Below are 144,179 nucleotides of genomic sequence, written 5' to 3'. Positions count from 1 at the left end.
CCAGTCCAGAATATGGAATCAAGATTGGGTTTTGTAAAGTTTATGGAACATTAAATATAAAAAAAAAGATAAAAGTATAGCAACTTGTCCTAGGACCCTTTTTAAAAAATGAATTCCATTGAAAAAGATAAGAAGAATAAGAAGAATAATGATAACAATACATACTTACCTAGCATTTTTAGGTTTCAAAAAAAAGTTTTACATATATTATCTTATTTGGCATGCTTATCAGATCTACAGATTATGCAATGTGGAGGTAAATAGCTTAAACAAAGGATGAAAAGTGTTAGAATTCAACAGGAACTTAACAGAATAGTATTGGTGACCACCTAAAATTTTGGATAAATTTAGTCTTACATTTCACTGTTTTAAAAAGCCACTTCAAAATTACAAAATAGAGGAGGTACTGAAAGATAGAAGGTTGAGAGGGATCTAGTGGAGTGAAAACTTAGTAAATGTTGTGAAATGATGCCCCTAAAGTTAATGTAATTCTAAGGTGAAGTAAGAGAGACATAGAATCAAAATGAGTGAGATGATATTTTCATTGTTCTATGTCTTTTTCAGACAACCTAAGAAGATTCTGTGTGTGTGTGTGTGTGCGTGTGTGTATGTTTGTGCATGTGTGTGTTTCTGCATGCAATATTTTAGGATGGACCCAGAGGAGGGAACTCAGAGTCATAAAGGTACTGGGGACCACAAAAGTCAGTTGTAACTGAATATCTAGATAAGAGAAGAAAGGAGGAAAATAATATTCTCTTTTGAAGAATGAAATTTTAGTTAAGGGTTCTGAGAGGTAAAGAATGGGATACAGTACACTCCAACCATGGAGAATCACCTGTGCAAATATACAAAAGTGGTAGATGAAGTGTCAACCTGGAGATCATATATCAGGTCATTTTGGCTGCAAAGTAGAGTTAATTAAGGGAATTTCATGTATTAAATTAGACTAAAAAGGTGTCTATCTATCTATCTATCTATCTATCTATCATCTATCTATCTACCATCTATCTCTCTGTCAACCTAAATTAAAGAGGAGACCATTAATACAGCGACCATTATGAATTTAGGTCAAGGCAAGGGAATTGCAGCTCAGGATGTCACACAGCAGCAAGGGCTGAGGTGCCTGAGTAGGGCATTGGTCACAATATAGAGTACCAGGGCAGTGAGAGAAGGATACAGTTTTGGCCCTATTGCCGGTTAGAGGGGATTGGGGCATTCTAAGGTTTTACAAGGTAAGTTGTTTTGTATAACAACTGAAAGCCCATAGAAAAAACAGGGAAATCTCTGGAGGGAGGGGAGAGTTGAGTATTTACAAAATAGCCCGAGGCTAGGGGAAGGTGGCAACATCTGGTTAACCTAAGGCAATTCATGAGTCTGAGAACCAGGATAAGGTCAGCTTCAGTGAGTTCATAATTAGATGCATTCAACACTCTAGTCTTGTGACTTCAGTGGCATATGGATATCTCCTGTGTGGATTACATACATGCAGATATATGTAAGTGTATGTATATGTGTATATGCACATATATAGGTATATACATGTATGTATGTGTGTATATATATATACAAAAATGCTCTGCAATTAATATTCCCAAAAAGTTGCACTGAGGCACTGAGAGGTTTAATAACTGGTCTAGGGTCACAGAACTTACAGTGTGTATTTGTTATATGTGGTGCCTGAGATCAGGGAGCCTTGAAGTCTAAGGTTAGCTCTATACATTCTATCATTACACCTCTATTACACCAACATAATCTCTTATATACCTTCAAATGGTTCTAAAATAATCCCATAAATATACTGAGCAATATCTGGCATAGAAATAGAGAATAAAACTCTTGTAAGAAAGTCCTCAGGTAAATGGTTTTAAAGGAGTCAAATGGGTCAGTATTTTATTTGCAGTTTCTTTTAAACCATGATATGTTCTTGCATTGAGCTTTATGAATTTTCCAACAGAAATTTTTAAAAATTCTTCTTAGGATTTAAAATTTAATTATTTTTAAGTAGCACTTATTGTATTTCTTTTTCAAATGAAGATACCAAAAGTCTACATATAGTCTATTCCTTTGCTATTGACATGACTTAAACTGATGTAGTCTAGGGGTGTTAGGAACCTTGAAATACAGGGCAGGTCTGCCTTGAAAGAATTTGACCACTGAAGTCTTCTTTCAGTCAGAGACAAGGTTTATTGTGTTGCCAATAGAAGCAGTACAGACTTTAAGAATCTGTGTATTTGATGAGGATGGGACAGATGTTTTTATACAGAAACTGGTAAGATCTGGATAGTATCTCGGAGTTGCAGGCAAGCTAATTAAGTAATCAAGGTAGGCTGGGGTGGGCCAGATGCCTCAGGCGCGAATACTGGGTACTGGGCTCTGTGGGGGAGTCCAGGACTTTTTAGGGATCCATCCTTAGCTCCCCATCAAAACTATTCTGAATATAAGGTAAATGTTAATTTTTAAAGCTAACTTTGAAAAACCCTCAAACTCATTTTTATGTGGCATTATTGAGACTAAGAGACATTAAAAAAACAAAACAAAACAAAACAAAAACCAGTCCTATTTCTACCTTGTCACCATTTGTTACCCATTTCCCTCTCAGAATTATTCTTCAATGTTTACATATAACTATTGCAATAAACCACAGTCACAAAATATGATTAATGCCCCCAGATTCTGTTTTTAAACTTTAATTACATAATAATGGGTTTATTATTACAATGCAACAATTTTTTTCATATAACTTTATTATCTTGCAAGGGTAATCCGATAAAGTGCACCAATTACAGTTGCAGCCTAGCTAGCTTTTATCTCTATAAAAAACAAACAAAATAAATGAATGTTTTGCTTTGTTTTTCTTCCTTTTCTATTATTCAGTAGCCAGTAGAGTAAGAATAGAAAATCCATGTTGCAATCCTACTGTTTCTCCTGGGTGATTGGTATGTTTATTTTCATAGCATCTCAAATTCCAAGCAAGTTATCATTTATCAGACATTTGCCATTTTATGATATAAAAAAGAGAGTAATTCATACAACACTAAAAATTTCAGAATGTTTCCAAACAGTTTCTGCTAAAGCTGAAAATCATTTAATTTAATATATTTTAGACTGCAGAAAGGCATTTTAAGCTTAAGAAAGCCCAACATGGGCATGTCTCTATCACTGTCCTTGAAATGATAGTTGTATGTCTAACTAAAGGCCACCTACATAGATGGATAACAGGGGGAGACTGAGGGAAAGGCAAATTATCTACATTAAAGCCACCCACAGTGGATACAATTTTCACCTGTAGCATTAACAGAACACAGAGGCTTACTAACAGAAAGAGGTTTTTTTTTTTTAATAACACACAGGGAGGGAAATAACTGCCCCAGAATTCAAAAGAATGTTTCAACAAAGATGACAGAGAAAGAAATACAGCAGGAAGAAGAAAACAGCTCCTTGCTGTTTCTTTGGTTCCCTCAAGCAAAAATTTCAATTTGTTTTTATGTTAATTGAGAAGAGGTATAGACAATCAACCAGTGATGTTCTTATTCTGATTATTTTCTAACTGCAAAAAGGAAGAGAAAAGATTGTAAAATAATATTTCCTTCTCTACAAAATACAATTTTGCTCCAGCTTGCAAAATGCCTGATAAAACCAGATGTCTCCATTAAAAAATTGTCAGTTTTTAACATTACTACTGCATAAATGCATATGTAATATATTGTACATATACACATGTATATACTATGCACACATGTGTAAACACAAACATATTCATACACATTATTATAGAAAGGAAAGACTTTAATAAATTGTAGAGTTAAAATGATAATCCCAAGTAAGGGCATATGACATATCATACACATAATTTTTCATCATAATTAGTAGCATCTTGAAGAAAGGTAATGGAATAATACCCTAGTTCACTATGATTTTCTTCTCACATGTTTTTTCTCATGCCTACCACAACTTAGTTACAGAATGTGTATTCTTATTTTTTAATATCAATGTCATCTGTAAGAGATGCTAAAAATAGGTTGAAATTAGCTATAACTCTTTTTTTTGTTTTGTGTTTTATGATCTCTTTGTCTATGTCTGCCTGATCAAATTTTAGTTTATTACACTTATGCTTATTTGTGCTTATATTCTTCCAGCAAGGAATTTAAATAGTTCTTTCATTCAAGTAACTCTATTAATTTTAGAGTGCTTGGAGTCCAAATAAACTTCAATGAGGAGGTTGTTATAGAAGAAATTGCATATCTGGCTATGGCAAGAAGTCTAGGATGGTATTTAAATGAGGGCAGAGCTATTTATATAGTAGGTAATGATAGAGGTCTGGATTTGCTTAGGTGTTGTCAGGTCCTTTATTTAATGTTACCATTTTTTTCTAATTTTACTTTTGGATTGGATTTCTGTAGATTTCATCTTGAATGCTATTGACTAAAATTGTGTTCTAATTGTCTAGAAGAATCCTAATAGAGGCATTTCAGCACACAATGAACATAACGAGGAGGGGGAAGGGAAATCCCCTCTCCACCCATTTTAAAAATAAACTCCTATTCCAGGCCTAGTTCCTGGGTTGGAGGTGACTGTATTTTTTAACCTGAATGAGTTGGTCATATTGTAATCTTAAAGTCTTGTGGACTATTTGTGCTCGACCTGTGGTAGAGCCTTCTGAGCTCATATTGGTCTGATCAGTCACAGGCAGACACACTCTACTTTGACCCCAATATAGTGATGTCATTTTGTGTCTCATTGAGAATGAAGAACAACTTATCAACCACTCCTAAAATCAATGACAAATTTCATTTCATGGAGCATTTGAACATCTCACCTAGCAGTGTCTTTGCTAGGCATAAAGGAAAGAAAGAAGATAATAATAATAATACCACCACAAAGATAATCTTGCTTTCACAAAAAAAAAATCTGCTATAAAGAATGAAGAATTGGAGAAATACTATCAAATTTCATAGGTTCATCTAATGCCATGTTAGGAAAATTTTATCTAACTTCATATTGTTTTTTATACTAATTTGTCTCCATTAAAGCTATACATTTTTTCTATTTAAAAAAATTCTAAACTTGGCAAAATTGACTATAAATCAACAAAAATCAACTTCTATACACTTAGTCGAATGGAGAGGATTATCTGTAAATTGTGGATCTGTATTATTATGGCTTACTTTTCAATTGTACAAGTATATGATCAATTCAACACGTAACTTTCAAAGCTATCCTTTGTGGATACAGTTTTTCTTCTCTTATCTTCTATGCATTTCAAAACCATATTTCAGAGAACCTCCCTCCCTTCTTCCCTCCCTTTCTCTCTCCTACCTTCCTTCCTTCTTTCTTTTCTTCCTTCTTTCTTCCCTCCCTCCCTCCCTCTCTCCCTGTCTCTCTGTCTCTGTGTGTGTGTGTCTCTCTCTCTTTCTTTCTCTAGGTACCTTCACCCTATCTGCCACCCACTTCCAGTTGGAAACTCTACATTTAAATAAAAGAAAGAAGATGTTTGTGTTTCAAATTACTGTAAAGGAGCTAGTTGGGAGAGGGTACTTTGAAATTTAACACATTTTGTCATCTTTAACCTATTATCTACTGATTGATATTTAAGATACCACTTTCTCTTCAGATTAGCTGTGAGTTATGAAATATCACATTGTCTCTGCTAAATCTAATAGAAGTCTTAATTAGTATTTATTTGTGATAAGACAAGTAATCTAGGTCTTGATGAATATGCAATATTAGATGCATTTTAAAAATTTACCTAATTATATATTGTATATAGTTAATTTAGAATTCAGGTGAGGAAGAAACATAGAAACACACACATATATATACATGCATTTATGCATTCATATGTATGTAGGCATACACACATTTCATGTATATATGTATATGTGAACACACATGCAAAACACATATATGTACACATATGCACAATGCATATATTTATACACATATGAGTATACATGTATACACACATACAATATGCATATGCATACACACGTACACATATACACACATGTATACACACAAATGCTAACAAATACACATATACATATACACACACATATACATGTATATATACGCACAATATATGTATATATGTATATGTGTATGTGTATATAAGGCGTATATGTGTGTATGTATATATATGCTTGTTTTTATATATACATACATACGTCTATCTATTTTTCTATCTCTCTATATCTATATGTCTGGAAGGCAGGTCCTACTATTATTATCTCCATTTTACAGCTGAGGGAACTGAGGGCAGAGGTAGAATGCTGAGGATCACAGAGCTATTAAGTGTTTGCCTTTGAATTTGAACTCAGATCTTCTTGAGTCCAGTTCCAGCACTCTGTCCACCTTTATACTTACCTGCCTCAAATGAGATAATTTACATAAAGCACTGTGCAAACACATAAAAAATATGCAAGTCTGGCATAGACAGGTGACCAAGTATTAGATATTATTTAATATATATGTGTGCGTATGAGTTTATATGGATATATATGTGTATATTTGCATATATATATGTATATATGTACATGTATATGAATTCAAAATTGGTAGCCATAATGCTATATTAATGTAGGGCTGATGCTTGGTTTCTCCCAGTACTCTCCAGCCCAATATCTAATTAGCATAATTATTTAGAAGAATATTAAATTAATTATAATGACTAGTCATTTAATTTAGGTTAAATAAGAATGACCATAATGGGGTTGAGGAAGCAAGAGCACCTCAGAATGTGTAGAAAGGGAACCATTAATCTAGGAAATAATGGCAATATTAAAACATAAGAAACCTGAGAGATATGAATAAAGATTTGTTTCTGGAAATGAGAAATATTTGTGAAGGCCAATGTGTGTGTATGTGTATGTGTGTGTGTGTGGGTGTGGGTGGGTGTGTGTGTGGGTATGTGCATGCGTGCGCGTGTATGTGGTTGTTTTTTTTTTTTAATACTCCCACTACTTCCTCAAACCCATCTACCCAAAATGGAAAGATCCATAATTAATATTGTCCCAAAAGCATATTGAGGAAGATAATTTAAGTGTATATGAGGCTGTTTCATGTTTTCATCATTCTGTTCATTTTGTTACTAAATGATGAATGGTGTTGCACTGCAACAGCTTGGAGCTAACTGAAATAAGAATTGATAAAATATCAAGGGGAATCTACCACAACCAAGAGTATATCAACAACTGACTTATATGTCTCAAAAAAAGAAATCTAAACTTAACAAGCACTAAATAACGTGAGGATTTCCATATGCAAAGTAGAACATAAAAAGTAAATTGCATAGGCAGTCCCAAATCTGCACCATGTGTATGCAAAATGGGTCTCCAGTCAATGGTTCTAGTCCATTTGAATATGTACAGAATGCTCAGTTAATGAAGCTCTCATATTGATTTTAGAATATGGACAGCAATTCTGGAATGGATTGTAGTCTATTAATTAAATGGCAAGCCTTCATCACCTCCTGCCTAGACTATTGTAGTAATCTGCTAGTTCACCTCCCTCTCACACCTCATGCCAATCCATCCTCTACTCAATCATCAAATAGATTTTTCTAAGGCTCAAGTCTGACCATTTCATCCCCCTATTCAATCAAAACGAGTTGTTCCCAGTTGCCTCCAAGAACAAATAAAATCTGTTTGACTTTAAAGCCTTCCATAGCCTGGCCCCTTTCAAATTATTTAGTCTTCTTATACATTATACCCCCAAATGAACTTTGGGATTCAGTGATATTGGCCTCCCTGCTCTTCTTCACGCAAAATACTGTGCCTCCCAACTATGGCAATTTTCGCTAACTGTCCCCTATACCTGGAACTCTCTCTTTTTCTAATTTCCACTGCTTGATTTCCCTGGTGGCTCAAATTAACAAAATTAGAAAGAGCTATCTCCGACTCCTAAGAGTTGCCCTTCAACCCATGAACATAAAATGTAGTTGGCTTTACTCTAGAAGAATGAGTACAGTGGCTAGTTACATACAGTTTGTTTTTTCTCCAAGTATATGATGAATTCAATGTTACTTTCAAAGCTTTCCTGCTTATCTCTTTCCTACTGACTTTTTTTTTTTTTTTGTGAGGCAATTGGGGTTAAGTGACTTGCCCAGAGTCACACAGCTAGTAAGTGCTATGTGTATGAAGACAGAGTTGAACTCAGGTCTTCCTGACTCCAAGGGTGGTGTTCTATTCACTGTACCACGTAGCTGCCCCTTCCAACTGAGTTTCTTTGTCTTCTGTGCATTTATTCAAGTGCATCAGAGCTTCTTTTCTTAATTTCATCTTTTCTTTTTCATTTTGTTAATACTATGAGCTAACTTTCTCCCCACAACAGTTTAAAGAGGAAAAAACAACAACAACACGTCTTTGTCAAATATGCTTAATCAAGCAAAATAAATGCACATGATGACTATGGTAAACAAAAAAAAAAGCTTAATCTGCTTCTTAAATCACAGCACCACTATCAGGAGAAGAATCGATAATATGCTTGTCCTCTAGAATAGTGGTGGTGATTACATTGATTAGAGTTCTTAAGTTCTTAGTTGTGTTTGTTTATAATGGTGCTGTTAATGCATAAACTGTCTTCAGAATTTCATTTATTTCACTCTTTATTTCAGTCTTTCCAGATTTGTCTGAAGTTGTTCTTTTTATCATTTCTTATGACACAATACTATTCCAGTACAGTCATATACCATGATTCATTTAGCTAACCCCCAGTTTATGGATATCTGCTTAATTTTTAGTTCTTTGGAACTACAAAAAGAGATGCTATAAATATTATTGTACATATGTTGTTTTTTTTAAATCCCTTTGGGGTACAGCCCTAGTCATGATATTACCAGATCAAAGTTCATTAGATTTTAGGATATATTACCAAATATATCCCAAACTTCCTGAAAAGTTGACCTAACACACAGCCTGGACTCCAACAACAATATTTTACCATTTCTCTTTTCTAATAGCCTCCAAGAATTGTTACTTTCATTTTTTTTGGTTGTATTTGTCAGTCTAGTGAATGTGAGGTAAAACTTCAGCATTGTTTTCATTTCCATTTTTCTAATTACTAGTGATTTGGTAGCTTTTTAAATATGTCTATTGATAATTTAAAATTTTTCTTTGAGAAGTGTCTACTCATAACCATTGACAAGTCATCTATTAGGCAATGATTGACATTTTTATATAGTTGAATCAGATTATTTTACTTTACATCTTAGATATTGGACCTTTTGAAAATAATTTTTCTTCAATTTCCCTCCATTTAACTATTCCCCTACTCATTTTAACTGCATTATTTTTTTGTTTGTGCAAAATAGTTTTAATTGTACTGAATCAACTAATGCATATAAGCCAATATGGCCATAGTGTATGATTCTTTTCCAATGTTCCTTTATCTACTCTTTTAAGGCTCATTTAAAATATGCTGTATTAATAATCATTAGCGATATTAGTTTATAGTTCTTATTCTCTATTTGTCCCTCCCTGATTTACTTAAGAAGGCAATGTTTGCATTACAGAAGAAATTTGATAGGATCATTTTTTTCCTGTTTCTACAGTTTGTGAAATATTGGAATTGTTCTTTGAATGTTTAGTAGAATTCACCTATAAAATCCAACTGGCACTTTTTATGTTTTTCCCTCTTTGGGAGTTCATTGGTGGATTGTGGTCAATAATGTCAAATGTAGCAGATAGGTACATAAGGATGAGGAATGAAAAAAAATCATGAGATTGACATTTAAAAGATAATTGATACATTTAGAGATCATAATTTCAGTTGAGCAATGTGGTCATAGGGCAGTTTGCAAAGGGCTGAGAGTTGAGTTTCTTATTGCAGGAGCACGCAGATGGCATGGATGATGGGGGTACATTTGGTCTTGAAGACTTGAGTTTAAGTTCTACCTTTGACACATACTAGTTGTTTAATCCTGGGCAATTCACTTCTCAGGGCCAGTGTTTATTGTTTTGATAAAGGTATTTTTGCTAGTGAAATTATTGGGCCTTTACAAAAAGAAAAAGAAAGAAAAGAAAATATAAGAAATTTTATTCGTGTATGTGTGGCAATTTCTTTTTTCTATTGCCGCCACACCCAGTACTTTCCACCTTACTGTTTCTGTGAGCTTGACCTTTCAAAAGTATTGAGCCTTTCTGCGACTTAGTTTCCTAATTTCTAAAAATGGAAGGGCAGAGTGGAACTAGATAATTGATTTAAAACTCAAATAGAAATAAGGGGCCACTAAACCATAAATAAGGATATCTATGGGTATTTTATTGACTTAGAAAACCACATGTTAACATTATCTATTTTTATTACATTTTATTTATTTTGGTAAATATTTCTCAATTACATTGTAATCTGTTTTTGGCTGCACTCAGGAGGGGCAGCACGTACTCTAAACTAGATGACCTTTATGACATTTGCCATCTTTAGACCTATTGTACTATGGTACTGTGAATTCTCTTGCAGAAACTTTTCATAATGAATAGGAATGAGGCTTCTAAGCCTCCTGTGAGTCTTTGGATTCTTATGATTACTTTTATTGAACTATATTTTCTTATGTGTTTTTCACTTTCTCCACCTATCCCCACTTTGCATTGAAGCAATTAACCATATGATAACCTGGTTCATTTTGAATGTAATCATCATGGAATCTAAGGCACGATAACTAAGAAATTAATGAAATGCTGGTCATTGTTGTCTTTGGGTACATTAAAATATATTTTGTCAACTCTTTTATTTGCTTCTCTAAGACCAATCTATGAGTCATTTTTCAAATTTAGCTGCAACTTCTTTAAATATTAAAGCTTTAGTTACAAGAAATAAAGTCAATATTAACATATTTCTGTTCCTCTAGAAGTTTAACAACCTAGTGGCCATTGGACAAAGACTAAAAATGCCATTTTTATGGATGATCTAAAAACTATAACTTTCTTAGAATGTGCTGCTCTACTATTATCCATTCAACTACTATCATTGAGAAAGCAGAAAAGGGCATACATGCCTCTCTCTCTCTCTCCTCCTCTCCTCTCCTTCTCTCTCAATACACACATCCACACAAATATCTATATCTATATCTATATATCCATATCAATATATATTCTTAATCTTACACTTCATTGGTAAAGGGGCTGATAGTTCATGTAGTTTTTGTAGTTTTCCCCAGTTACAAGAATGGACTGAAGACTCATGGAAAGAAGCCAAGTCAGATAGGAGAGGAAATTTTATGGTGTGTGTGTGTGTGTGTGTGTGTGCACATGTGTGTGTGAAACTTTGGAACTCCAGGAAGAGTAGGAAAGCTCAGAATTACAGATTTATGTCAGCACCAGTGGCTTTCTGAATGAAAGTGAATGGCATTGCTACCTCAAAATGAATATAATCAAGAGCAGTTGGAACTTTGTCTAGCTTAGTGACCAGCTTAAAGAGTGATTTTCCAGGGAAAAATCTTTTGATTTCCCTGACTATCATAACTCCTGAGGCCTGGGGGAATTTATCCTTCTCCATTTCTTTCCCTCTCCCCTGCCTTACCTGTCTAGAACTGGCATTGCTTACCGTTAAATCTTAATTATTTGCTGTTTGCATTTTTTTAATGGGTTTTCTCTCCGGATAATGATAAGCTAATTTTCATTTCATTCTGAGTTGGTTGTAAAATAGTTAGCTACACAAATAGAAAAGAACAAATTATATTATTTGATTATGCTTCTTTATTATGAGGGCTTTGTTTTTTATTATTTATTATATTGTACAATGGGGAAGGTGAGAGGGAGAGAAAATGAGGCTTATCAATTGAAAAAAATGAAAATAAAATATTACCTATAAAGAGAAAATGGACCTATAGTCCTAGACTTAAGCATGAGCTTGAGGCACTCTCTCTCTCTCTTTCCTTTTTCTTTTTATCTCTGTCAGTCTCTTTCTCTGTCTCTCTTTGTGTCTCTGTCTTTGTGTCTCTGTGTCTGTCTTTCTGTCTGTCTGTCTCTGTCTCTCTATGTCTTTCTGTCTGTCTCTTTCTGTATCTCTGTCTCTCTCTCTCTGTGTGTGTTTCTGTCTTTGTCTCTCTCTGTTTCTGTTTCTCTTTCTCTCCCTCTCTCCTTCCCTCCATCTAGGAAGGGTTTTTTTTATCTATTTTCCTTGTTTCCATGACAAAAGATTCATTGCCTAACAATCATTTTACTGACGATGAATCTCTCCATGTTCATCTAGCTAGTAGGTACCTAAATATTTGAAATACTTGGTTATTAGAGCCAACACTGAAGCTTTTTCTAGCATGTTAGAAACTACAAGAGCTTGAAATCTGTTGGCATAATCTTTGAGAATCCAGAATTACTTGCACACTGAGATGAGGCTTTGGGGTAGCACTTCTGTAGAGAGTTATAAATGATAGGTGTATATATTTACATACTGAAATCACTCTGACCCTAACAATCTGCTGTGTACAACAAGCCTTTAGAATTTGCTTGCAGCATTGGTCAGAGTGAAAAATCAGTAAGTTTGGAAAGATCCATGGTTCTCTGTTTAATAAAGCCACTTATTGGATTCTGCTTGTTTCAAAAATTGAAGCATAGACTCCCCTTTACTTCAATAGTGAAACCTAGAATGATTCACATTTTATATATTGGAAACAGAATTGGCTTTGTGGTCAGGGGACCTGCATTCAAATCTTCTTTCTGATGCTTACTTCTCCTCTGAACTTGAGCAAAACATTTAACTTCTCTAGGATTCATTTTCCTCATTTGAAAGATAAAGGGATCAAACAATTTGGCTTCTAAGGTCCCTTCCAGCACTAGATTTTTGACCTGCAAGCAGTTATAATGCACATCTACCTTTATTAGCTACTATAGTTGGTTCTAGGAAATTAAAAAAAAATTGTGAGGATTGAAAAGAAGAGTAAAAGAGAATGATTTTGCGAAAAACTGGGATTGTATTTAAAAGCAGATAAAATTGGAGAAACCTTTGCTCTCATCTCACAGGTTCCTTTTGCTCAGTTTTATAAAATGCTGGCAAAAATATCTGAATTCAATTGGAAATAAAAACATTGGACTGGGATTAATGACATCAGGAAATGGATTAAGGACTTACAGGTTATCTGACACTGAGAACTCTAATTCTGATGACCTTTTATGATCCTTCTGAAGAGTTCCATAGAAATCAGTGAGACAGCAATTGTGAATGGGAGGATCCAACAGGATGGATTAGAGAGAGGAAGAGTTTAAAACAAACATAACTTTATGTGAAAGAAGATGAACTACTCACTTCCAGGAGACAGTGAATCATTTTTCTTAATTCTGTTATTTTTCAGTGGTTTTTTGAAGAAAATCCAGAGCAGAACATATTTTAGGACAGAAAAAAAAATCTTGTAAATAAGCTTAAAATTATATGATTTCTCCATTTTAATCCAATTGATTATAAAAATTGAATTAAAAAAAACTGAGAGGCCCAATAGCCCAACTCATTCCTGAATAAGAATCCTCCCTAAAATGTACCCAATGAATTGGGTTGTATAGCCTTTGATTGAAGATTGTTAGAACCCATTGCCTCCTGAGGCAGCCGTGTCTGTGTTTGGAGAACCTTCATTGTTAGGAAGTTTTTCCTTCTATGTAACCTATTTTGCTGTATTCACCATCCATGAGGACTAGTTTTGCCTTCTGGGCCAAGCAAAACAAAAGAAATCCATCTCATCTTCTTTGAAGATACTTATGCTGTCTCCCATAAGTTTATTTTGTTTGTTTGTTTGCCTAGACTATATTCCCCTATTTCTCTGTTGGTTTCTGTGTATGTCTTATCTCTCTCATGCTCTTGGTCATGAGTAATATGTCTGCATATGAAAGCAATGTTAGTTCAAGAGAAAGAAAAGTAAGCTAATTTGCAAGAAAACCCAAAACACTGGGAACCTGAAACCAGATACTTTAGAATTAGAAAAACCCAGAGTTGGAAAGGGCATCAGTGGCCATCTAGTTCAACTTTCAGTGGAATAATAATTTCTTCTACAACATCTCTAACAAGAGGTCAACTGATCTTTTTCTGAAGACCACTAGGGAGGGGAAACCTGTTATCAAAGAGAGGTCAAAAATATCACAGGAGAAAAGTATAGGATTAAATGTATCTATTAATAAGTGTTTGGAAAAAGAAAGAAGGATAAAGTATTAGTCACCTTTACAAGTCAAGCATTCAAAGGGAAAGAGAAATAAGTTGTTCAAAAAGGCTTCAGGTTTTTTTTTAAGATTTAAACTAGGTTCTTAATATTTAATCATATTTTCTAAAATTTAAATCAAATCATCTTTAAAATATTTTTATATTTTAATGGTATTTTAATTTATTAATAAACTAGTAACCCAATGTTCTCTATATTATTTGCATTGGCTGAAATGTTCTAGATGAATTCCAGTATAGAAAAGTATAAATTAATGTACTTAGGAAAACATAATCCAATCTTATTATATAAGATTCATTATAATTGTATACATATGATCTAATGAAGGAATTTGAGCATCATTGTAGAGTGTTCTCTGAAGACAACGATACCAAACCCTACACAATTCAATGAAGATTGAAAAAAAAATGGTGACTATGTTAAGAGAGAAAAAAAAATCAGAAAACAACATTCTGTCCTTGGATAAAATCATGGCTCCTTTACTGATGGTTTGTACTTTAAGAAATATAACTTGATAAAAGTTTTATGTGATACTTGGGCATGAATGTGCTGGAAAATGTTCAACAACTGACTCTCTAGGAGAAAAAAAGGTGTCGAGGGGTAGAGATGGAACACACTGTTAAGTTTAATTTACATTATTAATATTTTCTTTATCATTTTCTTAAGTCTAGACAATAAAAAAAAATTAGCCAATACATGATTTATACTATTCGTTTATTTCTAAGGTGAAAATGTTCACACTGAAAATTGAACAATTCACTCTTCTCAAGTAGATAGAGTTAGCTCCAGAAAGTACATCCCTGAGTTTGGTAGTTTGAACTCTGGGGTCAGGACCTACGAATTGCCATTCCTTAAATCATGTTTTCTGTGATTTACGTAAGTTATAATGAGTGTGCACAAGGAGATGTTAGTAAATTAAATATAAGAAAGACTGTGGTTTTTAGGAAAAATTGAGAATGATAATGAATTTTTAAAATATAGTGGTTTCCATTACAGCATTATTCAAATTATAGCTATTTTAACTAATTAGTATTTAAAATAGTATTTTCAACCTCCAAAGTTGACAAGAGGCATAAAATGTTTAGCTTAATAAAAACAGGTTAACAGACTTTGAAAAGCAGATTTTCCTAACTAAACTAAACTAAAGAAGAAATTAAAAAAAAAGTTTTCACCCAAATTCAGATTTGGACTTCCAAATATAAGACAAATCTTAATATTGGTTTTAATGTGCATTTCCAATATCAAAATGCACAAAATTCAGGGAGAAGTAGGTTAGGAGTGTTCATCTACTGGCAACTAGAAGAAGAGGAAGATTAGGAAGACAAGGAGGAAGATAAAGAAGAAAAGCAGGAAGAAGAGGAGAAGAAGGAAAAAGAAGCTGAGGAGGAAGAAACATATGGTACAAGGTAAAGAACACTGGATTTGGAGTTAAAGACTTGAGGCTCAAATCCCATCTCTGACACTTACTACCTGTGACACCACAGTTAAAGGTCCTTAGGATCTCTGGGCCTATTTCCTTATCTATAAAGCAGTTTATCTAAGTTTATTTCTAGCTCTAAAGCTATTGTGTAGTGATCCTACCATTCTTCATTAGACTACTAAGCGATGTGTTATTGCTTTAAAATTTTCTTACTTACATGTTTAACTGGCTTTTTACGAACCCTGCTTAGAAAAGATAGTACAAATTCAATAGGTTTACATTTATTTTTCTTGATATCATGTTTCAGGATCTCTTAGCCCAAGTCCAGCATTGAGCTAACTGACTCTTATTCAATGATATGATAATATGGGTAGGGTGGGGAGGAAGATGGGAAGGTGGACAGACAGCTATAGGAAAAGGGAGTGAGGGAAGGAGAGAGAGAGAAAAAGAGAGGGACAGAAAGAGAGAGAGAGACAGAGAGAGAGAGAAGAGAAGAGAAGAGATTGAGACAGACAGACTGACAGATAGACAGAGACAGACAGAGACAGAGATAGAGAAGCAGAGGCAGATGGAGAGGCAGACAGAGAGGCAGAGAGAGAAAGAGACAAAGAAAGAAATAGAGACAGAGAGAAACAGCAAGGGACAGTGAGACAGAAAAAATTAGAGAAAATTTAATGTATATTAACAAGCACATGGCTGCTTGGGGAAATTTTCTCATCCTAGCAGAAACATTCACATCCATCAAAAATGACTTCTATAAACCAAAGATTTAAGACATAACCACAACAACCCCAGGGCACAGGCATTTGAGCATTTTTGCAAATAGGTTTGAACTAAATGACTTTGACCTTTCCTGGCACTACCTGCTGCTCTTCATGTCCATATGAGCCCTAGTGCTGGTAGAAATAGAGCTCAAGCCTCTGATGTGAGATGGAGGCAGAGGGAGAGGAGAAAAAATGCAAACAGGGTGTTCTATGACCCAGGAAAGAGAGCAGAGCTGAATTAGAAGCCAGAAAATCTATTTCTATTGTCTCTATGCCCTTCTCACTACTTTCATAAACGTGGATTTCATTCAATGAGGTGCCTTCTTGCTGGAATCTCTGTAGCCTGTTCTTCAGCTCCCTTGGAAGTTTGGAGACACAATCACACCTTCGGCATTTCAAGTTCTATCACAACTCTGGGGATTTTGTAGGTGGTGGGAACAATGTGAGGGGCATTTGTATATTATTCACTTCCTCCTTCCAAATAGCTGAAACATAATGATGTATCAAAATCTAATACTGATATCAGCAATCAAGTGGTAAACTATTTACAGGATGCAGGGGCTGGATGGGGAAGTGGACAATAAAATCAAATATTTGTGATATATCGCAGCTCTCCTGGGCAGGACAAAGGAGCGGCTGACTTGAGTTCTCTTGCTAAAGGTTCATCCCCAAAGCTGCTGCTAACAGAGGATCCTTATTCTCCTTTGCAAGCATCTTTTAGTATGTGGAATCTCACTGTTCTAGAATATTTTAACAGGAAGGTTCCTTTGCTTATAACCTTTTAGAATGTATTTTTTTCAAAAATAGTTTTTTATTGATTTTTTTCACATTGGCCACATTTCTCCCATATCCCATTCCCCTCCACTTCCCTTCTGCAATCCCTTTTGTATATGCCATCCTTAATACAAAAAAAAGTTTTTTTTCCATAGAAGAGAAAGAAAAACACCAGTAAAACCAATAAGTACCAAAGAAAAAATGTGACAGTATATATAATTTTCTTTATTTGTGGACCCCTACCACTGTAAAAGGAGGGTATCTAAAAGAAACTTTATTATCCATTCTTAATTAATTTTAACATATTTCAAGTAAGCTAAATCAGTAGTTTATTAACAAAGGAGCAAAATGGTTACAAAGGAAACAACATAGTCTCTGCCCTAAAGAAGCTAATAGCACTATATTTCTTATAATGGATATATACTGAAGATACAGACATAAACACACTTTCATCCAGAAAAAGCAAAAGAAAATATACGAACAATATGCATTTCTGACAATGCTGCAAATAAAGGGGAAAAAGTTTATTTTGCTACTACTTGGCTCTATAAGGAGTATTGACAGTTTAAAACTTGTGCCACTAACCTAGCTTAACAGTATAATTCTCTTCCTCTTGGCTATCTTTGGCCATCTGGTCTAGTTGTCTGTAGTGTATCTTTTCAACTGCTACACAGAAAAAAAATTAAACACCTGGTGGGTGAAAAAGATTTTTCTTTCTTTCTTTTAAACATATAGCTTTGTTTACTTCTAAACAATAAGAAGACAAGTCCTGTAAGTTAATAAACTAGTCTTCTTATCCAAAGACAATTTTACAGTAAAGCAAAATAATAACATATTTTAACTGAATGTAATAGAACAGTAACTACACTTTTTTCTCCATTATAGTCACACCTGCTTAGAGATTAAATTGTATTATTTTATGCTACATTAAAATAGCATTTCTGCAGGAATGCATTATGTTTCCGAAAGGTAGCTGTGAATGCCTTTGTACACTCAGCAATATTTTGTATTCTGCAGTGAACATTCATGTTAGTGTCAATTAATCCATAATTTGGTTTCAGAGTCAGAGAAAGGAGAGGGAATGTCAGCCAGGACACCAGGTATATGTGTCTGCCTTTTCTAAAGCAGAGTAATGAGGTTTATTATTTTTTTTTAAACATCCTGAGCAACTTCCAAAGGCAGGCAGATGGAACTTCAATTTAATGCTTGAGCTGGAAACTACTTGCTACAAGTCTAATATTAAACCAATAAAAATATGAATTCTGAAGAAGAAACCATGTTTTGGTGATGAAACAAAACCTAGCATTTCCCCATTCCACATTTAAACAGAAGCCCCCTACCTTTACAAAACATGTCTTCACTTTCCATCTTTTAGTAGAGAAGTGGCGTGTAGCCATTACTTTTAATATCGCTCTAATCTGGAGATCTATGTATAACATAATAATTTTTAATAATGGGATCATGGGTAATTTAGGAAATATTTTCACAATAGTGAATATGGTCACATAAAATAACTGAAATGTTTTCAAAAGCCCAAGTTTTGAAGTATTGATAGACCTTTTATCTTTTTTTTAAAAGAGAATACTAAAATCTATAAAAGACATTAAACTACATATTATCAAATAATCATTTTGAAAACAGACAATGTTTTTGAAAACAGAAAATGGTTGATCATTAGAACAGACCAAATAAATAAATAAGAATAGAAGAAAACAAAACCTATTAATATTTCAGTGTTTGATAAACCCATGAACATAAATTACTAAGGGAAGGACTCCTGTCTTTTCAAAGATTGCTCAGAAAATTGGAAAGCAGTGTAGCAGAAATTAAGTTTAGCTCAACAACTTACAACAAATAAATTTACAACTTAAAACAATAATACACACTTAAATTAGAAGAAAATTATATTGTTATTCTTCAATTAACAAGGAATATAATAGATAATAAAAGATAATATAGATTTGACTATATGACATTTTTAAAACCTTTCACATAAATACAATAAATGAAAAAAATCAAAAGAAACCAAATAGAAGGAGAAATGATTCAACTAAATAACACTGAAATAAGTATGATATCCAAAACACACAGAGAATCAACATAAATCTCTAAAAAAGCCATTCCACAATAAATATATGGTCAAAGGATATGAGCTAAAAATTGCAAACTACAGATAACTACATGAAATCATGCTCTAAATCACTAATATAAAGCAAAATGCAAAATAGCACAACTGAAGTTTCATCTCATAACCAGAAAAGCAAGTACAGGGTGTTACAAAAGTAAATACAGTGTGTTTTAAAGTCTTAGAGCTCTTATAAACTGTAGTAACTTAAAACTTTGTTTAAGTTTTTGGAACTCTTTGTATGACCAAAATGTCAATAGATGAAGGGACAGGGGAATAGGATGTTGTGAGAAGATAGGCACACTGAGAGGCACTGTTGAAGGAATTGTGAAGAGTGGTCCAGTAGTTTTAGATTTCAATTTGGAATTATGCAATAAAAGTGAATAAATTGTCCAAACCCTTTGACTTGATGATCATACTATTATCAATGTACCTCAAAGAAGTCCAAGGTAGAGACAAAGCTCTAAGTATTTATTTCTGCACTTTTTGTAGCAGCAAAGAATTGGAGACTAAGTGGGTAAACATTGATTTTTTAAAAGCTGCTATATGAAAACAAAATAACTTATTTTGTAATGAGAAATGAAGAATGTGAGAAATTTCAAGAGATTTTGGGAAAAACATGCAAACAGACAAAATATAAGCTGCAGAAACAAGAAAACTCTACATACAAGTACATATACACACACACATATCCACACATAATGACTTCAACAGTACAGGAAAGTCAAATTCTAAATAATTGATAAATCAATAAAGATCTCTGTTAAGAGATAACAAAACATACATCCCCACTCATAGTAGAGAGACAGAGGTTTACTAGGGTACACTAGTGTATATATACATACATACATACATACATATATATATATATATATATAGTGAAATGTGGTCATTATCAGATTTTTTTTGCTTATTTGTTTTTATTTATTAAAAGCTTGATGTGGAGGCAAAAAGACTTTGATATAAAGACAAGAAGCATTGATATGAAGTTTCTTACATAAAACATTGATTGTGTATTTGAGAGATTTTGTTTTTTAAAGCTAAAGTAGTTTACAAATACATATATAAGCTAAATGGCTTAATAGAGGATTACTAACTATATTTATATGAATATATCTGTCTAGCTATATATGAGGTTGGAAATACTGATATTATCCAGTGTTAGATTAAGCCTAAAAGGATCAACCTTTTCTACATAGTAATCAATCTCCTAATTATTTTCTTTTAGCATTGTTTGCTCCTTATTGTGCCTGCCTCTCACCCTATGGGCTACAAAATAAATGATGGATTAGGACAAATTCCTCCCAGGACTATGACTGCATCTATGTTCATAAATTATTTTTTTCAGGTTTAAAGTCAATAAGGAAAACATAATCTGAATCAACAGGACTCTGTCTGTGGTGGTCCTTGAGGTCAAATCAATTTTCATAATAATACTAAGATGTTCAAATTTCTAACGTGGTAAATATAAATGTCTATAAGCTACATAAACACAAGATCTTTGGGGGAGGGTTCTCAATCATTTTTATGAGTATAAAGAGATCCTAAGACCAAAAAGTTTGAGAACAACTGGTATAATAGACAGAAGACTGATCTTAGAGTCAGCAAGAATTGGTGGTCCTTTGATATACATTCATCAACACTTTAACCATAGGCAAACTATTTAGTTTCTCTTAGATTCGGTCTACTCTCTAAGAATGTAAATTATAGAGTTACTTATCTACATTGATAGAGGGAATTTCTACATGAAGAATTCCGTACACTTTTGAAATCACATCAAAGATCTATCAACCTTCCTTCTACTACCACCAATAGAATAATTCTTTTTCTTTCTTTTTTTAAATACAAATTTCCTTTTTGTAAAGTTAATATAAAAATAAATCCTATTTTTAGAGAAATAATAACAAAATAATTGATTTGGTGCTCCACCATTTTAAAATGCTTACATCCTGAAATTATTATGGAAGACTTAGGTAAATCAATGCACCTACAGAGGTATCTTGTCAGTCTATAATATGAAATGTCTTGAGTTCCATGAAAAATTGTTGTTAATTTTTATCTAGTCCTGGACTTAAAGGTTGAAGTGAAATTTGTTCTCCCTTAGGTAATACTTGGCTATTTGGGCATAAGGAAAACAAAAGGAAGAAAAAAAAAGTAGAAGTGAAAGAGGAAAATAGAATGAAGAAAAATGGAGTTTTATTACCCAAGACAGTATGCCTACAAGCAAAATAAATCCTACTCTAATTACTTATGAAATGGAAATGACTACACATTCTTGAATACTGAATCCACAGGGCACAAACTATAAGCAACATCAAATTCTACTAAGTAGGAAACAATTTGAATATGGGATCAGTAACATGACTTAAATTTGAGAACAATATAATTTAATTAATATGGTCTTAAAGTTGCTTATTTTTTCACCTAGTGTTTTAGGTCATTCTCAAGAGTTTTCTAAGTGTACTATCATACTGTCTACATAGAGTGATAGTTTTGTTTCCTTGTCTATTTTTATTCCTATAATTTTTTCTTTTTTGTTTTTTTTTGCTATAGTTAGCATTTCTAGTATGATATGGAATAATAGTAGAGATAATTGACATCCTTACTTCACCCCTGATCTTATTGCAAAAGCTTCTAGTTTATTCCCATTATAGAAAATGCTTGCTTATGGTTTTAGATAGATACTAATATTAAGAAATATTATATGTATATATATAATAAGAAATGATATTAAGAAAAACTCCATTTTATTCTTATGCTTTCTAGTATTTTTAGTAGGAATGGGTGTTGTATTTTGTCAAGAGCTTTTTCATCATCTATTGAGATAATATAGTATTGTTTTCATTAGTAACATGCTCAATCATGCCTATAGTTTTTTGTAATATTGAATTTACTCTGCATTTCTGGTATAAATTCCACCTATTCATAGTGTATGATCTTTGTGACATGTTGCTCATATCTCCTTGCTAGTATTTTAATTAAAAATTTTTATTTCATTGGGGAAATTGGTCTACGGTTTTCTCATTCTTTTTTTCCTCTTCCTGGATTAAGTATCAAAACCATATTTTAAAAAAGATGTTATATAATACAGCAATTAATTTTTATTTAGTTGTTTGATAGAATTCACTTGTAAATTAATTTGATTCTGGAAACTTTTTCTCAGGTAGCTCATTTATAGCTCATTGAATTTCTTTTTCTAAGATAGGATTATTTAAGCATACTATTTTCTCTTCTGTTAATCTGGGCAATTTATGCTTTGAAAACATTCATTTCACTAGGATTGCCATTCAATTGGCACACAATTCAGCAAATTAGCTCCTAATAATTGCTTTAGTTTCATCTTCATTGATAATGCATTAGCTCTTTTCATTTTTGATATTGGTAAATTGGTTCTCTTCTTCCATTTTTTAAAAATCAGACTTAATTTTTTCATAAAACAAACTCTTATTTTTATTTATTACTTCAATGATTGCTTTTTTAACTTTAAATTTTATTAATCTCTCTTTTGATTTTCAGGATTTCAATTTTGGTGTTTAACTGGGGGATTTTTAATTACTTTATTATTCTAGATTTTTAAAAATCGTATGCCTTATATATTGATCATCATCTTGTTTTTGTTCTTGTTCCTATTCTTGGTCTTGTTGTTCTTGGTCTTGTTGTTCTTGTTCTCTTCTTCTTCTTTCTCTTCCTCTCCTTCTTCTTCTTTTTCTCCTTCTTATTCTTTCATTGATGTAATCATTTGGAGATATCAACATCCCCCTAAGTACTACTTTGGCTGCATCTCACTAATTTGGGTATGTTTCTCATTTTTGTCTTTATCTTTAATGAAGTTATTGATTATTTCTATTGTGTATTCTACAGGATTAAATTATTCAAGTTCAAATTAATTTTTAATCTGTTTCCATGACCTTTCTTAAAGTTAAAGTTAAAGAACAAATTGAAAATTCTGAAAATCAAAAGAGAGATTAAAAAACTTGAAAGTAAGAAGGCAATCGAACTAATAAATAAAACTAGGAGTTGGTTTTATGAAAAAAAATAGATAAAACATGGGTTAATTTGATTGAAAAAAAAGAAGAAAACAAAATTATCAGTATCAAAAATGAAAAGGGTGAATGTACCACTAACAAAGAGGGAATTAAAGCAATTATGAGTACATATTTTTCTTTGAGGCTTTGACTGTAGCAATTTTGACATTGTTATAGTTTTCTGAGTTTGTGTTTTGATCTTCCCTTTTACTATAGTAACTTTCTATGGTCAGAAACTTTTTTTTTTGGTAATTTGCTCATTTTCCCAGGCTATTTACTAACTTTTAGTTTTATAATAAAGTTGGGCTACACTCCCAAGATGCAGGGGGTACTGTCCCAATCTTCAGGTCATGAGTGTGTTTGTGTGTGTGTGTATGTGTATGCAACTGTTTTCAGAGTTAGTTCTGGGGCTTGGTAAACTTCCAGTTCTTCAAATATAGTATGATCTAAGGAGAGGTGTGTTTAGTACTCTCCTGGCCTGCACTCTGGTCTTTAAATGACCACAAGCACTCTTTCATGCCCTGGGACTGTGATCTGAGTCCTGCTCCCCTTTAGCTCCAAACTCTGGTGTGCTAGTTTGTCCCTTACTATTTGTGCTCTAAGAGCTTCAGAATCACATCAAGTGTGATAGACCTTTATTGCAAAATTTTTAAGTTGTCTTGGGTTGGAAAACTGTTTTGCTGTATCTTTTTGTGGGTTCCCCAACTCCAGAATTTATTTTGAGGTGTTATTTAAAGTGAGAGGGGAGATGAATTTGGGAGAGCTCAGGTGAATTCCTGACTTTTCTCTACTATCTTGGCTCCACCCAACTTATTTTTAATTTTGTATTTTTTCTTTTTTTGTCTGTGTTGTCTTTTATAACATTGCTAATATGGAAATATATTTTTTATGACCACACATATGTAATCTGTACACAATTTACTTTCTTCTGAAAGGAAGGAGAGGGAGAAGAGGGAGGGAAAGAATTTGGAACTTAAAATAAAAAAAAGAATTTTAAAATTGTTTTTATATATAATTGAGAAAAATAAAATAAGAGAAAGAAAGAAGCTTCATTTACTTAAACTCCTCCAAACTAGATCAATGACTTGCTTGAAACTTCATAGCCTAGATAGCAACTCTCAGTGCTTAGGGAGTAATTCTTTCCTAGAAGGAGCACGTAATTCCCCACCATTCTTACTAACATTAACCAATGACCACCTGTTAGAGAAGTAAACCCAAGATCCTTTCCTCCTCCCCACTCTTGACCCTGCTACCAGCCCAGACACTACAGCTATCATCCACAGGAATAACCCTTATGCAAATAAACTGACAATTCTGTCTACAAGTCTTTTCTGAGCTACTATAATTATTAAAGACCCCATCAGTCCTTGGCATTGCAAAATGATTATTAATAAAATGATGTTAAAGAAGATACATCACCATCTACTGTGCTACAACATCCTAAGGACCCCTTAATCTGACAATGCCCTGTATATGTTGTCTTCCATTATTAGAATGTGAGCTCCTTGTGAATTAAGATGACTTCTTCTTCTTCTTCTTCTTCTTCTTCTTCTTCTTCTTCTTCTTCTTCTTCTTCTACTACTACTACTACTACTACTACTACTACCCCATGTTTAGTACATATTTTGCATAGTATTACAACTTAATGCTTTTTTTTTGTTCTTGTATCCATTAGGGTACAGAGAAGTTGCTGGTCTGTGGTAACACAGTTAAAGTGCTGGAGATAAGACTTGAAGCCAAGTCATCTTGACTCCAAGGTCAGTTATCTCTTATGTTGAACTGCTTCTCTTATTTGGATAAAGGATTTAGTTGCTACCTAAATGTTAGTAAGTCAGTTCATTTCTCTGACTTTCATATTCCTGACTTTAGTAATACATTGTGATGATATAATGGGTACAATGTAGTTTCTGTTACATATCTGCCAGGGCATCTGGCAGCACAGTAAGCAGGGTGTTGGGCCTGGAACTAGAAAGAAATGGATTCAAATCTGGCCTCAAATACTTATTAGCTGTTTGATCCTGGGCAAATCACTCAATTTTTTAAAATCTATAAAAAAAGGGTAATAATAGCACCTACCTCTTAGAATTATTGTCAGGACAAAATGAGATGTGTTTGTAAAGTTATTTGCAAGCCCTAAAATATTATAAAAAGCTAGTTATTATTATTATTATTAGTAGTAGTAGCAGTAGTAGTAGTAGCATTATAATATAAGTATATATGGCACTGAAAAAATGTATCTCAAATGCAAAAGCTATTGGAATCATATTTCTTAGTAAATACATAAAAAAGTAGTATTCATTCTGAAATGTCTAAGACTATGCCTTCATGTAAGCCTTAAATCAGCCCTTGTGCAGACAATACAAATTTTTTCCTTCTATTTAAAGGGCAGAAATGATTCAATCAACAAATATTGGTATCTGAATCAACTATTTGGGGAACTAAAAGTACTGAATCCAATGATTTTTGATCTTGTGGTTTTCCATCATATAGACAGAACTTAATAGTTTTAACCTTGAAAAATAGGTCGGGGACACATAAACCCAATCTCTTTAAGAACAATTTTTTTGGAAATATGTCAAAAGCAGAGCTACAGACATAACTCCCATCAATATGGAGCCCATCCAGCAACTGCCAAAAGTTTATCTCCAAGTACAACTACTTTTGCTTTCACCATCACAGGGTTATAATAAATTGAATAACTGACTAGACTAATCTGTACTGAATCTGGGCCAACCTAATCATCCAGATAGGCCTCAAAAATGCAGGTGAACTCAGATGTCTCATTCATGTGTAAGTCATGCATGGCAGTGGTTTTATTAGTAACAGATGGCCCATTAAACTACATGAGCCAAAGGTTAAGGAAACCATACAGCATTTCCCTAGATTCCAGGAAACGAAAATAAAGGAGGAAAAAGAATGCAAGTTAAGACAAGAAAAGTTGTCTATTATGAGATGTTAAGCTTTTCCTAAGAAATACAGCTGAGAATAGTGTAGTAGTAATATTTATCATACCAGAGACTATATCCCCAAACTAGAGTAGAATTTTGTGGTAGCTGTTACAAGGAAGCTATGGTAAACTAGGGTATATGGATATAGCCTGTTATCTATACTGACCCACCAAGTTCCTTTAGCCCCTTTTGTAAATACATTTGCTCCAAGTGTTCACTGTCTTGATGTTGTTCAACACATAGCAGTGTTGGGTGTGAAACTGCATACAGCTACGTAAATCTTAAGGTCCAAATAAAGCCAAAGATGGCCAGTAACACAACACAGTTTAATACATCTAATTAAGTGAATTATTTTTCCCTTTCCTTTAAATAGCATTTTATTTTTCTCACCGTTACAAATAAGTTTTACAAGATTGTGAGTTCCAAATTATGCTCTCCCTTTCTCCTCTCCTCTTCTGAAAATGGTAGGCAGTTGATATGGTTTATGCATATACTATCTTGTAAAACATATTTCCGTATTCATCACCATTGTGGAAGAAGAAACAGATCAAAGGTAAAACACACACACACACACACACACACACACACACACACAAGAAAGGATAAAGTAAGTGAAAAAAATATGCTTCAATCTGCATTCAGAGTGCACCAGTTCTTTATCTGGATGTGGATCACATTTTCCTTCATGAGTCCTTTGTGCTTGTCATTGTGTTGATCAGAAAAGCTGAGTCATTCACAGTTGATCATGACACGATGTTGCTGATATTGTATACGGTGTTTTCCTGGTTCTGTTCATTCCACTTTGCATCAGTTCATACAAGTCTTTCCAGCTTTTTTTTAATTCTATATATCTGTCTGCTTCAATTGTGTGTTTCTTGCAAGCAACATATTGTAGGATACTGGTTTTTGATCCACTCTGCTATTCACTTCTGTTTTATGGTAGAGTTTATCCCATTCACATTCACTGTTGATTATTCTCTATTTCCCTCCATCCTATTCTTCCTCCTTTTTGTCCTCTTTCTCATTTCCCCCTTTCCCACATCATCAATGTTTTGCTTCTGTCTACCACTGATCTTTCCTCCCTTCTGTTAGTCTCTCCCCCCATTTAATCTCCTCCCTTCCTACTTCCCTGTCAGGTAAGATAGAGTTGTATATTCATCTGATTCTATATATTATTCCCTCTTTGAGCCAATTCTGATGAAAATAAGGTTCAAGCAATGCCTAGCACCCTCCCCCCATCTTTCCCTCCACTGTAATAGGACTTTTTCTCTTCTTCACATGAGATAATTTACTTCATTCTACCTCTCTCTTCTTTCTGGACCCGTTTTATTCCTCTTTCTCATTCCTTATTTTTTAAAGTCATTCCTTCTCCTTCATCTTATACCCATACTGTCTGTCTATGTTTATTCCTTCTACTTGTACTGTTAGTGTTACCATTTTAAGAGTTACAAGTATGATCATTCTGTAGATGTAAACATTTTAGCTCTATTGAGTCTTTTTCACTCCCTCCGCCTTTTTACCTGTTTGTGCTTCTTTTGAGTCTTTATATTCAAGTTCAAATTTTTGCTCTAGTTCTGGTCTTCACCTTATGAAGGCTTGAAATTCTTCTATTTCATTGGATGAACATTTTTCCCTTGATGTATTATGCTTAATTTTGCTGGTTAAGTGATTCTTGGTTATAGTTCTAAGTCCTTTGCCATCCAGAATATCATGCTCCATGAACTCTGATTCTTTAATGTTGCAGCTTCTAAGTCCTGTGTGATTTTGATTGTGACTCCTTGATATTTGAATTGTTTCTTTCTGGCCATTTTCATTATTTCCCTATTGACCTGATAGTTCTGAAATTTGGCTATAACGTTCCTTGGCATTTTTATTTTCGGATTGTTTTCCACAGGTGATTGTTGAATTCTTTCAATACCTGCTTTCCCTATGGTTCCAGGACATCAAGGTAATTTTCCTTGATAATTTCTTGAAAGATGTTGCCTAGGTCCTCCTTTTGATTATGGCTTTCAGGTAACCAGTGATTCTGATATTGTCTCTCCTGGATCTATTTTCCAGGTTAGTTGTTTCTACCATGATATATTTTACATTTCTACCATTTTTTCATTATTTTGAATTTGTTTGATTGATTCATGATGTCTCATAGAGTCATTAGCTTCCACTTGCCCAATTCTAACTTTTAAGGATTTGTTTTCCTTAATTAGCTTTTGTACTTTCTTTTCCATTTGGCCAATTGAACTCTTTTCTTTTTTTTAACGTGAGACAATTGGGTTTAAGTGACCTGGCCAGAGTCACACAGCTAGTGAGTATTATGTGTCTGAGGTTGCATTTGAACTCAGGTTTTCCTGACTCCAGAGCCAGTGCTCTATCCACTGTGCCATGTAGCTGCCCCCAAGTCAATTGAACTCTTTAAGGAGTTGTTTACTTCTTTGTATTTTTTATTTCCTTTTCCAATTTTTAGTCATTTTCCAAGATATTGAGTCTTTTTTCATAATTCTTTTGCATTACTCTCATTTCTTTTCCCCATTTTTCTTCTACTTCTCTTATATGATTTTTATATGATTTTATAAACATTATTTTTAAGCTCCTTTTTGAGCTCTTCCATGAGTTCTTTCTCAACTCAAAGTGACTTCCCATTTTTCTTTGGGGTTTCCTATAGTTGTTTTGACATTGTTGTCCTCTTCTGAGTTTGTGTCTTGATCTTCCATGTCACCACAATAACTTCCTATTGTCAGATTCCTTTTTTGTTGTTTTCTGCTCATTCTCCCCTCCCACACACCTTTTTTGGTCTTTTTTCTTTCTTTTAAATTTGTGTTCTGTTCCCAGGGTGGAAGGGGCACTGTTTCTGGCTTCTTTTGCTAGTGGCTGAAGGCTGTGGCTGTTTACTTGATGCTGTACTGATGCTGCCCTGTTGCCCTAAGGACCACAGGGGAGCCTTGTGTCTGATACTGTGCTGCAGGTGTGCAGTGGGGATTGACTGGTGTTGCTGAAGGCCATATGGACCCTGGCAGCTTACCTGGTGCTGAGCTGGAGTCCTATTGGTGGTGAGTGCTGAGGCCTGGTGGGGTTTTTCTACATTTCCCTGGAGCTACACTGAAGCACATAGAGGTCTGGCTCCTGGAGGATGCTTGATTGCCCTAGGCTGTGCCAAATCATGTGGTGGAACTTGGAGCTATAGAGTCTGCAGGTTCCCCTGGCCATTATGCTAAGAAACATGGGGTCCTGGTCTTGGTGTTTACCTGTTCCACTGCACTGGGGCTCAGGATCTTTTACTGGTTTGCTGAGGTGGGGCTTGCTGCTGGCTTGCTCAGATGCTTCCTATATTTAACTGTGCTCCTTTTTTACCCACTACCCTTGTACCTAAGTGAAACAGACCTTTCTTGCCAATCCTCCAAGGCTTCCAGGCTAAAAGCTCACCTCACCTTGCATTTCTGCTGGCTCCACTGTTCTAGGATTTGTTCTGGGGCACTATTTTATGGTTGTTGGAAGTGAATATAGGAGAGCTACCACTATTTACTGCTTACTCCACCATCTTGGCTTCTGGAATAAGTCAATGATTAATCAAAAAGTATTATAATTGCTCAAGTTTTTTTTTTCCCTTCCCTAACCTGAGATGTCATTGGTAGAGGGAAGTCCAGTGACGAAACTCTTTCTACTAATAAAGACTAACCACTAATTCTGTATATCAGAGTCTTAGGAAGTTGTCCAAGGTACTGATAAGTTAAAGAACTTTCCCAGGGTCACATGCCTACTATGTTACATATAAGATGTAGGGCTTGAATCCAAACTTTCCTGAGAGGCTGCTTCCTGACCTGCTAAAAAATACTCAATTCTTATAGTACAATTATACTATTTCATTTCCAATTACTTGCAAGCCACTAAGTAACAAAGACTAATCCTTTCCATAAATTGTCATAAATTGAGTACCATGCCAATTAAACTATTTATGTTTTAATTCATGTTCTTTATTGTTTTGAGAACCCTAAAACTGATTTATAATAAAAGGGATAATAGAGTACAATGGGAAAAGTACTGGATTTGAATTTAGATAATCTTGAAATGAATTTCTTTGATTTACTAATCCTTTTCTACATCATTGCCTACAGCTTTTGGTAAGTCACAAGCTCCCTGAACCTGTTTAGTCATCTGTTAAATAAAAGATTGGGAGTAGGTAATTGCTAATGGTACCTTCCAGCTTCAACTTTGGTCATTCTAGGAAGACTCTCTCCTTCCTATCTTCCATAGAATCTTTCCATTGACCCTCTTTATTGTGAATTTTTATGCTGTTGGCATAGAAATATTCTAGGTATTTTCCCTCGTATCTTTTGTAGTAAGATGAGACTTTGAATTTAGATTATAATGGGTATTCATTAGTTTCATTATAAGATATAATAGTATTTTAAATTATCTTAGCTTTTTTATAGATGAATTACTTGTCTTTGATACTTCTTGAGATACATAGTGAAATACTAAAGATTAATCAATATGCATTATTACTCCACCAATGTGTTTTCATATTGATGTGCATCTTCCATCCAGTGGTACAGATCACAAACCAGGCAAACATTTCTTTCCCATGCTATTTTTGTATATGTTTTTTGTTATCGTGGCAGTATCCTGACACCTTCTTCTATGGAAGGTAGTCATTGGTGTTGTCATTCTTCTTCTTCTTTGGTATTGAGACCTCTTTTGAGACTTGGTTGGTACAGGGGAGTTCTAAAAAATCAAATTATTGACATTACCTCCCCATCACTTCAGTACAAAGGAGTCATAAAGAACTCCAGGACTGTTTTTCTGATGCTTGGCTGGTAGATCATTCTCGGGCAAGGAACCTGAACTTAGCTGAATCAACTCACAGCATCAGAATTACCTAGCTTTATTAAACAGTGTTTTGCTATGGCTTCATAAAACACTTTTTTTTTTGTTAACTGTTAAATGAACTGCATGTGTATCATTTTGTTTCAATATAAAACCTAAATTCTCAGGCAACTAGCCTGAGTCAGGCCTGACCAAATACATCTCCCATAATGTTATTGGTGGTCTACTCAAAGTATTGTAGTTCTTCCTCCATGCTCCAATATTAAATGTGGGGTTTCTTGGTCCACATCCACTCCATACCTCTGGATGTGTGTGGCCCCTAGAAGTTGTATGCCCCTTCTCCAGAGTCAACACACTGTCTCAGAGAGAGTGGTCTCCAGGTACAGTAATTCTGCGAAAGTTAAGCCCATTGTAAGAGCCACATATTATTGCCCTACTTTCCTTGTGTTCAAACTTCTCTTTCTTTATATATTTATTCTACTTATTTCCCATAGTTTTTCAATGGTGATATAATGTAGACTAATTAAATCTATCACATGTCTTTTTTTTTTGTTTTGCCTTTCAAGTCACATCTTCCATTAAAAAACATTACAGAGACTTAAAAAAAATTAACATTCAGTGACTTTTAGATTTATAGCATGAACAGTAGAATACTGGTCTCTAAATGAAGAAAAAAAGTTGATTTTTTTCAGGAAAAAAGTTTGTGGTTATCAAAAGTAATTTGTTTCAATCCTTTCTCATTATACTCCAACAGGGGTTAGGAAGGAGGTACCTGAACATCATGGATCCCATGTTTATAGTCCACTCCACCAACATAGCTTCCAAAGGTCAAAGCTAAGGAATCCATGATAATAGTTTAATAGTGTAAGAGAGTTCTGAAGTGGAAATAATTTAGCTATGAGATAACAAAAGGATGAGAAGGAAAGAACCTGGTCTATTGACACTAGAGTGGCCATGTGTTTCCCTATGGCCACTGGAGAGCAATGGAAAATTTGAGTCAATACTTCCTTGTGGGAAGTTGAACCTAAGAGAGCTATCAGTTGAAAATAGTAGTTCTGTAAGACAGAAAAACCCTGAGTCCCTAAAAAGTTGACACTAGAGCTGAGGAGCTGAATACATAGTGCCAATAGATGCCCTTAAGGAAAAACCAAGCCAAATTGTCCAGGTTCCTGAATTCCTCCAGCTATCAATGACCTTCTAAAAGGTTGGGAGTATGAAAAGCAATGAGGGAAAATTAATTTATAAGTGAGAAAGCTTCAAGTAAATTTTCTAAACCCAATATTTGGGACACTCACTGTTACTGGTGATAAGTCTAGGCAAGGGGACAAATCTAGGCAAGTGAATGGTGCCTGGAGCAAAGTTTGAGGCAAACCTTTAGCATGGTTTTCCTGACCTAGGACTATGAAAAGCTACAAGCATGTAGCCCATGTATGTGTGTACAAATACATGTTTATATACATGTACATACATAAATATATGCATATCTATATTATATCTATACCCATGCTCTATAAATATATGTACATATAATTCACATGCATATATATTTACACATATATACACACATATATCTATATCTATCTATCCATCTATTTATCTATCTATCTACATCCTTTAAACAATTTGATCATGAATAAAGTCCATTCATTTAAGCAAATGGTACAATTGATCACATTAAATTATATTCACATGATTTACATTCATTTAAATTCCATAGGTCATAAAAGAGGGCAATGCATCTCTGTAAATGCGTGAGCAAAATTATCTTTGTGTTCACAAATAAATTATTTTTAAAGTCCATATTCTTCTGCATTAATAGCAAAAGTAACTGCCATCATGAAAGGCCCCAATTGGGAGATAGAGGTAATAGGTTTCTGAGAACTGTAAAGAAATTGTTGGTTACTCCCTGTTGTTGGATTGAGTACACACCTGCCAAGGGAATGTGAGATTTCCTGCACTTAGGCTATCATTACTAAAAAGCATCTGGTATCTGGAAACAATTGTAATTTAATATATAATTAACCAAATACACTCCAGTACCTGATATCTCATTTAATACTAGCCTATATATGTGTGTATATACATATGTGTATATATATATATATACATACATATATATATTCACCTTCCACTATTGATTATTCAAAATATATTTATTGGTTTCTAGTTAAGGTGGAAGCATGATAGATCATAGATGAACCTAATTGTCCATCATATACTTTAACAAATATCTCATAAGAAATAAAAAGAAGCAATGTTAATTTTTTTCACTGTGAAAAAAGATAGCCAGACAACAGGAGGCACATAGAGAGAAGTTGCAACAAGGAAGTTAGAACAAATACAGTCAAATAAATTGATAACTTGCCATTGCTCTGACCAGAAATGCTCCAGGGATACCTAGAGCCTGAGGCACTCTCTTCTTAAGGAGACAGAAAGCCCAGGATACTCCAATGAAGATGCTCTAATGGGGTTAAAAAAATCATAGTTCTTGACATTAGATGTTTCAGATGGCCCTAAAGAATAAAATGCTTTCACTGAAAATGATCAAAAGGGGTCTGATATCTTTCTAAACATAGATACAAAAAAGGAGGTGGAAGCTAGCAACAGAAGCTCAGAAAATAAAGGTCAGGATAAAATAGGCCTTAACTATTCTATCCAAGAGTAAAGAGGGCAGATCCAGTCCAGGGCAGAAAGTACTAAACAAGAAATTAAAGCTGCAGGTATAAACAGAAGACATTGAACAATATGAAGAATTACTATAGATCAAGGGATGCCAAGACATAAATCCAGGAAAAGATGTAAAAAAGAAAAATCTACAAGAAAAGAGACAGGGAGAAAAAAAATTGACTCAGCTACAAAGATTATAAAAGTATCTCAAAGAAATTAAAAGAAAGAGAAAAAATGCCAAGCGCCATTAGTCCAGGTCTGACTAAGCTCTTTGGGTATCTTGGGATCAGAAGTGGAATGAAAAAAGAGACACGTACTCCATCTAACAGCCATCACATGAGATCCACTTAGCCATAGCAGGAAAAAGAATGTTCCCTGAAGATATAAGTGATTCAGTAGTACAAAGCCTTCCTGTGCCACTGTTGGACATGTGCAGGTCTATGGTCTGAAGACTGAGACTTGAAAACAGTTTCAGTACCTTTGAAAGAAAAAAAAAAAGAAGCTGCTTGGGAGAAAATGAGAAACCAGAGAAAGAGACAGAAAAGTCATTATAAATATCAAAGTCTTCATCTGAGTTGAATGGACTTGGCTAAGGGGAAAGATCAAGGAAACTAATATTCCAAGGGATATTACAAGGGATATCCCTTTACAATCAGCATCTAGTGAGACTAATCACATATTAACCAACCTTACCTTACTTATTACGTATCATCCCTTTTTATTGTGCTGGACCCAACTCAATGTACCAAATATATCTGCCAATTCCTCAACTACTTTACACAAGAATGGAAGATATAGCCACAAAGATGTTAGAATTCTGAAAGATTGGTTATCTTCCTAGGGCTACAGGATTATATTTTCCTCAGAGATCCCAACTAGTTCATGGACAATATTCTTCCTTCCATGTTGCTTTCTTGGTCTTGATTTGAGGGGCTACCTTCCCCTCACTGCTTGGAGCCAGTTTCTATTGAAGAAAAATTTCCTGTCGAGTTCCTTGTTTCTGAGGCCTTGTGACTTTCTGGATTTGACCTCTGGACTGAGGAAATTTTGCTGTTCAACCACCACCCTGTCCATAGGATTACTGACTCTTTTGTCTCTCATTTATGACTTGCTCAGCCCTGCTATCTGTTGTCCTAATTTCCAGTTCCTATTTCAAAGGTAGAAAAAAGACAAGAGAGAGGTGGAAAACATGAACAATGCAGCAAAAAGTTGAAAGAGGAGAAAACATTAACAAAGAAAAGCTGGTGGACAAAATCAAATGCTTCAGGGAAGAAAAAAGTGTAGGAGGATTGAGGAAAGGCCATTGGATTAGATGGTAAGGAGATCAGTACTGTCATTCAAGGAGAGAAAAAAATTGTAGGAGGTTATAGAGAGAATAGAAGATGATGGAATATGGGCAGTGTATATAGACTATGATATCCTGATATTTGTCAGTGAGGGGGAAAGATAAGATGGTAGTCTGAAAGGATTAGCAGTATCAAACAGAGATAATAATTTAATTTAATTTTAGATGGAGGATACCTGTAGGATAAAGGGGAGATGTTGCAAACATGAGCAGACTTCTATGAGAGAAGTCTCATAGAAGAGACTTCTTCTTTGAAGATCTTTGAAGATCTGGAGATCTTCAAGTCATGGCTGGATGATCACTTATTAGAGACGATGTAGAAAAGATCTGAGTGTAGTTGCATGTGTCTGTGGTCCTTATTACTTGGAAGGACATAGAGAAGTTTATAATGGAATAGACGAGTTTAGGAAACTCTTAATTTGGCCTTGATGTCCTCAGTAAAGTAGAAAACAGATTTGTTTGCTCATGGTTAGCCTGTGTTGCTTGTCAAAACACTATTCTCAACCTCACCTAAAAACTGAAAGACTGGATAGATCTACTTGGTGAACTACTGTGTTTTACTGTCTTTTGTTGGAATATAATAAAGATCTTCAGTCTGTTAAAAAAATAACTCTAAACATCTCTTGTTCTCAGCTCCTGGGTTGAACATTGAATTCTTAACAGTTATAGCCAATAAGAAAGTTATTTTTCAATAGTACCATCAAATCAAATAATGTTAAGTGACTTCTTTTCATAGTGTAAAGCAAATTTAATAGTCTGCCCTTCTCCTTGAGATTATGCTCTAAAAAATAAAAAAAAGATAAAATTCATTGCTACTGTAGTATCCATTTAAGTTTTTTTTTAAAGCAAAGCAAAATACAAGTATTGAAACTTTTTTATGTGTGACTTTAGAGAAAATATTTTTCAACTCAGTTTTGATTTCTCATCATATATCTCTGTGGTTACAGGGAGAATTTGGAACTGGTGAATACATCAGAGTAGAAATCAGGAGACCTGAATTCTCTGTCTACCTCTGTCCTTGATTATCTATGTGACTTTAAGTAAGTCACTTAGTCTCTCTAGATTCAATTTTCTCATCCTTAAAATGAAGTGGTTGGATTAGGCTATCTCTAAGGTCCTTGTAATCTATTACATTTTATGATTCTCAATTTCTTGAATTTCAGTGACTTCTACTTTCCTCTGCCCTCAGTACAATTCAGCAAGGTTGAATGCTAAACTTTGAGTTTAGTTCTCACTCAACAGGACAATTTCAGTGACTCTGGTAAGAGCAAGTTCCATGGATAGGAAATAGTCATTCTTCCCAAACCCAGTAACAATTCTTCTTTCTATATAGTTTTGTGAGAGATTCATTTCATGAATACCTACAGTGAAATTACTCTACAAAGTATACAAAGTAATTTCCATTTCATAGCCATAACTGCTCAGAGAATATTTCATAGACAAAGAGATTTTTTTTAACTTCTGAGGAAGTGAGAAGACTCCTGATGTCACAGGCACCTCAGTTTAAAACATCTCCTTACACCTTTATAAAAATGAAATTTAAAAATTTTTTACAAGATATGAGTAAGTTCAGATTACATGATTTTCTTGCTGTTAGTTTTATGAAATACTTTGGACAATTTCACTTTACTCCCCTTCAATCTTTATATCCAATGTATGATTCATGTACTTCGGATTTTCATTTCAGAAGGTGGAAATGTTAATCTGTTCATGAGTCTCTCAGTGAAGTACAAATACGTCCTCTGATGATTGAGGGAAATAACATAGAAAAAAAGACAAGTCAGCAGTAATGTATAGATTGATTATAATGCAAGGAAGATTCCTTTGCAACTATGGGTTTTGCTTCTAACTGTTCACATAGGGACTTATTTAATGCAAGCTGCTAGATATTCTTTCACTACACTCTTATTGGAATGAACACCTAGTGAAACACTCTATGGAAGAGTATTATTTGTGTTTCTCAGTCAGGTTTTTAGCTAAGAAAGAATGCTTTACTGTTTTTAGCATAAGCTTTCAATATGGTGCTGTTATAAGATTATTATATTATTTCTGCTTGCAAAGTGTTGAGTTGATTAAACAGCTACTTAAATAGCATTTCCACCCTAAGTCAACTTTAAAGTTTACAGCATAAATCCTTATCCTCTTTTGCTTCCCTTATAATTACCTACAGTCAGCCCTAAATCACTATGTATTAAACATATGCAAAATTGGCTCATGTGAGGGATGCTAAAGGACCATCATGAGGCCCTAAATATCTTTCCTACCTACATAGTTTCTATAATAGCCAAGCCTTAGATGCCTCTTAGTTTGTTAAGCACTGTATCATTGAAAAGGTGTTATTATGAAGCAAACAATGAAAAACATTTAAATAATGAGGTAGCATTTTTTCAAATCACTTTACATACATTTCTCTCATTTGACCAGAAGGTTTCTGATCAAATAAACAGTAATTCATTTACCTAACAGCAGCCAACTGCATAAATTAACATGCCAAAAAGGAGATGATAGCCTTATAAAATGGGAAACAGGTCAGAAGCATTTTTGAATAGAGGCAACTAGTAATGGGAAGGAAGGGAAAGGAAAATGTCTAGAAAGTATAAGTTGTCTTTGGGACAAATTCAAATGTATATAGCTTTAATGAAGGGTATAATAGTATGAATGAAATTTTAACTTCAGACACAGTTTTGCTGATAGGCATATACAGATGCACACTTATATAAGTAATTAAATGGTGGTCACTATATTTATTTTATTTTAATTCATTTCAATACAACCAGTATTTTTTAATTCTTAATAGACATGTGAAAAACAAGCTATGAGATTACAAAAAAAGATAAATCAAATCAAACAATCAATCAATCTAAAATTTTTCACAGCAATGACTACTTTAGTTTTACTTATACAACAAGAGACTGGTCAAAGGAAACACTGTCCTTAGAAAATACTCAGCATGCTCAACCTACTGCCACACCACAGGGAGAGGTTTGGGGAGTTGTCTTCTAGAAGTGCACAATCATGTATAGTGGTACTATGCAGTCCAGAGAATGTGAAACTATTCTACAACTGTTTCCTGTCTGTCTACTGTGAGGAGGAGTAAAAGGGCTTTTGATTGGCTGTTGAGCCTGAATTGGGGGTGCATTCAAAAAAGCCCTTACCTATTGAAATAGTCATTTTATTTTCCTGCCTGGCTACATTTGAATGAGCAGTCTAGGACTGCTGTAAGCTTCCTGGTAGTTAGAGAGAACTAAGTCCAGTGGCCTACTCTTCTGACCTGGCTCTAAATGAATCATGTGCGGTCCCGCTATTTCTTCTGTCTCTATACTGATTATTCTTTCCTGCCTTAGTTGAGGGGGTATTGTATATGGTATAGATGAGGCTTCAAAAGGACTGAAAAGCAAGCTATCAGAGGTCTACTGAAAGGAGTCTAGGCTAGAGTTTGTGGATAGTTGGGCCCAGTGAGGAAGAAATCCCCAAGTGACCTGCCTGACCCAGCATAACAGGGATCAAAGGCAAATGAAAAAGAGCAACTTGTCTATCAGCTCTGCTATATTCGGAAGTGATTTTTGTGGAGGCAAATGCTTTGTAGTAGCAGCTTTAAGTTTGAGCCCACTCTCCCCAGGGATGGAGGTGGTACAGGAAAGAGTGTGTCCTCAAGTATTTGGAGAAAATGTTTGTACTGTTGTTCCTGCTATATCTTCTCAGTAAATATTCTTTTCTCAAAGCTAATTCATGTTAATTGGTTAAATGATATTGGGACACTAATTACTGGGTCAATCAATGATATAAAGAAGAAATTAAATATACTTGCAATTGGTATTGAGGAGGACACACCAGAATGACAACTCTAGTTTGTAGTATTAGGAGAACGGTATTATTCCATAAGGTTTCCCCTAGAATCCTGAGGGAGAATGGGGTATAGCTAGCTAGTCTTGTTCTAGGGGATCTGACTTTGGAGTTGACAGACTGCTGACTCCAGTGACTGTGGAAGTTGGATAAACATCTCCAGAACTTATAAGGGTTACAAATAATTGCTTCCATATTATCTAAGTGTTTCTGTCTTAAGCACATAAACTTCATCCACTGTTAGACATTGGAAAAAAAAGTTTAATTTCTGTTTCGTTGTGGCCCAGAACTATTTTTATACCAAAGCATATTAAAAACAACAACAACAACAAAAACTTCAGATAGTGAATATCTCCATTTTCTGGTGAATTTCTCTCGCTATCTTTCACTGCATATGTTCCCTCTGCCTGAATGATAATCCATATTCATTGATTTGTTAGATTTTTATAGTGCCTATCCTCTGAAGTGCTCAAAATCCTAGCTGGCTTTTAATTGAACTGCTTAAAAAGAAAACCATACAAGATAACAACAAAAAAGAAATATACTCTTTGAAGAATTTATATCCACATATCCTTGAGAACATTTTTTGTAATTCACTGAAGGCAATAAAAACAGAATTATTACCATGTTCTCAATGTTATTACATAGACAACATGAACAGGGGATATAGATGAAGAAGAAAGGTTAAAGAAATTATATATGTATGTGTGTGTGTGTGTGTGTGTGTGTGTGCAACTGAATTGTACATTATAGGACAGCTGAGCAGGTTCTGGGAGTATAAATGCAAAAACAAATCAGTCTTTGCCATCAAAAAGTTTACATTATTAAGGGTTTGATGGGGGTAAGGGCCCATTACTACCATTGCCATCATTATCATCTTGATCTCAGATAACATTTATGTAGCCTTTAAAGTATGCAAAGTACTACATGTAGATAAATAGAAAGATAGATAGATAGATAGAACCTGGCACATAGTAAGTACTATATAAATGTGTTTTATATATATACACATATATACACATTTACACATTTGTATGTGTATATATCACATATATGCACACATATACACACACATACACATATATACTACATATGTATATAGAATGTATGTATATAAAAATCACATTTGATTCTCACAACAACCCTGTAAAGATGGTATTGTTATCCTAATTTTATACTTGAAGAGACTGAGGCTCAGTAATAAATGACTTGCAAAGGGTCTAAACTTGTGAAGAACTAATAGATGTCAGATTCGAACTCACTGTTGTCTTTTTTTTTTTTTTGGTTAGGCAATGGGGTTAAGTGACTTACCCAGAGTCACACAGCTAGTAAGTGTTATGTGTCTGAGGCCAGATTTGAACTCAGATCCTGCTGAATCCAGGGCCGATGCTCTATCCACTGCACCACCTAGCTGCCACTGACTATAGTCTTGACAACATATTTCATACAATTAAGAAAAACACAAAGTAATTTGAGGAGAAAAAAAAGTATTAAAGAATGTAATGATCAAAGAAAAATTCGTAGGAGAGATGGCACCTGAAGAAAATCTTGAAAAGAAGAGAAAAGATTCTGAAAGTGAGAAAAGGAAGGAAGGAAAATTTTGTGCTAAATGAGAGGGCTTCTCCTATATACTGAAACTGACAGAGAATCAAATTTGAGAGACGGTTGGCATGTTGCAGCCAAACTGGACAAGAATTCATTAACCATATATGTTGTGACCATGTGATTGTGAATAAATCTTTTTCCCTTGTCAATCTCATTCCACTCCCTTATTTTCACCCATCACCTATATGCAGACTACTCTGAAGTCTATATAACCCTTCTTGGCCACTATCCTAGGCATCAGACTGGAATCTCCAGGTGCCTTCGAGAGTAGTACTCCCTACGTGCTCCATCAGCACTTGGAATTCAACATGTTCAAATTCAAGCTTCTCCTCATTCCCCCTAAATCTGATATTTCTCTTCATCATTTCTCTCTATGATGCCATCCCCAGGTTCACTACCTTTTGGTTTTCTTTGACTGATAAACTTCTTTTGTCTCTCACACCCTATCGGTTACATTTACAGCTTCAGTTCTACTTCCCTCTGCCTTCTCTTGATTTCTATATGGCCCTCATATACGTCCTACTTTCTAGCTGCCTGTATCATGGCAGTAGCTATCTAATATATCTTTCTTCACCAGTCACACCCTCTAATCTGTTCTTCATACCATCATTGCCAATATGATCTTATTTTTTTAAGCCTCAGTCTGGTCACATCTCTCTTCTTCTCAAAAATCTTTAGCATTTCTCTATTGTATGCTAGGTAGAATTCACCCTCCTTTTCACAATATTCAAATTCTACTGCAATCTAGAATCAACCTACTTTTCCTGCTTTTTCACAAATTATTACACTTATATGTTTAGCCAAATTTGTTTGTCTACACTTCATCTCCCTAACATTTATTTACACTCACCACACTCTTATATCAGACCTGAGTCTGTTCCTTTACCTTTCCACATTATTTTCTGTGCCTGAAATTCCCTCATTCCTATTGTGTATCTTTTCAATTCTTAACTGTCCTATAAAGTGCAATTCAAATGCCACATTACAGGATCTGTTTTTTGTTTGTTTGCTTTTTCATTCTTCCAGTAGCTAAAAACCTTCCCTTTCAAAGCTCAGGTCACACTATTCATTTTACACTTCTGATGTAACATTGTGTTTTATTATTTCCTAAGTTTGCATTTTACTTTCCTTTCTTTGCACTATAAGTTCCATTGGGAGGGTAGGGATTATGTCGTAACTAAATTTTATATTTCTTCTCAGGCTATGCACAGTGTTCTTTTCATAGTTGTTGTGCTCAGTTGTTTCAGTCATGTCCAACTCTTTGTGACCCCATTTGGGGTTTTATTGTAAAGATGCCATGTTTTTGTCCTCCTCCTTTTATAGATGAGGAAACTGAGGCAGACAAGGTTAAGTGACTTGCCAAGGGTCACACAGCTAGTAATTACCTGAGTCTGTATTAAAACTCAGTTCCTCCTGACTCCAGGTCCTGTGTTCTGTCCACTACTCCACCTAGTTATCTGTTCATGGTAGACATTTGATAAACTTGTGTTCAATGAATGAATGGAGACTAGAATAGGCTGAAACTAAAATGAGAGGAATGTAGAACTGAATTATGAATCACTAATCAAATATTTCACACATATTTGGGTATAGTGTATGGAGATTTTAAATAAAGCAAACAAATAAATAAATAAAAATAACAAACAATTTTAATGGTAATAGTTCACCAAAATAATTTTCTCCTAGTATGGTCTGTATTTAGTCTTATTTTATAAGCATAAGGATGTACTATAATGCTCCTAAACTTTTCTCCCATGGTTTTATGAACAAGTTTAGAGATGATAGGAAGTCCTAGATTTAGTGGTTAACAAAAGTTCTTCAGTGTGTAGACAGAAACATTAAAATTTGAACCTGAAGTAGTCTTTTGGTAAAATAACCTTATTTTAAGTGACAAGAAACTGACACCTTCTTATAATTTTTCTCTATTGAAATACCCTTCTTTTTAAGTAACATCTTTGAAAATTCCTGGCAGCTAAAGAGGAAATGTGGAGCAGTGGAAAGAACAGTGGACTTGAATCAGAGTCATGTGAGACTTAAAATTGAAATCCTAAGTCTAGCATTTGTTAAAAATATGACTGTGAGCAGTTCATTTAGCTTGACTGACCCTTGATTTCTTCATCTGTGAAATGGTGACAATAATACTTATAATATCTACCTGAGAGAGCTGTTGCATGGATAAAATGAGAAAATGTGGATAAAATGAGAAAATGTAGATAAAGCACTTTGCAAACCATAAAATCAGGGGGTGTCTGAGAGCCCAAATTGACTCATGAATGTAGATTGTTTAATTTTCAGTGTGAATATTTACACCTTGGACATTGGCAGATGTATACATCAGGGATTAATTTACTGTTTTGTTTATTGTTCCGATTTAAGAAAGAGATAGAGAAAATGTTAATAATAAAGATTAAATGTAAAATTATGTCATGTACATATTTTCTCCCCAGAGAGCCAGTTGCTAAATATTTACCAGCACTCACCTGTAATAAAAATGTTATTTAACTGTCAGCTATTATTAAACATAAATTCACCACTAAATTATTTTACCGGTATAAACTGCCACAAAATGTTACATCTGAAAGGAGTTGTGTTTTTGACAGTCAATAAAGCTCTTACCTGGCCAGTTCTCAGAAATCAATGATCATGTGGTATCAATTCCTTACCAAGTCAAAGGTCTAGGGAAGTTATCTTTTCCCTTGTGTAATAATGTGATAAGAAGCCAGTGTTGTTATGATGTCAATTATTAGGAGTAGACAAGTAGGACATCCAAAGGATTGAATTAACTATTACAAAAGGATTCTATGCGTAATTGCACTCTAAATTGTGTGCCTCAACTGGAACTCAAACTTATTAACCTGAAGGGAATAATATCACCATTTTGTATCACATTTCCTGAAGACTGTATATGTCCCTACCACTTTAATGTCGTTCAGTCATTTCAGTCATGTCCCCATTTTCGGTTTTCTTGGCAAAGATACTAGAGCAGTTTGCCATTTTCTTCTCAAGCTCATTTTGCAGATGAGGAACTGAGGCAAACAGGGTTAAATGACTTACCCAGGGTCACCTGGCTAGCAAGCGTCTGAGGCCAGATATGTACTCAAGAATATGAGTCTTCCTGACTTCAGGCCCATCCCTCTATTCACTGTGCCAACTAGCTGACCTTAACAGGATACCCTTATTGTACATCTTGGAGGATTGGTTCTGGTCTTCTAAGGCAGTTTCTTGGCCAATGACCTCATGAACCCTGTCACTTCTTTCAACCAGTAAGATTATATCATTTTTGTGATATCTCTGTGTCATGCTAGAGGCTTACAGATATTAGGTCATTTCATTTTGGCAGCTGAAGTGGCCGAGGGAGCATTTAACCACAGGATTCTAGATATAGCTGAAAGAACCCTACTAGTTCAGCCTCCTCATTTTTCAAATGAGAAAATCAAGGCCCAGAGAGACTTGTCCAAGGTCATATAGTTAATAACCAATAGATTTGGTGGTGTAAATAAAGGTCTTCTGACACCAAACCTGACCATCTTGATCATTGTTCCCTTCCTTTCTTCCGAGGGAAGCCTTACAGACCTCAATTGCCTTTCTTAATATAAGATGCCCAATATCCTGAGTTGTTTGATCTTTAGGCCCTCTTCTCAGTAGAGCACCATCAGCCTAAATTTAAGAAAAATAATTTGATTCCTGTCACAAAGTCGTATCCTAGGGTCCAGGGGTAAGGAATCTCTAGTCCTCAAGTGCAGACCTTTGACGAATCCAAACTTTCCAGAACAAATTCCCTTAAAATGACTTGTTTTATGAAATGTGGACTCAGTCAAAGGGCTGCACCCAATGAGCTAGAGGGCCACATGTGGCCTTGAGGCCTCAGGTTCCCTACCCCTGTCATAGACCTGTATGACTCATCTCCCTTTTTCTCTGACCCCCACCCCACTATTACTTTGTAAACAACCATTTCCTTGGACAATATGCTGGGAAATTTATTGATAACTTCCTTTGGATAAATACATACACACACACTTATACCCGTACACATACACATATATACACACATACGCATATATATATGTATATATACATAAGCACACATATACATTTATACATACATATATGTGTCTATCTATCACTCCGATTCTAATGAAGTAAGCTAGATCTTTCTTAAAGAGCTATTTTTATCCCATGGCATAGTTAGACATAGAGGGCACTATGTAAAGGAGCCATGCTATACTTCAAAGATAGTTTTCGTGAATACCAAATATTTGATCATCATAATCCTGTTGATTGGGGTAGTCTTAACCACTTTGCCCATGGCTTTCATGAGAGTATTAATACATCATATCCCATCAACTTCCAATTTGCACTTGTGACCATTTATAATTATTGCAGCAATGTTCTGAGGCAAACACTCATATAATAATTAAAATAAGTTGACATATAGTTGTTGAAGAAAAAAAGTATTATAATATGTTGAAGGCAATAAGCTTATCAGAAACAATTTTTAATTGATTAAATTATCATATTCTAAGCATTTTTGCTGAGAGAGAGGTCTGAATGTGGACAGATTCACCCTTCCTTGACAGGCATTTAAGGTTCTCCACAAACTGGCATCAACCTGCATTTCCTGCCCTTCCTCCAACTATGACTTTTGTATGTTCCAGCCAAAGTTTTTTTGTCTACTCTATTGTCCTAATATCACTGTAATGCTCTCTGACCTTCCATCATGGCCCTGGAACTGCTCCTATGTTTTTCTTCATTAGTTCTTTTACTTGGAATTCCCTACCCTTTGATATCTATTTAGTTATGAACTATCCTATAAAGCCCAACTCAAATGATACATATTCAGAATATATTTTTCTGATCATTCAATTGCTAAAAAGCATTCTGTTTCAGAGCTCAGGTCACATTTTGTTTGTCAAATACTTTTTTCATTCTCTTGGGCTAATAATTATCCTGGTCAATTCAGGAAAGAGACCTTTTCAGGTTTCTTTTTGTAAACTGGTTAGGTTTTTTTTCTCTATTGTAACTTTTCTTTTATTCTTTTTTCTTCTTTTTTATTAATAAATTAATTTATTTTTAGTTTTCATCATTTACTTTCACAAGATTTTGAGTTTCAAATTTTCACCCCATCTCACCCCTCCCCCCACCCCAAGATGGCATGCATTCTGAATACCTGTTCCCCTAGTCTGCCTTCCCTTCTATTTCTTCCCCCCTTCTCTTATCCCCTTCCCCTTCTATTTTCCTTTAGGGCAGGATGGATTTCTGTAACCTATTTCCTGTATTTCTTATTTCCCCGTTGCATGTGAAAACATTTTTTTTAAACATGTGTTTTTAAAACTTTGGGTTTCAAATTTTCTCCCTTCCTCCCTCCCCATCCACCCTCACAGATAAAGCAAGCAACTCAATATAGGCTATACATGTGCAGTTATGCAAAACACTTCCATAATAGACATGCTGTGAAAAACTAACTCTATTTCCCTTAATCTTATCCCACCCCCGCATTTATTCTATTCTTTCTGTTGACCCTGTCCCTCCTCAGAAGTATTTGCTTCTGATTACCCCTTTTCCCAATCTGCCCTCCTCTCTATCATCCCCCTACTCTCTTGTCCCCTTCCTCTCCTATTTTCCTGTGGGGTAAGACAGATTTCCATACCCAATTGAGTGTGTATGTTATTCTCTCCTTAAGCCAAATCCTATGAGAATAAGATTCACTCATTCCCTCTCACCTTCCCCTGTTTCCCCTCCACTGTAAGAGCCTTTTCTTTTCTGCTTTTTTTGTCAGATAATTTACATTGTTCTACCTCTCCCTTTCTCCTTCTCCTAGTATAATCCTCTCTCACCCCTTAATTTTATTCTCCAGATATTATCCCTTCATCTTCAACTCACCCTGTGCCTTCTATCTATCTATCTATCTATCTATCTATACATACATATAATTTTTTCCCTCCAAATACCATAATACTGACAAAGGTCTCATGAGTTACAAATATCATCTTTCCATGCAGGAATGTAAACAGTTCAACCTTAATAAGTCTTTTATGATCTCTCTTTCCTATTTGCCTCTTCATGTTCCACTTGAGTCTTGTATTGGAAAGTCAAATTTTGTATTCAGCTCTGGTCTTTTCATCAAGAATGCTTGAAAGTCCTCTATTTCACTGAATGACCATTTTTTCCCCTGAAGAATTATACTCAGTTTTGCTGGGTAGGTGATTCTTGGTTGTAATTCTATCTCCTTTACCCTCTGGAATATTATATTCCATGCCTTGCAGTCCCTTACTGGAGAAGCTGCTAAAACTTGTGTTATCCTGATTGTGTTTCCACAATACTTGAATTGTTTTTTTCTGGCTGCTTGTAATATTTTCTCCTTGACCTGGGAACTCTGGAATTTGGCTACAATATTCCTAGGAGTTTTCCTTTGGGGATCTCTTTCAGGAGGTGATGAGTGGATTCTTTCAATTTCTATTTTGCCCTTTGGTTCTAAAATATCAGAGCAGTTTTCCTTGATCATTTCTTGAAAAATGATGTCTAGGCTCTTTTTTTAATCATGGCTTTCAGATAGTCCAATAATTTTTAAATTCTCTCTCCTGGATCTATTTGTTTTTCCAATATATGTTGTTTTTCCAATGAGATATTTCACATTGTTTTCTAATTTTTCCTTCTTCTGGATTTGTTTTACAGTGTCTTGATTTCTCATAAAGTCACTAGCTTCCAATTGCTCTATTCTAATTTTTAAGGAAGTATTTTCTTCAGTAATCTTTTGGACTTCCTTTTCCATTTGTCCAATTTTGCTTTTTAGGGCATTCTTCTCTTCATTGGCTTTTTGGACCTCTTTTGCCATTTGGGTTAGGCCATTTTTTAAGGTGTTATTTTCTTCAGTATTTTTTTGGGTCTCCTTTAGCAAGCTGTTGACTTGCTTTTCATGATTTTCTTGCACCACTCTCATTTCTCTTCCCAATTTTTCCTCTACTTCTCTTACTTGCTTCTCAAAATCCCTTTTGAGCTCTTCCAAGGCCTGGGACTGATTCATATTTTTTTTTGGAGGCTTTGAATGTAGGAGCTTTGACTTTGTTTTCTCCTTCTGGTTGTATGTTTTGATCTTCTTTGTCACCAAAGTAAGATGATATGGGCTGATTCTTTTTGCTCTGTTTACTCATGATCCCAACCAATTACTTGAGTTTTAAACTCTTTGTTAAGGTAAGAGTCTGTTTCCAATGTGGAGAATGTACTGTCCCAAGCTTTGGGGGTTTGTACATCTGTTTTCAGAGATACTTCTAGGGACCTGAAAATTTTCAGTTCTTCCAAGGTGTTATGATAAGGGACGATGTGTTTCCTCTCCACAGCCACAACAAGCTCCACCATGTCAGTGCTCCTCCTCGCCCCAGGACTGCCCCTCAGAACTGTGACCCAGATCCAAGCACAGGCAAAGCAAGAGATCTCTGCCTCAGCAGTGGCAAAGAGATGCTTGCAATTCCCCTCTGATCAGCCACTCGATTCCCCCTCAGTGTGTGGGCTGGAAGCTCAGGAGGCAGCCGCTGCCCTGGGGGCAGCTGAAACCTAGCTTCTTCTCTCACCGCAGTCACAGACTTTTACTACTGACCTTCCAAGTTGTCTTTGGCTTTCATGGGTTGAGAAGCCTGGAAACCACCACAGCTGCCCTCGATTCAGCCCCCGAGGCCTGCTCCAGGGTTGCTGTGGCCTGCGCACTCATGCCATACTGAGCTCTTCTCCCCACCTGGTGCGATATACCTTTCTGATCAGCCATCCAGGTTGTCTTGGGCTGGAAATTTGTTTTATTGTTTTTTTGTGGGTTCTGCTGCTTTAGAATTTGTTTAGAGCCACTTTTTATAGGTATTTGGAGGGGTTTGAGGGAGAGCTCAAGCAAGTCACTGCTTTCCCTCCGCCCAACTGGTTAGGTTTTTGATAAGAATGATGTAAAGGGTATGTGTGTATGTAGGGATATGAATAAGCATTTATTAAGTGTTTGCTATGTGCCAAGCACTGTTCTAAGAGCTTTACAAATACCTCATCTTGCCTCAAAATGTCCCTAAGAGGTAGGTTTTATTATCCCCAATTTACATCTGAGAAAACTGAGGCAGACAGAGGTTAAGAGACTTGCTCAGCATCATAGAGATATTGCCAGATGACAGATTTAAACTTGTCTTTCTGATCCCAGGCCCTTCAGTCTATTAACAGTACCATTTAAATGTAAAAAAGAATTAGTGTATGATATTTTTTTTTTTCAAGAAGTTTGATTAAAAACTGCTAAGGTTTTCTTTATTTGGGTTAAGTCTGGGTGGGTATTATTTAATTTGATCCTCACAATGTCCCTGTGAAGTTGGTACTACAGGTACAATATGGTAATGGACCCTGCTCCTCAACTCCCTCACCCCATGCTCTTAGGGTAGAGACAAGGATTTTGGTCAAGGAGTCCAGATTGGCATTCATACCATATCCCTTTCTTCTCTCTCTGTCTCTGTCTCTGTCTCTCTTTCTCTCCTCTCCTCTCTTTCTCATCACTAGAGTCAGGTTGGAGATTTTATCAGCCATGTCTGGTTACATTACACTGTTTATGTTCAGAGCCAGTGTCCCAGATTCACAGAAATTCTTTCACTGGTCTTTTGGGGAGTTTAGAGAAGTCTCCAAAATATTAATAAAACAAAATAAGCTTATAAACCTACTACCAACAGACATGAGGGAAGTAATTTGAATGGTAGCTAAGCATCCTGGGAAATGTGGTTAGTATCTCAACAGAATTATCATAGTTTTACACAGCAGGGTGATTTTACCTGGGCCTGAATGTTTGAATGAGAGTCAAGGGAACATATAAGCCTTATGTTAATGAACTGTTCCCAAGCCATAAAACCAACCTACTGCTGGAGTATTCTTCCACATTCTGCTTTTCTATTCCTTGATCTCTCCCATCCAAAAGAACAGAGATTTAAATCTGAAATTCCCTGTTTCCCTTTAAGCTGTTCTTCACTGTTTCAAGGGAGCATTTTTAAGCATAGTTTTTCCAGATGAAAAAATGACATTGATCTTTAATTGTGGTCAGAAAGTGCAGTAGGACATGATTTGGTTGTTTAGCTTCACAGGGTATAACTGGTTGGAAATTGTCTTTTATATAGCTTCTGTCTGGGGGCATTACTGAGCTATTTCAAAACATATTAATTTGGACAAATTTATAAACTCCCCAAAGGACTAGAGGAAAGGATTTCTGTGAATCTGGGACATTGACTCTGAAAATGAGCAAATCTATTATATCTAGGTAAGGTTGATAAAATTCCCTATCCTGAATCTAGTGATTCTAGCAAGAATGAAGAATGAGGAAAGGAGAAGAATGACAAATATAGAATCAAAGCAAAATCATTGGCAGAAGAAAGGCCTCCTTTATCATTTATCCATTCAACCTTACTCTTCACAGTGACAGCTGCTGGTTTCATTGGTACTGGTGTGACAATTTCTTAGAGATGAGCTGAAGTGAAGAAGAGTTAAGTAATTTGCCGAAAGTCACCTATTGAGGTTTCTTTCTCCATCCTATGGCCAGCATTCTTTTTATTGTGTTTATAAGCAGCAAGGTGATGCAATGTATAGAGCTCTGGACCTGGAGACAAAAAGACTTGATTTCAAACCTAGCTTCAGGCATTTAATAGCTAAGTGATCTGGGACAAATCACTTAACCTCTATTTGCTCAGTTTCTTCATCTGCAAAATAGTGACAATAATTACTTCCCAAGGTTGTTGTGGAGATAAAATTATATAATATTTATAAAGCACTTTCTAAACCTTAAAGTGCTATATGAATGTTAGCTGTTTATTATTAGATATTATTTTATATATTTATCTATTTTTTATCATGCTGCCATCTTGTCATTGACCCTCTGATTATGCTTTCATGTGAATAATCTGATTCTGGGTGACATGAATTAATGTGACAAATCCCAGAATTTTTTCTGATTGACTTTTAGTTGTCAGATTCATTCAAAATGTCCTCAAAAAAAATCTCATAATCTGAAAGTGGAGTGTATAAGCCTTCACAAACATTAAAGAGACTGGTATATCTTTAGTTATATGTAGATATCTTAATGTACCCAACAAACCTGTTAGCAGGAGCGTCTTTTCAATGTGTTAATGCGCTTTCTATCTCTAATTAGAAGGTGTTCCTTTGATTTTTGTGACATTCATGGATATAGCCTTATAATGTCTTGAGCCATTAAATATGAGAAATTTAGTTCAATCAAGAATACCACAGGAGGGGCTTACTTGAAAGTCTTTAGGAGATTAGCATTCCTGAATTTTTTTTTCTCTAAAATAGTCTCAAATTGGTAAGACATACCAGAACTTGAATATGGTTGACATAACCTTCAGAACCTCTGATTTTTCATAAGTGAAGCAAATGGTTTTGCTTGAACTGGGTTGCTTTTATCACATCATATAAGAGATTTATTTAGTTGGAAAAGACTTCAAAAAATCAGTTAGTCTATCCCCACACTTTGAATATCAGTTCAGAAGTGACATTTTGGGTGATACTGAACCCTGAACCCTAAGTTGGTAGTACCTTCTCTCTCAGAAAAAAATTGTGTATACTTTTCTCTGTGTATATTGTTTCTCCCAATAGAGAATATAAGTTCTCAGAGGGAAAATATTGCTTCATGCTTGTCTTTGTTTCCTTAGCAAATAGCATAATTAATGGAACATAGTAGGTCATTGTTTTTGTTTTAAGGCTGGGTCTCCCTATCTTGTCCAGTCTGGAAGTACAGTGGCCACTTGCGGGCCCTCTCAATATTGATTACCACAAAAGCTTTAAACTACTCCATTTTGTTTTTCCAATTGGGTCTGGATTACCCCTCCTTCAGAAGCCTGGTGGCTCTCTGCTCCATAGGTCTTAATATTTGTGCTGGACTTAGAATGGGATTTTGATATACATTAGCCCTCTTGCAGCTCAGAACTGAACTCAAGTAAAGCACCAGCATTGGCCTTCACGTGTGCATGTGTACACCAGCATACCCTGTCCATATGGTAGTCATTTAATAAATATTTGTTGTGTCAGTGAAGTATGTAGAAGGTGGTACCTGAAGGAAGACTTTAAGAAAGGTTAAGATTCTGAGAGCCAGAAGTGATGATATGAATTCATTCTAAACTTAGAAAACACTGTGCAATGGTTTGGAGGTGAAGCATGGTGATCAGCAGAGATGGGAAGGTTGTTGAGTTTGTAGAATAGCTAGTAGCCAAGGTTTTCAAGAGCCTGGTGTGAAGAGGCATAATATAAAATTAGGCTGGAAAGATAAGTTGGAGTCACATCATGGAAAGTCTCAAAAGCCTTGCTTCGGATTTGCTTTATACCAGAGACAATGACGGAGTACTAAAAATTTTTACACAGAGAGTGATGAATGACTTTGGGTGATGATGATAATTTTGATAGCTGTACAGCAGATGGATTGGAATGGAGAGAATCTGGAAGAAGAAAGCCAAATGAAGAGGTTATTGAAATTTTTGGACTAGAGGCAGTAAGGGCCTCAGCTATGGTGGTAGTCATGGGTAAGTGTAGAAAATGAGACAAATGGGAAAGACATTAAAAAAAAGTAGAATTGACAACATTTGACAATTGACTGAATAGTGGGAGTGTGAACTGTGAGGGAGAGAAAAGAGTAAAGCTTTGTAGGAATTCTGGGTCAATAAAAGAAGAGTGCTGCCCTCAAAAGAACCATGGAAGGTCTGGAAGAAGATTGGGTTTAGGGAGTCAACAATGTTTCATTTTGGAACTGTTGAGCTTCAGATTCATACTGAATACTCACATGAAGATGTAGGACTGTAGTTCATAATAGAATTTAGGGGTAGATACAAGGACTTTGGAGTAGATTACACAGAGATTAGCATTTAACACACAGAATGAGAAAAAATCACCGAGGGGGATAAAGTGTTTAGAAAGGGAAGAGGGCTTAGGATAGAGTCTGGAAAGATGCCTATGCTCAATGGTTTGATGGAATGGGGCAGATTCATATAATAACATATAATTGAATGTTTCACAATTGGCTTTCTTAGCATCAATATGTTTTTACTAGTTTATATAAATTATGAGTTGTAAAATGTGAAAGTATTTATTTAATTGTGAGTTTCATTGTAATTTTGCCAGGGACTGTAGCTTTGGTGAGCTGTTGTAGGTTATGTTTACAAAGAACAATGTGAGGTGGTTATTGGTATTCAAAAACTTAACTAATGTCAGGGCTCCAACATTAATACTCCAGACCTCTAAATTTACTTTGGAGTCATGGATATCTGTTTTAGTGAAATAAAATGTTTGGGTGTTCTTTATATGCTATACTTCAAATAGTATAGGCAAAGCCCTAGTGTTGCTGAGGACTCAAGGTTACCTCCAAAGTGCTCAGAATTTCCCCAGGGGAAAAAATGACACAAAATAAACACACACACAAACACACAATGTACCTCATGAAATTAATCATATATTAGCCAGATTTTTTGCATATTGTATCCTATTTCCTATTTTCAGGATAAAATGGGTCCTTTAGAAACTGACACAGTGCTCTATAATAAGTAGGCAATTTGAAAAGTTGGTTGAACTGAATTATATGGACACTGTAGGATCAAAGTGAAATAAGCTTTGTCCCAATTATCATTATCTTATCTCTATAAAACTATAAAGTATATCCAATACCTTTTTGCAGGTATTATGGTAAAACATTTTGAAAGCAATTGTCCAGTATTTAACATTTGATTTATATGCTCCAATGCCAAATAGCAATTTTAAAGAGCTCAATGACCAGATCAAGGAGAATGTGCTCAGTAGAAGCACTGCCAAAGGAACACTAAAGACCATCACAAATTCAATGAGGCCGAATAACTATTGCAATTGAATAGCAAAAAAAAAGTAAATAAAAAATAACAATGAGGAATGCTTTGGGTCTCAAACAACATCTAATAGAAAATCACATAACAACTTCAGCACGGGACTTTAATGTAGCAGGAATCAGTAAAACATGCTGACTACTAGAAGGGCAGAGTGTAAAGACTATTTACTAGAAAGAAGTAAAACCTGAGAGGTGTTGTAAGCAATTCAATCACCAGCAATCCACATGAAACATGATTGGCTGTGCTTTGGAGACTGAGATGAGCCAAATTGTTTTCCTGAAATGTACTTGCCTTGCAACATTCAGAATTATTCTTTCCAAATCAAGAATGCTTTTGACATGATTGGGGAATATTAGAATATTTTAGCTGATATTAATACTGAATTACACAGATGCAGGCAACAAATAATTCTTTTAAAATGAGAAATTTATGAAAATCATTTCTTTAACTGAGTTATTACACAGAGTTTGTGGAGTAGATTTATCCATTAGTCCTGGAATGAATGTTTTGAGCTACAGTCCTTTTATACACTGCCAAATTCTGATGATAAAACATTATTCTGCTAAGCAAAAGTGTGATCAGCTCTTCATCCATGTTTTTTTAAAGAACAGTAAGACAAAATTATTTAATTTTCAATAAGCAAAATGAGAATTTCCTGACCATAAGAATTTTTAGATATGGAAACTGGTTACCTAGAACTTCAATAATGAGATATAGTTATATCTTTTGGACTGGTTTATAAATTTGAGAGGCCTAAAGATAAATAGATGCCTTTTGGATGTTTTTTCCAATCCCATGATCCTGTTACTTACTGTAGAAAAAATATTTTCAAGATACTTCAATTCTATCTAAACCTCCAAAATTAAGCTCTAACAAAAATAACTTAGATTTTGCAAATTCAAATCAGAATATGCCTCATCATCATAGCTACCATTTATGTAGTACTTTTTACTATTTGCTAGGCACTTGGCTTAATACTTTATAATTATTACCTCATTTGATACTCACAACAACCTTGGGAGGTAGATGCTATTATTATTTCCATTTTACAGATGAGGAAACTGAGGCAAATAGAAATTAATGACTTAACCAGGGTCACACAGCTAGTTAGAGTCTGAGGCTGAATTTGAACACCTGTCTTTCTGACTCTAGGCCCACCACTCTAGCCACTGTACCACTTAGTGAACATGATTTCTTATGACATTTCAGCTCATCCATTAGATAACATAATGTATGTTACGTACCATATCTACCATGATGCTGTATACTTATTATTGAGTGAGTGTGTCCAATAGGCTTGCAAACTTATAGTGGACAACAGTGCATTAATTCTTGTAAAAAATTGTAAAAACAAAATCTTGTCTTGTAAAAAAAATCTGGCAAGCAGCGACATCCAATACCAGAGTCTACCACAAGTGGTAGGACTCTTGTGAGCATACTCTCTGATTGAAACCTGGCATTAAAACAATATTTTAATTTCCTGCCAAGTTATCTCCAAATATTCTGGGTGTCTGTCTCATCTTTGAGAATTCTCCAGGAAAAATATTTTACTCCTACAATAAAAACAGTAGCATCCCTCCTTAATTCTCAATGCACAGTATGATTTATTCCTGATTTAGAGTTATTGAGCTAAGTCTGAAGGACCATGAAATGCTTCCTGGAAAAACCTAATGTCTACATCTGCTGATGCTGAAGATGGGTAAGGAAGTAATCAGACTCAAGGATTGGTAAAGTCTCTACTGAAGATGGAATGTGGTGGCTGAAGGAGTAACATGTGTAGATCAAGCTTCTGAGCATGATGCTCTTAAGAAATAGTTGTAATGATTGCAATGATTGGTCTAAGCACTACTCTACTTTATAGACCTTGAAGCAATTTTCCATGCAAGAAATTAAAAAAAAAAGATTCATGGTTGCCCATAATTACTGACCACAATACCTTGACTCTACCTCTCTATTGGACAATAAAGGACACAGGAGTTCATTGTAGTAACTGGTGAAGCAGGCGTTGTCGAATGTTGATCCCTGGCTTTTTGTAATGGGGAGTGTTAAGAGCTGTGAAATTTAAAATGTGGAAAATGGTGTGTAAACAGGGGAAAAGTTCAGCTTGGAATGATTAATGGTCATAGTTATAAAGATTAAGGTAGTTATTAGTGATGTAAGGATGAAATTTGATGTAGTAAATCAATGTATGTGGAAGTAGGGGCTATGGAAAGGGTTATTCATTCAACAAACACTTATTAAATTCCTACTACATGCTAGATACTGTGATAGGGTACTGGGAAAAAGCAACAACAGTGCAGTGAGAGTGATTAGGAGAATGCCTTAACTGTTAGATTGAAATACCTCCCATGGAGCTGGGTTCAGGTTGTAGTCCCTCAATAGTGTCTATATGCTTTTCTGGAATGACACAGCAATTCCTAATTTATCCCCAATCATTGGTAGTAGAGGATTGCACCAAAGGTACTTAGTGACAAAGAGTAAGAAAAAGCCACATGAGGAGTTTAACAAAATTGCAAAGATATGACTCTGTGTAATTTGGGTCTTTCATTTAGGACTTTTTCTGGCACTCTTCCTCCCTTGGTCTTCAGGGAAAGGTGTGTGTGTGTGTGTGTGTGTGTATGTGTTTGTGCATGCACGTGACTTTTCTTTCCTTTCCTCTCAGTCAGCAGAAAGTTATGGCTCCAAAAATATGGCAGTGAAAACTCAAAATGGGGTCATGTAGAGTTGGACATGACTGAAAAAATGACTGAATAACCCACAACAACAGCAACAATAATCATAGTTCTGGGACCTCTACTATTCTCATCTGAGGAAACTGATACACCCAGTTGAATCACAAAAAGCCCCAGACCCAGAGTACCAGTATATGTACATGAAGGGGAGGAGAGGGGTAAGAAAGAAGGGGGTGAAGTCTGTCACCATCCAAACCCACCAAAACATCTAATATGATAGGGAAGAGGAAATTAACATCATGGTCAATTAATTTCACCATAAAGCTCGTGTGCTTTTCACCAAACCTTGGTCCCTCAGTTTAGGATTGGGATGGTTCAAATTATGCCAGTAAAATCAGATAGGTGCTTCTCAAATAGATCCAGAACACAGTCATCATTGTTTAACCTCATTCTCTTATAAGTTCTGCCTAACTTCTGGAATAGCACAAATGGAAGAACTTGGACCAACACAATCACTCAAACAACTCTAAACTCAACAAAAAGTAGGCATAAGGGGTGAAAAATCAGTAGCTTCTGCTGTGCTACTTCTGCCAGCTGGGAAGCTCTGAACTAGTTCCAAAAGAACACTAATCCATAGTGTATCATACAAATAATATTGAGCCAACTCTATTATTATATAAGAACAGGTATCAGGGTACATGTACAATACACAGTAGAAACCTAGAGAAGAATATAAATGAAATAAAAATAGGCTTCTAACTTATGAAAAAGCAATATGGGATAAGATCCTGTTTAAAATTAAAGAGGATAAACTCTATTCTCATTCTTTCAGTGTAACTTCCATTTCCCCCATATGGCTAGTCTTCTCACACAAAATGAACGGGATTATTTTTGTCAACTATATTGCACATTTTGTGGAAAAGCTATCATTTTTGATAAGCAACACTGAATATCTATGAATCCTGTAGTAAAAGGCACACCACAATAATGTTATATTGAGTGACTGAAAAGAGAAGAAATGATTTCCCCTAGATAATGTGAATCAACTATTGATAATACCTATCAATATTTCTATTTCAACAATCCAGAACAGTGTTTTTCTTATTTCAAAACCCAAATGTGTTGTGAGTCTCTCAATTTGAAATTATTTCAGTTTCTTGTAACAAATGATAAAGAATTTGGCCAGGTCACATCACTAACAATATGGTGCACTAGACCTTTTCTTCAATACCCATTAATTTTCAAAAGCAGCACCAGTAAAAACAACAAGCCTAAACCAAAGAGGAATTACATACCAGAGGTAGAGCAAGTATTGTGGGTTTTTCTTTTCACAGAACAAGAAAGAAAGAAGCCCAGCAAGGTAATAGCCTTATAAATTATCAGTAGAAAAAGCTAATCCAAATACTCTCATTTAGCATTCCCTCCTCCACAAATATCCATGCTCGGGAAGGGTACATAAATACATAGGCTTGTGATCTAGGCCTCACTCAGAGCATTTCTGTGTTTTTATTATTTCTGTCAACACCCTAGCTCCTATCCTTCCTGGATAGTCCTATTGCAACAAAGATTAGATATTGACTATACCCAGATACATGAGATGGAAAGGGAACTAGAGGGACTTGATTGGGTTTTTTGCTTCTTGGATTGGACTCTAGGTTAAGGAATACCAAGGTGGAAGGTTCACTACTTAGAATGCCCACTCTACTCTTACCTATCCCTTTTAAAAGCAATAGATGTTGCTTCATCCCAGGTAGATAACAAAAGGTATGGTAAGGGTGTGCTGGAGCCTCCTCAGATTGGCTTGTGTGAGTTGATTATTATACCACAGGAATCAGAAGTCATGGCTTAATTTGTTGTTTTGTTGATTATCTAGACTTAAGAAAGTAATGAACAAAATCTTGTAATGAAGATGAAACTAAAAGGTATAAGTCTTTTTTCCCCCATATCCAATTATTATACATTTATGATCATACCCCTGAGAAGGATCTGGGTCAGGAATCTAGTGTACATGGGTATGTGGAACCTGAAGAAAAGGGAACTGTAATCCATCTGTAGTCAGTTCTATCCCCCTAGAAACTAAATGGGGCAAATGTCATGAATAGTAAAAAATGAAATTCCACAATGTAGGTAGTGGTTGAGATAGCTTTGAAGTCCAGGTCTAGCTCTGAAGGTAAACCTACTGTTAAAGGTTTAGGGGGAAAAAATGAGAATCAGGATAAAGGAGGAACAAAAGACTGAAGCTTTCAAAATGTTGAAAAAGGAATGAAACTTAGTTAAAAAGCTAAAGAATATACAAATAAATCAACATACACTAAAATCAGAAGAGATGTGTACTAAAACATAAAAGAGATTACAAAAATCTCTTAAGATAATGAAAATAGAGCCAACACTTGACAAAATACAGATTCCTATGAATTTTCAAGAAAGCATGGAAACACAATACAATGTTCCAGTATAGTTCAACAAATGAATAAGAATCTGGAAAGAAGATATTAGAAGGGAACAAACAGTAAAGTGTATGTCTAACACAGTAGGTGGTTGAACATAGTGCTGATTTTCTACAAAGAAGAGAAAGACAGAATAGATTTGAATATAGTATTGAATACAGGGGGAGGAGGAGGAAGAGGATAAATAGAAGGGGAGGATGCTGACAAGGAGGAGGAGAAGGAGAAGGAGATAGTGATAAATGCATGATCTCTATGTAGTCAAAAACTGCAGATCTTGAAGGCACTGTTTATAACTTAAGGATCATTGGACTCCTGGAACAGTATGACAAATTAAAAAATCCTAAACACTATAATGGAAGAAGTAATAAAATAAGACCACTCAGAACATGTTAATATATGAAAATAGCACCAATTAAAAGAATCCATAGGTTACTTTGAGAGGGAAACAACAGAAGCATCAGCTCCAGTAGCCTCAACTCTAGGTTTCATCATATACATGCACACACACACACACACACACACACACACACACACACACACACACACATACATATATATATATATATAATAAAATCATCAGCTATAAAGGTTAAAAACATTTGAATAATACAAGATTATTCTGAAAACTCAAGAAACTATTGAATGGGATAGAAAATGTATTCTGAAAAATGAAGGCACTTTAGATGCAAACAAAGATGACATTACCTTGCAAACATGAGCCTAATAATCAATGAATAAAGATAGGCATCTAATAATAACATCATTTAAATATTCCTGAATAAAAGATGTGAGCAACTTTTTTATTTGCAAGTATCTCAAGAAACAGAAAAAAAAAAAGAAAATATATATCATTACCAGGAAAGATAAGTCATGAAATAAATTCTCTCATTTCTAGAAGCTAATAAAAGAAAAAAAATCTAAGAAATTGAAAGACACATGTTTGGTTAAAAATAACAACAATAACAATAGCTAATGTAGGGTTACTTAGATATTTCTTTATATGAATACATTAAAGGAAAAGGTGAGAGGAGAATTTAAAGAAAGGTTAGAATTGGGGAGCGAAGAATCAGACTTGAAACACCTACCCTTAATCCTACCCTTCAGAGGAAAATTAATGTATTTAGTGAGAGTAAGTTGCAGAATGGAAAGGTATATAAAAAGAGAAGGGGAGCAGAAGGCTATAGAGGAATGTGATATACCCTAATCAATGACATGGCATACAACTAAAAAGAGTTTCTCACTAAGAATAGTTGCAAGAGAACTGATAACAGGGAAAAAGGAGGAAGTGAAGCAGAGGAAAGGAAAGTGTTGGGGGTTATTAACCAATTTGAAGAGGATATCTCACTGAACAGTACTCCTCCAGGGAGAGAGACATATTCTATCATCAGAGGTGAAAAACTTGCAATTTGCAGGGAGTTAGTACACAGGGAGACAACAACTTCTGAAAGAGAATTGTACCTTCATTGATAACAACCAACCTCAGGGAACTCAGAGAGCCTGGAAGCAATTAGCATCCCAGAAGAATAGGTGGATATGAACCTAAAGAAAATAATTCAAGAGAACTTGGAAAAAATGTTTTTGGGGAGGGCAGAGAGTAGAATTAGATTCCATGACTTGGGGCAGAAGGAAATTACTTCCAGAGGGTAGTATTTCTTTGTTCATTACCTCTCTGATGAATTGATACTTTGAAGAGTGAGGCACAACAGGAAAAAAGGATGAGAGTGCAAGATGTCCAAAGGCAATGACAATAAAATTGGCTAGAAGCAAGAACTCAAACTTGCTACTTTAGACGGTTTAATTCCAAGAATAAAACAAAGAGGCTAATAAGAGAATAAACATATAGATATCAATCAAATAATAAAATTTTAGAATAGGTAGAAAGGAAAGATACTTAATTAATAGAATATATAATATATGATATATATATATATATTATAAATATTTTTTAGACAAAGTACAGAAAAATAAAAACCATAAGGAAAAAATAAGTTACTGAGGAGGAGGGAGGTGAATTAGCTTGTTAACTGAGAAATGACAAAAGAAAGGAAAGGGGTAATAAGAGTTAGATAAATGAATTAAATGAAGAAAGAAAAAAAGAACTAAAAAAGTTGAGTAAAATTCCAAAACTAGAGAAAAGCTCAACAAAGTGAGAAGCCAAATACAATGAGAGTAAGATTCATTCATTCCCTCTCATCTCCTCTCTTTTCCCCTCCACGGCAAAAGCTTTTTCTTCCCTATTTTATGTGAGATAATTTACTCCATTCTACCTATCCCTTTCTCCTTCTCCCTGTACAATCCTCTCACACCTCTTAATTTTGTTGTTTAGATATCATTCCTTCATATTCAACTCACCCTATGCCTTCTGTCTACTCTAATACTGAGAAAGGTCTCATGAGTTACAAATATCATCTTTCCACGTAGGAATAAGTCCATTATGATTTCTCTTTCCAGTTTACCTTTTCATGCTTCTTTTGAGTTTTATATTTGAAAGTCAAATTTTCTATTAAGCGCTGGTCTTTTCATCAAGAATGCTTTTTCTATTTCACTAAGTGGCCATTTTTTCCCTTGAAGGATTATATTCAGTTTTGCTGGGTAGGTGATTCTTGGTTGTAATGCTAGTTCCTTTGACCTCTGGAATATCATAACCCAAGCCCTCAGATCCCTTAATGTAGAAGGTGCTAAATCTTGTGTTACGCTGATTGTGTTTCCACAATACTTGAGTTGTTTCTTTCTGGCTGCTTGCAATATTTTCTCCTTGACCTGGGAACTCTAGAATTTGGCTATAATATTCCTAGGAGATTTCCTTTGGGGATCTCTTTCAGGAGGTGATTGATGGATTCTCTCAATTTATGTTTTACTCTCTGGTTCTAGAATATCAGGGCAGTTTTCCTTGATAATTTCTTGAAAAATGACATCTAGGCTCTTTTTTGATCATGGCTTTCAGGTAGTTCAATAATTTTTAAGTTATCTCTCCTGGATCTATTTTCTAGGTCAGTTATTTTTCCATTGAGATATTTCACATTGTTTTCTATTTTTTCATTCTTTTGGTTTTGTTTTATACTGTCTTGATTTCTCATAATGTCTTTAGCCTCCATTTACTCCACTCAAATGTTTAAGGACTCATTTTCTTCAGTGAGCTTTTGGACTTCCTTTTCCATTTGGCCAATTCTGCTTTTTAAGGCATTTTTCTCCTTATTGGTATTTTTGGACCTCTTTTGCCATTTGGGTAAGTCTGTTTTTAAGGTGTTATTTTCCTCAGTATTTTTTTGGGTCTCCTTTAGCAAGCTGTTGACTTGTTTTTCATGATTTTCTTGCATCACTCTCATTTCTTTTCCCAGTTTTTCTTCTACTTCTCTTACTTGCTTCTCAAAATCCTTTTTGAGCTCTTTCATGGTCTGGGACCAATTCATATTTTTCTTGGAGGCTTTGGATATAGGAACTTTGACTTTGTTGTCTTCTTCTGATTGTATGTTTCGATATTTTTTGTCACCAAAGAAAGATTCTATGGTCTGACCTTTTTTGTGCTGTTTGCTCATCTTCCCAGCCAACTACTTGAGTTTTAAACTTTTTGTTAAGGCAGGGGGTCTGCTTCTAGTGTGGAGAATGTACTGTCCCAAGCTTCAGAGGGTTTGTGCGGTTGTTTTCAGAGGTACGTCTAGGGACCTACAAATTTTCAGTTCTTCCAAGGTGCTATGATCAGGGGCAAGGTGTTTACTCCCTTCCTGATGTGGTCTGGTTAATGAGTGACCACAAGCACTCTTTTCTACCTTGGAACTGTGAGGAGGATTCCCTCTCTACTACCACCACAAGCTCTGCCATGCCAGTGCTCCTCCTCGCCCCAGGACTGTCACCTAGAACTGTGACCCAGATTGAAGTACAGGCAAAGCAAGAAAACCCTGCCTTAGTACCAGTAAAGAGATCCCTGCAATCCCCTTCTAATGAGCTGCTCAATCCCCCCTCCATCTGTGGACTCAGAGTTCTGGAAGTAGCCACTGCCCGGGTCTGCACCAGGACTGGGGCAGGACTGAGCTCCTCTTTCACCGAGGTCTGACAGACCTTTCCTACTGACCGTCTAAGTTGTCTTTATGTGTTTGTGGGTTGAGAAGTCTGGAAACCACTACAGCTCCCCTTGATTCAGTCCTCTGAGGCCTGCTCCAGGTTTGCTGCCGCCTAGTCTTTGCTGGTATGGCCCATGCTGAACTGCACTCCTCTCCCAGCCTAGTGCAACAGCCCTCTCCAATCAACCATCCAGGTCATCTTGGACTGGAAATTTGTTTTACTCTGACTTTTTGTGGGTTCTGCTGCTGTAGAATTTATTTAGAGCCATTTTTTTGCAGGTATTTGGATGGGATTGGGGGAGGGCTCAATCAAGCCCCTGCTTTTACTCTGCCATCTTGGCTCTGCCACTAACAACAGGTATTCTTAATCCCAGAATAGGGTTGTCTTAAAGTAAATTAAGCAAACCCAATCACAGGGTGGGAAAAGTACTGGCATAAAACATGAAAAGGGACAAAAAATTCTGATTTAGAAAAAAAAAAGAATTATAGACACACAAATTGAGGAAAATATTACCTAACTTTCATAACTTCAGATGTGATTGGATTTAACAATCTAATAAAACAAAAGAGAATGGCAAATTGCTTAAGAAAACAAAATCACACAAATTGTTTAAAAACACATTTTAAAAAAAGAATACATAAAGAAACAAAAATGTACTATATATAAAGTGACCCCCCCAAAAAAACCCAGTTGCAATCATACTATAAAAAACAAAACACAAAAAACAAAAATCCATAACATAAACAGAAATAAATAAATTACATTATGCCAAAGGGGACAATAGATAACAAACTGATGTATATGTATATTCAGTTCATGTAAGTCAGATGGTATATTACCTAATTTCATCCAGTCAGATAATAAGCATTTATTAAATACTTAATGATTTTCCTATATTAATATATTGGGATATATGGGATGTTCAGGAGGACTAGTACATTTGGTGTGATGGTTTGCCAATCCCTTTTCAGAGCTGCTTATCCACCTTTGTTGTACTCCCCATTCACCCAACTCTTACCTGTGGCTCTAAGAAGCTATAGCATGTGCAGTGACCATGCTCTATTAAACTGTCCTTGCAGATGAGCTAAACCAGGTTGAGGGCAACCTAAAGGTTTCCAACCAGTTGGTGAGTTAGGGGGTTGTCTACCCCATGCATGAATATCCATGATGAAATGGGTGGGTAAGAACAACTTGTTCCAACAGCCATGAAGGGAGCTAAAGCTGGTGCTGTGAAGTACTGATAGTATGATCAGGCATTGAAGATGCCAGGATCATCCACTGTATCTTGGGCCATCACTGATCATCTTGGCTTTTGTCTTTCTATTAGACTTCCACGATTCTGAAAGAAAGAGTGAGGTTGATGACTTTGTGCAACTCTGCCTCACTTAAATGCAATTCACATGTGATTCAAGACATTACTCTGTGATGTCATTGGTCCTCTTTGGAAATGAAGGTTTATGGATTCAGTATAATAGTAAGGATTGAATTTAGAAGGGGGTCATTCATGGATTTTCCCTCCAAAGAGGTGATTTTTAAAAATTTACCAACACACCATTCCTTTGGAGAGAACAATTTTAGTTGAATGCTGAGGTTGGAATCCATATTGTAGGTTGTATAGAATTCAGCAAGATTAGAAGAAATGAAGTCAAGAATACATAAAAAGTAATACAATAATACTAGGAGACTAATATTCCTTTTAAAGAACAGAATAATAAACAAAAGGAAAATATAGAATTCATCTATTAAATAGAGAAATTCAATAAATGCTTGTTGTGCCTTCTGAAAGGGTCCAGTAAAGAATATACATACATCACAGAAAAGGCAGCTACATGGAACAGTGAACAGAGAATTGGGCTTGAGATTAGGATTATCTGAGCTCAACTACAGCCTCAGACACATACCAGTTGTGCGACCCTAGGCAAGTCATTTAACCTCTGTTTGCTTCAGTTTCTTCAACTATAAAATAAGGGTAATAGTAGCACTTGTAAGGTTGCTGTTAGCATGAAATTATATGATATTTTTAAATGCTTAGTATAGTGCCTAGTACATAGTAGGTGGGGTGTATGGGTGTTTGGAGAAGACTAGTATCTATGACGTGAGGGCTGCCAAGCTTTCAGGGCTGCTTTCCACTTTTGGTGTCCACCTGCCAACCCACTCTCACCTGTGCTTCCAATAAGCTCTAGTACTGTAGCGTACAAAGCAGCCACACTCCAGTAAACCATTTCAGGGTACAGGCTAAACCAGGTTGAGCATAACAGATGGGTCTCAAATCTGTTGGTGAGTTAGGAGGGTGTCTATCCCAAGCATATTAAGACTTCACCCAGTGGAATGGGCAGATGAGAAAAATTTGTTCCAATAATCATGAAGGCAACTGAAGCAGATCCTGTGGAGTGCTTAGAGCTTGGTTAGACATTAAAATGCCAAGGTCATCCACTGCATCCCACTGCCAGTCATCTTGACTTTGTGTTGCCACAGGACTTCCATGACTTTGGAAGAAAGAGTGAGCCCAATAATATCACATAATTGCCTCACTTAAATCCAATTTATGCATGAGTCAAAAGATACCATCTATACCATTTTATAATTTTTACCTTTCTTAAAGTCCTATGGAAATAAGCAAATGATGAAGTAGCTGTGGATACACTGGGAGTTGTGGTCATAACCCTCTACACAGGACCAGGCCATAGTAGTGTCTTCTCATTAGACTGAAGCATCAGTGAGATTTGGCATCCCCCATTGGTGTTTGAGCCGCCTCTTTTAAGGACCGCCCTGTTGACAGCTTGGTAGGAGGAATGGGCTAGAAAAGGTGCCCTAAAATTGTCTGCTTCACCTAACCTAACCCTGGCCTGCTTACCATAGCAGGCAAGGATCCTATCCTATGGTTGAAAGATGAAAAATTTACAAAACTTTTTGTGAAGATGATGCCACCATTGGCACATGGGATGTGCATATACTCATGGACAACAAGAAATGCAGTAGGCCTAAAAGATGAACAGCTCTTGTTGTGAGAAAACATAGTAGGTATTGAATCCAAATAGCAGCCCCAAGTAAAAAAAAATGTTAGCAAATGAAAGCCAACATACAAAAGTCAGTGCTGGTTATACACTTTTATGGGAGCACAGCGAAGCAGATGTAGGTTTTGAGATCAGAACTAATCTATTCAACAAATTGTATACCTCCCCAAAGAAGTGAATTACAGGCTGATGACAATGCAATTGCCACTTGAGGGAAAGCAGCATGCTATCATCATCAGTACTTATGTTTCCACCATAAATCTTGATATACACACATATATGTGTATATATATGTATAATATATATATATATACATAAATACACATGCATGTATATGTATATATGTATATCTGCAAATCATCAATGTGTTGAAAGAGAACAAACTTGTAATTCTCAGTCACTTTAATGTCAGAGTAGGCACAGACTATCAGACATGGCAGGGAGTGCTTGGGAGGAAGGGAGTTAGAAACAGGAACAGCAACAATCACTTACTTTGGTAGATTTGTGCATCTCATGACCATCTCATCACCAACACTATCTTCCATTTACCTAAACCCCATAAAACTTTGTGGATGCACTCTTGCAGCAAACATTGTTTTAACAGACTATGTTACTATAAGGAGAAGAGATAAACAGGATGTGAGAGTGATGAAGGAGATGTGTGGTGCAGAGTGCTGGATCAATCATAGTCTTATCCTCTCCAAGCTAAACATTTATATTCAACAAAAGTGGCAGGCCCCAAGCTAAGATGACTACCAGAAAAGTTAATGTCAACAGATTTAAGTGCTTCTCCAAGTGTCCATTGCTAACTTGGAGGAAAGGCTGAGGCAACACATGGTTGGTAACAATGAAGTGGAAAAGGTGTGGGCAGCTTTAAGATATTTGGTATACAGCACCACATTTACTCATCTGGGTCAGAACACTCACAAACATCAGGATTGGTTTGATGAAAATTATAGGGAAATTCAGAAGTTGCTAACTGAAAAAAAAAACAACAAACAAACCCAGAACTTACAGGATTGATGAGCAGAATAGTTCATCCATGCTAAGAAGGCAGCATTTAACTCTACCAAAAGTAAAGTGTAAGTAAAACTTAGAGAGATGCAGGATTCTTGGCTCAGTTAAGAAGGCAGATGAAATTCAGTTTTATGCTGATAGCAACAATGTAAAATGCTTTTCTGATGTCCTGAAGGTTATTTTTGGGCCAAAGATCTATGGTGCATCTCAGCTACTCAGTGCTGATGGAGCCACATTAATTAGTGATAAGGACATGATCCTGGAGAGACGGGCTGATCACTTCCATGGTATTCTCAACAGATTATCATGAACTGATGCTGAAACCATTGACCATTTCCCTCAGATTGAAGTTAATCCCTCTATAGCCAAACTTCCAACTGAAGAAGAGGTATTGAATGTCATTAGGCAAATCTTGTGTTGTGAAGCATCTAGTGTTGATTCTATTCCAGCTGACATTTACAAGGCAGGGGGCCCACTGTTCATGCAAAAACTGACTGAAATTTTCCAGATTAAAAATATAGTGAGGAGGCTATCCAGTAAAAGTTCAAGGATGACTCCATTGTAGATCTCTATAAAGGAAAGCGGAATAGGTTGTCCTATGACAATCACCAGAACATCTCTCTCTTAGTTATTGCTGGTAAGATTCTTGCCAGAGTCTTCCTTAATAGTCTGATCCTTCACGTGGAAGATGGGCATCTACCCAAGAGCCAGTGTGGCTTCACAATTAGCTAAGGAATGGTTGAGGTAGTGTTTGCTGCCTGATAATTCCAGGAGAAATGCCAGGGGAGAACAGAGGTCTGTACACAATGTTTATTGACCTGACCAAGGTTTTTGATACTGTCAATCATGAGGGCTTGTGGAAAAGTATGTTAACATTTGGTTGCCCAGAGTTCATCAGTATTGTATGCCAGTTTCATGATGGCATGCTTGGAAGGATTGTGGATAATGGAGGATGCTCTTGTACTTTCCCAGTCATGAATGGAGCGAAGAAGGGCTATGAGGTTGCTCCTGTGCTTTTTAGCTTGATGCTTTCAATGATGTTGTCATATTCTTTCAGTGAGGACAAAAAAGACATCAAAGTCAGCTACCACACTGATGGTTAATTATTTAATTTGAAAAGGCTACAAGCCAAGACTACAGTGAAGGGAGAGTTGGTACATGACTTTTTGTTTGCTGATGATTGTACACTCAATACAGCCTCTGAGGCTAAGATGCAATAGAGTATGGATCGATTTTGTTGTAACATTTGTTACAACAAATGTAGCAATTTTGAATGTTGTGGAAAAGTTCACTTACCTTGGCAGTAACTTTTCAGGGATGTACATATAGATGATAAAGTTGATGCACACATTGCCCGAGCTAGCTCAGTGTTTGGGAGTCTCTGAAAGAAAGTTTGGGAGAGAAGAGGCATTATTCTGCCTACCAAACTGAAGGTCTACAGAGCCATTGTGCTGATTTCATTGTTGTATGTCTGTGAAACCTGGACAGAGCCTTGCCTGGAAATCAATTTGCTTCCATTTGAATTGTCTTAGGAAGATTCTGAAGATCACTTGGCAAGGTAAAGTATCAAACATTGAAGTCCTCTCTTGAGCTGAACTTCCAACTATTCAATATAGCTTGCAGAGAGCCCAACTCCAACCAGCTGGCCACATTATTTGAGGGCCAAATCTACATTTGCCTAAATGACTATTTTATTTAGAACTCACACAAGGCAACTACTCACACAGAGATCAGGGTCTTTCTGAAGAACTTTGAAATTGAATGTGATACATGTGAGACATTGGCACAGACATAGCACAGTATGTCTGCATCAAAAAAGGCAATGTGCTCAATGAGCAAAGCAGAATTGCAGTAGCTCAAAAGAAATGTGAGAAGTACAAATTTAGAGACATCTCCACTCCAAATGTTTCTGTGGAATATTTGTACCCACCTTGTAGTAGAGCCTTCTGAATTTGTATTTTTTCTAATCAACCACAGTCAGACACACTGTACCTTGACTCCAACATAGTGATGTCATTTTGGTACTATTTAACCACAAAGGACAACAACCAGACACAGTAGGCACCATACAAATTTTTATTGTAACTTTCCCTTTCCTTCTCAGTAACACATGAAACTTTTGCAAAACTTGAGTATTTATCTGAGTAGAGAGAAATTGTAAATAAATGTACAAAAATGTAGAATCACTAAACACAATATTTATAAATGTGAATAATAAAAATGACAATTTATTTTGGAAGCACAAATAAAAGACAGAAAAAGGAGACTAAACAGTAAAAAAAACTTACCAAAATTCTAAGAATTCCATTAAATCAGTATTCAGAGGAAAAAAAAAATGCTGTATCCCTAAATACATATTTGAGCATAACAGAAAATGAAAAGATTGATGAACTGTATAGAGCTTAAAAATAGAAATCCAACAAAAATCAAGGCCATAATTAGTACAAAGGAGGAAATTTTGAAAATTAGAAATGAAATGTGAAATGAAAACCAGAAAGGCTACAGAAATGATACACAAAACTAAATGCTGTTTCTTTAAAAAGACTGACAAATTGATTAACATTAAAACAATCTTTTTTTTTTTGGCAATTGGGGTTAAGTGACTTGCCCAGGGTCACACAGCTAATAAGTGTCAATTGTTTGGTCTGAGGCCAGATTTGAACTCAGGTCCTCCTGACTTCAGGGCCAGTACTCTAGCCACTACACCACCTAGCTGCCCCAAACCAATCTTATTAAAAAAGAGAAAGGTAGAAAATCAAATGAACAAAGTAAAAAATGAAAGAGGTGAAAATACAGTGAAATCAGAAGAAACAAAAAGAATTATTAAAACCCATTATGTACAGTTATATCCCAATAAAACTGAGAACACACATGCATGCATGTGCGTGCACACATGTGCACACACACACACACAGAGAATGTTATTGTCACAAGTATAACATACTCAAACTAAAATATCATCAAATAGAGACTTTAAATAATCCAGTCCTAGAAAAAGAAATACAACTATCTATCAAGGAACTACAATTGTAGTCGGTTGTGAGGGGAAGAAGAGAGGAGAAGAACTCCTTTTCCTGAAGAATTTCAATAGAATTTTATCAAACTTTTAAAGAATAATGAATAACAAAACTATATAAGTTATTTTCAAACACCAAGAAAAAAAATCACTCTACCAAACTCATTTATGAAACAAATGTTTATCTAAAAAAAAAAAAGAAGAAGAAGAAGCAGGGAATGATAAAACAAACAAAAAAGAAATCAGAACCACAGTTCAATACCATTAATGAAAATTTATGAAATAAATTAACTAAATTTGTGTCAATTAGATTAAAGAAATTCATTCAAGGAATTATTCATCATGACCAAAATAGATTTATACCAAGGAGGCAGGGATGCTTCAACCTTAGGACAACTATAAACAATTAATCATGTTAAACATAACCAAAAAAAATCCTAAGCTACACAATTATCTTAACAGATGATGAAAATGAATTTCATAAGATACAATACTAATCTATGCTAAAAACTCCATGAACTACAAGCATAATTGTATTTTAATATCATAAAAACATATGTAAAACACAAAATTTGTATCATATAGAGGGGATATACTTGAAGTTTCCCCAATACGTATAAGATTAAAGAAAGAATGGCTGGTCTGCATCCTATTTTTTAATATAGGTCTCAAATTTCCAGAAAAAAAAAGCAATAGCAAATAGACAAAGGAAAGATATGCAAAAAGAGGAGACCACAACTGTCCTTCTTTACTGATGACATAATGATTTATTAGGGAAATTCTAGAGAATCAGCAGACAATAGTTTAAGCAAAATTGTAGGCTACAAAAATAATTTCCCTCCTTTCTACCCTCAATAGAACCCAAAAGGCAATAATAAGGAAATTACATTCACTATTGTTTCAAACTACATAAACTACTTAGGGAGTTAACCTAGCAAAGGACACCTGATACTTGTACAGATTTAATCTAAAAGTACTGAAGTTAATTTACAGTTTGAATGTTAGACTAAGTCAACTACGAAAGATACAGTTTACAGAGCTAGATAAAATAAGACTAAATCCATTTGGAGGTACAAAAGATCTAGAATGTAAAAAAAAAAACAACAAAGAACAATTTTAGGAAAGTATATAGAATAGTACTTACAGACCTCACACTGCAATATAAAGCTTCAATCATCAAAACCATATGGCATTGGTTAAAAATAGAAAAGTAGATATCTAGAAATGACTGGACATGAGTGAATCAGAAATAATGAAACTTAATACTTTAGTATCCATTAAACATAAATTACTTTAGATTTGATTAAAAAACATTGGGAAAACTTAAAAGATGTCTGGCAGAAATTAAGCTTAGATAAACATCATTAACTATATCCTACAATAAATTCAAAAGAGATTTACAACTTGAATATTAAAGATCATGGCATAAAAAGTTAGAAGACAAATCATGTACCTTTCACAATTACAGGGAGGAGACTAATTATTAACAAAAAAAAGAAATAGAAGCAATTACAAAAAGATAAACTAGATAATATTGTTTAGAAGAAATTGAAAAGCTTTTGCATAAACTAAAATAATCTATCTAGGATAAGAAGAAAAGTGATGAAGTAGGGAAAGTATTTTTGTAAAGAAATTTAATACAAATCCCTCCCCCCAATTCATTGCTTCCCTTCTTATCCTAGATGCATTAGACAGAAAGACAGGCAGATAGACAGATATATAGATAGATCCCTAACAAAAATACCTAACATCTAAAAGCTTTCCTCTATAGAGAGGGATGTGAACAAGCAGTTCTCAAATGTGCTATATGTTATGAACAACCAAATGAAGCAATGTTCCAAACAACTCCAAACCACAAAATAAAAGAATTACAAACCAAACAACTCTGAGAATTTACTTCACTTCTCGTAAATTAGCAATGATGATAAAAGATGGGAATAGTCACTATTGGAAGAGATGTGGAAAAATAGGCCCACTAATACATGGAGATGTGAATTAGTACAACCCTCTTGACAAACAATTTGGAATTATGCAAATGGAGTGGCTAAAATTTTCAAAATAAAAAAATATATATATATAATTTTTATACCCTTTGGTCCAGACATTCCGCTTAGGCATATATATATACATATATATATATATATATATATACACACACACACACATATATACATATATACACACACACATATGTACATATATATGTATGTATGTGTATATATATTTTTATTGGCTAAAAAGGTCTCCATACATACAGAGTATAATTACAATAGCACTTTTGTATCAGTAAAGAATTGGAAGCAAGGTATATTCCCATTAATTTGGGGAATGAAAAAAAAATGTGTTATATGAAATAGAATGTTACTTTACTTTATGAAATGATGCCTATGATTAGTACTTCAGTAAGTATAGTATGACTTACATGAACTGATGCAAAAATAAGGTGAGAAGAACCAAAAAAAACAAAAACAACATACATATTGATTATGACAATGTAATAAGATTAACCATAACAAAATAATAGAAAATGAATGTTGCAAAATCAAAACTAATAAAATTAGTGCCAAAGAAAATATGTGAGAATATACATCCCTCCACTTCTTTGCAGAGGTTAGGTTCCACAGTTGAGAAACATATAACATAATGTTAGATTTGTTTCAAATATTAATTGCTTTTATTGATTTTTTTCTTTTTAATTGCTTTAAAAAATGGCTGTCTGAGAGGGACGAGTGGCAGATACTAAGGAATGGCTAAACAATGAAGAAAAATGTATCTATAATTAAAATATATTTAAAAAACCAAGTAACATACAAGTGTACACTGTCTTCTAATACTTATATTCTGTAACCTCAAAATTCTATTTTTGCTCACTTTGAATACCATAATTAAATCTCAATGTGTAATATTTTATAGTTATACTGCACCTCAATATATTCCTTTCTTAATAACAAGCACTTTTATGTTTCCTTAATATATGTAAATCACATTGATCTTTCTTAACCTCATTTTTCTTTATTCTCCATATAGTTGTTAATACTGACACATGAATCAGTCATTTTCCACTTACTAAATCCATACTGACCTTCCATGGGTGTTTCACTAAATGTGGTTTTCCTCCTCTATTCTAAAACTCCACAATGCATATTTCCTTTAGACAAATATTCATCTGGAGTCATTGGAACTTAGCCTACTAGCATTATGTGTATTTATAGTTCAGTTTTATGTGTCAAAAGTTCCCATGAAAATTATAAATGAAAAATAAAAAGCTAATGAGCTACCAAGTTTTAAAAGACAACATTGGATAACATCCTATTTCAGAATTAAGGAAGCTAGACTCTATTACTTTTCTTTCCCTATCATGCCATGCAAACCCTTATTCTTTCACTAGTCTTGTGCTAACTCTACTATTCTGATCATAGCATGAGATGTGGTCAGGGAAGACAAGGGCTTAGAAGATACAGTGACATGTCCCTAAACACCCTTTCCTTGTCCGACCATTGCTGAAGAGAAGCAGGTGTAAGGGTAAAGCTAAGTTTGCCCATACATACAGGCAAATTAGGGCATCAGTGACTTAGTTTTCATGTGGATTGGATCTTTGGTTTTATGGGGCAAGGAAGGAAGAAATAAAGAAAGAGAAGAAGGGAGAGGAGAGAAAGGAAGAAAGGGAAGGAGAAAACAAAAATTTGTTAAGTGTCTACTACGTGTCAAGCACTGTTTTTAAGTGCTTTCTAAATATATAATTTGAGCCTTACAACAACCCTGGGCACTATCACTCTCATTTTATGATAGAGAAAACTGAGTCAGATAGGGTTTAAGATACTTACCCAGAGTCACACAGTTAGTAAGTATATGAGGCTGGATTTGAACCCACATTTTCCTTATTCCAGGCCCAGTGTTCTATCCACTGTATCACCTAGCTGCTTAATTGGATAAGGAAATTCCTTCAATCAATGCAGGTCAGTGTCTTCTTGGAAATTTAAAATCTTATGAGAGTTGACTAGATCACTAAGAGGTTATGTGACTTGTCCAGGGTTCTACAGCCAGGATATTTAGTATAATCTAGGAGAAACATCTAATACAATATGCCTGATTGTCGAGTATAATTTTTAGAGTTGAACCTGAATCCCTTAAAGGTTCTGATTTGCCCAAGGAAGCACAGGTAGTAAGCAGTGGAGTCAGGATTTGAACTTGGTGCTCAGACTCCAAATCTCCTTACCACTACATCGTACTTAATCTATGTCACACAACCCTGTCTAGACTACTAGCTTATTATGATGCTACTCTTATAACTAACTTGAAATTCTCATTTGGGATAGACAACAAGAAGAGAGGCAGAATTTATCAACTGCCAACCTCAAAATAAACATGTTGCCTAAGGGTGGCCTTCTTCTAATGGCAGTTACCAAATTATAAATCCATTTATCAGATTGACTAGCTGATTATCTTAAAAGGAAGAAAACTTGGCCTTGAGAGAAAAGAACACTTAGTTAAAGAAATTGACTGGGGTAGGGGCATTGCAATGACCAGGAAATGGCACCCTAAAATGGTACTCCCAAGGAGCCTCAGGACTTTTGGTTTAGGGGGACTGTAATGAGGCCACCAACCAAAGAATGAATAGGACAAGAGTCTCTTGAATAGGAAGAAGATACAATCTCTTTACCAGTAACTTACACTAGAATTTAGAGTTAGATGGAACCTTTGAAGACTAGATCTAGTCTTCAGGATGAGTTTTCATTTGCATCCACTGCTGAGAGTATAATATGGACAAATTAAACCCGCTTTCTAATTTCGTTCAGTCACCAAAAGACATATTCAAAGTTTTGGGATCCCAATGTGGGGTTGATGCTCTCCCAGAGACACAGAACTCAAGACTTTTGTCCTCTGAACTAATGCTTTTGATCATAACCCAGAAAGAAAGATATAAACGCTAACATAAAGGGGCATAGTTGTTTCAACCATTGGACACAACAATAGAATTCCATGGTGGTACTGTATTGTGAAAGAGTTCTCTTGATTTATTGGTATGTAGAGAAAATACTCAGTAAGGACCATAATACAGCAGGAAAATGTCTAGTGAGAATCACCACCATTGGAGAATACTTGTTTCTGAGACATCTAACAGGCAGCTAGCTGGCTTTGCATCCTCAACAGAAAGATTCTAACTTCACCTGTGGCAAAACGGTAGTTATGAGCCTTTTTGTTTCCAGAGAAGGACAGCTGCTAATCTGAGGAGAGCTGCATTTGTGTCATGTGGGAAGTTGTATGTCCTTCTATGTCCTGGAATCTGTCTACTGAGGATCTAATGATATCTGACAACTGTGCCAGGTAGTTGAGGCCTAATTTTTAAAGTTCAGAATCTCTTCTCAGAAAAATGGTTTATGCTATTATCTCCTTGCCTTGTTCCCTTTGTCATTATCCTCTACCTTTCCAGAGTTAAGGGAATTTCTGTAGAGCATTTCTATTCCAAGCATTTAAAAAATGGCTTATTTTTATTTCCAAAAGGACTTTAATATAAGAATACCCTTTCCTTCTCCGAATCTAAAGGAATAGACTATGCACATACCTTCAAATTTTTGTTCTACTACATATGTATATATATATATGTATATATATGGTTAATTATCAATTAAATATGACAAAAGATATGTTAAACATTTTTCCTACAAAAACGTCCTTATTTGCAAAGAGGGTTATATAAATTCCGTGAAAGAACATTTTTGCCACCTAGGGCATCAATATTTAGGATTTTTAAATTGTACAGTTAGTTTCAAATTGTAATATTCATTATCCTTATGTGTCTATAATTCCATCAAATGAATGTAGATCTTGAAGCCTTTTAGATTACTTTTTTAGCTTTTTTGTTCAATTCCCTAACATGTTTAAAGTATATGCCACAATCAGCAGCTTCTCTTTTGCTAACTTCTGAAATCCATTAGTAGAAGGAAAAGGTAATGTCCTATGATAAAGACCACTGAACATCTTCTTTCCCTTTGACATGTTAAAATCATTATTCTCTTTATAGTGCGATTCAGTTCTTTAATGTTCCATGAGGCACTAGAAATAATATAGCAAGCTTTATTTTTCTCTTTCACATCTGATGGTATTAACATTCAATTTTTGTTCTTGTAAAGAATCTATTGTATTCTTTTACAGATTCCCTAAATGCCCATAGCAGCTATGCACTATACTCTGTATTGTCCCATTTTATATTTATATGGGCTATATTGACTCATCCTGCTATCTTAATTACTCAAACAATAAAAAATATATAGGACTAACAAACATCTAAGAAAAAAGATTCATTTTAAACACAGTCAATATATCCATGAAGAAAAATAAATCCAAACCACCTTTGATAATCTTTTGATAGAATATGGATTAGGCAAGGGACAGACAACTTAAAAGTATTACAGATACCAATAGGAATAAAAGAAACAATTTATTATTATTTTAGCAAAATTTTGTTCATAGCTTGTAAATATATTAGTATCTTTTAATGAAAGTTCAGAATTTTTACTATAAAGCAAAATGTGGGTTTCTATCTGAATAATTATGGCATTAAACTTTGGCATAGAAATATCTGTGATATTTTGAGTTAACATAGAGTTATATTATTGTAGCCTCCAGTAGAGGAAAATGAAATTTTGAGGTTATTTCCGAGCTCATAAAAAGAAGAAAGGATCTTTGATATATCTATTTGAATGGTGGATAGTTCGTGCTCTCATATGAAACACAGCGATACGGAGTTTGAGCTTGTTCAACTTTAAAGGTAAACCAGCAAGATTATTTGAATCATATTGGTATACTTGGACTTGTCACAAGGAGAATGTCTTCTAACTACTTTTAATCTTTTTCTTCAAAAAGAAGTAAGTTAGCATTATCATTATTAAACATAGCGCTTGCCTTTCTTTTGAAAGTATTCGGCCCATTCTTTTATCACAGTTATTAATAAGTATAATGTATTACAAGTACATATATTTTTATTCTGATTATAGAGAGAGTTTGTCTTCATGTGAAGGATTCCCATACTACTTTGCCATTAAAAAAAAACAAAAAATTATAATTCTAGCTATTTAGTAAATTTAAATAGAGTAAAAATTGTTTTTAAATAGTTAAGGAATACTATTTCAGCCAATTTAATTAAATTAGTTTACATACAAATTCACTTACTCTATTTTTACTTTGATATTGTTTCACTTAAAACTTAAAAAAAAGATATAATATTTAAATATTTATACACAAATACTGAATGATTGTTTTTGTATATTATAGCCTTTTACACATTACAATCCAAACAAACTAAACTGTCCTACCTTTTTTCCCATATACTGGATCTATGAATCCCTACATCCATGACATTGATCAACCTATTCCCTTTGCCTGAAAGTCCATCCTTCCCTCTTCATCTCTTGAATACTTAGCAATCCTTTAGTTCTCAATTCAAACAGTACTCCTTCAAAAGCCTGTGTTGATCTCCTCCATGATCATGACCTGCTGCTTCTGACTTGCACAAATCACATAGAATTCTAGACTCAAAGGGAACTGCAGAGAAAATCCAGTCCAATTCATGCCTTGAAAGAATCCCTTCTACAATATACCCAGTAAGGGACCTCTAGTCTTTACTTGAAAATGTCTGAACTATATATAAAGGTAACTAATATTTGATAATGCTAATTGCTAATAAGTTGCTTCATTTTCTTTTTTCTCAACATCAAGCCAAAGTTTGCCTCTTTGAAACTTTCAAACATTGCTTTTAGTTCTTCCCCCATGGTCCAAAAAGTCAATTTTAATACCTCTTCTAACTTACAGTCCCTTAAAATATTTGCACATAACTATCACATTCTCTTCTCCAAGCTAAGCATTCTCAGTTCCTTCAACCTATTCTTAATCAACATAAACTCAGTGCCCTCTACCATCCTTCCTTTTATCTTGTACCTTTCTGGTGCACTTATCCCATAATATTGTGCGTTGAAGTTACCTTAGTGCTATGCCATGGGGTCCATGCTATCTTGTTTAGTAAATGTATGAGGAAAAAGACATAAGTAAAAAGATTACTATAACTAGCCAGTTCCAGCATTGTTTAATATTCCCCTTATGCTTTCCCCCTACAAACCCTCTTCCAGATACCATGGGGTTGGAAGAAACACCAGTGAACACCTTTTCTCCTTGACTTCCTCACCCCTCTCCTCTGATGACTCCCAGCCTTGTTAAACCCCATGGGGATAGTCAGGAAGCATGAGTCACCAGTGGGAGGCACTCTTCTCCTTTGCCTTCCCTTCCATTAATCCATCCCTTACACCTTACTTGCTGCTGTACATTAAGGATCCCCAAAAGGCTTGCCATTTACCCTATATCAAACTTTTTTATAAGAATTGTCTTTACAAATTAGGATGTAAACTCCTTGAGAATAGAGCTTGGCTTTTTCTCCCCATTTGTAGCCTCAGTACTTAACTACAATACATAATACACACTTAATAGATGATTTTTTTTTCTTTTCTTCATTTGTACCAGACTGATCATCTTGTAGGCTAATCACCCTTCTCCTAACCTCTTGCTCAGGAAACCTCAATCAAATCAATACCCTCATGGTTACTTAAAGACTCAATCAACCTCTCCCCTCCCACTCCAACCCCCACCCCTGCCATGGCTCTACTCACACTCCTCATGATTTCACCAGACACAATATATGTCTATACTTTCTTGGCCATCATTCCATATATATAGATATAGATATGAATTGATATAGATAGATAAAGATATATATATATGTATGTATGTGTGTGTAAATATATATAAATATATAAATATGTATGTTTATATGCACATACATATATAAATGTTTGTATATATGTGTGTGTGCATATATATGTATATATAAAATCCCTCATTAAAACATAAACTTCTTAAAAGAAACAACTATTTTCCTTTTGTAATTGTATTCCCAGAACTTAGTACATATTAGGTACTTGATTATTTTTCATTTCTCTACATGTGTATCTTATGAAAACTCCCCAATTCCTAACATGATGTACTATACAAAGGAAACATATGATAATTATTTGTTGTTTGACATAATGAAGCTGTCCCTTTTATGCAATCTGAACAAAAATTTCTATGTTTCATTATATTATAGGCATATATTACATATGTGGATCATGCCAATGATTCAATCATTGCCCATATCCCAAAAGCCAGTGATTCTACTTTTCCATATAGAGAATCACTCTATGGGCTACTTCCCTGGGAGGCAGCTATTCTCCTTAACAGTTATAGGATTACCTATTCATGTGGGTTCCTACTAGTGGTTTAGGAGCCCCCATTTATGTGCCTCCCAATAATAACCAACCACAGACACAATCAGATCCTAGCAAGGATATTTTCAAAGATGCTACAGTAAAAAGAGTAACTACAAAATATTCCCCTTAGAACTTGAAATTTACTCTTCTGTTAGTGTTCAAAATATCCTTAGAAAGGGTGGGCATATACTCAGAGCACAATGATGGTGAGATACATATATCAAGAACACATGTGGTTAAGACTACTCACAAATCTTGTTCTGCAAAGCCTGGATTTTCTTTATCTCCTGTGCAACCCTCACAAATATTCCCACTTGATGAGATTTTCTCCTAGTCAGGTTATTTAACTGGGCTTTCTGTGTCCTCTCTCAATAGCTCTGCTCTTTATTTCCAGAGCTAGCTTTCTCTAGTTTACATAGCTACTTCTTTGCTAGGAGAAGTCCTTTTCCTTTAAGCTGCCTCTAACCTCTAGTGTGCATCTTTTTTTCTTTCTCAACTATGCATTTAACTGTCAAATTGACTCTTCATCCCTTTGATGAAGTGTTTCCTTCTGAGTACTGCCTCAGGAGTATCTATCTTGATATATGCCATGGTTGACTGAGGGAGAGAGAGAGAAAAAAAAATACCTTCCTTCGCTGCCATATCTCAAAAAAAAATTCCTCTCAGGAGCCAGATTTTTCCTTGATTACTAGCTCCTGCCTCAACTCACTTGAAGCAAATAATAATAATTCCCAATTTGCTGGCTGTCACTATAGCTTAACTATTTAAAGCTTTCAAACGCTAGGCAAATTTTGTCCCAGCCAGTTATATATTGCCTTTTGAGTCAGAAAGAAGCATCAATAATTCATAAAGGTTTTTATCCTATCACCAAATATTAACAACTTATTACATCAACACCTCAATCTCTGTGGCTACATCCTGTGACTATACTAACTAAACAAGCAGGACATCAAATCCTATTTCTCCTACACCAAGATTTACCAATGAAAATTACATTCTTAGTATTCTACTCCAGTCCTTACTGTCAATGTCAGTTGCTGCTTCCTTAATGTTGATTCTTTTTCTCTCCACTGGAATAGATAATTTTTCTTTTCCAATCTTGAGAATTGGAAAAAACAAATCTTCAGAATGCCATTTAATAGGCCTATCCCCTTAAAAATTCAAACTAGGCCAAATATACATTCTAATGTGTGTGCATATGTATAAACATATGGTGTGTGTATATATGTGTGCATGTATATGCATGTGTGTATGTGTATATATATATATATGTGTGTGTGTGTGTGTGTACACACACACACACACACACTCATTTAAAAGAAAACTTTTAATTAATCCAATTGGAAGAAAATGAAGTACAGATTCAAAGCAAATTTTCTTAGAGCTCAAGGAGAACAAAGAATGTAATGGAATGAAAAGTTTATCATGTGAATTTCAAACAGAAATGCCTTATAAGGGTAAAGATGATATGATTTTAGTGACAAAACAAAGATCAAAGTGAAGAGAGATGTACTTTTCCCCATTCAAAGCTATAATGGCAGTACAAATTGAAGGAATGAGATGGATTCTTTCCTATCTTTCCTTTACTTATTTAAAATCACTTGGCTTGGTAATTTCAAATTTTTATTGCAAATTTGTTTTACTTTGTCTTCACAAGAAAGGGACACAGAAAGAGGAAAAACAGACTCAAATTATATTAATCAAACAAATAGAAAAAAATGAGTAACCCTAAACTGAAGGAGAAATTTGAGCCATTGGATTGTGTGATATAACTAAAAGTATACTTTTTTAAAAAAATTATATTTATATTAGTCTAATTTTTAAAAGTGAAAGACAAAAAAGTATAGTCATGTGTTTTCTAGTTTTATTTTCCTTAAAAATCTTCATTATTTTTCCTCCTTTGGTTTAACTTAACATGATATTAAGAAAAGGTAAAAAATAGTTTTGGCAAACATAATGGAATATCACTTTTTTTTGTATTAACATTTATCTTCCTCACACCTCCCTAAGGAGATAGCAAGCAGATAAATACTAAAGATTGCACTTGCTTTTCTATAATAAATTTGGTGATACGTGTTAAAAGTATACATTATAAATCTAATGTAATGGGAAATTAATCTAAAAACCTAAGTGACTAGAGATTGAGGCTATATATATGAAATTCTATGTGAAATTCTTTCTACTTTAGCATAATAAGCATGTCATTGAAATAGAGAAAACATGTCAAAGGGCAATCAGAAATGAACATGAACATATTCTGCTCAAAGTGGTTGAAGAAACCAAGTTTACGTACTTAGGCAAAGAACAAATTATGGTGATATCTCAGTGAGTTATACAGCATGAGAAAGACTGTCATCAAAATAAGATTATTTAGATAGTCTGAAAGTTTAAACAAGAGTAGAGATTCAAAAAAGAGATTAGGAAACAATTGTCTAACAATAGTATGGCTCATATTAAAAACAAGGTCATCATAGGATCTATTTCCTAAATGTGTAACTACAAATAAGCATTTTGACCTTCTTTTTGTGAATTAAAATCTGAAATTAATATAAATTTAATTAAAATCTGCAAAGAAAGTTGTGATAAAGGAGTATTTAAAAAGTATAGCTAAAATGCAAATTATTTGCAGACAGCATTCTGGAATGTGGTATTGCTATAATCTTTAACCCCATTTTAGGGCTATTGTTTACTACACAGGTAAGAAGATGTGGAAAAGTTCAATACGATTTCTTTGTAAGAGCTGCAGAGGATTCTTTTTTTTTTTTGACAAGACCAGTTATTTAAGTGGTATAGGGAAATTTCATTGAGGATACACTCTTTACCAGTGCAGGTAGAAATCTGTTGTGCAACTTAAGAGCATTAGTGCATTGCATTGGGTAATAAGACTTTATGTGACTTAACAAAGATCACACAGCCAATGTATGTTAGAGGCAGTACTGGAATCAAGGTTTTCCTGTCTTCAAGGCCTTCTTCCTACCTACTTCACCCACTAAATCTCCTAAAGAGCAATATCAGATATAAATCTGATTTTGTCAATGTGTAGGCTTCATCACAAAGTTTTCAAGCTCAAAACTATGCAAATACATTATGACTTAAACATTACATTAAGTGTATTTCTCATTTTTGTTGACTTATTTTGCTCAATCTTCAGTCCTTTTACTCTAGTTTTTTTTTTCTTCTGTCTTTTGTGTTTATATTTATGTCTGGAGTCACTATAGTCTCTCTCTGCAAGTCTGTTTCTCCCCTTCCACTGTTCTCACTTACTTTACAGGTATTAGTCAGTGATCAATTTATTGAATCATCACCATTCCAGGCTGCAGTATAAATGAATGAATGAATGAATGAATAGAAATGAATAAATAAGTAGACAGATAAAATAGACTAAACAAACAAATAAAATAAAATGTTCATTCTTGGCGAGAATGGAGATCAACTACACCATTTACACAAAGGAAAGGTGGCTTTGAAGGGTATTTTGTCAAAGTTTACAAATTTTTTCCTAAGCATTGGAAGGGAATGTGGTAAAAGTGAAGGCTGAGTAAGAAAAGAAAATCCAGATTTCTTAAAGGGGTAACTAGTAGCAGCCCTTGAAATTGGAGGAAAGGGACTAATAGAAGTGGTGACCAAATGTCATATCAATGATAACATTCCCATACATGCCATAATGAAGTGAATTCCTATAGAGACAGAGTACTCTCAGTCAAGATCAAATAAGTTACTACTGTATGGCCAGAACTTTGTCAAGCGCTATTAAGAGGTGGTGGTGGTTGTGGGGACAGGACTGCAGTTCCTATCTTTAAAGTTGGAAAGACAAGACTACCACAGATTAAACAAGTAGGGATTGGATCGTGTGAGCAAAATAGTGAAGGCCCCAGCCAACATAGAACATACCATAAAAGGGTTAATTTAAGGAACTCAAAAAGTTTAGCCTGGAGAAGAGGAGACTCAGGGAAGAGGTGATTTCTCTCTTCATTTTTAAAATAATATTTAATTTTTTCCTAATTATATGTAAAGACAGTTTTTAACATTTTTTTTTAAATTTTAAGTTCCAAATTTTCTCCTTCCTTCTTCCTTCACCTCCTTCCTGAAATGGTAAACAGTTTTATATAGGTTATACATGCGCAGTCATACCAAAATATTCCAATATTGGACATGTTATGAAAGAAGACAGACAAAAAAAAAACACAAAAAGAAAAAAAAATAGTATGCTTTGATCCAATGATATCACTTGATAGCATTTTTCATCATGAGTTCTTTGGAATTGTCTTGGATAATTGTATTGCTGAGAAAAGCTAAGTCATTCACAGTTGATAATCACACAATATTGCTGTTACTGTGTACAATATTCTCCTAATTCTGTTCACTTCACCTTGCATCACTTTATACAAGTTTTTTCCAGATTTTTCTGAAGCTATCCTGCTTGCCATTTCTTATAATACAATAGTACTCCATCACAATCACATACCACAACTTGTTCAGTCATTCCCCAATTTGATGACATTCCCTCAATTTTCAATTCTTTATAACAACAAAAAGCTGCTGTATTTTTTGTACACATTTTTGTGCAAGTTTTTTTGTACAAATAAGTCCTTTTCCCTTTGGTGACATTTCTCTTCAATAATTTTGAAGAAGTATTATTTAGATTTGGTTGATTGATTGAGATGTTTTCTGTTTTGTCCCTGTGATAAGAACAATGCCTTACAAGGCTTCCCTCTCCTCCTTCCCAAAACAGGGATTAGTTTTCTCTAAAAGGCAATGAAGCTGTCCTTGTTACTTGATTGGCCTCTGTCTGCCTTTACACAGTTTCTTGATCACCCAAGGGTAAAAAAGTCCCATGCATCTGGATTTAGGACCTCTTCAACTTGGTGAAGGTCTGAGGTATCCACACCCTACCGTCCTGACCAGACCTGTTTCCATATGGATTCTGTGTATGTGTGCGTGTGTGTGTGTGTGAATCTATAGAAGAAAAGTGCCTCTGTATCCTTGATGCATATCCTTGCCATGTTAAGGTAAGTAAACAACCTTTTTAATCTAGAAGTTATTTTGAAGTTGCAAAGTGCTTTAACAGTGAAATAGAGGATTTTACATTTGATTCTTGAGGTAATAGGGAGACAATTGAGTTTATTGAGTATAGGGGTGTGGTGACATGTTCAGATCTGAACTTTAAGAAAATCATTTTGAGAGTCAAGTTGAGAATGGATTGGAATGGGGAGATAATTGAGATGAGAAAACAAAACAGCAAGCTATTGCAGTAGTTCAATCAAGTTATGCCCCCTGAGGGTAGCAGTAAGACCAGGATTCAAAATAACTGGTGAATGTTACAGGAGTGCCTCATTTCATCCCAAAATTAAAGCTGAATTAATAGGTGCTGGCTTCAGGCCAACTCACACACCCCTAAATGGAAAAACTAGAAACAATGGATGGAAGTTCCAAAGAGGAAGTGTGAGACTTGATGTAAGGGGAGAAAACAAGTTCCAACAATGTAAGCTACACAAAAGTAGAATAGACTACTTTCAAGATTTGACACTACATTTCACTGAAGATCTTCAACCAAATTCTGAATAGAAGCTTCTCTGCTAAATTTTATGGAGGACTATTTTTAGGTATAGGTTGAAGTAGCTATTTTACAATTTTGAAATTATGCTATTCCAAGTAGAGAAACATACCAGTTGGTATGCAATCTCTATACTAAATCTCCATCTATTAGAATTTCCATCCTGAGCTTCCCAATCTGTTAGGGGTTTATTCCCCTGAAATCCACATGTATTTGGAGTCCTTTAAAAATCACGACTATTGCTATTGAAGACATCATTTCCAGTTAATTTAAGAAATGAAAGGATGGGCTGCTTTAGAAAGAAATAAAAAAGAGAGTTATATGTAACAGATCCTAGTATTATTGCTATAAAGAAGATTTGAGGGAAACATTTAAAATCAATTCATAATGAATAAAAACTCCTAACTCAGCCCTAGATTTGGCTATAGTAATGTCACAAATATAGACAAATATGCAGAAATATATCAACTTTAAAACTAAAAGCTAAAAAAAAATACAATTCTTCTGTTCCTAAATTTACCTACTTAATTTCCTCTTCTTTTGGACAGTTCTGTCCTGTGCCCTTCTCTTCCTTTGTGCCTCTATACTGTTTCACTTGGTGGTCTCATTACCTCCTATGGATTCAATTATCATCTCTATGAAGATGATTCCCAGCCTTAAGGTCTCTCTTGACCTCCAATTTTGCACCTCCAACTGCTTATTGAACATCTCAAATTGGATATAGTGAATTCAATATATTCAGAAGTGAACTCATTACCCCCCCCCCAATAACCCCCTTGTCCTTGCTTTCTTATTACTGTGGAAAATATCACCAGGCTCCAAACCTAGGTGTTATTTTTGAATCCTCACTCTCTGTCATGCCCCATATCCCATCTGTTGTCAAAACCTATCAATTTTAATTTCAAACATCTTTAACATTTCTCCATCTCTCCTTTTACATAGTCATCACCTTGGTGCATTACTTTACTCCTGCATGCCTGTACAACTGAAATAGCTTATTGATTGTTTTCCCTGATTTGTCCCTGCACATTTCAAACCATCTTCAACTCAGCTTTCAAAATGTGTTTCCTAAAGGTAAAAACTGATGTGACACCTTCCTCCAACTCAGTAAACTCCCATGCCTCCCTATTACTTTGAAAATCAAATATAAGACTGTTTCATTTTTAAAGATCTTCATGAGCTAGACCCTTCTTAATTTTGTAGTATTCTTATACCTTAGTTATCTCCCTGTATTCTGTGATCCGGTGACTCTGGCCACCTTGTAATTTTTCACATATGACATTATTCCATGTCTCCATTCTGACCTTTTTCTTTTTTTTTTTAATTTTAGTTTCTTTTTTTAGGCAATTGGGGTTAAGTGACTTGCCCAGGGTCACACAGCTAGTAAGTGTCAAGTGTTTGGTCTGAGGCTGGATTTGAACTCAGGTCCTCCTGACTTCAGGGCCGGTGCTCTATCCACTGCACCACCTAGCTGCCCCCACTCTGTCCTTTTTCAATGGTTGTCCTCCATACCTGAAACACTTTCCCTTCTCATCTCTAACTCCTTTCTTCCCTGGATTCTTTCAAGTCATAGCAAAACACTAACCTTCTACAGGATGATTTTCTAGAACCCCCTTAATTCTTTAGCATTTCCTCTATAAGTATTTTCCATTCAGTGTGTGTGTGTGTGTGTACGTGTGTGTATACACACACACACATAATGTTATATATAACATATTATATAAACTATATTATACACACATATTATATTAGTACATAGTTATTTACATTCTATTTCCCCCATTTGACTCAGCTCCTTAAAAGAAGAACTGTCTTTTGCTAATCTTTGTATTCCCCGGGCCTGGCACATAGTAGATACTTAATAAATGCTAGTTTACTGACTGAGTCAGTGGTATTAATTAAAGAAAAAAAAAACAGAAGCCAAGAAAAAATATTTTCATAGTTAGGAGAAAAGGAACTCATGCAGAATTTTTCTCCAGGTCAGTTGAAGGTAGGAAGTTGAGGGTACACCTTACTTGTTCAGAAATAATTCCAAAATAAGGTAAAATGTAAGGTCAAAATATTACAAATACTTGAGATCTTAACCCTGAGTTTTCTCTTGAGTAAAATTAGTGATAAAAACACATTTACTGTCTACTTTATTGGGTTTTTATGATTACAATATTTTGTATACTTTAATTTGTTGTATAATCATAATATGTTATATTAATGTAATAATACAAAACATGTTGTACTTAATAATATTATATTAATATAAGCCTAGATTGTAATAATTTTGTATAGTACAGTGGTTTGTACAGGCAGGTGATTAACAAATATGCTATCATCTTCCTTATTTTTCTCCCTATTGTAACCAATGACTCTGTCTTAGGCTCTATTCTCTTTTCTCTCTACATTCTCCAGTAATGATTTCATCAGCTTCCCTCCCCCCATAGATTTACCTACCAATTTAATGTGAATGGCTCTCAAATCTATATCTATATCAATTTTTTGGAGGGCCTGAGGTCCCTCTGAATACTGGTCTCACATCTCTATTATCATTTGGATATGCCAAAGACATTACAAAGTGATCATGTCTAGAGAAGACCTCATTGTCGTTCCTCTACCCTTCCTAACTCCCTTCTTTCTGTTAAGGAAACTTCCAGTTGGTCACCCTTACAGTCATTCAGCCTTGCAGCCTTGAAATCATCCTTAGTTCTTCCCCCTCTTTCATTCTTCACATCTAATTGATTGCCCTGTCTTTTGATTTTATTTCCAAAGCATCTTTCATTTCCCATTCATTTCTTCTGCTCACATGAAAATTTTAATTGAGATCCTCACTACTTCTTACCTTAACTATGGCAATATCCTCACAATTGGTTTGCTAACTTTCAGGCTTCCCTGTCCAATCCATCCTTCATGTAACTGATAAATTCATAGTCTAAACATGCTGCTCACTACACTGCTCAAGAGATTCCAGTGGCTACCTTTAACTCCTACTGCGAGTCAAGGCTGACATTATTTTAGCCTAGAAATGCTTACATTAGGAAGTTGCATTGACTGAATGTGAGAAAAACTCATATTTAAGGCCCTTCATAATCTGCTCTAGCCTACCTTTCTATACTTACTGAGTACAACTTTTCTTCCATGTAGTTTATCATCCAGATAAACTTTCATGTTTGTTGTTCCTCATACCTAGTATTGTGTCTCTCTTCTTCATGCCTTTGCCCAAGCTCAAACTGCCATACTTGGAATGCATGGCTTTCTCATGTCTTCCTTGTAGTATTTGCAGTTTTCTAAAAAGCTTAACTCAAATTCCAATTCCTATGGGGAGCCTACCTTCATCACCCAGTTGCTAGTGCCCACTTCTGTGAATTACTTTGTGTATATTTTGCATTTAATTTTGGAGGTACATGTTGCTTCCCACAAATATGGGAATGTCTCTGAGGTCAGGGACTTTTTTTTTCTTTGTATTCTCAGTTCAGAAAAAATTTCAATGACTAGTACAAAGATGCCACCTAAGTAAAAATTTAATAAATGTTTGTTTGAATTGAATGAAAAAGAATAGTAGTGACAGAGAAGGGAGAATGAAAGAAAGAAGGTCTTCCCTTCTATTCAATCTACATTTTCTCTACTATTCTTCAGTAATTTGGCCAGCCATGGTGATTTGACAAGTGGCTGTTTGTATTTCTAACATAAATATTTCCATAAACTAAAGTTTCAAAGAGTATAAAATGTAGCAACTTGAAAAGCACTTCATGCTTTTATTAAAACAAATCACAAGTCAGTTCAAAAATATTAATTTTTAAATAGTCTATTCCATGAGACATAATGACAATTCTAGGTTAAAAACATGAAATAATGAAAATTAGGGTTATTTTTTTTTATTTACCTACTCAACATTACAGCTGGCAGCAGAGTGTGTACTACAGTGTATTTAAAGCCTTACCAAAATGAATAAAACAAACCCATAGCAGAAAAGGCATCTGAAGATAGTTTTGTAATGAACAGGTAAAAATGAAAGATGTTTGCATATAATTTTAGTAAGCTAGTTTCTCAAATACAATATAAAGTGAAACATCAAACAGATGCTAGCAAAATTGTTGCAAGGCAAAATTTCATGGAAGCAGGAAAAAAATATGGGTATATTTCAGTATACTGTCATAAACTCATGGAGAGCATCTTTCTACATGTTGATAAGGGGAAAGGATGTCTCTTTTTCCTAAATGTAGATGCCTCATCATGACTGTATGAAAATGAGTAAACAAATGCGAAAGAAATGGTATTCCCAGAAAGGAGTTTGATGAGGGACAAGACAAGGAACATTCTGGTAAATGTTTAACAGCTCTTCTGGGGAAAAAACATACATGACACATTTTAAGTTGAATCTCTATTACTTAATATTTTCTCCATCTTTTTTAGAGTCTGGAGGATCAATAAAATAATAAATTAAGTACTCATACTCATTTGTGGAATTTTAGAAAGTTAAATATCACACTGAAAATTGAAAAGTCACATTAGAAAATATGTATGACTTGGCTTCAGCACATCTCTGACATTATTTTAGACAAGTAGAGTTTCAGTTAAAATGATTTTTTTTAACTTAACTTGAGAAAAAAATCAAGATTTGGAAGACTACAAAATTGAATTGCTAATATTGGGGTAGTGAGTTCTTCACAACTAGAAATAAGCAGTGGAAAATCCATTTTGTAAGGATATTGTCTAGGGGATTCACACTTTAACTAGTATCTGGACTAGACAGCTCTGAGGACTTTTAACTTATCCAATTCTATATTTTTTTTTTGTGTGTGTGTGTGTGCTCTGAGGACAGATAGTAGAGGGAAGAGGGAAAGACAGAACCTTTCATTCACTTCTCATTAAGAAGTATGCCTCTTATGGAACAGTGACAACAGAAACAATTAAGCTACACAATAAGGTAAGCATCTTATCGCAAGTGCAATGACATGTCATGTATAGCTTAATGTGATTTAAAATAAAGTCATCACAATAATAAGGATCAAATTACCTCTAAATCACATTATTCCCCATGCAGTTGTCTGGTATATTTCTTCACAAAATTTAGAGACTGAATTCAATATCAGCAACTCACCATGAACCACAAAATAATTCTAAAGCTCAGAGGAGAAGTACTTAGAAGCTCTCCTTTTTAATTTTTTTTTTTGCTTTCCTCTTTCCCTTAGTTCATGCAATCCTTAATTATCACCCAATTAAGATTCTGGTGGCTGTTGTCTAGTGACCTCTAGGACATTTTCCTTCATTCCTCAGTTCATTGTCAGGTTCACTGTGAGCCTTCTCTCTTCTCTACTTCTGACCTCACAGTAGGAGACTTCAACATGTATATGGTAATCTCTCAAGCACTGCAACCTTGCAGTTTCTCAGTTTACTCATTTGCCAAGACCACCTCCTCTGGCCTACCTAAGCGACATGCAGGGATAGTTTTATTCTTTAGCTTGCAAACCCACAAATACATTACTTCCATGTTCTTAAGTTCTGAAATTCCCTTACCTGATCATACTCTTTTTTCATTCCACCTTTCCTTCTGTCTTGCAATCACAAAGCCTTTTATTCATCCTATGAGATTAAATCCCTTCATCCTTTGTTCTTTCCCAAGCTATTACCTTTGCTATTACCCATTCTTTTTTCTTTCCTAGGCTATTATCTCTTGATCCCTTGGTGAAATCATTCAACTCAACACTGTCCCTTTCTCTCCAGTTCCTTGACCTCTTATTTTATGATTGCTGGTCTTGTCAAGTCAAATCCCTATATTACTACCACCAGCAATAGCAGCTATATGGTTCAGTGAATAGAGCACTAGGCCTGAAATCAGAAAGATGCGAGTTCAAATACAGCCTTAGACATTTACTAGCTGTTTGACCCTAGGCAAGTCATTTAATTTCTTTCTGCCTCAGTTTCTTCAATTATAAAATTGGGATAATAATAATTCCTACCTCACAGGGTTGTGGTGATGATCCAATGAAATAATATTTGTTAATTGCTTTAGTACAGTGCCTGGCACGTGGTAGCCACTTACAAAATGCTTAATTCCTCCCCACCCACTGCCTTTGCTCCTACTCAAATTCTGCTGAAAGAAATTGAAGGAAATCAAGAAATTATGCTGACTAGATCCACTAAACTTTTGTGTTGCATAAGCTCAACTGGGCATTCACTAAGGGAAAGCAATCCTTTTACATGGGCCTAATTTTGGGCAGCTAGGTGGCACAGCAGATAGATCAGGAATGAAATCAGGAAGACTCATTTTCATGAGTTCAAATCTGGCCTCAGACATCTACTAGCTATATGACTCTTGGCAAGTCACTTCACCCTGTTTGCCTCAGTTCCTCATCTGTAAAATGAGCTGGAGATGGAAATCGAGAACTAAGATACTCTAGCATCTTAGCCATGAAAATCCCAAATGGGATCTCAAAAAGAGTTGGACACAACTGAAAACAATTGAACAACAGTAATAACAAAAACTGATTCATTGCCCCATTCACCATAAAGGATTTTCCAATGCTTTTTATCCCTTCTCAAATCTCCAGTGGTTCTTCCATCCCATCCCCAGATGAAAACTTTGTGCCATATTCCACTAAACAAAAAGAAGCCATTTGCGAAGAGCTCCCTCTTATTCCCTCCTCTTCAACTCACATCATTAAGATACCTTCTACCACTTTCTCCCTCTTAGCCATTTTCACTTGAAGAGATGTCCCTTCTCCTTGGTAAGGTGAAACCTGCATGTGATCCCATTCCATTCCATTTTCTTTGGCAGTTTGCTCCTTCTATCATCATCAATATTACAATTTTCTTCAATATTTCCATGACTACAAGCTGCTTTCCTACTGCCAACAAATACGCCATACCAATCCCTACCCCATTATCATTAAAACCAAACAAACAAACACACACAACTTGCACTTGATCCATTCATTACTGCTAGCTGTTGTCCTAGACCTCTTATCCATTTTCTAGATAAATTCTTGAGAAGTAGTTGATACCTCTACTTCCTTTCCTTTCCCTTCCTCCATTCTTAATTTTCTGCAGTCTGGTTTCCATCCTCATCACTCAACTTTCTGAAAATTTGAATAGACCAAATGTATTGATTATATCATTTAGCAAAAAAAAAGAACAAAATTAATTCATATACACATATACATATACCCATATGCACACATATTATAAATGATATAAAGACATATAACTGACCAGGAAAACAGATCATGGAGAGACAATTTAAGCATCACTGGATATATGATATTATTTTAAAGGTTAAGCAGTAAATTTCAAGAAATCACAAATAAAAACTACCCAGATCTAATAATCCCAGAGGACAAAGAAAAGAGATAAAAAAGAGGGCCATTGAAACACTTTAAGAAGTTAATAAGGAAGAAAAGGAAGTTCAGAAAGAAACAAGCAAGACAGTTTTGAAAGTACCTGCTGAACTTACTGTATACTTTAAAGTAAAAAAAAAAAGTGGAATGGAAAAGAGATTCACAGTTTTATATGTGTCTCTTTTTGTTCTCTACTTTGTATGTAGAGATGCTCATACTTTTGTTTTGTTAAATTTGGAATACACAAAATAAGTTCAAAAAGTATGCATCTAAAATACATACAAAAAGTTAGGGGAGCACTCAATAGCTAAGAGAAACATCATTATTTTTCCATAGAAAATAAAGATCTTTCTTCCGTAGGTTGAAGAAATGAATTTATATTTGTGTAACTTGTGAAGTAAATAAAGAATAGTATTACAAGTTTTTATGATAGTTGTTATTTCCTTGAGAGCAAGGACACTTTCATTTTTTCTTTGTATTCTTAGTGCCCAGCATAGTACTGGGCACATAATAGGCAAGTAGTATATTAATATATGGTATACATATACATCATTTTTGACATGAAAAGAACATTTGAGGATATGTCTACTCTGATTTCCTAATTTTCTATGAGAGGGAAGCCCTGATTACATACAGTGCATGGAGGGGAACACTATTTAATCATTATAGCTTTAAAGTTCATGCAGAAGTTCTTGATATATATTATCTCATTTGATCTCTCAACAATCTTCATTTTACACATGCAAAAAGGGAGGCCCAAGAGATTAAGTGACTTGTGCAGGGTTACATAGATAGTAAGTCTATTAGGCAGGATTTGAATTCAAATCAAGTTGTGAATGGTTTTACACACCAAACAGAGGAGTTTGAATTATACTTTAGTCTCTTTTTACAAATGCTGAGGTTTATAAATAGGTTCATCATGGAAACTAAAGCAAAGACTCATTATTTGCACAATCTAATTACCAACATTATTATGATTTTCTCTTCAAAAATATTTAAGCATATATATTAATATGTTTAAAATACTTAATACGAATAAAGATAAATGTTAACATATTCAAAATATTTCATCTCAGGTATTTATTTGTCTAATAAAATTCTCTCTAGTGACATGTGTACCTTATCTGTCTCCATTAGATATTAGCAGAATAGTCTGATAGGTATTGAAATGCAATCTATTTCTAATATTTGCTAACTTCTTTGTATTGTAGCTGATGCAATCAATCTGTGATGGCATTCAGTTAGACTTATTGACACTGTCTGGCTTAAAATTATATTTTAAAACATTATAATTTTATATTGCAAAATGACCAGAGATCCATCTGGATACTGAAAGATTTCATGTGAGAGTCCCACTAAGTAGACACTATTTGTCCTAATAAATGTGAACAAAATACCCATAAGAAAGGATGCTCTCCTCATTTCTTTGAGTGGCTAGTGATGACATGTTCACATATAAGCATTCTGATGAACTATTGTACTTCATTTTTTTTGTTAGCTGTCATGCATTTTAATGAGATTCAAATCCTTAAAGATTTAAGTATTTGTTTTAAATATTTTTTTAATTTTATTAATTTATTTTTAGTTTCCAACATTTACTTCCACAAGATTTTGAGTTCCAAATTTTCTCCCCATCTCGTCCCTCGCCCCACCCCAAAATGGCATGCATTCTCTTCCTCTAATTCGCCCTCTCTTCTATCTCCCCCCCCACCTTCTCTTATCACCTTCCCCTTCAATTTTCCCATAGGGCAGGATAGATTTCTATACCCCATTTCCTGTATTTCTTATTTCTAAGTTGCATGTGAAGACAATTTTTTTTAACATTTGTTTTTAAAACTTTAGGTTCCAAATTTTCTTCCTTCCTCCCTCCCTACCCACCCTCATTGAGAAGGCAAGCAACTTGATAAAGGTTATGCATGTGTAGTCATGCAAAACACTTCCATAGTAGTCATATTGTGAAAAACTAACTATATTTCCCTTAATCTTATCCTGCTCCCCATTGATTCTATTCTCTCTTTTGACCCTGTCCTTCTTTAGGAGTGTTTGCTTCTGATTACCCCCTCCTCCAATCTGCCATCCCCTCTATCGTCCTCCTGCTCTCTTGTCCCCTTCCCCCCCTATTTTCCTGTAGGGTAAGAGAGATTTCCATACCCAATTGAGTGTGTAAGTTATTCCCTTCTTAAGCCAAATCTGATAAGAATAAGTTTCACTCATTCCCTCTCACCTTCCCCCACTTCCTCTCCACTGTAAAAGCTTTTTCTTGTCTGTTTTATGTGAGATAGTTTACCTCATTCTACCTCTCCCTTTCTCCTTTTCCTCGTATAATCCTCTCTCACTCTTTAATTTTATTCTCCAGATATCACCCCTTCATCTTCAACTCACCCTGTGCCCTCTATCTATCTATCTATCTATCTATCTATCTATGTACATACATACATATAATTTTTCCCTCCAACTGCTCTAATACAGACAAATGACTCATGAGTTACAAATATCATCTTTCTATGCAGGAATGTAAACAATTCAACTTTAATAAGTCTCATGATTTATCTTTCCTTTTTACCTCTTTGTGCTTCACTTAAGTCTTGAATTTGAAAGTCAATTTTCTATTCAGCTCTGGTCTTTTCATCAAGAATCCTTGAAAGTCCTCTATTTCACTGACTGACCATTTTTCCCCCTGAAGGATTCTACTCAGTTTTGCTGGGTAGGTGATTCTTGGTTGTAATCCTATCTTTTTTGCCCTCCAGAATATTATATTCCATTCCCTGAGTTCCCTTAATGTAGAAGCTGCTAAATCTTGTGTTTCCATAATACTTGAATTGTTTCTTTCTGGCTGCTTGCAATATTTTCTCCTTGAGTACAAGGAAACTCTAGAATTTGGCTACACTATTCCTAGGAGTTTTCCTTTGGAGATCTCTTTCAGGAGGTGGTCAAAGGATTCTTTCCATTTCTATTTTGCCATCTGGTTCTAAAATATCAGGGCAGTTTTCCTTGATAATTTCGTGAAAGATGATGTCTAGGCTTTTTTTTTTTTTTTTGATCATGGATTTCAGATAGTTCAATAATTTTTAAATTCTCTCTCCTGGATCTATTGTCCAGGTCAGTTGTATTTTCAATGAGATATTTCACATTGTTTTCTATTTTTTCATTCTTTAGGATTGGTTTTACAGTGTCTTGATTTCTCATAAAGTAACTAGTTTCCAATTGCTCCATTCTAAATTTTAAGGAAGTATTTTCTTCAATAAGCTTTTGGACTTCCTTTTCCATTTGGTCTATTTTACTTTTTAAGGCATTCTTCTCTTCATTGGCTTTGTGAACCTCTTTTGCCATTTGGGTTAGGCTATTTTTTAAGGTGTTATCTTCTTCAGTATTTTTTTGGATCTCCTTTAGCAAGCTGTTGACCTGTTTTTCATGATTTTCTTGCATCGCTCTCATTTCTTTTCCCAATTTTTCCTCTACTTCTCTTACTTGTTCCTCAAAATCCTTTTTGAGCTCTTCCATGGCCTGGGACCAATTCATATTTTTCTTGGAGGCTTTGGATGTAGGAGTTTTGACTTTGTTGTGTTCTTCTGGTTGTATGTTCTGATCTTTTTTGTCACCAAAGAAAGATTCTGTGGTCTGATTTTTTTTTTGCATAGTTTGTTCATGATCCCAGCCAATTATTTGAGTTTTAAACTCATTGTTAAGGTAAGGGTCTACTTCCAGTGTGGAGAATGTACTGTCCCAATTTTGGGGGGGTTTGTGCAGCTATTTTCAGAAATACTTCTAAGGACCTGTAAATTTTCAGCTCTTCCAAGGTGGTACAATCAAAGGAGAGGTATTTACTCCTTTCATGGCCTGTGCTCTGGTCTATGAATGACCACAAGCACTCTTTTCTGCCTTGGAACTGTGAGGAGGATTCTCTCTCCACCACCACTACAAGTTCCTCCAAGCCAGCACTCCTCCTTGCCCTACAACTACCACCCAGAATGGCGACCCAGATCTAAGCACAGGCAAAGCAAGAGAATCCTGCCTCAGCACCAGCAAAAAGATCCTTGCAATCCCCCTCTGATCAACCACTGAATTCCACCTTAGCCTGTGGCCCAGAAGCTCTGAAAGCAGTCACCACCACAGAGCCGCACTTGAAGACTGGGGCTGGGACTGTGCTTCTCTCTCTTACTGCTTCTCTCTCTTACTGCAGTTACAGACTTTTCCCACTGACCTTCTAAGTTGTCTTTGGTGTTCGTGGGTTGAGAAGTCTTGAAACCACCACAGCTGTCCATGATTCAGTCCTCTGAGGCTTCTACTTTTTTTTTTCAATGGATGGATAGCCCACCAGTGGGCATTTTATTCTATTTTTCCTGGTAAATTAAGCAGAAATAAAGTGTTTATTAAATATCAGGACTAATTGCCTCTGTAATGTGCTACACACAGAAGGATGTCTGACTCCTGGAACAGGCTTGTATTTGGAAGTGGAATGAAACTTCTAAATGTCAATCACTCATTGAATCAGTTGAACCATTTAATCACTGACAACTTTAAGGCTGGTGATAATTCACTTGATAATTAAACTTTCCTGGTACTTACAAGCCATGACAACTCCAGCAAATCACCAAGAGATATTGTAAATGCCACATTATGGCTAGCAAGAGAACAGTATTGTTTTTCCCAACCTTGTGGGCTCAAATTGCTTTGATCATGATTGTGCTGTCAAAAAGAAATGCACTCACCTCTTTTCTTGAACCATAGATTTTATGTAAGGCATTGAGCAAAAGCCAAATTTTAACTCCTCCCTCTCAAGAGGCTTGATATAGCTGATACCACTTACTGAAATGCAAAATTTGATTTAAAAATAAACAATTATTCAGCTGTTTCTATTGCTGAACTAATCAGTCTTGAAAGCTGGCATAGAGCAGAGAAGGGGTAAGTGTTTAGATAGCACTTAATGTTAAGCATTTTATCAATAGTAACTTTTTTGATTCTCACAACAACACTGCAAGGTAAGTACTATTATTATCTCCCTTTTGCAATGAAGCAAACTGAGGCAAACAAATGTTAAATAACTTGGCCAGGATAACACATCTACCAAGAATCTGAGTCCATATTTGAATAACTCAAGTGTTTCTGACTCTAGGGCTAGTGCTCTATTCACTTTGGCAACCAGCTAGGGACATTCTCAGTTGTAGGTTATTTTTACAAACTAGATATGATATCAAAAAGTTATGTTGAAACACATTTTGGAACAAAATTGGCTAATCAAATAGCAAATGTGACATGAGTTGATATCTTTGTATCCCCCAAAGCCTTGCACTTTGGGTATGCAAAAATCTTTCTCAAATAATGAAGTTACAGTAATTATGCAGTGAATAATTAATAACATTTTAATAATAGAAGAAGCTTTTTGCAATTAAAATATATAGTTTTATAAACCAGTACTTCTACCATGTCTTTTTTGAGTGGTTTTAAACAAAAAGTCTTAAAAACCAACTTTTACCATACCTCAATGTCTTTCTTAAAATGTGGCAATCAGAACTTAATGTAATTGTTCTTCCTGCCTAGACATGATGACTTCGGAGGTCCCTTCCAACTCTGAGATTCTGTGGGTTCAAATTCTAGAGTAGGGCTTTTGAGTGTCAACCAAATCATATAGGGTTTTACACACACACACACACACACACACACACACACACATATTGTTAATCTCCTCATTTGAAATACAATGATAAAATAAATTACTCAAACATTTTAGAATTTTTAGTTTCTTTTATAACTCATGTGACAGAAATAGGAAGTCATTTTGGATGCCCCCTGTTGCTAGTACTCTCTCCTGCCACATAGTACTTCTACTTGTAAGTGCTTTATCACCCCACTAGCTGATAAGCTCCTTGTCAGCAGGAGATTCTTTGTTTTTGTTCTGGTCTACTCAATATTTAAGCCATTGCTTTGTACACACTACGTGCTTAATAAATCTTTGTCAAATTTGAATTTGCATTAGTTCAATATGTCTGCTGCAGCAGAAGGGTAAGAAGATCAAGAGAAAGTACCTTTATTGCACCATTCCATTTTGACAGTAGATGTACTTATATACAATCAGTCAGTCAGTCAATAAGCATGTATTAACTGCTTATTGTGTGCCAGGCATGGTGCTAAGCATCCGTAATGCAAATAAAGGCAAAAGACAGTCCTTGCACTCAAGGAGTCCACAATTTAATGAGGGAGATAACAAACAAATATTTATGTACTGATATGCTGAGCATATGTGTGCACATACACAATAAGAATAAATTAGACATAATCAACAGAAATAAGTCACTAGGACTAAGGGAGATTGGAAAAAGCTTCCAATAAAATGTCAGATTTTAGCTGAAACTTGAAGGAAGATGGTGAAGACAGCAGGTGGAAATGAAGAGGGAGAGTTCCAGGCATGGGGCAGGGCCAGTAGAAATACCCAAAGTAAAGAGATGTCTTGTGTGAGGAATAGAAACGAGGCCAATGTCACTGAATCTCAGAGAAAGGGGGTTTGGTGTAAAGACTGGAAAGATGAGGGGGCCACGTTATAAAGAGGTTTTAATACCAAATAGGAAAAAAAATTTTGATCCTGGAGGAGATAGGGAGCCACCAGAGTTTATTGAATAAGGGAATGATATAGTTAGACCTGTGCTCTAGGATAATCACTTTGTTATTTGAGTGGAGGATGGACTAGAGTGAGGACAGACTTGGGGCAGGGAGAACAGCTTATATCAGTTGTCAAGGCATGAGGTAAGAGATGCCTGCTCTGGGGAGGTGGCGTTGTCAGAGGAGAGAAGGCCACATATGGGAGATATTTTAGAGATAAAAATGACAGACTTTGACAACAGATTGAATATTGAGGATGAGAAAGAGAAGCCTGAGTGACTGTGAGGATGGTGATACCCTCTGTCATAAGAAGGCAGTTAAGAAGAAGGGAGGGCTTGGGGAAGGGGGTTATAATGAGTTAAATTTTGGACGTAGGTTCCAGATGTCCAATAGTTCGAAGTGCAAACATAAGATTGGATGTCAGCAGGAAGGTTAGGAAGGGATAAGTAGATTTTAGAATCATAGAAATAATATTTGAATCCATGTGATGTGGTTGGAAATAATACCACGCCAGCACAAAGCTCCATTACAACAGCCATCTAAAGTAGTATAATTTTAAAAACCAGTACAAGGGTAGAAGACCCACTATGGAGTACTTTGCACTTCTCACATGGGTGTATGCGTACCTCTCTGCAGTCTTTTGTTTCCATCTATCTAGGTACTCAGAGGAAGTCTACCACTACCACAGGGTTCCAAATTCTCTCTACAATCTAGGAAGAAATTTCTTATGGTAGAAATACACTTCTCCTACTTATCACTTTAGTTCTTGAGACCCTCCCAATACATTTGCATTTATTCAAACTGGTAACTCACAATCATGATACTTTTAGATCTTAAACATAATTATCCAGTTAGAAACAAGGCAAAATAAATAATAACATTATAGACAATTATATTGTAGAACAAATGCAGAAAAAATATTTCACAATTATACATAAACATCAACTATACTTTCTCAAAGTACTGTAGGGGAAAATGGGTAAACATACAGTAATCTGTCAAGGAAGCATATGAGGGAGGAAAATCCATTAGCTTGGGAAAACTCATAACTGTGTATTGCAGGCTCTAATATCATTGCTATATTCAGCAACATTTACACCATGAAAAACTATTTCTCTATTGACCTTTTTTTGCTCATCCTTCTTGCTTTCCATCTTGGTAAATCCATTCTTCCTCATTTGATTATCAAACTAATTTAATGTCTACACTCTTTCAACTTCCAAAAACTCTTAAAAGGGCAGTAAGAAAGTGTTATAACTGAACTTGGATTTTGGTTGGCTTTAAGTCAGAGCCCATCAAAACTCATCAGGCTGGCTCTCTCTTAGCACTATAGACCTGACCAGTGCTTGTTCACTTGCCGCAATGCTGTGCTACGCAATAAAATTATAGCAAGCATAGTTCCCAGAATAAAAAAAAAAGTTCCAGTTGAATGTCTGGATAAGACAAGAGAACCTAGCCTCACTTCAAAAGGATTCTAGCCCATTCCTAGATCTCAACATTTCTTCCTATGAAGCAGCTGTATAACATCACTCTCCTTTGTTCTTTTTTCCCCTCTCAAACCAGAGAGGGTGATCAAAGTGTGAGAGGAACTTATGAGAAGCTTAACATCTCTTTGTTTCTAGATAACACTGAAGGACAACTATTAGACTTCAATTCTTTACTTATACAATCAGGAATTGCTGGTCAATGCCTTCCTGTCAATTGATTGCTTTCACTGCTGGTCTCTCCAAACAGTGCCAAGTTATTTTTCAATATCTCCTTCAAACCCAACCCTACTATGACATTTTTTCTTTCCATCCTAGCTAGTCTCAGCCTCTGCATATTCCTATGGCTTTCAATGTCTTAAATCAGAGGCTCAGTCAATGGCTCTTCTTTCTAATGATTTATTACTAAAAAGTAATAAATCATTAAATTCCTCCTGTAAAATTGACATTCCTTATGCAATATGACCCCATCTATGAAGAGTTATATAATCTCTTTTTTTTTGTTTTACATTCTTAAATCTTCAAAGAGTTATAAGCAAATCAGCTGAGAAACCACAATGGCAGGCAGTTTTAAATTAACAACATGGTATATCTTCTCATTCTGTGTTTTTGAACTTGTGTTTCTTCATACTTAAAAATTTTTCATTTTTTAAAACTGTTCACATTCAAATGAGGCTTCACTCTGTGTCTTTTATAAAGGGATTAAAGACTTTATATCAATGCTGAAGTTTATTTTTGTCCTAATTGCTCTAATCCCATTTATTGAGTATTTATATTAGAAAGAATACAATTAAGCACATAATTCAACTTGAAACAGCAATAACAAAAAATAATTTTTTTTCTATAATATAACTAGGCACAGTGGATAATGTGGGACTTGGAGTCAAGACTACCTGAGTTTAAATACCACCTAGTAATTATTAGCTATGTGATGCTGAGCAAGGGACTTAGCCTCTCTCAATCTCAGTTTTTCCATCTGTAAATTAGAGATAATAATAGTACCTACCTCACAGGGTAGTTATGAGGTTCAAATAAGATGCATATGTAAAGTGCTTTGCGAATTGGAAAGTACTGTATATTTATTAACTATTATTATTATAGATAATCAGCTAACCTTTCCTTGTTAACCATACCAACACAGCACCTTCCACTTTTGGATAACTCCAATTATTATGAAGCATCTTTTCCCCCCCTCTAACAAATCAAGCTTATATTTGTTTCTTTGTAACTTAGATCCACTGTTCCTATTTCTGCTTCCTGGAGCCAAACAGAACACAAATAGTCACTCTTCCATATGGTAGTCCTTCAAATACCTGAACACATGTATAATGTATCATATACCCTCTCCACTTGAGTCTTCTGTTTTCTGGCTTAAACATCCTCACTTCTTTCTATTATTTTTCTCGTGGTATGAATTTAGAGCCTTTAATCATCATCCTGGTCAACTTAAAGTCAGAAGATAATAGATTTAGAGCTTGAAGGTTTCATAAAGGCAGTCTAGTACCACCTCATCATTTTATAAATAATGAATTGAACCTCATAGTTTCCAAGTGACTTCACTAGGGTTTTACAATCAGCATGTATCATAAGTAGGTTTTGAACCTGGTTCTTCTTACTCCAAAGTCAATTTTCTATCTTCTATTATATGCTATCTCTTATGGATATTATCCAGTTTATCAATGCTACTTCTAAAATGTGGTGCCTAGAATTCAATACAATAATAATAATGTGGTCTGACTAGGATGTAGTGCATTTGCATGGTCAATCACTTCCTTATTTTTTAAAACAATACTTTTCTTAAAGCCCAGTTGGCTTTCTGATTGAAGCCAATATTGAAGTTTTTTTTAACATACCTCACTGTTGCTTCCTACTGAGTTTACAATTCACAAATCTGACCACAAGAACTTTTCATACAAAATTATCATTTAAACTTTATCCTGCCTTTTTTAATTATAAAATAAATTTCTTGAATCTGAATGAAAGATATTTTAAATTTTAATTTTCATCTTATCAGGTTGTTTTTATTCAGTTTGAGTGAGGTACAGGATCTCAAGTTATAATACAAGGAAGCACAATGAAGATAGAGCCAGCAAGGAGAAAAGGAGACAAGGTATTTTATTGAGGAGAAACCCATAATAAGAAAGCCAATCAGAGAAAATGGAAACAGGTCCATTGAGGCCCTGGGTGGAATGAGGTAAACCATTATTAGCCAATGGGTTTTTTATAGGGTTCTTATCTGGGTCAAATAGAACAAGATATCTTGGAGAGGGAGCAGGCATCCTATACCTGAGTTATGATGAGGGTAGGAGGATAGTAGGGGAATTGATGACCAATTGATATTCAAACTCCCCTCCTGTGGAAAAAGGGGCTTTTGGCTATTGCTATGGTCCTTCCTTCCTTCCTTTCTTCCTTCCTTCTTTCTTTCTTTCCTTCCCTTCCTTCTCCCTCCTCTCCCTCTGTCCACATAGGTATCATACCCATACCTACAGGTGCTTTGCCCAAAGGAATGAGAATTTTTAATTGCTGAAACTTCACAAGATATCTTCACAAGATATCACAAGGGCTAGATTTCTTTCTTAAGGACCATGCTTCAAAGCCAAGTCACTCTAGCTCTCATTGATTGGCCAACAGTAGGTCCCAGGCTAAGCCTCACTTGGGCATTATTTGGACTAAGATGGCTCAGAGTGAGTGTAAATGCCAATTGTTTCTGTTTTAGCCAGAAACCCTGAGGATCTTCCCTCCCAGATTGATTTTTTAAACTAGATAAAAGAGGACATTCTCTGCCTCACTTCTCACCTAGCCTTAATCATTGAATGGGTTTTACCTCAGTCAAACTGAGACCTGGGAAATACCTTAACTTAAAAAGGCCAAGGTCTCCCATGGCATCCAGGGCCATTTCTAGTCATCCTGATTTATATCTTGCCTCTGGACCAAGATGTCACTGGAGGACAGAGTGAGGTCTGTGATGTTGTACAGCCCTTCCTCACATAAATCCAATTCACTTGTAAGTCATGGCTTCACTTTCTTGATGTCATGGTCTTCTTTAAGAATGAAGGAAAAACAACAACAACAACAACAACAATGGGCCTTAATTTGACAGGGTGACTCAGGGGTCTGAACTTCCCTGGATCATTCTTTGTGTAGTGGGGCTGAGAAACTGATGAAGCCCTACTGTCTAGTCAGCTAAATGAGAACTGATAGAGAACTGGGCCTAGAGTCAGAAAGACCTAAATTCAAATCTGGTTCAGACCCTTACCAGCTATGTGACTCTGGGCAAGGTTCTTAAACTCTGCCTCAATTGCATCAACTATAAAGTAGAAATAATTATAACATCTAACTTCCAGGGATGTTGTAAAGATTAATGATGTATGCTACTTAGCAAAGTGCTTAGCATATTGTAGTACTTAATAAATGTTGTTTTTCCCCTTTCTTTTTTTACATGGATTCATCTCAAAACTCTAGCCTGTCACATCATTTTTGGATTCTGGCTCTTAAGCAACCTGGTAGCTGTTCCTCTCATCTTTGTTTCATCTATAAATATGTTAAGGGTGCCACCTCTTCCTTAATCCAGATGATTGAATGACAATATAGTAAACATCACAGGGTCAAGAACAGATACCTGTAGCACTTTAAAGGAGACCTCCTTTCAAGTTGGCATTAATAACTCCTCTTTGGGGCCAACTGTTCAACTGACTCCAAATCAATCTAAAAGTATTATTGTTTGTATCACATCTATCTTTTCCCATGCAAATAGTATGAGAGTTTATTAAATACTTTACTAAAACATATAAATATATAACTTCCCATCTACCAATTTAATAAAAGTATCAGGGGAAAAATGAAATTAGTTTAGAATGATCTGTTTTTGATGATATTGGTCCTTTTTGATCACTTCTTTTTCTAGATGTTCACTAACCACCTCTTTAATTATGTATTCTACAATGTTGCTAGGAATCAAAATCAAGCTAACTGACCTAGAGTTTGCAGATTCTATTCCTTTACCTTTTTATTAAATCAGGATTTTTTTTTTACTCAGAGTCTTAATAATGAGCTCCTTTGTCTGTTCAAATTTATTTTAGGCCTTGTTGTAGCTTTATACCTGCCATGACAATTAAAAAAAATACTCAATGGAGTTTAAACATAAAAAAAATAAATAAAACATCACACTCTGTACTTCTTTTCATAAATCCATTTAAATTATTTACATATTCTATTTAGGATTATGTATCTTTAAACCTGATGCTATTTTCTAGGTTCATTTTGTTGTTTGGCAAGAAATGCATGAGAGACTAAAAAAAGATGTGATTTTTATGTATGATAGCATGTGGGATTCAAGATGTTATAATCTGATGAGTTGTACTACATAAACATTTAACTTATAATGTATACAACTTATCTAAAATTTGTTTTTAAAATGAAACTTGGATAGGATTCATTACATAATGCTTCTATTCTAAATCTGAATTAAGCAGAGCATCAGTTTTTAATGTTTGTAGTGATAATATTGCAGACTCAGTGTCACTTTTAATGTTATATTTGGAATGGGAATATTCAGTTCAAAATGGTTTCCAAATCATTCCCTTTGACATGCTATCTTTTCATCATGCACCTTCTGGTTTATACTCGTGGTAGTCAGGACAGTTACCAAGATTCTCCCAAGAAGTACTTTTTTTTTCTTTCACTTTAAGGAAACAAAAACATCACATTCCCAGCAGGCTATAGTTCTTTTTAAGAACTTGGTTGAGATTATTCAGTTCATATGGGGTTATCATTTGTATGTTACTTACTGGGCTCAGTTGAGATGAGGGTCTATAGTTCTTCATGCCTATATACACTAAGGTGGCTATTCTTCAAATGAATTACTGTAGGAAAAGTGCTTTGCAAACTTTAAAGCCGCCATTCATGTTAGCTCTTATTATTCTCATAAATTAGATCAAAGAGATAAAGGGAGGGGAATTTCACCATTGCCTCCATTTATTTCATAATTTTTCCCCTAATTTTTTCATGATTTTTTCCTAATTTTAGTTTTTAACTAAGAAGTTGGAAATATTTAGTGTGGGATAGGTCAGAGATGTAGAAGAATATGCATTTCAAGCTGGAGAAAAGATAAGTAACCCTGATGCGTCTCATTTATTTTCCTCCTGGGTCATCAGAGAAGCCAGCTGGGCTGTAAAAAGAGTGATATGGTATCCATCAGGTAGTTGCTAGCAGGGGGTCTTATTGCTCCTGCTTGACAAGAATACCTCCTAGAATGTTGAAGACATTTCTGCACTATTAGTGGTTATTGAAGGGGAGACAAAAAGGTCCAGGACATAACTATCACAAGTGACTGATATGTACGATGCCTATAAGAAGAGATGGACAAGAAATTTAATTGTTAAAGATTTCTATTCCCTGGTCACCATACCCCTTTAACTCACACACACACACACACACACACACACACGCGTGCACGCATGCACACACGCACGCATGTGTGTACAGATACCTACATGCATGGAATAGTTGTTTGGAGTGAGAAGAGTACTGGTCCCAGAAGTATTACTTGTATTGAGATGATTCCTATACCCAAAGAAGGAATGCCAGTGAGAGAGCTTCTTGGCTTCTGTGCCTTGGTCAACGAAGGATATTGTGGATCAAATTGTGAACCACACCTTGCTCAGAATGTGATTTCTCATATTTGTTTTCTGGTTTGCAAAGCTCTCTCAACTTTCTCCTATACTAAGCAATTTGTGGCCATCAGACTCAGGTTCTGTGTCAAGTGACCTCTAGGAAAACAAAAATGTCACCATCTGAATGTGTGGCTTTTTCTTTTAAGTCTATGTCATGCCATAAGACCACACACTCTTGTCATGCCCCAGTTCCCTCTGTTTCTCTGTTATCTGACTGAATTTTATTTTGGCACAGAGCACTGTATTCTGTTGTTGTTATTACTGATCAAGCTCCTGACTTTCTGAGGCATTGGGAGGACTGGGATCAAAGGGGAGGGAATGAGAGTGTTCTGATGGAATCTCATGGGAATAGGGAGTTGTAAGACACTAATGCTCTAGTGTTGTAGGTGGTAGAGAGGGGATGCTGAGTGAGGGCAATGGGGGATAGCTGTTAGTTCACTGAATTGTTACCACATTTGGCTTCTTGGTGTCTTAGACCATAGAGATAGCTAAAATTACTTTTTTACTTGTGTAAATTAATTTCTACTTTGGAGAGTTTGGAAAGCCCATGGAGACTGAAGAAAATATCTAGTTCTACATCTTGTTGACCTGAAAGTCAACTCAATTAGTTCTTGAGGAAAAGCTAACCTGTCCTTAGGCAAAGGTAGCCTATATGAGTGGTAAAGCAATAGTTTAAAATTATTTAAAATTTTCTTTTAATTTAAATTAAAATATTTACATTTTAAATTGTTTAAAATATTTTTAAAAAATATTACCTATCATATTAAAAAAAGATAGTTTGTTATATTTGTTGGGAGAGTTAACTATCTTATATGCAACAGATCCATATAACTTTCCATGTTGTAAAAAATACCAGAAAGGTTTGTGAAAAGTCCTTATTCCTGGCATATTACTCCACCCACCTCCTTGTAATATAAGAATAATTGTTAAGATAAGAACTACATGTATTTTCCATGCAAGTAAAAATATAGACTGATTGTAATCATGCCTGGATTACATGAATTTAAGTTTATATATAGAATCAGTTTATGTCTTGGACTATTCTTTTGATGAATTTTCTTCACGTATACTCTGTACAACAACAAGGCTAAATATGTAACCTTTGATGTATCCTTGCATTGCTAGCACTTTTTAAGTGCTATGTCAGTTGAAAACCTTGAAAACAATAAAGTTGTATATTTTGTATCATAGAGTGTCATTCTAATGAAGTATAGTACATGGTTGACCATTTCTCAAAAGTAAAGTTGGGTAATTAAGGGCATGGCCTAAATTTTCAAATCTCAGGAGTTAGAAATCTCTGTTTTGATTGATTTCCCAAATATTTATAGAGGACCTACAAAGCACTCTGGAGTGCTTTTTTTTTTTTTTTTTGAGGGGTGGGTAGTAACTGGTTCTTACAATTTCAACAGAGTAGAAAAATATGGATACTCAAATCAGCAACTTGGATATAATTTTAAAAGTTAAAGTATGATCAGAAACAGGGAAAGGCTAAGTGACTCAACTGGTAAGTGTCAGAGTCAGGACTTCAGCTTTTTCTGACTCCAGATTCACTATGCCATGCTGCTTCTCTGTCGTATAACTAACAAAGGAAAAATATCAAGTCTATAAAATTCACAGTTGCCATCCTTTGATCCTATTGAAAAGGATATTTTTTTTTTTTGGAGTCTCAAAAACTTCTTATTAAAGAGATCAAAGTGCCCCATTTCGATTGTCGCGAGCAGCGAGTGCACTTCCTTGGGAGGAGAGAAAATGCAGGCGGTAAAAGAAGGCAGGGTAATCTTTATAGTTAGTAATTGCCTAACTCCTCCCTTCTGGATCAGAATTTGTCCTAATCCTTTTGGGTTACAATCTTCCTTATATGCCCCACCCCTAACCTACATTATGTGCCTATAATTGTGTTATCACCCCCCCCCCCCCCCCCCCCCCCTCGCCCGTCCGTGCTTCTTTCTTATCTACTTATGTGGAAACTTAACTCATTTCTCACAATTCCTACCTTTTTTTTTTAAGTAAAGATTTGGTTTCCACACCTTTCCAATTTCCTTATCATCTAATCTCCTTAACACGACTTCACATTCTCCATCACGAAAAGGATACTTTTCCAGGTCAATAACATTCAATCTAATGAAAGCTATAATTGGTAAGTCAAGGCTGATTAAAATTCTACCTTCTCAGCTATACTCTTGTCTTTCCACTATTAGGGACACTTCAGTGAAGCTCCAAACCTACTGATTCCTTAATCTGTATCATCTAATTTTAACACCATATTGATAAACTACTTTCCTCTGAAACTTTCTGAACTCCCACCACTATCTGAGTATCCTCTACACATTCACTTTAACTGTACTTACCATGCATTAGGGCACAGAGATATCAAAAATAAGGGTAAAAAGAAATAGTAAATACATCCTTTAGAGACAATAATGCAATAAAAAGGGCAATCCATTTAGGAAGCACAAAGAAAAGACAAAGTCTCAAATGGAGACAACAATAAATCCTATATAATAAATGAGTCAAAGAACAAATCATGGAAACAATTAATAACTCTGTAGAGGAAAATTATAATGATAAAAAATCAAAATTTCTAGGATGGATCTAAAATAATCCTTTGGGGAAAAATCATATCTCTAACCATATTCCTTAACAAACTAACAAAAGAAATGATTTAAAAATAGAATATGCATTTAAAAATTAGAAAGCTAACAAATAAACAAATGAACAAACCTAAAATAAGCACAAAATAGGAGATATTAAAATGACTGGAGAAATAGAGAAACTGGGAATAAAAAAAAGCACATCAAAATAACTAATATTATTAAAGAGCATATCTTGAAAAATTCTGATAAAATAATAAACTTTAGTTAATCTGAAGATGCAGAAAAAAATAAATCAACAAAATGGTAAATGAACAAGGTGAAATCACAAACAAACCAGAAAAAAAAACAATTATCTAGGAGCATCTAGGTAGCCCAATGGATCAAACCCTGGCCCTGGAGTCAGGAGGACCTGAATTCAAATCCAACTTCAAACACTTACTAGCTGTGTGACCCTGGGCAAGTCACTTAACCCTTATTCCCTCTTTTTTAAAAAAAGTTATCAGAGTTATTATACATAGTTTTATGCTACCAAAACTTAGAACATTGAAGAAATAGAAGAGTACCTTTAATCATATAAAATATTCAAACTTACAGAAGATGATAAAATGATCTTAAATAACCCAATCTCAAAAAAAAAAACACTAGAATTGTCAAGGATCTACTAAAAGGGGATGGAGATGGGGAACAATTACTTCCAAAAGACTCAGAGAAGCATTCCATCAGACTTTTAAAGAATGATTAGTATGAACACTAAACAAATTATTCTCAAAAATTGAGAAAGAAAGTATCCCACCCTATTCCTATTATGATACAAATATAGTTAAACCAGGGTATGCTAAAGCACAGTAGATCAAAATCACTAACGAATATCAGTTCAAAAACTTTAAATAAAATCTTATCAGACTGTAGTGATTCATCCAATAAATCATTCAACATGACCAAGTTGAATTTATATGAGTAATTCAAGGATGGTTCAACATTAGGAAAACATCAATACAATTAATCATATTAAAATGAAAACATATCAAACAACATGATTATCTCAATAGATTGATGGAAAATGCTTTTGACAAAGTGCAATGTTCTTTCATGTTATAAAAAAAAATGTTGCCAAGTGTAGGCATGGAAAGCATTCTTAAAATATAAAGTAGTCTCTGTCAAAAATGAAAAGTAAATACCATAGGGGAAGGGGATACACTAGACACTTTCTTAAGAAATGTGGGCAAGGATGCCCAATCTCACCACTATTAATTGGTATAATTCTAAAAATTCTAACAATAGCAACAAGAAAAGAGAAAGAAATTAAACATTATATATATTCTAAGTGGACATGTGACTTTAATATTAAATTTCATGCTATTAGAAGAGAAAGTGATGACATGCCTCTCATAGTTATATGTAGGCAGTCTATTCTTAAACAAAGAAGGAATAGAGGCAATTATATAAGATACTTTGTTTGCATGAAAATGAAAGGCTTCTGCACATGCACACACAAAATTATACCTAGGATAAGAAGGCAAATAGTAAATGGAGAAAAAATGTATAACTAAGGGGTTGATATCTAAGATAAATGGGTAACAGAATATCTACCATTCCACAATAGATTAGTGGGGAAAAGATAAGAGCCATATGAACTGATGCAGAGTAAAGCAAGCAGAATCAACAAAACAGTATAGGCAATGACTACAATCATGCAAATAGAAAAACATTAAAATGGGAAAAGTTTATATTTATAAAACCATAGAGAGAGCATTATTTGAAAGAATAAGCATTAGAAGAACCCCTGCCCCCTACTCCTATGTAGAGGTGGCAGGTCCACAAGTATTGTACGTTGCACATTTTCAGAATTTTAAAATTTATTGATAGGTTTGCAATTTAGAATATATTTGAAACATGTGATCTTATTTTATCCTCAAAAAACTTTGTGAAGGTTTCCAAATTTGTCATCCTTGTTTCAAAGAAGAGACAGCTTTGAGTCAAAGCTGTCTCTTCTTTGAAACAAGGAAACACTGCCATATTGATCTTCTTTATGAATGGGTATAATTGTGTTACTCCTATGCTAAAAATCCTTAAATGGCTTCCTATTGCCTGTCAAACACAGCCCAAGTTTCTCAGACTGTTATTGAAGGCACTGAACCACCTGTATAAAACTCTGTATGTTTACGAAATAACTAGACATTTTCCTAGGTACCACTCTGTCTTCCTAGTCTTATCTCACAATACTCTTCTCCAATTAAACAAGCTTTTATTAAATGCTTTTGGTGTGTTAAGCATTGTGCTAAATATTGGAGATTATAAAAAAATTAAAAAAAAAGTACTTTCCACATGCTATGTGCTCCAAATTAATTGAACTTCTCCATATACCTTTTTTCTTTAGTATTTTTGTCCATGTATGCTTTTGTCCCTTGAATGCTTTCCCCACAATCTTTGTTTCTGAAATCCTATATATCCTCTTGTGTTTTAGTAAATTAGTTGAGTCCAATGCTTCATGAGCCCATTTGGGGTTTTCTTGGCAAATTTACTGGAGTAATTTGCCATTTCCTTCTCCATCTCATTTTACATCCTTTCTTTAACTTCCCTTACTAAAATCATCAGAACAAGACCATTACCATTTCCATGTTCTGTACTTTCCTTATTAAAACAATTAAAATTTATTCAAAATGGAATAGACTGCCTTTGTAAGTACTGGATTACCTGTTACTGAAGTTCTTCAAGCAAAACCTTGAAGGTCATTTGTTAGGGATGTTGTATTGAAATGTACTAATGCTTTGGGTAGGGTTTGAATTGGATAGATGCTTAGGCTGCTTCTGACTGTGATTACATTTTTTTAAGCATGTATATATCTTGTCCTTTTCCTAGGTTATAAGGACATGTCTTAAGTAGATTTTTTGCAAACAATAGGTGCTTAATAAATGATCATTGTATGAATGATCAAAATAATCTTAATGACTAAAATATTTACAATTCACAATGTATTGTTCAATTGAAAAAATGTAGGTATTATACTATCTATAAAGAGGAACCATTATTAGTCCCAATATCTCCACAGGTAGGCTACTTATTGCTCTTCCCTATAGGGCTTTTTATTTATTGCAGTTGTCTTTGTTGCCTTACTTTTCCTCATCTGTAAAATGGGTGATTTGATCTAGATTACCTGAGATCTTTTGCAAATGAAGTATTCTATAATTCTGTGATAAACTCCTCACACTATGAAATACCCATGTTTATAGTGATTAGAAATAGATAGTTGCCTTTTCCAGAGGAGAGGTCATCATTTACATAATATATACAAAATGTTCAAGTGTAGATTTTCGGGTTTTATATTTAAATATTTCCTTCAAATTGACTAGTAAATAACAACAACACAAGTGCTACAAAGACAGGGGAAAATGTTTTCTTATTTATCAGGGAAGCTCCACTTTGAATAGGGCTAGCTTTACCTGAAAGGAGAATAGGCAGCTATTTTGATTATTTGAAGACTGCAGAGGGAAGTTTCCAGCTTAGCCCCTGGATAATACTGAGCAACTAAGGACAAGAATGGGAGATCTAGGAATTGGGGGAAGAGAGATAGTCACAAAAAGAGAATAATATAAACTTCACCCACTTTACTACTTGGACAAGGATAGCTCAGTGTATGCATTGCTATAGCTTCCAAAGATTTTCTTTTTATGTAAAGACAGAGCCAGTCTATCCATCCTTCCTTCAACAACCATGTCTGTTTCTGTTTCCTTTTTACCTCCACATGACAGCACTGGAACAATATGAGGAGTGAATGCCTTAAAGGTTCACTTTGTAGGACAGCCCTTTCTCCACCCTGGTGGCATAAAAAGTGATTACTTGTTCAGTCAATAAAGAGCAGACACTCATCAAGACCAACCATCAGGTCGAGTTCTCAGGCTCAGTCCCGCTGGCAGAAATGAAAATCTATATTGGGACGCCTGGGACAGTGAGGGATAACAAAATTGCTCTGAGCCACTGGGCTTTCTGATAAATGGCACAGTAAGAGGAAAACATTCATTTCTTCACCTGCTTTCTCACTTCTAGCTAAATTCAAGGGAAATATATGATATATCCTTTACGATATGTTGTTATTTATTTAAATGATCTCTTTTGATAAGTACAAACATTGTACAGTGTCATTCAAAATGCAGTCAGAGATTTCAATGTAGATAAAATAAGCAACTTTGGTTATCATGGGGTATGTTTAACCTTTGAAAAAGGTTATAGGTGGAGCACGTCCACGAGAAAGCATAAGGTAACATCATTCATAGAAAAGGGCATTCTTTCCCCCCTCCACCTTCTCAGGTAGATGGAATGCAAAGTAAATATTATGAGACTTAAAATTGATTTATTTTCCTTTAATATATGGATTTTTTGTGAGAAGAGGAAGTCTTTACTTTGAAGTGAATATTGTATCAAAACGAAATATTAATATAATTAGAAAAAATAAAGATTATTATACCCAACTATACATAGGACAGGCAAGCCAGATGCCAGGTGAGTCAAACCACCATCACCAGCTTGACCACCATCTCCTTTCAGGTGCTAATGGAGACAGTCCAAGACCCTGAAGAATAAAGCCTTGCTTATAGCAATACTTCCAGCTCAGTTCCTTAAACATCATGATGGGAAGCAACCCCTGTGGAGATGCAGCCTGGCTCCTGAAGATGTTACAGCCACAGCTACTAAAGAGTCAGAAAAGAAAGACCTTGCCACCAGTGTCCTTGGCTTTAACAAATTTCCGAAACTGGTATGATTATATCAGTAGAACTAACATTAAGCAAAAGACATTAACATTTGTTTTGCCACTGCACCATAGAGACCATAGGACCTTTTTATTTGAGTTGTACCTGAAACTTTGCAATTTTTTGTCCCTCTCATTAAAAGGTGAGCTTCTTGAGATCAGGGCCTGCATTTTTTATTTGTGTCCCTAGCACTTATCGTGGTGCTTTGCACATAGTGAGTGCTTAATAGTGCATTTATTCATTCATTCATTCACCAACTCATTCATATGTGTTTTATGCTTTAAAATATTTTATTTTGTCCTTGTGTCTTTTTAGCTTGTCTATTTACTATACTTGTGTCATTTTCTAAATTCCAATTCTTCATAGCCTTGTTTTTCAGTGACAATACATTTTGAAACAACTAGATGAATTTGACTATATCTTCAAATATTCTCAGCATTAGATATTTCAGTGATATTAAAAAAAACACTAGTGAGGTTGGCAGGTTTTAAATCTACTATCTTCCTTTTCTTTATTCATAAATTTAAGTGATGTATATACACACATATGTATATATTTGTATATGTGTGGATATACACACATGTTCATGTATATGCATACATACATAAAATACACATGCATTCACATATACACACATATACATATACATACATACAGATATACATATATACACATGCACAATATACATAAAAACATACACACATATATGTATGTATGTGTATATGTATGTATTCATGTGTGTGTGTTTATGTGTATAACATAAACCTGCCTCAAAGTGAGGAAGACACAAGTCCAAATCCTGTCTTTGACACATCCCGGCTATGTGACTGTGGCAAATTACTAAACTTCTGAGTACTCTAGTTACAAAGAAGGTGACAATCTATGATGGTAAAAAGTTTTCTCACCTAATAGCTCCCTATACAACTGGAATCCATAGTCTACTCCCTTTCTTTCTCTCTTAAAATGTGTGTACATGTATGTATACACATATCTACATATGTATCTATGTATATGTGGATGTGTATATACACATACACATACACACATACAATCTTGTGTAGACAATTCAGATGGACAATGAGATGGATTTTGCAGTAAAGGAGAACATTCCAGATTGTCTTTGGAAAACTATAAAGTTATTTTAATAGCCCCAAACTTATTCTTTAAACAAAGGCTCATTCTTTCAATATCAATATTCTTTCCTGTTGTTATATATGGGGGTGGGGTATTCATGGCATGGAACTACAGTCTCTGAAAATAATAAAATTGGGGATAATGCATATGGTATTGGAGAAAGTTTTGGTGGTACTTTGCAAGTAAAGAATTATAAAGGAAAAGTAGTGTACATAATATCATAAAAAGAAAGAAAATGAGAATAATAATATCTATAGCACCTGACTCACAGAACTGTTGTGATGCTCAAATGAGAAAATATATAAAACATCAGAACTGAGATCACTGCAGTAACCAACTTTGACTTCTGAAGATGAAATTTGCCTTCTCCCTCTAGAGAGGGAGGTGGTAAACTACAGATCAGAATAAGGCATATACTCTCAGATATAATCAATGTGCTTAATTTTGTTCAATTATACTTTTTGTCACAATAGAAGATTCTACTGGACAAGGTTTTAAGGGAAGTGAACATGATATGGCAAAAAGCATTTATAAAACATTAAAAATTCATGTAAAGTACATTGTAAGCCTTAAGGTATTAAAATGTCAGCTATTATTAATTTGTTATTTCAGAGTTCATGCTGTTTTTTTTTTTTTAATCAGGGAGTACTAAATACAAATGCTACTTTTTTTTTCTTACTCATAGCACCATATGGATATATGTGGTAAAAATTAAGTTAATTATCCCATTTAAAGATATGACCAACTCTTTTGGGGAATATATAGCATATTAATAGTTTCTTTTTAGAAGGAAAAGATTGCTTTAATTGAAAATGAATTATAAATCAAATATCCAGCAAAGTTCACCACCTTCTTTCTCTTCCCCTAGTCTTCTGATAATTCCTATATCTCCAGGAGCCTCCAAAACTTCTGGAAGCCCTGAGAATATTCCTTGGTTGGGTCTCCAGAGCCTTCTGTCAGCAAATGGAATGGAGCAGACAGTATTACTAGAAATTGTTCCCGTTTGTCACAAGACTGGGTTTCCAAATCACCTTCAGAGAGAATGGCTAGTTGATGGCTATGATGAGACCACTAAGACCTAGGGGAGAATATGAGCATTCCAATAACTTGCTTTCATCAGTGAATATCTTTCCTTCCAATGATACTCCATCATGACTTTTTCCTCAGTGATCAGCCTAGTACCACCACCTCCTACTCCTTTATGATCCAAACTCCCTCCCTGCCCCCAATTCCCAACCACTTAATAGTGCATTCCTATCTGCCTCAACCCTACCCCCAACCAGTGTTCCAGTTCAGGTTTCCCCATATTTTCCATTATGCCTTCTGGAAAATCTAAGGTGTAATTAGAAAATTTCCTTTAATTTTAGAACTTTTTCTCCCTTCTTTCTTCCATTAACTGAAAGTTCAGGTCTTACCAGTTCTCCTTCTACTTTCGTATCTTAGAATCTTTTTTTTTTCAAAATTTATCTCAAATACCATCTTTTGCATGAAGCATTTCCTCTCTTCCCAGTTATTAATGGCTTTACCTGTAAGGTTACCTTGTATCTATCCTGTGTGTGCTTCTTATGTATTTATTTACATGTTTATCCAACTAGATTATAAGCTTCATGAGGAGAACACTTTTTTACTTTTCTCGGTGTCTCTAGCGTTGATTGATTTACTCATTAATACATCTTTAGCTATTCTATATAGTCACAGAAGACATAATATCAAATCTAATTATCTTAATTAATTGGAGAAGGATAAGAGTTGAAGTCAGAAGATACACATTCACATCTTACCTCTTATTTTACCTAAATATGTCATTAATATGTTAAAATCTCTGGAGTTGATTTATGTTGAAAACAAATGTATTAGGCTAGTGGTTGTTTTTTAATGAAACCGAAGATGGAAGAAATGGAGTGACAAGAATGTAGAGAAAGACTATTGGAAGAATGATTGAATTTACATTGAACAAGAAATCAAAGAATTTCTACTCTACTAATTTTTTTTTATAAATTTCCTGCTTACATCAGACAGGAACTCTTTAGATTCAAACATTGTATTATTTTATCCATCTTCATAATTTACTCCTTTTCTGAAGGATATTCTAGTCCCTTCATATGTCTCTGCTCTCCTATGATATCAACCCTGCTAGGACCTGTGTCTTTCCTTCAACATCTTGACCTTTCTACAGCATTTGACACTGTTGATTTTCATCTCTTCATAAAAATCTGACCTCCCTAATATTTATGACATTGTTCTCTCATGGTTCTATTACTTCCTGTCTAGATACTTCTTTTCAGTCTTCTTTTGCAGTATAATCATTCTTTTTCCAGCCCTTATGGATGTTTATACTTCAGGGCTGTCATGAACCTTCTTTTTTTCCCCTCATACTAACTCAATGAGTTCAGCTATACCCTCTCGACATGTGATTCTCAGAACCACATAGTCATCTTTTTTTGAACTCTAATTCCATATCACCCATTGGGTTACTCTCGTCATTTCAAATTCTATAACCTCTTCTGTTGAGAATATCAATATCTGTCCAGTTACCCAAGGTCATAATCTTTATGTCATCTTTGGCTCTTCCCTCTACATCATACCCCACGTCCAATCATTTGTCACATCTTATGTATTCTACCTCTACAATATAACCTACATGTTTCCCTTTCTCCTAATGTACATGCTCCTGCCAAAGATCAGGCCTTAATAATGTCTTTCCTAATTATCATAGCTTCCAAAATTGTCATGAAGCTTCAATTCTCTCTTCCTTCCAAGTCATTCTCCACATAAGTACCAAATTTACATCCCCTTGTTCAAGAAGCAAAAAAAAAGTTTCCCTTTTTCCTCTAGGATAAAATACAAAGTCCTATTTGGCACTTAAAGTCCTCCTTAATTGGGATTCACTGGACTTTTCCAGACTTACTTGGCATTACTCTCATCTGGATGCTTTGGGATTAAGGCAAACTGGCCTCCTTGCTATTCTCCATTAGTGACATTCCACTTCTGATCTTAAGGCCTTGGCAAGGCTTTTCCTCATGCAAGGAAGGCATTATGTCTTCACCTCTGCCTCATAAACCTCCTACCTATTCTGTTGGCTAAGTGTCTTGATACAATTATTTTTGAAAGGGTGGGGCTATTACTTATCACTTCAGTTATGAAAATACAACTATAAAAATCAAGGAAATGAAATTCCCTTCAGTGGTTTACATTTTTCATCAAGTTTAAGAACCTCTAGAGTAAGAGTGGGGAATCTATGGCCTTGAGGCCATATGTGGCCTTCTAGGTCCTTGGGTATGGCCTTTTGACTGAGTCCAAGTTTTACAGAACAGATACTTTAATTAAGGGAATTTGCTCTGTGAAGTTTGGATTCAGTCAAAGGGCTGCACTGGGGGACTTAGAGGGCCACATGTGTCCTTAAGGCTGCAGGTTCACCACCCCTGCTCTAGAGTATTTGATTATTTAAGTCTGACTAACCCCTTAAGGCAGAAAGAGATCACCTATATGGAAATGAATCATGAAGAACAGTGATACATCTGCATATTATAAAATCAATCAATAAACCAAAATTTACTAGATCCATCTTATATTTCAGTCACTGTAGTAGATACTGGGGACACAAATACAATTAAAGTGAAACAATTCCTACACTCATGGAGCTTATATTCTATCATTCTGTATAAGTACATATGTATAAATATAATATGTTTGTATAATATGATCTATCAGAGAAATAGGATAATATATATTATATATGGGTTTGCTCTACATTTTTGATGTTTTCAGCATTGCAAGTGTCTTTTAGATTTTTTTATTAATTAAACAAAAAATGTCCCTTCCAAATTATGTAGAAATGCAGCTGACCAACAATGACAACAGTGACACAAACAATTAAGCTGTACATATGACTATGCCATTCCCCTACTCCAGAACCATCAGTGGCTTCTTAAGATAAAATAGAAGTGCCCTAGTCTGGCATTTAAGGTTCTCCAACATACCTTTCTAACTTCATTTCACTTGACTCCCTTTCTGTAGTCTGTGTCAAATGAACAAGTTACAATTTCCCCAAATTCAATAATTTTATCTCTAGCCCTCATGCAGTTGAGATATAGTCCCTCCTTAATGATAATTGTCTCAATCCCTATCTTCCTTAAAGATTCAACTCAGGTGCTCTCTCTTCTGTGAAATCTTCCTTAATTCCTTACTTATTTGTAAACTCATTTGCGGATTTGATTTTCTCTAGCGTAGTGTAGTGTAGTGACTACTCCTTCTACTGATGGAGATCAATAACTGCTTTGCAGTTGGTAGTCTTAATTGGCTGGGGAACTGAGAAGTTTAGTTATTATCTCAGGCTCACACAGCCAGTATGTGTCAGAGGCTAGACTTGAAAAGAGTCTTCTCAATCCTGGATCTGGCCTCTCCCCAAAAGGAACATGAGCTTTACAAAAAAAAAAAAACAGTCATAGGAGGATAAGTATGATATATTCATCACAAAACATTGTACTTTTTAGTTCAAAGCTTTTTTTTTTTTAAGGGATGCTCTCTTTCATCTCTGTGCCTTTCTTATTGTTTATATCTGCTTCACTGAATTACCTCTTCCCACATCCATTCAGTCACTCAATATACAACCACCTTTACCTATTGAAATCATCCAGGCACTGAAGGCCAAAATCAGATGCAATCTTAATAAAGCTGTTCTTGATTTCCTGTACCTCCCTCCCAATCCAAAAAGAGTTCTCTACCTCCTCAAACATTCTGTAATATTTTGACTTGTACCATTCTCTTCTGTCTTGTATTGTAGCAGTACTTAGCCTCTCAAGGCTAAGACTGAATAATAGCTGCTGTTATATTCTTTATATTAGACTGTAAATTCCATGAGGTCAGAAATCATATCACTTTTTCTTTACATTCCTAGCACCTGGAATAGTCTTGTACTTTGTGGGTGCTTAATAAATGTGTGGTGAGTTTAGTTCAAACCTATGATTCACATTACATTCACAGTTCTTAGAACATAGTAGGTACCTAATACATATTTTTGAAAAAAAAAGTGAATTCTTGTAAAAATGAATGAATGAATGAATACTATCTCTTAAGGACAACCTCTGACTTAATATTCATTAAGGATAGTTTCCACTTTATTTCCCATTTTAAGGATATTTTGTTATGGATGTTTTAATTTTTACAGACACTTATAAAACCATATTTGAGAACATTTTAAGATCATTCTCAGACTAAATAGACAACTTGCTTCCATGTTTTTTGTACTACTAAGTCAAGGAGAGTTTTTTGTTGTTTTTATTTTTCTGCGTCAAATCACTGGAATCTTCACCTGTATGATGTGCTCTTTAAATACCCTGTCTAAACTATTTTATAAATCCTAATTCTGACAAGTTAAGACATTCTTTAAAGATTACAATGCTGTCAACATTTGAAACTATATAAGTAAGAACAGTGATTTCCCACAAATTGCATGGTGTAGAAAATCAATAGGAACTGATATTAGAAACTGGAAGAATATTTTTAAAATAAAGTCTGCATTACTATGAATGTATAGTGATGATCCCATTAGGACAAAATTTAGAACATCAGTAAGGCAGAGAAGTGGCTGGGGGAGGAATCTTGCATTTCACCTACTCCATTTGATGTGTAAATTTTGATTTTTGTCCTCATAAATCACCATATTTGATCATCTATCTGTAAACCATGGCATGCAAAACTTCATTCTCCTGATGATCCTCTTTACCTCCCCTCCTGCCAAACTGAATGCATCTCATAGCAGAGGTCTACGATGATATTGCTTAAGTATTTGCTTCGGGAATGTTTTATAGTTCATAGCATTCACTCCTTTGGGTTACAAAATACCTATTGTGTACCTTTTCAAGCTGCAATTATCTATTTAAAAATCTTTTAAGAAGGGATGCTGACATCAATAGGGACAGCAATTTTCTGGCTGAACGTATTCAAGTGGAAAGAAGGAAAACAAATGGCCAAAGGTCCTGACTTTGAATACGATTGAAATAGTCTGTCAGCTGCCTAAATTATTCTCAGGTATTTCCACACATCTCTGGATTAAAAAAAATATTATGGTTCAGAGAGTTTGCTGTAGATAGGATCATTTGTCAAACTATAACCAAACTTTTTCAATTTACATTAGTAAAGTTATGAAGCTGAACGGGAGTAGCCATTTGCACTAATCTATTAGTTTAAAAAAAATCTAGGACGATAGCGAGCCTTCCCATCTCTCTGAAACTGTAAGCATATGTGTATATTGAAGAATGCATTTTAAGCTTCATTAATACTGATCCAGGATGGTACTGCACTCATCTTTCTTGAGTATTGGTTTCATTGATGCAGTCCGCCTGAACAACCTTCCTTACTTCAGACTGCTCATCTGTCTTGTAGAAATAGCTCAGGATGTTCATTCATCATTTGAATTATGTGTGGTAAAAGCCCTGCTCTTTTTTTCTTCCCTTCCTATGGAACTAGTGTATTTTCACAGACTGTGCTTTCTAAGCCCATTAATAGTAATGATGTTATATGCTTCATTCATTCAAGTTTCCATGGACTGCTGCTCACATCTGAGGAAGCAATAAAAAGCAGTAGGTAGTATATGGAAATGGAAGTGGTTCCCTCCCCACCCCCTCTCCCTTTAAAAAACAACAACAACAACAACAACAAAAAATAAACAAAATCAACAATAACAATTGGAGATAACCACCAATCACTCTATATTCTTTCAGACAAACAATGTGAAACAAGGGTGCAGGGATGGAGGTGGTGTTAAAGTACACCACAGAGCCATAGAAACCCTAGATATCCCAAAGAAACCTTAGAAAGAGAAACTGAAAGGAGTTCTATATCTATTTCAGCTTGGTACTATGTAACAACTTAATGTTCTCCTCTGTGGCATAGAACTCCTGGAAGGTGGAGGATTATTTACTGTGATAGAATACTCCATACTAGATTAACACAATGTGCTCTGTTGGGAGCTCCCTTGGAAGACCTCCTAGAATCTTCCACTAATATAAAGCGCAGGTGGATAGTGTATGCATAAACAGATTTAGCTTAGCTGGAAGCATGGGAATGAGGGCTAAAACACACTTATAAGTAAAATACAGTGAAATATTAGATAAACAGAAATAATCTGTAGTTTTAGATACTTGAAACTAGATGTACACAGGCCCCAGGGACCAATAATATTTTATTGAGTCCAAAGGATAAACAGAACTCTAGGATACATTTAAAATCCATAGCTTTATGCCAATCACTAAGGTGAAGTATCTGCTTAAAGACCTTAGTATTGTGTACCTGGACTTCTTTAAGTAAATATGTACACTAGTTATTATTCTTAAAATGATGCAAATCAATTCAAAATCATGGAGGTTGATAAAAGAGAGATTCAGTCAAGACTATACTGTTTAAAGCAAATTAAAATCAATAGTATTTTTGAACATATATTTTTCTCACATTGCTATATGTGCTTAGCACTATCTGACATGTTGTTCGTCCTTCATGATAGAAGAGGACCAATGATATCATGATGTTAGGGTCACGGTACAGTGTGTTGGACTGTGGCTAATCAGTGCAATATGAGCTCAGAAAGTTCTACCACAGATCCAGCAAAAAATAGTTGATTTGAACATTTGGGTTGGAGATGTCTCTAGATTTCCACATCTCATGTTTCCTTTGTGCTATTGAGATAATGATTTGCTGGGGCAGCTAGGTGGTGCAGTGGATAGAGCACCAGCCCTGAAGTCAGGAGGACCTGAGTTCAAATCTGGCCTCAGACCAAACATTTGACACATACTAACTGTGTGACCTTGGGCAAGTCACTTAACCCAGACTGCCTCACACACACAAAAAAAAAAGAGAGAGAGAGAGAGAGAGAGATAATGATTTGCTGATACTGCACAAAATCTTCTGTGTGTGGGCATTCCACACAGAGTCTCCTATGTCTCACAGTAAATACTAAAATTCTTCAGAGAGCCCTTGCATCACTTCTTCTGACCTCTGTGTGTATTCTTGCCTAGTTCTAGTTCTTTGTAATATAGTCTTTCTGGGTAAACATATGTTTGGTATTGGGGCCCAGCCCATTGGAATTACATTCTTTGCGGTAGAGTTTGAAGGCTTCACAGTTCAGCTCAAGAGAGGACCTCAGTGTCCAGGACCTTATTCTGCCAAATGTTTTTTTAGAATCTTCTTAGAACAATTCAAATGGAAGCAGTTTGATTTCCTGACATGGATCTGGTATACTGTTCAGGTTTCATAGGTATACAACACTGAAGTCAACACAAATTCTGTGCCACACATAATCTTTGTCACTTTCACATCGTGCCTATCTCCTCTCCTTACAATGACATAGTTTATTAAACGTCAGTGATTTCTGTAAGGGGTACATCCAGGACATTTTGCAGTTAGGTAAATGGAAGACAGGGTTAGTTATGAGAAGCTCATGAGATGCAGAAATCTTCAGTAATAAGTGACTGTTGCTCTTTCTAATTTTGTTCCTCCCAAGAAATCCCTGTCATTTCTGACAGTCTGTGCCTACTGTGGCATTAAAGTCACTCATAATTACAAGTTTGTACCGTTTTGGCACATTGATGATGAAGGTCTCCAAGTTTTCATAACATTTTTCTTTCATCTCATCAAGTTTCATCATGAGGGGAACATATGCACTGATGATGGTGGTGTGACATTTTCCTGCAAGTGGCAATCACATTGTTATGAGCCTATTATTCTCTCCTTTTGGGAGACATACAAGCTTGCTGACTAGATTAGATCTGATTACAAAACCTATTCCAGTTTCATGGTCCTTCTCATCCCTGTGTCCACTCCAAAAAGATGTGTATCCAGCTTTGACTTTGGTAACCTGGCCTTCATTTCCCATCCTTATTTCATTCAAGACTGCTATTTGGATAGAGTATCTGCTGAGTTGTCTCATAAATAGAGCTGTTTGTCTTTCAGGTCTACTGGATGTTGTGCTGTTTGTGAGTGTGGTCACATTTCATGTACCAATGGTGAAGGAAATCAACTTTGAAAAAAATTCTACATTTTTTGGACCATAGGGTGGGATCCCTGCCTGCAGTGGTAAAAGTAGGCCAGAGTTGGATGGAGATAATTTTTAGGACACCTTTTCTTTCCCCTTCCTCACTCCAGGAGGTGAGTGTTCCTTTAAAAAGGTTGTTCAGATACCTTACCTATGGTGCTGCTGAATCCTACTGCTGCTTCAGTCCTGTGAAAAAATGACCCTGGGTCACCTATATGCAGGGTTTTGACTGTAGTTCTTAGTGTATTGGTTCCTGCTGCATTGTCACTAGCATATCACTCCAGGACTTTAAGGTAAGTAAAATAGCAAAACAAAACATAGTAAAATAATAAAATAGTGAATGATGGATGATGTCTTAACTTGTGTATGAACTGGATTTAAATGATGGAGAATTGAGCCTCACTCTCTCTTCCAGAGTCATGGAAGTCTAGTGGCAAGGCAAAAGTCAAGATGACTGCCAGTGGCCTAGGATGCTGTGTATGACCGTGTCATTTCTGATGTCTGACCAATGTTCTAAATGTTCCACCTACTGGCTTTATGGTAAATTCGAATAAATTGCTCTCATCCAACTATTCCACCAGAGGAAATCTTCACAAGCTTGGGGATATTCCTCTAATTCACCGATGGATTTGAGGCCTTTCATTTACTTTCAACCTGCTTTGCCCATTTGCCAAAAAAAAAAAAAATTACTGAGTGTGGCTATTGTGCATGATACAGTTTCTTGGAACCATAGGTGAGAACTGGGTGACAGGTAGACAACAAAAGGGGAAGAAGAGCCCTGAAAAAAGTTCTACAAACCCCCATACCAAAGTGCCAGTCTTTCCAGAATACTTCATATACCATAATACCCTGACACATAGTAAATACTTAATAATGCTTATTGCTTAAATATGAACTTATCAAAATGCCTTCAATTTTTTCTCTGGAAACATCAAACTAATAATTTCCATTATAAATATATTCTATTCTGTCTTTTAGATTGTTGTTGCGTCTTTCAAAAAGTCTTGACTGATTTTGATGTAAAGAGGAGTTAGGATTAAATTGCTTTCAGGAAAACCAAACCTCTTTGTTTAGCAACACATTTTACCAAAAACAAAGACCTATCTATTTAATACATATATCCTACCACTGTTCTTGTATGATTGCAAATCATGGAAGACTATAGTCTTTGAGGAATTAAAAATGATTTTAACACAGAGTCTAATAGAGAAGAGCAGGGTGGGTAGGAGCAGACTGCAACATAGAACACATAAGGAACTTTAAAGGGGAACAAGGGTAAGAATTGTCATCAGGGAAGTGTATAAACAAAAATGAAGGTGACTGGTCACATGGGAGAATGAGGGGAAAGAGATGGATAGGTGCCCTAGTGGATGTATGTAACTACTCTCTAGAATTGTTATATTGGTCCCTATGTTGCTCTTGACCTGAATTCACATACTACTAAGATGATCTCCCAATAAACTGAAATGACTGACTTTCAGGCCCAGTTTGAACTGTTTTTATATCTACAACTACAATTACATCTACTGTATATGTATATGTATATCTAATCTATCTATATCCATATCCACATTATCATCATGCTCAACATCATGTTCATCATCTTCTCTTCTCCTCCTTTTTTATCTTCCCCCTTCTTGCTCCTGTCCTTCATTTCCCCTCTATTCTCTTACCCTCCCCTCCTCTCCTCTCCTTTTTTTTCTTCAGCAATTAGTCCCAAATATAACCAATTAGTTACAAAACACAGGACGTTAGAACTTGGGGGTGAGTCAACAAAAATAACTTGTCTTTGTTTTTTATTTTTGGCTAAATCTGAGTGACACTGACTGACATACTCATTTTCCCTCTCCCTAACCCACCTTACAAATTTTATTTTCAGCATAATCATACATACGTAGCCTAAAAGTGTATTGGCCTGTCAGAACTTAAGCTTTATCAATATTGATTAGGTAAGAAGGATAAAACAGTAGAAATTTTAGCATCATCAGGTAAACTGTGAAATTTCAGAAAATCAAGAAAAAATAAAGATTCTTTCAAAAATAACTTTCATTTTGTTATTGTTTGCTAGCTGGCTAATTAACATTTAGCTGACTAATCATTAAGTGTAAATTTCTTAAGTTTTGCAGTTCCTTGAAAAGCATCAGTTCTAATTTTAAAAAAGGTACTAATGAACCAGAGATGCTGTGTTTTGCTCTTCTTATGAAATTGTAGGCATGTACTTGAAGCCTATCCTTTAATCAGGGATCACATTGAAGAAACATGAAAATTCATCCATTAGCCTAATGAAAATTATACTGGTCATAGAATAAATCCTGCTCTGTAAAAACAAGAATTATACTGAAGATTAAAATGATGACCCATGATAGCAGTACTAGACTTCTTTAAGTCTACTTGTGGTTCTTAGATATGTTATCAGCATGACACAAGTTAGCTTAGGCAGATATAATAACTATTTATTGGTTGGTAGAATTTTTTAAAAAGCTATATGATTTCTTATAAACTATTTTCAAGAATAATTTAATGATCAGCTCATGAAGGTTTTCTAGGAGGATATTCTGTTATAATTTTTTTTAAACCAGGGTCCAAATTATACCTTCTGGGATCTATCCTTGATCCCTAGTGGTTGGTATTCTGTAGCAATTCCTGCTTTCTCACTAATGTAATTTCACTTATTTAATAAACTGCTAGATTTTTAAAAATCCCAGTGAGACCTGTTTTCCCTCTCTCCAGAAACTCAATGAGACAGCAACCTCAGCATACATATCGCTACATATTTCTATAATGGAGAACTGAGAATCAGTATTAATCTGCAGAGTGGAGGGATTTGATGGAGGGGATTTTCTGCACACCCCTAGATATAGCTAGTACTATGTAAAAAAGATCAGGTTAGTGGTAGAATGGAAGAGATTTCAGAAACAACATGATTTGTTGCCAATAATCCACTACTTCTCCAAGAAGCTTAATTTATTTTGAATAGCTCTAGTTAACAGGATTTCCACATCAACCCCCTCTCACCCTGATCCAACTTCATCAAGCAAAACACAGTTCTGCACCCAAGAGACAAAAAGAACAAGTCTAAGCCTTCTTTCCCATGACAGCCTTTCAAGTACATGAATGAATCTATATCCAGCCCTCACCCCTATTCTTCTTTTCTCCAGGCTAAGCATATCACTTCCTTCAAATAATGTTCATATGTTATAGATGTAAAGCTCCTCTCTATTCTGTTTGCCCTCTATTAGGTGCTCTCCAGAGTGCTAATGACCTCTTTCAACTGCCCACAACTGAACACAATCCTCTGGATTAACATATGATATGATGAGGGCATAACGGAACTATCACATCTTTATTCCTGGAGGGTTCACCTCTCTTAATGTGTTTCAAGGTCATGTTTATTCTTTTGACTGACATGTGACACTTGACTCTTACTGAGTTTCTAATCACTAAATGCCCAGATCTGGTTCAGACAAACTGCTATCTGATTATGCCCTCCCCATATTGTACTTGTGAAGTGTAAGATATTATGTTTATTTGTATTAAATGACATCTTGTTAGATCCATTCCAATATTACACCCTGTCAAGATGTAATTGTATCCTTATTCTGTTGTCCAGTGTGTTACCTATCCCTCCTGGTATTGTAATTTTCCCATGTAATTTTCATGTCCATGGCATCTATGTCTTTATCAAAGCCATTAATAAAAACTATAGTACTTAACACAGAGAAAAGTACAACCCCTTGGGCATTTTAGTGGATACCTCCTGTCAAATCCACAGCACTCTGACTCTTAGAGTATGACCATTCACCCTGGGTCAAATCCAAATCCAAACTTTAATATAGTTTAGTAGACATCTCTTCCTTTTTTCCCTCATTCATTCCTTTTCCTAGGGCTGTTTTTGTTCCTTTCCTCTTTTAAGTCAGAATTTTGTCACTCATATAGTTCTTCTCATATCATTTGGAATTAATACATTATCCCAAACCCTCTTTCATTTCCTGCTCCTATTACCTGACAACAATACCAAGACATACATACATACCATGCATTCAAATTTTCTTAAGTTCTCTTTCTTATTTGATTATTTCTCTGTCTTTTGCTATTTCTTTTCTTATTCAGTCATGAGAATAGTTAAAATTTTACTCTCCTCCTCCAATCTCTTATTTTAGTAATATTCTCATATTCCTTTTCTTAAGAGCTTTTGCTTTTGCTTTGTCTTCATTGCTTTTTTTTTCTTCTATTGATTTTGAAATGTATTTTCTGATTAAGGGGCCATTCAAAGCCCATGTATGTGCTTTCTTTATTCTCTCTGTGCTCCTCATGAGAATAAAGCTTCTGATATTCATGAATTGAACTCCATCTTTTATCTAATTTCAATGTTATTGCATTTATAGGTCTTTGGCAGTCTTCTTTTACTTATTTATTTTTTGATTGTTGTTTTGCCTCACTCTTATGTTTTGGTTGTGCCCCAAATTGTGTGGTTTAGACCTCCCCCCAGCCATCATTATCATTAGTCCTCATCCCTAATAGCATTGTATTTCACTTTTAGATCTATGTTCCCTCTTTCATTCTGGTGCCAATTGTGCCTAGGAACTCACATATTCCTTTTACAGAGGACGAACACTGTCTATGCAAATATAATACATTCTAGAGAAGAAGACCTCTCAAAATGCAAATCCCTCTCATTTAAAATTCACTACAAAGTGACAGTCTCCCACTGCAGGTTTACCCCTCTGGCCCTATGGGAATGATCTTCAGTAGCACTCTCTTCTCTATTCTGTGGCAAGGCATTCCCTCCTCATGTGTCCAATCCTCTTAATCTTTTCTACACAAATGAGAGAATTTGTTGAAAGATCCACTAAGATAGACTATATCTATAGCAGTCTCTTCAGTCATCCATTTGGGACCCTATCAAAAAAAAGGAAATCTGTGCAGTCTGCCATGGTTTATTCTTGATAAAGGATATCCTATTTCTAATGATGATTTTCTCTTCTACGTATTCACTAAAGATCCATTTAATAATACCATCTATATAATTTTTTCCCCAAAATCAAAATCAAGCTCATTGACCACTTACTTTCCAATTCTATTCTCTTTTCTCTTCTTGGAAATGCATACCAATGCTGTTCTACATTCCTGCAGCATCTCTCACATTCTCCATGGTTTTTCAAACATCATAGACAGAAGCTCAACAATCACAACCCTTATTTCTTTCAGTCTCTAAGAATAAAGTTCACCTGGGCCAAATGGTACAAATTTTTCAGGTTAAGCTCTGGCTATCCTATTGTGTCCTTGCTTGTTTTGAGTGTCAATTTCTGTTTGCCATTTTTTATTCTGTTCTTTCCAATCCAAGAGTCATAGTTCTTAGTAAAGAAAGTAGAAACAAAATCACAATGAACTACTGCCTACTATTTGTTGTCAGTTATCACTATGTCTTCTTTTCCAGAGCAGCAATATTAATCCTTTGAGACTTCAGCATTTCATTTTGAGAATCTGTTAAACACTCTTAGGCTGACTTCACCTGAAGAATTCTGGTTCATTGTATTCTATGATACCTACCATTCCTCTCAACCATTTGAAATCTAGTCTATCAAAATACTGTATGTATGTTAGAACATATCTGAATTTATTCTCCTTATCTATCACAATCTCATCCCTCCACAATATTCTTACCATTTCTCCTTAGAAATAAGTTACTATTAATGATAATCATATCCAGAATACAAATATTCCTTTTTCAATATTTCAATAATTCAATATTTCAACAATATTTCTTTAGAAATATTATTAGGACAAATTTGTGGTATATTATCTATTCCACTTTTGGCAGAAAGAAAGAACTCCAGCAGATTTCTGGAAAATTGAAATTCTCTGTCATTTCATGAATCACCCTCAATACCATGGTTCAGTACTAAGCTTTTGTTCTCCTTTCCACATTTGTAATACATTTCTTCTTTTTGCCAAGGTAGCATTTAGTCTAAAATGATGGTAAAATCATTTCCATTTCTGCCCTATTTAATCTTCACTCAAATGTTCCTCACCAGGGTGGAAGTGCCAAAATGGCAGAGAAAAGCAGGAAGTTGCCTGAACTCTCCTCAGTTTTCCATGGAAACAACATTAAATTAAATCTCTAAATGGATTCTGGAGCAACAGAATCTACAAAAAGACAGAGTGGAAAAATTTTACAGCTTAAGATAACTATTACTCTTTGCTGATGACATGATGGTATACTTAAAGAATCCTAGAGAATCAACTAAAAAAACTTGAAATAATTAATAACTTTAGCAAAGTTGCAGGATATAAAATAAGCCCAAATAAATCATCAGTATTTCTACATATTACCAACAAAGAGCAGTAGCAAGAGATAGAAAGAGAAATTTCATTTTAAATAACTGGAGACAACATAAAATATTTGGGAGTCTAGCTGCAAAGACAAACCAAGGAACTATATGGACACAATTACAAAACACTTTTCACATAAAGTCAGATCTAAACAATTAAAAAATACTAATTGATCATTTGTAGGCTGAGCTAATATAATAAAAAAAATGACAATTCTACCTGAATTAATTTACTTATTTAGTGTCATCCAATCAGACTACCAAAAAATATTTTATGGAGCTAGAAAAAATAGTAACAAAATTCATCTGGAAGAATAAAAGTTCAAGAATATCAAGGGAATTAATGAAAAAAAAATGCAAAGGAAGATGGCTTATCCATGCCAGATCTAAAAGTATAAATATAAAGTGGAAATCATCAAAACTATCTGGCTAAGAAATAGAGTGTTGCATCAGTGGAATAGGTTAGGTAAATAAGACACAGTTGTTGATGACTACAGTAATCTACTGTTTGAGAAACCCAAAGACTCAAGCTTCTGGGATAAGAACTCACTATTAGACAAAAGATGCTGGGAAAACTGGAAAGTATTATGTCAGAAATTAGGCATAGACCAATATCTCACACTGTATATCAAGATATAGTCAAAATGGATACATGTTTTATACATAAAGGGTGATAACATAAACAAAGTAGCACGGAATAATCTACCTACCAGATTGATGGAGAAGGGAAGAATTTTTGGCCAAATGAAATAGAGAACATGATGAAATGCGAAGTGAATAATTCTGATTACAGTAAATTAAAAAAAGGTTTACACAAACACAGCCAATGCAGCTAGAGTTAGAAGGAAAGCAGATAGCTGTGAAATAAATATTATAGTCAGTATTTCTGATAATGGCCTCATTTCTAAAATTTATAGAGAACTGAGTCAAATTTATAAGAATGCAGGTCTTTCCCCCAATTAATAAATAGCCACAGGATATGAATAAGAAGTTTTCAGATGAAGAAATAAAAGTTATTTATAGTCATATGAAAATGCTCTAAATCACTATTGATTAGAGAAATGCATATTAAAACAACTCCAAGGTACTACCTCACACCTATCAGATTAGCTAATATGACAGGAAAGGAAAATGATGAATGTTGAAGAAGATGTGGGAATATTGAAATACTATTGAATTGTTGTTGGAGTTGTTAATTGATCCAACCATTCTGGGAGCAATTTGGAACTATGCCCAAAACGTATGAATCTGTGCATTCCGTTTGATCCTGAAATACAACTACTAGGTCTGTATCCCAAAAAGATCATAAAAAAGGGAAAATAACCCACATATACAAAAATATTTATAGTAGCTTTTTTGAGGTGACAAAGAATTGGAAACTTTGGGGATACCCATCAATTTGGGAATGGGTGAACAAGTTGCAGTATATGAATATAATGGAATATTCTTGTACTATGAGGAATGATGAACAGGCAGACTTCAGGAAAAAAAAAACTTGGAAAGACTTACATGAACTGATTCTGAGTAAAGTGAGCAGAGCTAGGAGAACATTGAACACAGTAAAATCACACTGTGGGGATGATCAACTATAATAAATTTAGCTCTTCTCAGCAACACAATGATCCAAGACAATTCCAAAAGACTCATGATGGAAAATTCTATCCACATCCAGAGAAAGAACTATGTATAATGAATGCAGATAGAAGCATTCTATTTTCACTTTTTTTTCTTTCTCGTGGTTTTTCTCTTTTGTTCTTATTCTTCTTTCACAACATGATTAACGTGGAAATATATTCAATATGATTGATCGTGTGTAATCTATATAAGATTGTCTGCTATCTTGGGGAAGGGTGTGGGATGGGAGGCATGGAGAAAAATTTGGAAATCAAAGTCTTAAAAAAGTGAATGTTGAAAACTCTTTTTACATGTAATTGCAAAAAAATGATTATTAAATGGGGAAAACATTCCTTACTATCACATTTTATCTCAGTTCTTGGTATGATGACAACAACAACAACATTTATACAGCTCTTACTATTGACCAGTTACTCTGGAAGGTGTTTTATAAATATTGTCTCATTTGATCCTCACAACAACCTTGAGAAGTAGGAACTATTATTATCATGATTTTATAATTGAAGAAAGTAAAAAACAAAACCAAAACACAGGTTAAGTGACTTGCCGAGCGTTACAGAGATAGTAACTAGATATATGAGGCTGGATTTGAGCAACTCAGTTTCTCATTTATGAAATGAGCTGGAGAAGGAAATGGAAATCCAGGACAGTATCTTTGCCATTAAAAAACCCCAAATGGAGTCAGAAAGAGTTAAACACAACAACATTTTCCTGATTCTAGGCCTGGAGCTTCATCCATTGCACAATCTAACACTCCTCTAGGTACAGAACCTGGAGTATCCCCTTTTGCACATTGCAATGGCAGAAAACGCTCCTAGTGTTACATATTCTGTGAATCCACAGGCACTCAAAAAACATAGCCTATGAATCTCCACAAGTGAGCTTGCTTTTATCTGGTAGTTAAAAATCATATTAGACCCTTACCTTGTACCAGAGAGGATATGAATATAAGTTAAAAAAAAGAAGACAATTTCTTCCCTCAAACAGTTTATATTCTAATGGGGCTAGGCAAGAAAACAAACAGAAGGGAATAGAAAAGCAATAGAATGTGGTAATATGGCCATCCGATGTTGAAAGCATCCACGCGTGATATTGAATATTGAAGTTCAGAAAGCCACAAGCACATCTGCCAGTGTAATCTAGCCAGCCTGGACCCTTCCCAAAGTGGAGACCCTAGAAGTAGGTAAGTAACTGACTGAGGCAGTCTAATTTGTAATCAAGATGGCATTCACTATATAATGATACATTTACACTGTAAAAATATTTCTGTATGTATAGGAATTCGTGGGCAGCTAGGTGGCACCATAGATAGAGCAATGGGCCTGAAATCAGGAAAGACTGGTCTACTTGTCCTTTCCCATAGACACTAAAGCTGTGAGGTTTGGCTTACATTCTGGAGGTGGATGTACAGGCAGTGTAGTGGGTGTTTTGTCTCAATTTTGAGGATTTCAGATGTTGGTGATTCTTCTGCTTTTTGATTTCCTTATGAAAAACAATTCCTCATCTTTTAATTTGCTTGGAGTGAGGTGTAGACCAAGGAGGTAGTTTATTAGATTGTTGTATTTGCTGCTGTTGCTGTTGCTGTACTGTCTGCTGGGACTTTTTTCTTTTGTGGCTGTGACTATTAAAAACTTTGAGACTTTTTTGAGGTAACTTGAGGTATTAACTGAAAAGATGGTGGTGGCTGCAGTTGATAAATATGATGGGGCATCTGCTGTTTTCCTTGTGAATAGAGATCGAAGATCCAGTGGCAAATGTCTGCTAGTACATCAACAGATATATCTTGAACATACTATTCCCAATATCTGCTGCACTTTGGTTTTGATGTGCATTTTTTTATTTTGAATTTACATAAATTTCATGGCAAATAAATGGCTGCTACTGCTGTGATCTCAGGTTCCCACTTTAATTTGCATCCATTTTAACTTGGAGCCCAGAGATTTAAGTGTCAGCTCTTTTAGTGAACATGATAGACTTTATGCATACCCAGTATCTGGTTACCAAAAACCTTCACTTGCTATTCTACCCATAAGAACAGTCTGTCAACTTCCACAGCATAAATTCTAAGTGCCTTTTCTTTTCTTTTTGTTAGTTTATTTATTTTTAGTTTTCAACATTCACTTTCACTAGATTTTGAGTTCCAAATTTTCTCCCCATCTTGTCCTCCCCTCACCCCAAGATGACATGCATTCTGAAACATGCATTCTGAATATCCCTTCCCTTAATCAGCCCTCCCTTCTATCTCCACCCCCCCTTCTCTTATCCCCTTCCCCTTCAATTTTCTTGTAAGGCAAGATAGATTTTTATACCCCATTGCCTGGATATCTTATTTCCCAGTTGCATGTGAAAACAACTTCTTTCACATTTGTTTTGAAACTTTGGGTTCCAAATTTTCTCCCTTTCTCCATCCCCACCTACCCTCATTGAGAAGGTAAGCAATTTGATACAGGTTATACATGTGTAGTCATGCAAAACACTTCCATAGTAGTCATGTTGTGAAAAACTAAGTATATTTCCCTTAATCCTATCCCTCCCCCCATTTATTCTATTCTCTCTTTTGACCCTGTCCTTCCTTAAAAATGTTTGCTCCTGATTACCTCCTCCTTAAATCTGCCCTCCCCTCTATCATCACCTTGCTGTCTTGTCCCCTTCTCCCCCCCCCCATTTTCCTTTAGGGTAAGATAGATTTTCATACCCAATTGAGTGTATGTAATTCCCTCCCTAAGGCAAATCCTAGGAGAATAAGATTCACTCATTCCCTCTCACCTTCCCCCATTTCCCCTCCACTGTAAAAGACTTTTCTTGTCTGTTTTAAGTGGGATAATTTTCCCCATTCTACCTCTCCCTTTCTCCTTCTCCCAGTATAATCCTCTCTCACCCCTTAATTTTATTTTCCAGATATCATCCATTTATCTTCAACTCAGCCTGTGCCCTCTATTTATCTATCTATCTATATATAAATACATATTTTTTCCCTCCAACTACTCTAATACTGACAAAGGTCTCAAGAGTTACAAATATCATCTTTCCATGCAGAAATGTAAACAGTTCAACCTTAATAAGCCCTTTACAATTTCTCTTTCCTGTTTACCTCTTCATGTTTCTCTTAAGACTTGCATTTGAAAGTAAAATTTTCTATTCAACTCTGGTCTTTTCATCAAGAATGCTTGAAAGTCCTCTATTTCACTGAATGTCCAATTTTCCCCCTGAAGGATTATACTCAGTTTTGCTGGGTAGGTGATTTTTGGCTGTAATCCCATCTCCTTTGATCTCCAGAATATTATTCTCCAAGCCCTCTAGCTCCTTAATGTAGAAGCTGCTAAATTTTCTGTTATCCTGATTGTGTTTCCATAATACTTGAATTGTTTCTTTCTGGCTGCTTGCAATATTTTCTCCTTGGCCTGGGAAGTCTGGAAATTGGCTACAATATTTCTAGGAGTTTTCCTTTGGGGATCTCTTTTAGGAGGTGATCAGTGGATTCTTTCCATTTCTATTTTACCCTCTGGTTCTAAAATATCAGGGCAGTTTTCCTTGATAATTTCTTGAAAGATGATGTCTAAGCTCTTTTTTTTTTGATCATGGCTTTCAGATAGTCCAATAATTTTTAAATGATTTCTCCTGCATCTGTTGCCCAAGTCAGTTGTTTTTCCAGTGAGATAGTTCACATTGTTTTCTATATTTTCATTCTTTTGGTTTTGTTTTACAGTGTCTTGATTTCTCATAAAGTCACTAGATTCTAATTGCTCCATTCTAATTTTTAAGGAAGTATTTTCTTCAGTAAGCTTTTGGACTTCCTTTTCCATTTGGCCAATTTTGCTTTTGAAGGCATTCTTCTCCACATTGGCTTTTTGTACCTCTTTTGCCATTTGGGTTAAGCTATTTTTTAAGGCATTATTTTCTTTTTTCTTTTTTCTTTTTCTTTGCTTAGGCAATTAGAGTTAAGTGACTTGCCTAAGGTAACACAGTTAGTAAGTGTCAAGTGTTTGGTCTGAGGCCGGATTTGAACTCAGGTCCTGCTGACTTCAGGGCCAGTGCTCTATCCACTGTGCCACCTAGCTGCCCCAAGGTGTTATTTTTCTTCAGTATTTTTTTTTTGGATCTCCTTTAGCAAGCTATTGACTTGTTTTTCATGATTTTCTTGCATCACTCTGATTTCTCTTCCCATGTTTTCCTCTAATTCTCTCACTTGCTTCTCAAAATGATTTTTTAGCTCTTCCATGGGCTGGGACCAATTCATATTATTCTTGGAGGCTTTGGATGTGGGAGCTTTGACTTTGTTGTCTTCTTCTGGTTGTATGTTTTGATCTTCTTTGTTACCAAAGAAAGATTCTATGGTCTGATTTTTTTTTTTTTTGCTCAGTTTGCTCATGATCCCAGCCAATTACTTGAGTTATAAACTTTATTAAGGTAGGAGTCTGCTTCCAGTGCAGAAAATGTACTGTCCCGAGCTCTGGAGGTTTTGTACAGCTATTTTGAGAGATACTTCTAGAGACATGTAAATTTTCAGTTCTTCCAAGGTGGTACAATCAGGGGTAAGATGTTTACTCCTTTCCTGGCCTGTGCTCTGGTCTATGCATGACCACAAGCACTCTTTTCTGCCTTCTGAGGAGGATTCTCTCTCTACCGCCACCACAAGCTCTGCCGTGCCAGCACTCCTTCTTGCCCCAGGACCGCCACCCATAACTGTGACCCAGATCCAAGTATGGGCAAAGGAAGAGAATCCTGCCTCAGGACTAACAAAAAGATCCCTGGAATCCCCCTCTGATTAATCACTTGATATCCCCCTCAGTCTGTGGGCCAGATGCTGTGGAAGCAGCTGCCACCCCAGGGTGGTACTGGGATTGACCTTCTCTCTCACCACAGTCACTGACTTTTCCTACTGACCTTCTAAGTTGTATTTGGAGTTAGTTGAGAAGTTTGGAAACAGCCCGTGATTCAGTCCTCTGAGGCCTGCTCCAGGTTCGCTGAGCCTATTTTGCTTACGTGCCCACACTGAACTGTGTTCCTCTCTCAGCCTGGTGTGATAGACCTTTCCAATTAACCATCCAGGTTGTCTTGGGCTGGAAATTTGTTTCAGTCTGTCTTTTTGTGGGTTCTGCTGCTGTAGAATTTGTTTAGAGCCATTTTTACAGGTATTTAGAGGGGTATGGGGGAAATCTCAAGCAAGTCACTGCTTTTACTCTGTCATCTTGGCTTGCTATCTGCCTTTTCTTTTCATAAGGAGTATTTCAATCTCCAAAGATAAAACTAAGCTCTTTTGAAGATATAACTTCACAAACTGTGTAGAACCCATAGCTATTTTGATTGGTCTTTTTAATACCTATGTTTAGGGATTCATCCCATTCTTATTTCAAACAACCACCTGACTTAGGACTAGAAATTCCTTACCCTGTTGAGTTCTGCATATGGATGAAAGTCAGGGAGGAAAACAAAAATGAAACACTCCTTGAAGGAGCACCATCTCTCTCTGCTTAAATCCTTCTTTCCAAATTTCTGCCTATTTATTAGACAGCCTCAACAAACTTTCAGGCTTTGAAATAGCCTACATTGTATTTTCTTACCTAAGCATGCCTTCTAGACATACAAAGCCACTCCTAACTCCTCTTCTTTCTTCTCCACTAGGGAGTTTGATGGTGTAGCAGAGATAGGTCTGAACCTGGAGTCAGGAAGATTTGAGTTTAAATTTTGCCTCATATAATTACTGGCTATGTCACCATGGAAAAATCACTACTTCTCTCTGTCTCATATTACTCAATTGTAAAATGAAGATTATAACAGCATCTACCTCATAGGATTTTTCTTTGGATAAAATAAGAAAATATTTATAAAGCATAGCACAATGCCTGAAACATAGGAGGCAATTAATAAATGCTTCTCTTCTTCCCATTTCTTTTTGCATATAGTAAATCTGTCCAGATTGATATTCCAGTTTGGGGTATCATCCATCCAAGTCTTGGTCATACTTAAGAAATTCAATCTCCTTCTGTTAAATAAAATGTCTAGTTCACCTTGTTTGTTGCTTAATCTGGGGACAGTTTTGAATACACATTTAAGTTCAACATATTTTTCTGTTGTCTCCTTTCCTTTATATTGTTTCCTGTGAAATTTTCCATGTCTTGATAGCTATTTTTCCTTCATGGTAGCTCCTCTCCATGGTATGTGTTTTGGTAGCTATGAACATGACTATAATAATTTTTGAGGAATAAATTTTTAAGAAAATGTAGTAAAATATGTTCTATGAATTAATTTTCACACAAGGCCTTTTACATTGAATAAATGCATATGCCACAGAATACAAAATGTATCACTAAAGATTAAATTTAATAATTAGGTCAGCATATTCTTACATTTTTTGTGTATAGTGAAATTAAACATGCTTCAACTAAGTATTCAATTTTAGAAAAAGGTCTCTAAAAAAACCTGGATTGATATTATTTTAAAAAAATGCATGATTGTTGTAGAAATTCAAATCCAAATCATACTTTAATTCACATGTGAAGTAAATTACAGTGTTCATTCTTCATGGTTTACCTTTGAGAATTGATTTTATGTAACATCTATGAAAGAAAGAACGAATGAATGAAAAAAGAGAAAACTTACTCATCTTAACTATCAATTTAAGTACTCACCTTATTTTATGGACCTAAATAATAAATGTGATAGTTACTGCAAAAATAAATAACAGTAATAAGTAGTAATTACTATAATTAAAAATATATAACCCTGAAGTTAATTAATAAATGCTTTGCAAGCTAATTAAACACGGAATGTTATTACCCATAATTTAAAATGAATTCTAAGAAAAATATGATACCTCTTTGACCCCATAAAAAAAGAAAACAAAATGCTCACAGGCTGTGATGAGCTTGTTTAAATCATAGACATGTTCTGCAGAGATAAAAACAACAACAACATGGAGTAATTATTTTGTAACTTTTTTTAAAATTGGAATTTTAAATCCCTTTCTTTGATAATTTAAAGTAATTATCTGAAAAAAAATCTATACCTCTAATTTAATGGATCTTAAATTGAGGTTTGTGAACCTTTAAAATTTTGGGGGGGTATATTTCAGTATGATTGGTTTCTTTGTAATCCCTATGTATTTTATTTTATTCACTTAAAGGCACTACTTTATAAAGTGATGTATAGGCTTCAACAGACAGTCAAAGAAGTCTCTGATACAAAAATAAGTTAAGAATTTGCTATATATTCTGTTTAAGATTTTAATTTATATTATTTATGGGAAAGTACTTGTTAAAAAAAGGTAAATTTTTTCCATTCCTTGAAATAATTATTATAAACAGTTTTACATAGTACAAATTTATTAAAGAACTCATGAATTTCCTATTTTCTTTTTGACCTTGTAGATCAGTTATCAAAAAAAGGAAACACTAATCATATTGCTAACCTTCCTTTTTCTGATTGATATAGATTAAAATGTAATTGTAAAATATTTAACAAAAATACAATAGAACATAGATAGTGTTAACATTTGATTTTCTAAATCAATATGCTTCCCACAGAGATCCTTTTATGTGGTTTATTAGCTCAATTTCTATTTGAGTTTGATATCATTGGTGTAGACTTCTTTAGCAAATTGATAACTAAAACAAATATGCAATCATCAGATTTAAAGTAATTAACAGGAATAAGTAATATTTTTAACATAAATTTTCTTTGGTCTGTCAATAATATGTCAAACAAATAAAAATGAATTTTTTTTCACTTAACTATTCTGTTACTTTGAATGCATGCAGAGATATTTGAATTACTGTTATTTCCTTTGAAAATGTCACCCTTTCCATAATTATAGTCCTAAGTTGCAAGTAAAACAATGTACAACTTATTAAAATGTTTAAAATATTTAAAAAACAGTAAATAAATAATTAGATTGAAATAGTATAAAATAGTAGTTTTATCCTATTGGGGTAAGCCAGCTACAAAAAATAAATTGTCACACAGATGGGAAGCAATTATTGATATCTTTAGAATGTCAGTACCCCTTAACTTTGATGATTTTATTCATCATTTACTATAATCCATTTATATTTTCCCTATATTTTGCATTATAATGCATCTTTAATTTCTTCTGCCTAATAAAATAAGGAAAAGTGGAATTAAACTATTGGTAGATTTTAATTCTCAAGGATTTAACTCCCAGTGAAATAGTAATTAATTCATTTTGGACTTGAAAGGCAAAATAATTGAAAATAATTAGTTATCTTACATTGGATAATTACTGTTTTTATACATGGTTTTAGTAATTTGATTGGAACTCTACTGAAGAAAGTTAATAATGAAGTTTATAAAAGTTAATAATGAAGATTAGAAACATGTTCCTCTCTGAGAAGGGGAAAAATGATTTGATTATTGAGTAGGATAAAAGAATCATCCAATTCTGTTCAACTCACAATCATTACCTTCCTACTGTATTGAAGGCCTTGTGGAGATGAATTCAACAGAACAGCATCTCTGTCTATCTGTAAGAACAATAAGAAACAAATGATCTTGATAATCTAGAAAGAAAGATAAGGCAAGTTCACTAATAACCATAACAAATATCTTTGAATTGTTTATTAAAATCTATATTTCTTGTGGAAGTTAAAGTGTTTCCCAAAGAAATCATAAATTTCAGTCCCTTTTCTTTTTGCCGGACAAATGATGTTTAGTACATTCTTGGAGATATTCAAGAAAGGAGATACTTAATCATAGTTAATATTAATATTTAATTAACTTAGAATTTTAGAACTGGAAAAGACCTTAATAGCCAACTCATCCTACTAATCAATTTTTTTTAACAAATCGATCAACACACATTTACTAAATGTCTATTACATACCTGGTATAAGTGAAGAAAATGAGGCCAAGGTCACAGAAACTGGTATTGTTAAGTTAACATTCTCTAATTTTGTATTAATTGAGAATTCATGGGGAATTTCAACATGACTTACTGAAAGTTTTAATTTTATAATGTAGTAATGTTTATTTTTTTTTCAAGTAGCTAGTTTGCACAGTGTTTAGTTCACTGGACATGGAGTCAGGAAGACCTGAACTCAAAATTGTCCTCAAACACTTACTGGTTTTAGGACCCTAAGCAATCATAAGATTATTTAAGGATCAAATGAGACAATAAATGTAAAAATGCTTTTCATATCTTAAAGGGCTAAATACAATTTAGCTACCAAATATGTTGAAAGGGATATATGAGAATAACAATTAAAATTAATTTTCCCCCAACGAAAAAGTTCAAACCGAAGTAAACACAAGTCTGCCAAAGAAAACAAATTTGCTTTAAATGAATGTATTACAATAGTTATTTAATATGATATGTGCAAATGATGTAAAATTGGAGTTAACACATTGAATTTCAAGGTGGCCATGATGGAGGTATGTTGTCAAACAAATGCCTACATTTGAACCTGAAGTATGTAAAGTGAAATTAAACAAACTCTGTATGGAAATTTAAATACTTAATTGTTTAGTACTTGTCAAAATGAATGAGTTGTATTTATCAACTCATTTATTTTGGCAAGTATGACTTAGTAAGCTGTTTCCAAACAAATATACAACTCCTGACAAACAAAACATACTTATAAATTATTTATTTAAATATGTATTTTTATTTTATTTTTTAACATTCTTTTCATTAAAAAAAATTGAGTTCCAGCTTCTCCTCGTCTCTCATACCTCTCCCTTACACTCTAAGGAGGTAAACAATATGATATTAATTATACATGTGAAATTATGCAAAACATATTTCTATATTGGCTATGTAAAAAAAAACAGAAAAAGCAAAAAAAATATAATTCAATTTGCACTCTGAGTTCATCAGTTCTCTGGTGGTAGATAGCAGTTTTTCATCATGAGTCATTTGGAATTTTCTTGGATCACTGGAGTGATAAAAGTACCTAAACCTCACAGTTGATCATCATTACAACATTGCCATTACTGTGCACAATGATCTTCCAGTTCTTCTCACCTGGATTTGCAACAGTTTATACATGTCTTTCCATGTTTCTTGTTTGTTTATTTATTTTTCCTGTGTCTTCTTCATCATTTCTTATAGTACAAGAGTACTCTATTACAATCATATGCCACAACTTTTTTTAGTCATTCCCCAATTTATGGAAATCTCATCATTTTTCAATTATTGGCCACCTCAAAAAGAACTGCTATAAATGTTTTTGTACAAATAGATCCTTTTCCCTTTTTTGTGATATTTTTGGGGTACAGACTTAGTAGTGGTATAGCTAGGTCAAAGGGTATGCACAATTTTATAGCCCTTTGGTTATATAGTTCCAGATTATTCTCTAGAATGGTTGGTACAGTTCACTGATCCACCAATAGTATCTACTTTCCTTCATCCCCTTCAGCAACTGTCATTTTTGATCTGTGAGGTGGTACTTTGGAGTTGTTTTAATTTGCCTTTTCTCCAATCAATAATGATTTAGATCATGTTTATATGACTATGATAGTGTATATATATGTATATATATAGAGAGAGTATATATATATTTATATATGTATGTATATATGTATAACTTAAGTTTATAGTACCTTTTAGCAATATGTAGCTTCTCTGATTATCTCTTTTAATTAGTTATTTTTGTTTTGTCTGAAATATTGATTGCCACCCATGCATTTTTTACTTCAGCTCAAACATAACAGATTATGCTCAGTTTTGCTGGGTAGATTATTCTTGGTTATAATCCTAACTCCTTTGCCCTCGTATTCCAAGATGTTAGCTCCTTTAGTGTGGAAGCTGAAAAATTTTGTATGATTTTGACTGTGGCTCCATGATATTTGCATTGTTTCTTTCTGGCTACTTGCAATATTTTCTCCTTGGCCTGGGAAGTCTGGAAATTGGCTACAATATTCCTGGGAGTTTTCATTTTGGGATCTATTTCAGGAAGTGATTGGTGGATTCTTTCACTTTCTATTTTACCCTTTAGATTGAAACTATCAAGAAAATTATCCTTGAAAATTTTTTGAAATATGATGTCTAGGCTCTTTTTTTGATTGTGGCTTTCAGGTAGTCCAATAAATGATCTCTCCTCAATCTATTTTTAAGGTTAGCTCTTTTTCCAAAAATATATTTCACATTTTCTATTTCTTTCATTCTTTTGACTGTTTTACTGTTTCTTAACACCTCATGGAATAATTAGCTTCCACCTGCCCAATTTTAATTTTTAAGTAATTGTTTTCTATGAGCTTTTCTACCTCTTTTATCTATTTGACCAATTCTGCTCTTTGAAGGGTTCTTTTCTTCAGTGAATTTTTGTGTCTCTTTTATCATTAGACTACATTTGGTTTTTAAGTGTTATTTTCTTTAGTTGAAGGGGTCTGCTTCCAGTGAGAAGAATGTACTGTCCCAAGCTTCAGGGGTTTTGTGCAGCTATTTTCAGAGATACTTCTAGGGAACTATAAATTTTCAGTTCTTCCAGGGTGGTATGATCTAGGGTGAGGTGTTCACTCCTTTCCTGGCCTGTGCTCTGGTCTATGAGTGACCACAAGCGCTCTTTTCTGTCTTGGAACTGTGAGGAGGATTCCCTCTCTACCACCACTACAAGCTCCACCACACCAGTGCTCCTCCTCGTCCCAGGACCGCCATCCAGAATTGTGACCCAGATCCAAGCACGGGCAAAGCAATAGAATCCTGCACCAGCAAAGAGATCCCTACAACCCCCCCCCCCCAATCAGCCACTTGATTCCCTCTCAGTCTGTGGGTCTGAAGCTCAAGAGGTAGCCACCACCCCAGGGCCACCCTCAGGGAATGGTGCTGGCACCACACGCTTCTCTCTCACAGCAGACACAGACGTTTCCTTCTGACCTTCTAAGTTGTCTTTGGCATTCATGGGTTGAGAAGTCTGGAAACTGCCATAGCTGCTCATGATTCAGTCCGCTGAGGCCTGCTCCAGGTTCGCTGAGGCCTGTGTTTCTCTCCCAGCCTGGCACGATATATCTTTCTGATCAACCATCCAGGTTGTCTTGGGCTGGGAATTTCTTTCACTCTGTATTTTTGTGGGTTCTGCTGCTTTAGAATTTGTTTAGATCCATTTTTTACAGGTATTTGGAGGGGTTTGGGGGAAAGCTCAAGAAAGTCACTTCTTTTACTCTGCCATCTTAGCTCTATCCCCCTCTAAAATTTTTAGATCAACATTCAACATAACCTTGACAGCTGCTTTTCTAGGAATTTGACAGATCATTTGCAGACAAAATTCATTCATGTACTTTTGTGTTGTTTGTCACCAATATAAAAGTCTGCTCTTCCAATCAGTATAACAGACACTGCCTTAAAATTATACAAAAAGAGTTTTAGAAATATTTTACACTGAATAGGCTTGATATAATCTGTTGCATAAATAAGTACATTAATCCTTACACCTGCTCTGTTAGTGAATTATTGCATATTTAGTAAGAACCTTAGCCAACATCTTGGATATCATATAGAGCTCCAGGTCTTTCATTAATTACCTTTTGGGACTGTGACTGACACTGGTTTTATTTTCTTCATTTGAATAATTTATATATTAGGCTGGAACAAAGCCCAAGCATGTTCAATGCCTAAAACTGACTCCATCTAGTCAATTTTCCCAACATATTTCTAATCCTAGAAATGTAGTGACGCAGTTCATACCCTTTCCTTTGTTAAATATTCAAGGTTTTAGAACAATTTTGCCTCTTTACATGCTACAATTCTGTCTAGATATAAATTAAAACTGGCAACATGGAATGAAACGATCTATGCATCCTCATTTAGGTGGAAAAGGAGATAGGCCAAAACTATGTTAGTTTGTTCATGATTGAAAAAAAATAACAAAACACAAAACTATCCTTCCATTCTTTCCGACAAGCATGGAATAGTTTTTAAACAACACCATTATTTCAAATCCTAATATTATATTTTTAGAGTTATAGCTGATCACATAATGTGTTTCATGTTTGATTTGAATAAATAAACAAATATATAAATATATAAGGAATATAGGAATGTTCATTTTTGTATTATTTAGTCTTATTCCACTAAAGTCTTTCAAGTTTTATAACGGAGTTGACATACTATTCATTGGCAGTGAGGCTGAAGTGGAGAATAATGTTTCTCACCATTGTAGGAGAAGATAGAAAAAGCCCTGCAGAAAAAGGTCAATTTCTTGTTTTTTTGTAAAGGAAAATGTCCATGCCATTAGAAAAGCATTTTCTCAGCATGATTAACTTAGCAACATTTCCTAATGATCT

This window comes from Vombatus ursinus, unplaced genomic scaffold, assembly GCF_900497805.2.
Source record: "Vombatus ursinus unplaced genomic scaffold, bare-nosed wombat genome assembly UNPS02014791.1, whole genome shotgun sequence".
Lineage (NCBI taxonomy): Eukaryota > Metazoa > Chordata > Mammalia > Diprotodontia > Vombatidae > Vombatus > Vombatus ursinus.
Note: the sequence above shows the minus strand (reverse complement) of the source record.